This window comes from Cyanistes caeruleus, chromosome 1, assembly GCF_971803275.1.
Source record: "Cyanistes caeruleus chromosome 1, bCyaCae1.hap1.1, whole genome shotgun sequence".
In the NCBI taxonomy this organism is placed as follows: Eukaryota; Metazoa; Chordata; class Aves; order Passeriformes; family Paridae; genus Cyanistes; species Cyanistes caeruleus.
In genome coordinates, this window is record NC_141701.1 from 50,122,644 (window position 1) to 50,265,875 (window position 143,232).

The window sequence follows — 143,232 nt, forward strand, 5'->3', positions numbered from 1 at the left end:
CATACCCCAGACCAGCATTCAGTTAGGGTGTAAAAACATGGAAATTTTTGTCTTTCAGTCATCATAACTTTAAATGACTCATGCTGTGTGGAAATTTTAAAAAAAGAAAGACGAAAAAAAAAATTGGTCAAAAGCCAATTCTCTTACTTCTATGTACTCTGTTGATTTATGGTGTTTCATTAACATCCATAGCTTCAGGTGTCATGACAGAAGATTAAATAAAATATATATTTAAGAATGGTATATTTGTATTTTACCTGAAAAATTCCTTGCCAATGTCTAGCCAAGACACTACATTCCTACTACAAGATCTGCCTTGATGGATAGTAAAAGACACCACATGTTCTAGGAAAGAAATTGAGTCCAGTGTGTAATGCATGCATCAAACTGAATCCTGTGTTAAATATGAAGATAATCATATTTCCTAACAACTACTTTACTGACTTGTTACATTTTTAGGGCCAGACTCTTTTAAAAATAATTGCTATAACTAAAACTATCCTATAAATTTGAGCTATTTCTGGAACTGTAAACAAAGCTAAATCTTTCCCACTTTGTCATAAAAAAGTTTTTTTTTTGGTTCCTTTTAACATAATAGCTTAAATTTTCTTGTGCAGCCTGGAACAGGTATTTTAAATAGTTTCTTCCTGCAGTGAACTAAGAATCCTTTTAAAATCTGCTGCATATATTTCCTTTTATCATATTGTCATCCTTTGTTTTCCTTGTCTGACATCACTCATATTCCCAAGTACAGACATTAGGATAGCTCAGGGTTCACTTTTGCCCAGGTGTATGTTCTCAGCAGTTTTTAAAAGCCAGACCTGTGTATGAAATGTGAAAACCCCAATACACTTGGACAGCTTGGGCTCTCTCACCAAACATTAATGTTCATAGAAGTAGAAAAAGTTTTATTTCTTAACAAATGGGACATCACCACAAATACACAGGAAAATTACACAAATATGACAGTGTAATGTACTCAAACACAAAAGCATAATGACACCTTTAACTCTTTAGCTGATGAGTGCTATATAACATTTGGTTACAAGAACATAACTTGGGAGATGTGTATCATATTATTGCAGTGATTCCTGTTATCTTCACAATTAGCTTGAGTATTTGCAGTAGTTGAACCAACCAAGAGAGGGAGAAGAAGTGAAGAGCTACCAGGCTGTATCAGGCGAAGAGAAAAAAGGGGTAGAAAAGAGAAGATGTCATATAAACTGATTTGCAGAATTTCTTAAAAGTTTTGGATAACCAAATATTTCAAAACTTCATTCATATTGAATTCTGCGGTAAAAATCAAGGTTGACCTGTCTGACACTAAAACCCTTTTTATGTTCTGTTGCTCAATACAAAACATAATAGAATTGGTATAAGATACCAAATATATTTAATGTGGAGATAAATTTTTTTAAAGTAGTGACTAGAAAAATCTGTTAAACCTGAATTTTTAAACTATTATTTTTAAAGTTAAGGGAGAAATAAACATTTGTAATCTCTATAAAAACTGTCTTTTTTGATGCACTATCTCATTTTCTACAAAGTCAAAAGTTATAGTATTGTACAAGCTCTGCACATAATATTAGTTTTACTTTTACAAAATCTGCTGATTTTCTTCTAAGGCTTCTTTCATTAGTTCCTGGGACTCAAAGACTAAGCAAAGACATTTTTTAGTAGCAAATAAAACAATTTAGAGGTTTAATGGTCTATCACTTTGAAAGAAAATTATCTAAATACAGGCAGCAGGTTTCACTGTAACATTCCACTTTCGGCTCTTCCCATTACCCTAACCTTCTCTGCTGCAGTTAAAATAAATTAACAAGAATGTGAACACAGATAAAGTGAGAATTTAACCTGGCAAGATTCGTGGCTATGTAAAGTAGATTTTATTAAAAAGTCCTGTTAAGACAGACAGAAGCAATTTGGTTCCAGCCTCCCCTGTTGTAGTCAACTGGGCCTGAACAGCAGACATTCAATTTGCATAAGAGCTTACATTACCAAGAAATAGAACAAAACACGGCATTAACTGCAGTTGGAAACTTGACTTCATTGCCTGTAAAGGGAATGGGCATTTGTTCTCTGCTTCAAATACATGGTAGTAAAATAGGAAATATTCTTCTTGTATTGTTGCAAGCAGCGCATGAGAACTAGTGAAGAAAATATCCGTGTTTACCTTTTCTTTTCAGAAATCAAATCAGATGTGTGAAATTTAGCAAGAGAATGTTAAAGCTTCATTGTAAATTCAGTATATTTTTAGAGATGTGCTATCTGCTTTAAATACTTTCTAATTTGGATCTGAGCAAACAAAATCTGCTGGCTGAGATAAATACCTATGTAGGATAGAGAAGATTTTGGCTGGGATATATGCAATCAAGCATATTAAAAACCTTTAATAAAGCATTGAAAATCTTTGCTGTGCTTTACCAACACATAATAAAATACAATTTTAGGATTCAATTTTCACTTAGGTGTCACAGATCAGAATAGAAAAAACATATTCCTCCCTTGAAAAACAGCTCATTTCAACATGGATGTTGTCTGTATCCACGTTACCACTGTAATGGTCTTGCCCCACAGAATGCAGTGGGGTGTGGAACTCCTCAGCAAGGGCTGAGCAGATAGAGCCCACAGGGCATCTCTGTGTGCAGAGCAAACATTGCCCCAAAAACTGACCAAGTGGTTCAAGTGCCTTGTCGTGGATGTTCAGAGTTCCCCGGATGGCCCATAGGGTGTCCTCCTCAAAGGCCTCTCCAGCAGAGCACGGGATTCCTGCAGGTCCTGTCAGGACCACATCATGTCTGCCTGCCAAATGCAGATTATTTGGGTACCATCAGGCACCTGGAAGGTCTCTGTCCACCTGATCTTAGGCAGCTGGCTCTCATCCCAAGCCTCCTCTATATTCATAGGACTGACTACCTAAATTGCTTCAAATATCTAGGCTTCAGTATTTAAAATTTGATGGTGGCACCAAATTCACTGTGCAGCACCTTGCCACAAATTGTAAGGACATTCTGACAGCTATTTCTAAACCCACTGCAAAAAAACTCACCAAATTTTCATATTTTAAGCTGGTTTTGTTAAACTCCAAAGCTCTCTCCTTGGCTTTACTGTAATCATAGTATCTCATGTTAAGAGCTAGTATGTTTGGCTACAGAAAAATATTTAAAGAATGATCAGAACACATTAAACACTGTGCTCTAACAGTGCTTCCTTCCTCTTGGGCTAAGTGTTTTTGAGAATCTTACTAGGTCACTGCAGGATCATGGCTTCTCTAATGTTTAAAGGCCTGTGTTACAGGTAGCTGAGAGAAAGAGTGGCATTATGTAGTCTCAATCATTCAGCCAAATCAATCTGCTGTGTCAAGGGGTAAGAAGTGACCCTCCTTTTTCCCTCTTCTCCCAACAGAGCCCACTCTCCTGGACAGTGCCTCACTTTCTAAATCACAGACCTGTTGGGGTGAGGATGCCCACTTATCTCTGGTCTCTGTGTCATTCCAATTCTTCTGTGACTGCCTAGGGCAAAACAGCTCTCCAAAAGCAGAAGTTGCCTGCCTGCTCTCAGCTAAAAACCACAGAGCTAAGAAAAGTGGAGTCAGCTTCCTTAAGACCTCCCTTCTGGTTCAGTGAATCTTGCCCTGCTGTGAATCACCTCATATGCTTCCCTCAGGCACCTAGCCTCAAAAGAGGTCAAAGTCCAGCCTTTCCTTGTATTTATCCTTTCCTTGGGCTGGCTGGAAGCAGCTCTTTTCTCAGTGAGTGGCTTTAAATCACCTCCCTTTGGTCTTTGGATTTCGTTGCGGTCAGCATGTGTCTAGAATGAAGAATTGCAGCATCTCGGTTATAAGCATTTATTAGCTATAGTCCTAACAGCCTAATTCCATGGTTTAATCATTAGATAGGGCTTCCTGTTAGAGATCAAACTTCATTCTTAGGTCAAGTTAACATTGTTTGTTTAATAAATGTTCCCCCATAACACACCATGTACTGTCAGAACATTAGCAATCACCCACCAAACCGCTTGCTTTTTGCACCTCTTGGGTAAATTGGCTTCGGAAAATATCATAGTCAAGAAATCCTTTTCCCATTAGCCAAGATAAAAAACTCACATACTGGAAGCTACAAGTCATCAGTAGGATGAAACAAATACCTGAATGAAATTTATCTCTCTTGTGAATGAAACTGATCTCATTCATGTCAGAAGCAGTGTTGTGGTAGTAACACTACGAGCCTTGTAATAAGTTTTACATAATTATGATAGTCTTCCACTACGTTTTCAGGAGGAACACCAGAGCTCAGGGGTGGCAACATTTAATGAAGTCCTTTTCTTCTGTATGGGTTTGGAGCACATGGAGGGTCTGTTCTAGGCACAAGAAGCACACAGAAACCAAGAATTTTTCTAATTTTCTGAAATGTCAAAATGACAAAAAAAGACCAAAAAACCAACATTTATCCCAGTGTTAAGGATAAAGGAATGTTACTGTAGGAAAATACAGATGGCAACACTTCAGCCACCCGATATACAAAGACCAGATTTTCAAAAGATATTTGAAGTGACCCAGGAGTGTTGGAAAAACTCCATCCTTACAGAGTTCAGTCTTGGACTCTTGGCAGCCAATATTCCTCACAATAGGAGGGAGATTTGCCAAGGAATTTTGGATCAGGTCTCTTCACTTATTCGAGACTTTGAAATGTGTTTTGCAACCCATGGAGGAAAAAATAGGAAGAAATTAAAACTATGACTCAGAACCATCCCTAGAAGGTGTAAATTAAAGGTTAGAAGACATCTCACTTTTAAATGGTGTTCACATTCAATAGAGAAAAGCACCCCTTGATGTTGCACTGACTTTTTGATTTAGAGCTCAGTAATTAAAAGCAGCTATTTTTAAAATGGCTGTTTGTTAATCCAAGATGCTGTTACTTTGCATTTCATTCCAGGCAGCAAACTTTTATAAGTTTGCTCATAAAAAGTACCCCAAAATGACTAGTTTAAAACCAAAAATCCTGTGAATATTTATCTTCTGGATTTCATACATGATGATTTTAAGAAGCTTAGGAAAATGCCAGCAAAAGTCCAACCAGTGCTTTCCAGCACTGCAACTGATACAACATAAATTGGAAATGAATTTCTTTCAGAAGAGAGGGCTTGCTTTGGAAATAATACTCTCTCATTGCAGGGCAAAAGGAAGAGGGGGAAAAAAGTTGTGATTCTGCCATTATCCCTCATGCCTGATCATTTCAGGGGAGGGAACTGGGTGCTCTGCATCCCCTGGAGAAAGAAAATCCCTAGGCCTTAATCTTTTATCCAATAGGGTCAATATGACTGGTCATTAAGGTTAGATTTTAGACTCGATGGTGGTTTTTTGTTACCCAAAAAATGCAGTGACTGCTTGGTATTTCAGATCATCTGTGGAAAAGCATCATGAAGAGAACTAGTACAGATTAGCTGCCTTTAACTTTTAACTTCTGGGTCTATTCTGTGCAGCTAAAGTTGGGTATGTGAGATTATGAGTGTCTGATTATGGGATTTTAAAAGAAGACTTGATCCCTGTCATATGAGAATACTTTAACTTGTATGTTTAGTCTTCATTCCACTTTTTTTTTCTTACTTTACTCCACTTTTTTTGTAAGTTCAATTTTCCTCTATTCTCATACCTGTTGAATTGAGATTTAATATTTTGAAGCCTTCCTGTTCTAGAAAGAAGCTTGAAAATGAGAGTATATCTTTATTTCAAGTAAAATCCAAGTTACCAGGCACCTAGCTAATGTGTCTTGCTCAAAAGTTCATGGTTACACCTACCTCTAGATCTGGAGTCTGAAGAAAACTTCTGCTTTGTCTGAACACATCACCAAAGGTGTATTTGAGATCTGTTTTCACTGAATGTGGAGCACAGAATAGTTCCTGACCAATGGTCTTCAGATGATAAGAGGTTTTCTTTCATGGTACGGGTCTGGAAACACACATGACCCTAGATTTTCTTGGTCTCATAGCTGTATTTGCATGTTTTTTCCCTGAATTTGGTATAGACTGCTGAGAAGTTACAGAATGTGGGACATCAAGGACTGCATTATCCTATGTCTGAACCTAAAGACTGTGCTAAAGATAGCACAGGACAGCACCCCAGAGAGGGTCCCTCAGCCCTTTTTGATGTGCCAGTGAAGGATCCAAGCTTGCCAGTCTTGCAAATTCAAAGTTTTCCAGGGAGAAACCTCTGTGACCAAAGGAAGCCAGGCTGGAACTTAAGTGATATTACTCTGCAGGTATGTTTGCCAAAGGCAACATGAATGTAGAAACATCATTACATTTGGTCTGAGACTTCAGTAAGCAAGCAGGATTTCATCCAGAAAAAAAATCTTATAGTTTGAATATTTCCCTTGTTGTGAGTCTATATTTTGTCGATCTTTGACAAATATCTTAACTCATTTGTCAATAAAAATGCGAAAAATACAAGTTCAGAAGCATGTCAACACCTTCTGTTTTGTCATCAACTGTGATAAGGTTAACCTTGAATATTTTTGAATTTATTTGGTAAAGAAGAAAAATGACATCTGTTTTGTAACCTCACATCTTCCTACACTTTCTGACAGTATGCAGCATTTTCACTGAACTGTAAGGTTTGCTCATGAAAGCTGAGCTAATCAGAGGTGGCTATCCAAAGTTCAGTCAATAAATAGCTTGACTTTCTAGCTTGTAATAATATAAAGAGATCAATAAGAACTATGAAGATTATTTCTCGATTTCCTTCTGTTTCATGTTAAGCTAGCCATGAAGGACAGACTACTTTGCTTCTACCATTTTTTTCTCCTTAGCTATTATACTGCACCTGTTCAGGGGATAGAAAGAAGTGTAATGTAAATACTAGCATCTGAACATTTGCATTTAAGTAATACATTGCTAAACAATACCTGTTTATAGCCTTTGCATATTTACTATCAAATCAGAATGTTTGATTAAAAAAATATGTAATTTCAGTCTTTAGGATGCCCATGATTTTTTTTTTTTTCACTCTTCTTGCAGAAACTGGCTCAGTTATGAATATTTTGACCAAATCTCTGTCGTGAAAAATTAAGATCACTTCTAAGAGCAAGCTTTTGTTTTGAAAACAACTGCATAATTTCTACCTTAACAACATATAGCACAGCTTCAGTAATGTCAGCCTACATGAAGCTTGTAAAACATCCATTATGTCAGATTACTTTCTGGAGAAGGCTTTAGTGAATGACTGTACTGGAACAGTGAAGAAGTGTCCAGTTTGAATTGAATATCAATGTGGAAATTAAGCGTTGACCAGTGTGAAGTGAAGGGTATTTCTGAGGCGAAACAGAAAAAGCAAAGGTCAGTAAAAAGAAATACAATTACACACATAATATAAATTGTATAGAGAAAAAAGGTAAGAAGAAGGCTCCAGGAGAACTAAGTCAGTTTTAAGTGTTTACATAAATAACAGTTATCTGCAAAACCAGTAGCTTTTAAGTTGGGATTTTTTTAAGCGTTAGTGAAAGTGAGTGTGTACTTTGGATCTGTATCTCACCTGCAATTAGGGTTATTTGTGGCCAGATATTTAATGCAGTTTTAAGCAGAAGACTAAGACACGGGCCATAATCTGGAAGAACATATTTAATACTCATAAAGAGTTAAAAGTATTTTAATTGTCAGGATAGCTGAAATTCCAGGAAGGAGTCTAGGGAAATAAGCCAAAGTAATCTTGAAACAATTCTCTTTGAATATTCATTGAGGACAAAGAAGGTCTGAGAACAGGAAAAGTTCAGAATGCATCTCTGAAAAAGAAATGTGTGGAACAAACCAGAAAGCTGAAGTTTAAGACTTAGGAAGAACAAGTTAATAGCGTCAAGAAATGCTGGGGCTTTTTTTGGTCTTGGTTATTTGCCCTCAATGCTGAAGAGGTCTGTTAATACAATTGAATATGAAGTTAGCTACAGATTTGGTGTAGTGGGTAATACAGTGCCACAATCCAATATTTCTGTTAATAAATTCCATCTCAGAGAAGGAACAAATGCCAATTTGGGGCACTCTGGAAAGGGAACCTCAGACACCTTTGAAAACAAGATCTAACTGCCTGAAAATTTTTTAATTAATTTCATCACATGAAACTGCAGGGAGCAAGAGAGGAAATGAAAAAAACAGAGTATGAACCATGCAGCCAAATACAACCACTACAGAAGCTGACCTAGCTCATACTGTTGATCACTAACTACCTACATGCTGATGTTGTGATGTTACTTTAACAAAAACCAAACTAACTCTTTGTATCCTGCAACATAAGAATCATACCTAAGTTGTAAGAATCAGGTTGGCTTTTTTTTTTTTTTTTACCTCATGTGGTGCTTGGGATCAGTAGTAAAGGATCCAGTTCTGGAAGCCACCAAGTGCAGACAATTCCAAGGAGAGAGAAGATACCCAGGGAAAACCAGTTTAAAATACCTGGTGTTGAAAGGATGAAGGGATTAGACACACCTGAGAAAGACAAGAGAGAAAAGACTGTCATAACATGTAAAGGTTTTGCTATATAGATGTTCATCAGCAAACATTCTGCATGCTTTTTTTGACTATGACAGGAAATAATAAGCCCTGATATTTAGCATTTTCCAAGAATGGAGTCTGGTCAGACCTCCTGGGCAGCTTGCTCCAGACTTTGATCACTGAACTTTACAAAGGCTGCAGCATATCCTGTTGCCCTGTCACTGTATCTCAGATCCTCATCTCCACTGTAACCACCCTCATGGGTGGCTGTAGACAGCAATTTAATCTCTTTGCCCATTGCTTTTTAGGATTGAGAAATCCAGTTCCTACTCCTCTCCTATGTCTTGTGCTCCACATCTTTTTGACATTCTCCAGCACCTTCATGTACTGCTTTGTACTGGGGAGACCAAAACTGGTCACAGCTCTCCAGATGTGGTCTCACAAGTGCCAAGAGGAAAGGAAGAAGCACGTACTCTCCTAATGCATGTGTATAGATGGTTCCCATACCATAACAGCACGTGGCTGACTCATGTTAAGCTTGTCTGTCAGGATTTCCAGGTGCCATCCAGCAGAGCTGCTCCACAGCCAGTCAGCCCCAATGCATGCGATGGATTATCCCAGATACATCCCAGGTACAAGACTCCACGCTCGTTTTGACTGAGCATCCTGAGCTTGCTGTCAGCCCACTGCTAGAGCTTGCAGAAGGTACTCACTTTGAGAGTCTTTCATTTCAGTCCTTCAGCTACGGCCCTAATTTTGTATTACCCACTAATTTGCTAAAAGCACACTCCATCCTCTCATCCAAGAAAACTGTTGCCTGTTTCTCAGCCAGGAAACGGAACTTGAGATCATTTTAGTAAGGAGGGGATCTTTATTTGAAGACCTCCAGAGGCAGATATGGAAAGACGTCCACAAAAGCCCACCCCAGAAGTGAGTACATTTTTATAGGTTTTAGGAAATTAGCATAATTGAAAAAAGCACCAATTAGGAGGACAAGTGGTAATGCAATTCACCTCCAGGTCAAGCCCCTTCTCTGGAGCCTCCCCTTCAGCACTGATTCACTTTATCCATGAAAATGTATCTGGAAGAGTTGTTCTCAGCCTTGGTTCCCAGGAAGAACCAAGATAGGATGGGGCCTTGGATTTCCCGGGGCTTGGAGCTCTGGAATTTGTTTTGTCTTTCTGCTTAGGGAAAGGCCATGGAAAAGTACTGGGAAAACTAGCCACTAATGCAATAGGTGACAGAGTTACAAATATATGTGTGAAGAATACAGAGAACATATAAAAGCAAAAAAGGCAAAACCCAAATGGCATCATAACCAATAGAGTGTGATACCTGAGAAATACTACATGTACATGGCTGCCTGGCCTTTCAATGACTGACTATGACTACTACTGTTAGTCAAGAAAGCCCAGCCAATTTTTTGTCTACCTTCCAGTGAATCCTCAGTTTTCCCAGTTTGCCTACAAGTTTATTGTGGAAGAACCTGCCAAAGTAAAAGCCGAAGTAAAGGTATGCAATGTACACTGTTCTCCCTTCATTGACAGAGCCCCACATTTTTGCTGCAGAATGAAATCAGGTCAATCAGTTTCTATTTGCTCATGATGAATCTGTGTTGGTTGTTTCCAAAAACTTTCAGTTTGTCATGTACTTGGACAGGGCTTCTGTGAGGACCTGCATTGTAATGTTCTTACTTGCTGATGTGAGGCTGGCCAGGCTCTGTAGCTGTTTCTTTGTTGTTTTTTCTTTCTTTTTCTTTTTCTTTTTTTTTTTTTTTTTAATGGAAATAAGATTCTTCTTTTCCCAGTAATGAGAAACCTCTCCTGAACACAAATTGCAATTTTGCATGACATGGACCACCTTCTTCAGCTCCATCCTTGAATTCAATTCTCCCCTGTCACAGTGGGGACGTATATGTTCATTTCCTCTCACTCAATTTTCTAAGTGCTGCTACTAAAAGCAGAAGCTGTGAGGTCTGAGATCAAACCCTGTTAATAAAGAGCAATGAGAAGAGGACCTTGATAACCAAAACTTCATCAGTGCCCTTTGCCATTAGTTTGTCTGCTCCTAGACAGGAGTAAGTGCCATATTCCTTGGTATTCCTTTTGCTGCTGAAGTACTTACAGAAGGTTGTCTTCTTAGCCTTCATATCTGTGTGGTGTCAAATCCAGTTGTGCTCGGCCTTCCAAACTTTCTCCCTGAAATAATACTGGGTAGTAACTCTGCAGTGTCTGTGGATCATCTGTCCCTGCCTCCAACTCCTGTGGCTCGAGGTCATTGGGAGTTACACCCTCAGCCAAGCTGGCGTCCTGACACACCTTCATTTTCTTGAGCACAGAAACAGAGCTTTCTTACCCTTTAAGAAGGTTGCTTAGGAAGGTCAACCAGCTCTTTTAAGTTCCTCTGCCTTTCAGGGCTGTATCCCTTGTGGCTGTGAGGCCTCTTTTAGGCAGCTTTGCTCAATTGCTGTAATTGATCAAATCCAGCAGCAATGGGGAGGTCCATACCCAGTTTGGGTGACTGTAACCAGGCTGGAGGGAAACCACTGCTGACATGTACTTGGAACTTCTTTGAAAAAAACCATTAAGTTACACAGGCCTGTCTTTGGCCACACTGAGACATGAAAAGCAATTCAAGCTTTAGCAGGAAACATGGAAGGGGAACCCCAGGAAATCCACAATATATATGCAGTGAAGTCAGAAAAACATTTTCTAAGACTCTCCCTGCTGGTCTTAGTCTTAATGGAAATAAACACTTCCCAAACTAGTTTAACATCTATTTGCCATTAATGAGTTTGATTTGCTTCTGTCTGCAGCAGAAAGACTTGCAATCTGCACGTTATGGTACACAGTGTGATGAGCAATATTAAGTGCACCCTTTTGTATGGTGTAGTCAACCTGATAAAAATAGAAGCAGACGAAAGCCTAAGGAAGGATTTCTTATTCTCCTACCATCAGATGAAGCTCTTCAGACCCATAATTTAAATGTTTGTCTCATTGTAGAGGTGCTAAAAAATGTGTCAAAAGACTTTAGCTAGTTAGTCTGCAATTTAGCTTGAAAAGTTTGTTTCTTCCCATTCTTCCTAGTTTTTGAATAAAGAGATAAGGGAAAACGCCTGCTTGCCATGGTAGGTACATGAGCTATAATTTGCAATGAAATATCATGAACTGTGCCATACTACAGAAGCTTTAATTAGAGTAATTAAAACACATTGTAACTTACCAGTGATTTTGCATTCAGTATATTTTAAACAGCTGAGCACTGAAAAAAATGCAGTGATTTGCTCACTACCACACATCAATGGGTTTCTGCAGCTGTGGAATCACACTAAAATTGAGCTTGCTCAGGCAGCCAAATTATTCTTTAGGAACTGGAGAAAATCAGAGAATGATATTCCTAGAGACAGACCATTAAAGAAGAATTAACTATTAGATCTCCTATGTGATTTTGGGCTCTTTTTACCTGGATGGCAGACCTCAAGGACTTTTCATATCTCATATACATATACATATATATATGTCTATATATATGTCTATATATATGTGTGTGTATGTATATATATGTATATATATATACAGATGTATACATATATATATATGAATATATGAATGTTTCTCTCCAGTTAGCCAAAGCAAAGAAATACACTCCAAGAGAATATGCTGTTAAGAATACTGTGAGCATGGACTCACAGTAGAAAGGAAAAGATACCAGGTATTACTGGTAGCTGGTAGTTTCAAACCAGCTGCTTGTTAAAGGATAATCTCACAAGACTAATTAAGAAATGAATATGCTTTTGAGTGAAGGAATGAGGGTTAGGAATTTTTTTTCCTGTTTCTTGGCAATTACTTTAGCTTTGTATACATCCCCAGTGTATTTTATTGTTTAGGCCTTTACCGCTTCCAGAAGCTAGAAAATATTAAAAAATAATTCTGTCAGTCCTTGCACAGATGCTTGAATCAAGACCAGCTATGGGTAGGAGACATCTAATTCGATAGCACTTTTACACATCCTGCACAAGTGCTTGGTGGGAAAATATACAGAAGAGTCAGCATCAACATCCCCATTCCTGCAATGTGCTCCACTGGGCACATTGCAATGGCTGGTTCGTGCTGTGCACCTGCTGCGGCCCAAAGCCCAGGTTTGTGCCCAAAACCACATGTTCTACACACAGAAATCCCTAGGCTTAGGCCACCAAGCATGTCCTGCCCTGTGTCTGCTGGTGGAGAAGCGATCAAGCCCATCCCCAGTCCAGAGCAGAAAGAGAGACTGGTGAGTCCCAGCTAACTGCCCATCTGCCGTTCTGCAGGCCCAGTGTGAGGAGTGAGATGAGTAGTTGGGAGTCACTTAAGTAAAAGAGCTGAGGTCATCCTAGCCAGAACCCATCAGAGGCTTGATTTGGACAGAAAAATGCCAGCTCAGGCACCAAATGAGCAAAAACTTAAAGATTTCCTTTGAGGAGAGACCAGTCTGTAAACAGAAGATTTTTACACTTCAAAGTTTAGTTAGGTTAACATCCCTGAGATTAAATGTACACCACAGCATTTGTAAATGGTAGAGAAGGATATCAAATCTTTAAAGGTCATGCAATCTCCACACAAAAGCAAGGGATTCCTACCAAAACAGTCTCTCTGGGCAAGGAGCGTTCTGATATTTTCAAGACAGCACAACAAAACAGCTAATCATTATAGTTTTCTGGAGGACACCCTGCATAGTTAATTTAAACAAAACCACAGAGAAATAGAAACACTTTATTCCAACACTGTTCCTTTTTTAAAAACTACCTTTCTGAAAATGTAATAGAGTCAGCTGTTCAAGTGACAGCATTCACAACAGGGAAAGGACGAGTCTTCAGTGAGTGATTAAAGTCTGAAGCAACCCATTTAGATAACCATAAAAAATTTTATTGCAGATTTAGTCCAAAATTAAGAATATGTTTGTCATGGGACAAAAGAAGAGTAAAATAAAAAGAACAATTAATACAAGACTTTGGAATATGTTTTTTCTTTCTTGGCAGCGTTTGAAAATTGTTGGTATTTCTCATACAGAAACTTGTCACAGGCCATTACTGCCTCTCACTGCCCACCAGGCTGTCCCTTCTTGCCTCTTGAAACTGTGAGTGCCTTCTGCCCATGCAGCAGGCACCAAATTTCATTAGTGTTTTCCTACAGGAGACCAATTAGCAGGGCTGTGACAGAACTAGGGGCAGATATGAACCTTTGCTTGCTTCAAATACTCATTTGTCTACAAAACTGATAAAAAAAAAATTATAGTCAAACTTCACAAAGTAATAATACTAAAGAAAACATCTACCTGAATAACCCTTGATAGCACTCACAAGAAGTGATACTTCCCACTTGTACAATGAGCCATTACAGCTACAGCCTGTGTATGGGCCAGGGTGGTCAGGGCTCCCCACTCTGCCCCAACAGGGAGCCAGGGGAGGGTGCCCTGGCTTAGGACAGTGGTAGGGATAAGGTCATGCCAGCCACACTCCAAACAGCAGGAGCTTCATCTCAGGTCCAGCTATGAGGGTCCAGTGTTTCCTTCCATAAGGATCTACTCCCACAAGATTTAATTCACAGTGTAGGGTTTATACCAGCAGTGCCTGTGCTGAACATCACATGGGTCATCCAGTCCTTATCCCTTGTCTCTGGCAAGGAATAGGGTGCTGAGGGATGCTGGTGCAGACTCTTCCACAACCAGAGGGAAAGCTGCTGAAGGGATCAGGATAAGAAGAAAGCAACCCAATTGTGACCTACGTAAATCAGCTGGGCCCACAACTACAGTAATGACACAACTGTCAATAACTGGACTTCCTTAGGGAAAGAAAATAGCCTCATTTTCTGGATATATTGTGTCAGAAGATTTTAGAGTCTTCCTGTTTTACTGGTCAATCCATCTTTCAGTTCATAGAAAATCTCAAATGAAATGTTTTGCATAAAATACTTGAAAACACTGTGTAAAGATATCAGTCATTGTGACCCAATGATGTGTAATGTAATTTTTTATGATTAAAAAAATGCAGGGGCCCTAACACACTCAGAAGAGAGTTATCAATAGAGATTTTTGTGCAAGACTCAGTAGCATCTACACTGTAATCTGCATTCTCCTTTTGAGGCATGATTTGAGAAAAGCACATTTGGTAGTATCAGAAAGTTGCAAACAGCTGCTTTAGCTTTCTTGTCTTCACAAAGGTCAGACTATCCTTCTAAGAATTTTTACCTAAACACTCAGTGTTCATCCAATCATACTGCTTGCTTAGGGGTACATATTTAATAGTAGTCAATTTATTAATTTACAAGTGCTGGAAATGCCTGAGATCAAATCAGTTAGATCCTTTCCTTTGAAAGCAATATGCTAGAGAAACTACATTGTCTACAAATATTTATCACACACACCTTAATTTCATCTCTAAGTGCTACCAAGACAGCAAACGTCTTCTCAGCCAGTTTCAAAGCACATGCAGAGCAACAATAAAAGAGAAAGAAAGGTGAAGGAGAAGCTTTTCTACAGGTAGGTCATAATGAGCTCTAGTCACTTATTCATTAACAATTACCTGAGAGTGTCCAAAATCCTTAGGTATTCAGTGTAAGAAAACAGGCCAAAGCAGTAAATCTATTGAGGAAACATTTGATATTTCTGCTATATCAATGTTTGCCCTGCTGCCTTCCCAATTCTATCCGATAAGCAGTAACTTGTAAGTTCAGTAAGTAGTTCAGCTTCAGCTTAAATCACTTTATTCATCACAGGTGCAGATGAGTCACACTCATGAGAAAGCCTCAGTCATGTGAATTGGATTTGGTATAAAAACCCACCCCAGAACTGTCTGTATTCTGTGTATAAGCACTGAAAGTTTTAGGAAAGGAGATTTACATCTAGTATCATAGTTGTTGCTGACTGAAGCACTTTAAAGGACTTCTATGTAAGCTGCTGGTGCTGTTATTAGCAGGTAGGTAAATTAATAGATGGCAAAATTTTACTTTGTAACTCTTTTTGTGGTTATAGTGTGGCAGTTTGAAGAGCTGTATTTGCTTAAGCAAATGTGCTGTGCACTGAGAAATGGCAAGTCACGGCTTCTGACGATGTGCTCGGAAATTGGGGTAATGGGACTTTGTGGGCTGGGAGAGAGGACAAGGGATGGTGTGGTCTCAGCTAATTTGATATTAGTGAGGGCAAAAATGTAGCTATTATGGGCAGAAAAATCGAATTGCTCAGCAGGTTTGTACTGGGGCTTTTTGTGATGGTTCTGTATTCTACCTCATGACTTAATACTGTTTTTACTTCTAAGGGGATCTCCCTTTGACATGTGCTCTTTGAGGTATAAAATTACTGTAGTACTGTCCATTAGTGTTGGCTTATGTAGCAGGACATAGTAGTCTGCTATCAATTTGAGTTCTGAATTGTTTATATGTATCCTATTTTAAATCATTTCTTAGGGTGGTTTTTTTTTTTTGGCCATGTCTATTTGTGATGTTAAAGTGACTAGAAAACTAAGGAGAAACAAAGCTCAAGTCTATTTGAACTGAATCTTTATCCCATTCTTTAGGAGGGGGAATGATCATAAAAAATATTTCTTTTTCCTTTTATTCAATTTTTTTTTTCACTTTGTTTTACTAATATTTGTCCTTGGAGTAAAGTGACCTGAGGCATCAAATTGCCAGTTAATGCATGATTTTAGAAACCTGACCCTGTAAGATATAGCTATTTAGTGTGCTGAGCTATTCTGTTGTTGCCTTTAATAGGCCTTCAAAGACATGCAGCTTGAATGATAACCTAAATCTGAGGTGGTTATCAAGTGTCTATAAGGCCTCATCAGCTGCCACCACTGGGACTAGTTAATGACAAAAGTGTCCCACTTCTTTGTAAGTGGTGTATATTATTTTTGTTTATGCTTTTAGCATTTGCTGTCATGATGCTCCTCAGAGAAATAGGACAGTAAAGTTTCTCTCAGCCTTAAGGTTGTCCTTTGGGTCTAGCATGTGATTTTGGTAACAGCCTGAATAGGAGCTTGGTGTTTATTGGAACAATGCTAGGTCAGTAGCTTTGAAGTGTAAATCTCCTGTTTTGTTTGCTCCAGAAGTGCAGATGAGCCCTGTAATGCAGGTCTACCTTGCCCTGGGAGTGCTTAGTAGTGTGCCTGAGGGATGGTAGCCTGAGCTGGGAGCATTTCCTCACCTCTGGAGGGATGTCTTGTGGCTCTACAACATTGCTGAGGGGCTGGAGAGCTCTGCTTGGCCAAGATGCAATGAAAAGTGATGATTACTTTGCCCTTGTCCCCTGCTGACCATGTTCTGCCTGTTCTGTCTTGCAGCCCCGAGAGACTGTCTGTGGCTGTTGTTCTTTTTCACCTATGGAATAACTGTCTTAAATCCAATTTGCCTCTCTTCCACTTAGCTATGCAGTAAGTCTGCTGTGACTTTCTTTAGGCTTTCTAACTGCTTTAATAAGAGCATGGCCTTGGGTGATATCTTAATCTGGGAAGCCAAAAGGGGGATATTGTGAGGGGAAAATTGCTTCCTTAAGTTGCTTGCTCTGATCTGCAGAGTGGATTTGTGGGTCCTCTGCAGGCTGCTAACAGGGATAAGTCCTTGCTGTTCTCTGTTAGATAATCTTTCCCTGCTTGTGGGATCCTTTTAGTGCTGAAAGGAAGTTATGGATATGCAGTGTAAAGGGTGTACACAGCTAAGGAGAGAGTGATTTGATTTATACTCTTATGTTGACACATATCAGCAGCCTGTATAAGTAAAATGCATGTTTAGGTTACAAAAATGTATGTATATATACACACATACAGTGTGTATGTGTGTGTCTATATATATATGTATACAAGCTGTAACTAAAGATTCTTGTTGCCATAGTGTTTCATTCTAAAAAAACAGCCCTCTCCCAACCCAGAATGGTTTTTTTCAGAGCTCCTTTATTAATCATTAGTTTTTGTGTTCTTTATTCCTTTTATTGACGTTGCATCTAATGGTGTCAGTCTGCCTTGAGATGTTAAGACAGATTATCAAAAGATAAATTTTCTGCAAGAGTTAATTCAAAGAGATGTATTATTCCTGCAGCTCTCTTCCATGTTTCCAAATATGATCTCATGAATTTAAATAGATCAACTACAGTTGATGTCTCTTCTTGATCTATTTGAATTGCTTCTGAAGCTACTGATCATATGCTTTTGTCTCCTTCATGCTGGTGGCACAGCTGTCTGCTCATTCAAGGTCCAATTTCTGAGGTTCTGGGATTATTCTGTGCCTCTAAAACTGCTAGCTCTTATAAGTAATCAATGCTAGCTCATTCTTGGCAAGGGTTTAATCCACACCAGGGTTTTGATGGAATGGTTCAATTACTCTTTCTCTTAAACGTGATAGTCAGATGCAAAAGGAATAAAGGAGATGGGACAGTTTCCATAACTCTTAATGATATTGTGCCTTACTCTGCAATTAATAGTATTTATAGCTTTATGTACTCTCTTCTGCCTCCTTCTTGATATAGAAAGGTGAATTACTGCTTCCTAAAAATCCATAATAAAGACAAAATAACTCCTGCAAATACCTTCTTTATAGATTGTTTGAGCAGTTAATTAAGTAAAGCGTGGTTTCTCTTTTCAGCGACTGAACAAAACTCAAAGCAGTTTCTAAAGAAAGTGTGAGCCTATATATATGCTGAAGATGCATTCCACAAATACATTACAATTACTTATCTTGTAGCATTAGGTAATATTTTCTTTTCCTGTGAATGCAGCTGAGTAATAGCCTTGTTAGAACTTCTGCAGAAACAAGCTTGACATTTCAAAAATCCCCATTTATTTGTTCCCTGGAGTATCTCATCTAGCAAGTGCTCTGCATTTCTTTTTCTGCTCCTGCTAGTCTCTTGAGTGTTGGCATCACATTTGAAATGCAGATAAACTGACCTGAAAGAAAGCTGCCTCTTCTTTGAGCATCTCTGACCTGCCTGAAAGTGCACAAGAACACTTCAGCCATAAAAAATTACAACATCTCTATGATGTTTGTGCCATGTTAATTTTGTTTGAATATGAGGGTAGTAATTGCTTACAATAGTTCTGACATGCTGCACAAGCCACAGCATGTAAGTAATGTTTGCATAATGCATACCTAGAGCTGTTGTTCCTCCCTGAGAGAATCCTAGCAAATTAAGATGGAAAAGTTATCTTTTAGGATTGCTGTGTCTTTGAAGACTTGACAACAATCACAAAATATATCAAAGCATTTAATTTGTTCCTGCTGTACTCAAGTGCCTTAGTGTGTCTTAATAGCTTCTTAATGGATGCTTAAGAAATTCTGTCTGTGTCCAACCAACAGAGCTCTCAACCCTTTATGGCTGATAATTACCCATGAGTTTAGTTAATAGGTTTAATAGGCTGCAGTGAGAGGTTGGCTTTTTTCTGTCACATTTGGGAATTCACTGTCAAAGACTTGTTACCTGGGATGTCCCAATGTGTTTCTTAAAAAAAGCTTGAGGGATAGAAAGGAGAAAAGCTCTGCATTTACTGACCTTCAGCAGCAGATAACATTAAGTTGGATAACTAAGTACAGAATTGAGCTCTATCCAAAGTAATGTTTGCTCCTATGACTCGTAAGTCTGGGTAGATTGTACAGTTTAATAAAACTTTGTGCACTACCAGATTAAATTTGTGCAGCAAACTTTCATTTCCTTGTGGCAGGTTGTTGTGGGGGCAGTCAGAGGTAGTGTTCTGCCCTGTCCTGCTGCAAGCTCTCTAACCCATCCCAAAATTACTGGTGCAGATGCTATGGGCTGTCACTTCCTAGTGTACCTGGAGGGGTCATTCCAGCCCAATACATCTTGCTAAAAGAGAAACTAGAACAAAGCAGGTTTGCCTCTTTTGTTGTTTTTGTAGGGTTTTTTTTGACAATTACCAGTCTAAGTACAACTTTCACAGTGATATCTGGGAGTATGTTGCTCTAAGCTCTTTTGTTGTCATTGAAGAAAATGACTTTTATTTCTCCTCCAGGCAAAAGGGCATAAGCACCACAAGGAATGCTTGGTAGAGGCATGTTATATATGTGTTTTGTGGCATAAAAGCAGTAGTTCTTGACTCTCTTCATTGGGAATATTGCAGTAATGCAGGTGAAAATGTCCTGCAACACTATCCTGCACACACCTTTCCCACCCCACTAAAAAGCCCTAAGCAAACACAAGAGAAAAAATCCTCAATCCTTCTCAAAAAAAACCCACAAAGTCAAGAAAACAAACCCCCAAACAACCAAAAATCCCCCAAACTCCTAAAACAAACCCCAAAATAAGACAGACTAAAGCACAGGGAAAATGTTGAGAACTTTATTAGTATCATCTTACGAGAGTGAATACAGGAAGACGCTTCAGGGGAAAGTTTTCTTTGTACTCAATTATTTTTCAATTTGAGAAGAAAATGTCTTGATGACAGTCAAGTATCACTAACTCTTTTTGCTCTGCTCATTTCCCAGGACACAAAGGCAATGTATAAATTTAAGTTGATAATTTATACTTGCATGATGGTGTAATAGTAATGTGTTGTGTGATTTCACTACAGTCCAGTGTGTTGTCACTATGTCTGGCTTAAATACAAAATTCAGATGAGCAATGTAAGATTATTGTGCTGCACAGGGCTATGTCTATAATGGAATGTACTTCTTTGGAGAATGCTGGAAACAGCCTCTCTTCTGGTGCTGGAGTATTAGATACTGTCTTTGTGCCTAAATGTGGTGAGCATATGAATGTGAAATGTTAGAGGAGATTTGCCAACTGCTGATATCTTTCTGATTTCTCTGCCTCCATATGTCTTTCCACTGGCTGCCTCTTACGTCACAATTCCCATCCCCCTGCTCAGATGCTTTTATATCGTTTTTGGAAGAGGGATCTGTGTTCATCTGACAGAAGGCATGCATAATGTGAGCTACTTATTGAAATAGCAGCAGTTTCTTGGACTGTACATATATACTGATTTTCCAGAGCCCTCCTTTGAGGGTACAAATAGGGAGTCTGGGAAAAGGAAAACCCAAAACACATTACCTTTTCATGTCTGACTAGATCTGCAGTCCCTCAGTGCAGGGTGAACTGCAAGATGAGCATGACTTTGCAGAAGTGTGTTTACATGGCAGAAAAAAACCATCCCAGTTGTGACTCAATGGTTCATTCTGTTTACATACAGCAATACATAAGATCATTTTTATTTAACATGCTTAAAAATTTCCTAAGGAGGTGTGTATGTAATACAGGTTCTTATTGAAAAATATTCATGTTTGCAGTTAAGTATATATTATGTTTCTTGAACAGAAGAGTGGAAAGCACAGTTTGAAACACTTCAATAAAGAAGTGAAATATTTCTTTACAAATTAACTATATAAGCTACAAACTTACACTTTTTGTATTTAAACAAGTTTTAATTTTCACAATAATGTGAATTCTGTATAACTTTATACAATAGGTACTGACTTTTAGTATAGTATTATATACCTATTATGCCTTGTGTCAAAACCAGTGACTTGCTAGTTCCTTTGGGCAATTCCTTTATCCATAACTGACCTCAAGATTAAAATAATTTCTTATTCTTTATTTAAAGGGCAGATGTTTCTTAAAGTATATTTGCAGTTTTATTTCCCTAAAATGACTTCCAGTATCCAAGCAAGTAAAAAGAACTAAGTTGAGGTGTTTTGGGTTTTTTGTTTTTTTTTTTAATGGTCTTGAGCGATGCTTTATCTGTTCCTTCAGGTATACCCCTTTGGAGGGGAGCATGCTGACCTTTAGCAGCTCTGTGCCTGCCTCTAGCCCTGCTTGCAGCCCAGGCTGCTGTGGCTGAAGGAGGACTGGATGCTCTGTGCTGGTCAGATATTCTCTTGTAGCACTTTGTGCACAGTTGACAGATACTGAGATTATATTGATTTCTGCCTGTATCCTTTGGTCCTAAAGAATTTCTTTCTTCGAGTCCTCTTATTGTCTGAAAAGTGCTTAATTGTCTGATTGGCAAGGCTTCGGGAGGTGTGAACTAAGGATCTGACAGTGAGTGGCTTGGATGCTCAGGCAGGAAATATACATATCAGTTAAAATTTGTCAGGGCTTAGCTGTTCAGATACAGTGTTCTGTCTCTCCAAGGTTGGATACTCAATCACTTAAGACAGAGACTTCTTGTGTGCCTGTAGAATAAATTTTTTAATGGAACAAATAATCCATATTTGTGTTTCTAAGTGGATATGAGATACTTAAGAAGAGCCATTAATTTACTGGGTAAATCCTTTAGGCTGCAGACAGTCACTCTGGCTGGATACTGCAGGAGACCATCATAAGCAGAAGATGAGATGATGTAATGCACTGTATTTTGGATTAAAGATTATCTCCTCAATTGATGGCTGGAAAGCAGACACTTTAACTATACTGACCTGTGAAATATTGCTGAGATAGTGGAATCTGTGGAAGTGCAATGAGAAATTGTGATAGAGTAAGGGGACAATACCTGGACTATGCTGTCACAAACCCACAGCTGCAGGCTTTGCAGATCTACTCTGCACACAAAAGTGCTTTCCAATAAAGACAGAAGCACTCATGCAAGAAATGTCTCTCCTGTGTGATGTTCACTTGGTCCATGAGTGCCTCAGAAGTGCTGGTGCCAAAGGGTGATGGGAGTGCCAGGTTTGGCTGAACTGGTGGCAGCTCAGGGTGTCCAGGTATGGAGGATTTGACCTGGAGATTCTGCCTGAATGAGGGGTTACAAGAACAGGGGCTTTTCAAATCAGTCTCGAGTTTAGCCCTCCCCCCCTCAGTTTAATGGGGTCTTTGGTACTGCCTTTGTGAAGGAATAATGAAGTCAGGACATCCCTGCAACATGTGCTGGAGATGATCTAATTGTTTGTAACATCATCCTTTTTAATTATAACTTTAGTCACAGTATTTTAGTTTCTGATGTATCAGAAGTGATGAATATTACCTTTTTAAAGAATGATGTTTGCTCGCATAAATGATATGCCTACCAAAAATCAAAGTAATCTCAAGAGTGTGCTGATTATCTTATGCAAATCATTTTAAGCTTATCTTGGGTAACACACTTGTTTCATTTTAGGTAGTATAAAGATGCACTTTGAAATGCAGACTAATGTGGCTTGAATTATAGCCGGAGTTCTGCTTCAGTTGGGGCTAAGGGGAATAAGGGCAGCAGGGATTACAATTGAACCAGCTGACAATGTACAGAATATCTGCCTCTGTTACACCTAAAAGATTAGTACAACATCCAAGATAATTGCTGTTTAATAGCTGCTCAGAGATCCTCATAAAGAAAAGCAATGACTGGGGCACATTTTATGGATGTATTGGTTTTTTGCTGCAATGTGAAAGTGGCACAATGATTGTATGGTTCTAGTCAGTGAAGAAACTTCTACAAAACCTCTTTAACACGATGTGTAATGATTATAACTCACAGGGGAGCATGTATTATTTGAGGGAGGATGGTTTATCTTGCATATCTAACACTTTTTCTAATTATAGTGCTTTAAACAATGGCTAATAAAGCAAGCTACACACAGTCATTGAAAAGGTAATAACTGCATTCCTCTTCAGAGGAATGGTGGTGTCAGCTTTCCTTCTCCACCAGGCAGTGGTGGTCTCTGAGACACCGTAGTCACTATAGTGTGTATACTGTGTGTTAATGCTGAAACTCTGTCCACATACAGATATGGTAATGGTGGATCATTAAATATAAGTCAAGCCTTTTTTTTATCTTTCATCTGTACTCTGGGAACAATTCATTCAGTGTGGTCTGACAAAGTGTGGAATCCTAATGAGCCACTAAGGAAAAAGCAGCTTTATAAAGTATGTGTTGCTCCTATCAACGGTGTTATTTCTGCCTCTGATGTCTTTCCACCAAACATAACTATTGTTCATTTCAGAGCTCCTATTTCTCCTATTTTTGCCCTCCACCCATTTTCCTTGGCTTCCCCTTTGTAGGTGGACAAACCTTTTGAATTTAGCCCTGGTAAGGAATTAGTTGCCTACTGCTAAATAGCAGCTTGGAATACTGCTTTTGGAATGTTCATTGGTTACTTTGGTGACTAATTAGAGAAAAATAGGCATCACCAAATACAGTACCAGTTTTAAGAGGTGTGAGTTGCCTGATTTTCCCACTTTTATACTGGAAAAATGAAGCTAATAAATGAACATGTCAAGAAATTCTGTAACTTGTGTGTGCCTCTTAAATCTTAATATTACAAACAAATAAGGCAACTGAAGTATTTACTTCAGTCTAAAGGGAGGGTTTGGGTTTAAACTGGAGGAAACGTATAGGTACAGACCATGGAACACTCTTTTATGTCATCTATTTGCTACTTTGGGTTAATTAACTGTGGCTCTGTATTCCCTCCCACCTTTACCCTTCTTCCTAGCCCTATATTAAACCTCTAGCAAAAGGGACAATAAGACAGGGCCAAATGCATCTCAATAAACCAGTTCTCTAGCTCAAACCATGTTTTACAGATGATTTCTGATTGTACTTAAACTTGTTTCCATTTCTCATCAACTGCAACAAAATTTCCCACTTATGAAGGTACAATAAACTGGTAAGAGGGAGAAACTCTGCCCCAACAATTTCTATGTGTTTTCTCTTGATCTAGCTTAATTTAGTTTTGATAGGAAATAAAATGAAAAGAGATTTTGGCATACTGTGATGGCTTAAAGGATGCAACTTCAAATAGAAATGTTGTTTCTAAGACTTTTTGTGGCAGGTTCCTTGACATGTTTCTTCTTCTCCTCTAACATTGTGATAGCTGAATGCTGAAAAGGCATCTTAGCAGGAAGAACAGATATCTGAGATGTCCAGTCTGCAAAGCATAAAATTATTTTGGGGGGACAGGAGAGGAGAAATAAGGCCTGGTACCCATGCAAATATATCATAAGACTGAGGAAAGTGACCTGTATAATTACAGCCTTCTAGCATGGCAGGATGAGGTGGATGTTTTAGGCATGGGTTGCCAGAGGGCAGTATTGCTTAGAGAAAAGACCTGGGTGCTGCAGGAAAGGTTGTTTGCTTCAAATGCCTTTTGCTTCATGTACATCAGATTACTTCAGTAAATTGCTAGCTTGATCAGGAAGAGGAACAGGGAGAGTTTCAAAGGCCCAGGAAGTCATTCAGATCTTGGGCAAAACACAAGTGAATTATTATAGTAGATGTGTGTCTATGCTTGGCCAGGAGCTGGTAAATCTTCCCTTTATCTCCTTCATTTTAAGCATTCTCTCTGGACCTGAGATGCAGATCTGCCCTTCAGCTACTGAGCTGCGGCTGCATCATGCTCTCCAGCAACTGAGTGACAAGGGAGAGACTTTTGCAGAAAGCAAGGCCCATAAATAGACCTTTTTGGGCTTCCCAGATCAATGCCAGCAAACTTGCATGTCACTGTCACAGCTGAGGAGTTTGACCTATCTGATGAAGCAGAACTGTGTAAAAACTCTTCTCATGGCTTATTTTCTGTGCAGAGAGGCTGTTTTGCATGCATCAGAGTGGATGTAAGCAGACTTCAACATCATCCTTCAGTGACACTGAGGCAATGCTAGCCAGTCAGCAGTTCCCTGCAGCACTTCTTTGGAGCACAAAATCTATTTCCTGGTAGAAGTGAATATTTCCTGGCTTCCAGGGTTTCTCTGTGGTATGGGAACTTAATACTGGCAGTGCAGCCAGCTGGGCAAAAGGGAATTGCTTTGCACTGGAATTCAACTTGAGAGCAGCAGAGCTGATTTTTCTGTTGTCATCCTCATTGGGCATTTGATGCTTCTGAGATTGAGGCAGTGAGGAGTATCAGACTGAGGTCTGAAGCAGCAAAGACAGGTCCTTGGGAAAAATGCTGCCTACATCTTCAGGGGATAGGTCAGCTTTCTTTCTTGCATGTTCCTGGACACTTTTGATCAAGGTTAAGGCAGAGTTACTATCTGTTCCCAGCCTTTGGCATGGGACTGAGGATGGGGGGAGCTTGCCTTTGGATCTTGTGTGTTGTTTTGGAGCTGCTGGCTGGGGTAAAAGGGTCTGCATTAGTTCTGCCTGTCAAAAGGCTGAAAATGGAACAAACTATTTATTTGAAGCAAGAGCTTTTTTTGTGGTTTAGATGCTTTGGATGCAGGTGGGTGGTCTTCCTGCCTTTTTCAGGACCTCCTAAGAGCATATTTCTGAGCTGCAGGGGCAGGAATCTTTCTTATTTGTATAGACTGCAGTCTTCAGCCCTTGGCTGCCCAACTTGCACTGGACCTTGCTGTGGGTGGACGAGTATTTGATGCTGTCACCTGGGCTAAATGAAATGGCAGGGCTCTGAATAGCAGTTAGAGGGAAGACTTGGCAAAAACCTGGGGCTCTCTGGGATGCTTCTAGCACTCAGGATTTCAAGAGACTTATTTCATACAGGTGCTGAGGTGTTTCAAAGACCAAGATGCTGCCACCTCATTAACCTCTGAGTTTAGGGTGTACTAAGTTGAGGCATAAAAAATCCGAGCTCTTAATTACCAATTTGATGACAGCCACACAAGGGCCACGAGGACTTTCAAATAGTGTAGGGATGGCTGGGTAACAGCTGCATCTCTAGCTCTTTGTAGGTGGTGGGATTATCTAATGAAAGTTTTGTGGGAGACGTGCACAAATGAAGCAATACAGGCTTAAAAGCAAAATAGTGTAGGGAAAGAACTGTGTGAAATTGATGAGACTCCCTTGATGCTATGTATTGAAAACCTTAAAAACAGTGGATTATCTTGTAAAAGGCACTGATGCTTCTTTCTATGTGATTCATCTATTCTCAGCCTCAGCTTTTGCATTGTCTTTGCTAGGTTGATGACAGTCTGTGGAATCCCTACTGAAGGTTACTGTGTAGGCACAAATGGAAGAGAGACTGTGGTTTTCAATGGTACTTTTGGGAGGGGATGCCTAACAAAGCCAACAACAAATGTCCACCACCAGGGCCACTTGTTACAAATTGTTACCTGTTTTAATGATTTTTCACAGAGCAGCTTAGGCTGAGTGCAAGAGAGGGGGTTTTTTTTAAACTTCTATTATGTTTCAGCTACACACTGCTAGTAAGACAAATATTGCAGTGGGGTTTATGATGTTTCAGTGGCATGAATCCTGTCACTCTAGGCACATGAAACTTTCTGACTCACCTACTTGTTTACAAAGAATTTAGATGCTGCATTCTCTGGAGCTAACTGAGCTATTGTTATAGGTACTTACCAAGGCTTGCAGTGGTTTGAAGCTTAATTAAATGACTTTTGAAAGAGAAAAATGGCTTGCTTTCTCAAGTACCTTGACTGTGAGGAAGGCAGGGGAGTGTAATGGTGTCTCAGGAGTTGCTGTGCTATTAGAAGTACTTAAGAAAATCAAGGCGTGTTTTACAGCAGTTACATGGTTGAAAGGGTTCTCTGGGAGACTTCCACATTGTTCTTTCCTTCTACTTCCTCACTTGGACACTGAAGACATGAAAGTAAGGGCAGAGCCTGTTTTTGTCAGAGCTGATGTCAGAGATATTTGGAAGTTTAGTGCTGTTTCAGGATGAAGTACTATGTTAGATTGTATCTCTATTAAGGATCATTGAGATGATCAGGGATTCTTCATACCCCTGATTAAACACACTTTCAGAGGGCAAAATGATCTTTAGGAGTCCAGACCCAAACACCATGAGTAGTAGCTGATTTTATAGCTAGTTTATGACCACAGTGCTTTGTCTCCAGAGAGATAAGATTGGTCTACTTCCATAAGCACTTGGCCTCTTGCATTTCAAAAACCCTTAGTAGTTTCTTTAAGTCTTTAGATTTGAAATAGTCAACAAAAATCTTAAAGCAGAATAGAATCTAAGTAATGTAGCTATTTGATTGGTGAAATTGCATGTGAAATATATGCAAGCATTTGAATATCCTTTCAAAAACTAGACCATTATATGGAACAAAGTACCAACATCTGAATTCTGGAGAGAGCATATAATAACCTTCACATGAATTCAACATGAGTTTCTTAAGCTTTTCATCTTTACCCCACTACAAAAATAATTTGCATTTGTTGCTTTTGTTTTGTTGTTGTTTTTAATAAGATACTGTACTAACTTTCTTGGATTGTCCAATATTAAAACATGTAGGTTGTGTGTCAATTTTTTTTACACTTTTTCTATTTAATTTTTACTTTTTTCATGATTGTGGGCTTTGTGGGGGTGGGAAGGGATCTAGTTTTCCTGCAAAATTTGAACAAACATTTTGGTTGTCTTGGAGAGAAGATTTATAAAAAATATCTGCCTACCTCTTACAGCTTTTGGGGAAAAAGCCCTCAATATTGCCATGACTTGGAAGGACTTGGAAGTCAAGGCCAGTCATAACCTGGGGTGTGAAATATTTTTTCTCATACAGATGAATCCTGTTTGGTCTGTAAATTTATTTGCTTAGACATCCTCTCCAATAAGTGCTGTTTCTGTTGAGGGCAATTGAGCTGCATTGACCAACTATGAAATGTTCTTGATTTCTGGGATTCTGTGGAATTAACCTCTGAATTGAGGAGGGGGAAAAAGAAAATCCCTTTTCTCTTTCAGTGCCTTCACTGCTTGCATCTAAGTGGCATGGATAGGAAAAGCATCTCCCTCTGCAATTTTATTGAAGAGGAAAAGGGGATGAGAGGGTGAATGGGAGATGTTAAGACAAATAAGGATGTGGCACGAGTTTGCTGTAGAAAAAACTGTAATATATACTTAGGAAAGAAGAAAAGTAGTGTGTGCAGGTCTGATTAGATGGTGACGTGCTGCAGTTACAGACCAGAGGTCTACAGGCAATCTTGTTTCTGTATGTGCTCAGCTTCTGAGTCTGGCTCAGGTTATTCTCAGTCTCTGTGAGTAACTACCTCTAGGCAACACACCTGCAGTCCCTTGATAAGGCCTCTGTCTCTGTGGTGCTGCACGCTGTGAAATGGTGTACTCATGCTTTAAAGCATGGGAGACCTAATCAGGGCAAGAGCAGAAGTTAAGAGCACAGTATAGTGACTAGAAGCTACAGTTCAATCTTCAGCCAGGCTCTCCAGAGGTTTTTAGCCTGAGCTGTTTGATGACTGGGTTGAAGCTCCCTTGTACTGAGTCCAACTGCAGAGCTGAACCCAGACTGAACTATTGCAAGAAATATTTTTGATAACTGTTAGGCTTTTTTCTTTTTTTTTCCCCAGTTCCTTTTAAAAAGTACCTCAAGCCCCAAAGAAAGAGGAGTATCTTGGAGAATCCCCAGCCTAGAAGAAGAAAGCTTTGGTGTTACAGGATGATGGTGATAAAACAGGAGTTGCATGGGAGTCGGGATCAAGAGGTGGTTCAGGTAGATGGAAGTCCAGATGGAGCTCAGCCTCAAGAGGTGGTCCAGGAACACATTCAGGTGGATGAAAGCCCAGAAGGAACTCAGCAACTCTGTTCACCAGTACAGCTGGAACAAGGAGACCATCCCTCAGCAGCACAGCTACTGCCCACTGCTCAAGAGACACAGGGAAGGAATGATATCCATGTGCACCCACAGAGCCAGCCAGTCCAAGGAGGCATGGCCCCAAACACGGGAGCACAACCAGCAGACCCAGGGTGGGAGCTCCCAAAAGTGACTGTCAAGGTGCAGCCCCAGAACATGAGCCAGGGGTGGGACTCCCCAGAGGTGACAGTGCAGGTGCAGCCCCAGAGGCCAAGGCTGAGATGGGAGGCCCCATCAGTGACTGTGCAGGTGCAGTTACAGCAGGGGGGTCCAGGACCATCTCTCCCACAAGTTAATGTGCAGCTGCAGCCCCAGGAGCAGGGACAAGGCTCTGCTGGCATCAAGGTCACGGTGCAGCTGCAGTTGGGCTGTGACCCAGAAGAGATGACCTACTTCCAGAACCAAGGTGAGGGAGTGCTAGATAATGGAGAACACTGGACCCCCCAGAAAAATCAGGGAGAGAGAAGATCTGAAGGTGAGAGAGAGCTTGCTGTGGTGAAACTGGTGCCACAGGGGGTTCTGAGCCAAAAACAGGATCAAGGAGGAAAAGTGGAAAAAGCCCAGCCAGACCAGAGCCAAGAGGAAAGAACAGAAGTGGTGGAACTGCACGACATGCAGGCTGGAGCCAGAGCAGACCTGAAGGGGATGGTGACAGAGGAACAGCTGCAGCACCAGAACCAAGAGCAGGAGCAGCTAAAAGCAGACCTGTCTCTGCAAAAGGAAGACCAAAGAAGTACAGAGATGAGACAGAAGCAAGGTAATATCCAAGAAAACCCCAGAGAGATTGAAGAAGACCAGAAGGAATACCTAGGACAAGAACTGCCTAAGAAACGTCCAAGACAGGCTCCAAATTATTTTGTTGCTATTCCAATAACAGATGATAAGGTACTTTGAAGTAGCTGTTCTACTAAAAACCTTAGGGTTAACTTCTTATCTTGATGGGAAGAATTATAATGAGCCAAGAGTGATCAAATTCTGCCTGCTTACCCCAAATTGTTTGTTGTGTCTGGGATGGAGTTAAGTTCCTCATAGCAGTCCTTAGGTACTGTGCTTTGTTTTTGTGGCTAGAGATGTGTTTATACATATCCATGTTTCAGCTACTGCTAGGAAAGAAATTAATCACTTCCATAATTGCCACTGCCCTTTCTATATGGTCTAAGGAGGTGTCTCTCATCACTAGTATCTCCTATTCTATATCTTTTTCAAATACAAGACTTGGCTTTCACCATCTTGTGTTGTACCACCCTACATTTTCTTAGGGCTGTATTCAGTACAAGGATATTGATTTGTTTGTTCATCTCTTTTTCCACTGAAGTTTACAATGGAGAATGAGACTTTCCTTCTCTGCAGAAGGTTATAGAGAATTGATCTGTTTTTTCTTCATCTTTGAGCCAATAAAGTTGCCCTGAGATCCTAGAGAGATGGTTAATTTCAAGAACCCATATGTGCAGTCTAAATGCTCAAACTTCAAGGTGTGCTATATTGTGACTCACATGTTTAAGCAGTGTTGGAAGAAGCAACAGATCATTTAACCTCTGTAATGCTAAACCAAAGTGCAGCAAACAGTGGAAATAAATAGACATTCTTTTCTAGAGGCTTTGTGGGGGATCTAAAGCATTCCAGTTACCACAACAATAAGTGCTGGTTCTGAAATATCTCATACAGACTTTCAGGGTTTGGCTGCTACAGGCCCTGTCTTATGATCCATAGAAGTAAATACCAAAAATTATACAGTAGCTGGAGAGACAGATTTCACCCTTTATTTGTTAGTTGAGGGCTTCAAATGAGCCTTACATAACTTCTGCACAACTTTGTAGTTGCAAAGAAATTGGGAAGATACTGGCTTACCTTGAACGTCTTATTCCCATTCTGTGCTATGAATTTTGAAGCCCATGCAAAGATTTCTGAAAGACTATAGAATGTCTTATTTCCAAAGCAGTACTGTCAGTGCCTTTATGGATGGGTTTTTTTTTTAATCTTTAACCTCTCACAGACAGCTGTGACCTGCTGATGGCAATGTTTTGTTTGCAGCTGCTCAAGGTATGAAAAAGCAGGCAGAGCTCTCACTTTGTCCCAGTATCTGTTGTTATCCCAAGTCAGCTTAAATGGAATTCTGTTTCAGCATTGTGGAACAACAGCATTGTGAGGTGGGACATGCCCCATGCCCTTTATGTAGGGGCAGCAGATGACTATGCACTCAAATATATTAAGAGAAAGGAAAGCCTTGAGATGCCAAGACAATGAGCAGACAATTCCACCTGGCAGAGACAGGCAGGAGGAAGTGTTAATTTGAATCAGAAACTGTGTCCAACTAGCATGGGCAGAACAGAGAAACAGTACAAAAATTTTGTAAATTATTATTTATATTGTATATATGTATCTTGGTATCTTTTCCTATAAAGAAAATGTAAAAGGCAAAACCTGAATATTAACTTGCATGAACAGAGTGAAAATACAACATCCTACTATCAGCTTCTGCTAGTAGTTTATGGTGCATTTTCCAATGAACCAAACAGATATTGCCTGTTGCAATATATAACTTGATTCCTTTTTTCCCCCAGCTTGAGCATTCATGCAGTGTCTGGCATGCTGCTGAAAGGCAATAGTTAAGTAGGATTGATGTATCTGTTGTACAGAACTTTTTTTTTTTTCTCCAGTGTGACAAGAAGTTGTGGTACAGTAGCTTGCTTTGGCAGGCTTCTAGGTTTTTGTTTTTACCTAAGTGTAAAAACACTTATGCATGTGTTAGAGGGAGGCGTCAAAGGTGCCTTCCTCTTGGTAGGCAATTATTTGCTCTGGCTTTGTGCTCAGCAGAATGATCTTTGAAGGTTATCTGGAGGATGGCCTCATATAACTTTAGTGATTCCTACATATGACTGGCTTTTGAGAGGTGAACAAAAGTGCAGAGCACATCAGGAAGATAAATGCCAGGAAGAGAAAATAACTTTGTAAGCTGAAGACAATGCTGGCAGATGAACAAATGGGTATGAAGTGGGCAAAGAATAAATCTAAGCTGGAAACTGGAAAGTTTCCTGCCATCTGAGGAATGAGATCATGGAACAGCTTGAAGGGTCATGAATGCTTAACTTATTCTGCTATTTTAATGATATTTGAGTGTCTTAATATATAGCCTGAGACCACATCCTGTGCTGCCCAATGAATATATTTCCCCTCTTTTTTTCTTCTCTCAATTCTGGTCTTACAGGTTTCCCTGCACTCACACCAGCTCTGGCAATCTGGCAGCTCTGACATTCCTGGTTGGATGCTCTGCCCACAATATTCCTAATTTGTGTTCCTTTTAAGTGCTACCCTTAAGGGTGGCAGTGACCTGAGGCAGTCCTGTGTGATGCCTTGAAAGAAACACTGAAGAATGCAGTGCTATGAGGTTGGCAGGTATATGTAAAGAGTGTGAGTAAAGAAATCATAGAATGGTTTGAGTTCAAAGGGATCTTAAAAGTCCCTTTTGGGGACTTTTTTTTATCCCTTATGGCAGTTTCAACCCCTCTGCCATAGGCAAAGACAGCTTCCACTAGACCAAGTTTCTCAGAGCTCCATTCAGCCTGGCTGTGAATACTTCCAGGAGTAGGGCATCCACAACCTCTGGGCAATCTGCTCCAGCACTTCACCACCCTCACAATCAGTAATTCTTCCTTAATATCTAATCTAAACCTACTGTTTTCCAGTCTGAATACCCTTTTTCTTTTTACTGTCACTCTATGTTCTCGTAAGAAGTGCCTCTCCATCTTCCTTGTAGTCTCGCTTCAGGTCCTGAAAGGCAGCAATCAGATTACTCTGAAGCCCTTTCTTTTCCAGGCTGAACAAACAGAGTTGTCTCAGCCTTTCCTCACAGAAGATGTGCTTCATCCCTCCTAGAAATCTTGGTGTACCTCCCCATGGCTCATCCCATCAAGTCCATGTCTTTTCTGTGCTGGGGACCCCAGAGCTCGATGGGCAGCACCCAGAGCTTGATGCAGCACTACAGGTGGGGTCTCACCAAATGGAGTGGAGGGAGGAACCACCTCCCTCGACCTTGTGGCCCAATTTGTGTGGATATACACACATGCATGTGCACATATAGTAGTGTTTAGATGCTTTTACCTCTAAGGCAGAGATTCCTAACCTCACTGACCATACAATTCGGTTGTCTGCTACTCTGTAGGCATTGTCTACTACAGAAGGGTTTTAAAGATGTTGTTAGTATTTTGGGAATAATTATTTTGCCTTAATTATTTAAAAGAGCTTTCCAGATGTCAGGGCCTAGGGCTGTCAACATTTTTCTGCCTTTCAAGAGGACAAAGGAAAAGCCCTGTTCCAGTCCTGGTGGGTGCACAGCCCTTTTTCCTTTGTGTCAAAGCAGGGCTCCAGGAGGCTGGACGACTGAATCTAAGAATGTTATGGTCTCAGGCTTTTAGTACTCCATTTTAAGTGCTTCCTTCTTGCCCTTCACTTCTCAGCCCCCAGCTATCCCATCAATTACACAGCATTGACAGAAAAGTGCTAAAGACTGATGCACCAAAAAAAAAAAAAAAATAAAGGGTAGTGATAGGGTAGGCTGTTCCCATGGGAGTAGGACCAGGAAGTTGTGAAGAATCATGTGTAAAAATAAGAGGAAGAGGTAAGAAACTACATTAACACTGCTCTGTGATAGTTAAATATTTGTGTGAGAGAATTTCACTCAAGCTCCGTTTCCCAGATGTCTAAGCCTCAAACTGAAATGCAAAAGGATCTTCTTTATTTGAAGGATGTTTTTGGAAAGACTGGCTGAGGGAGAACAACAGGAGGCTCTTTTGTAGAATTACTGTTAATACTTGGCCTAGTCTGTTGAAGCGAAGGTTGTAGCTTGTGTGGTCGGACAGCTTGATGGCTTTATTCCTGCTCAATGTTTTCACAATCTAAACACATGCTGTAAATAGCAGGCTGCAATAAATTGTGCTTCAGTTGCAGTAGGAATTAACTTAATGTAAGAGTCAGTGATGTGTTTTTCATGGTGACAAACGTACCATAAGGGCTGGTGAATTCAGGGAGTTTGTATCTTCAAATGGTTATTTTAACTGTGTGTGGCTTTTATCCTCATGTTTATTGGGAACTTGTTATGCTAATCTCTTCTGATGTGCAGGTTGTGGGTCTCTTTACTGGGCTGCACTATGATGGCTGGGCTTAATGGACAAAGATTGCAAAACAAAAGTATATTGACCCAGCTGTTTCGATCTGTGTAAGAATAAAGGGGAGCTCTAACATGTGTGAACACCTAGGCATGTAAGGCAGAGTTTTTCTCAGTGAAATAATCTGAAAATCTATAAATGATTTCTCTGTAACTTGGGCTTCCACCAGATGCTTAGTACCTGTATGAATGAATTCTTCTCTCTCCTGCCTGTTCCCATGACTGGCTTGTAAACCTTAACAGCACATATTGGAAAAAAAATAAAAATCTTTGGAGTCAATTGTGTAAAGACACAGATCCACAAGAGCCAGAAACTGACCACACAGTTCTGGGAAACACTAGCTCAGAAAACAGTGTTTATTCAGTCGATCTACTTTGTTTGCTGCTACATTTTCCTTTTAGGAAGAGATATCAGTTTAATCTGTGATCAAACTTGTAATCAGAAAATGGTATAAGATTAATTATGGAAATGCTATTCAATTTTCACAGTCTATTAAGAACTGACAACTGCATGAAGATCCCATTAATATTTACACAGTGCTGTGAGCTTTAATCTAATATGATTAGGGTCAGATTCACACCTACTTTAAGATCTAGGGCTTTTCTCTCACAGGAGAGCTATGAATTTAGCCTGTAGGCTTTAAAAAAGGAAAACAGATAAATCAATTCCTGAAAAATTAAGTATGAAACTGAAAGTTACTATATAATAAATCTGGGGTGGATGAGGAGGAGAGGAAGGTGGCTTTGTGAATTCCTGGCTTAAACATTGAGTTGCTTTTTGGCGAGTGTAAATTGTCAGCATTTTGAATTTTTCTGGTAATGTGTAGGCATTCCAAAATGAAAATTTATCTCCTGTTTACTCCACTGCAGATTTTGGACAGAATTGAAGATGTTCAAGAACTCATAGTCTCTAAAGAACCTGACCTGTCAAGAGCTCTTCTTCCTGTTCAAACTATGCACCTTACTATAATAGTAGCTCATCTGGGAACAGAAGAAGAAGTGAAAAAGTAAGAATGCTGCCAAGCTCAAGAGCAGCTAATTTTTCTGTATGTGGTAGCCTTACTGCTGCTATTGTGAATCATTATGTTTTATTAGAGCCTACACACAATTTCTCTTAAACTTTTTTTTGATCAGTTTCTGGCTTGCTTTCAGTACCTGTGGGGAAAGATCTTTACAAAAGCTATCTGTGATGCATCAGAGATTGAAATTTTCTTATCTGCCATAGGGTGAAGAGGAAAAGTAGTTTGGCTGTAAATAGTATTACTGCTTTCTTACTGTGTTGCTACCACAAATTAGCTCAGCAGATGTCAGGTTCCCTGAGCTGCTGTCTTTTGAGAAACCACAGCTTTTCAGATCAGCCATACTTTTATCAGCTGGAAGATGTTAGCTGTTAAGATGTATTGCATTCAGAAGAAAACAAAACAAAAAAATTTGCCTAGCTCCTTCTCAAGCTGCTCTCCTGTTGAATTCAAGCTGAGGGCTGCTGATGGGGTGCTTTGTATTAAGATGGAGCTATTGACAGATGACTAAGGAAAGCTATCCTGTGGTCAAGAAGGGTAGAATTGATAAGTCCAGAAAATAATGCCAGTCTGCTGCAGTTTTTTCTCTAAGCCTTATCTTACTGCACCACCCTGGGAAACCTGGAACTTCTTGACATAAGGAGGCAGAAAGGAAAGGCCCTTATGTGCCTGGGAAGGCATCATGTGGTAGAGGTGGGAACCTGGTGAGAACAGCCCTTTCTGCAGGAGCCCTGGCACATATCAGCACGGGAATGAAAAACAGGCCTCAACACCATATGAGTGTCACACAGGATCTGCTTGGGTGTAAAGCAGAATGCCTAGCAGAAAGGTGTCAAAAAACCCAACATGACTAGAAAAAGCCTCTTCTGCTCGTACAGGCAGCACCAGTTAAGCATGATTAAGATGCATGTGACAGGCTTGTATGTCTCTTATTTTAAAATCACCTGTCTTATTTTTCATTCCAGGGACTTTTTTGGAGGGTCTGAGGAGAAAAAATAGGAGTGTTATATGGGCTAAGGAGATGTGCAGAAGGCAGTGTACAGCAATTCAGTAATAAAATGCTGTGCCAGTGCTGCTGACTGGGCAGGCTGATGTCCAAGAGGATAGGAAGTTAGTTGAGAGCAGCAATCAAAATGGGAATCAATTGGTTAGGGAGGTGAGTGGAGCTAAGTAGTGTTAATGAACTTAAGAGTGGATGTGTGTCTGTAATGTAAAAATAATGGACATACCTAATGAAAAGCAGATCTGTCTTGCCAAATGCTATTCATCCTCTATCTTTTACCTGCCTCCACAGCTCTTCTAAATGAGGCTGTAGTTCAGTGGCTACTGCTCTGTGCTGTCATATGAAAGCCTGCCTAACTATTTCTCACTTCTGAGTGATAAAGCACTGCTGATGAAGCTGGCCTAGCCAGTGTGAGGGAGGCATCTTCTCAGGGCAGAAGCTGGAACAGAACTTATGTTGACATAGGACAAGGGGGAATGGTTTCAAGCTGAAAAAAGGCAGGTTTAGATTAGATGATAGTAAGAAATTCTTTATTACAGTGAGGCCCTGAACAGAGAGAAGTTGTGGATGACCCATCCCTGGAAGTATTCAAGCAGTCTGGATGGGGCTTTGAGTAACCTGGTCTACAGGAAGGTTGCCCTACCTATGGCAGGAAGGTTGGAACTAGATGATATTTAAGGTCCCTTCCAACAGAAAACAGTTGATGGGAGAAGTTGTCTCAGCAGTATTTAATCTTCACTTAGATATTATTAACTTAAACGAAGGCCTAGTTTAGCAATGTTTGAGGTGGGAAAATCAAAATCCTCTGACAGAATTTAATCTCTTTCCAACAAGTCCTGTCCTTGCTATATCTTTATCTGCTGAGTCTTGATGAGTCTTGGAAAATAGCTGCTCTTATGCTGTCACCTGAAATAACTCCAATGTAGTAGTGAGGACTGTTTATCATGTTGGGTGAAGTGGCCTCTGTATGCATTAAACACCCTTTCCAAAGGGCATTAGTTTGTGCTGTGTGGATTTTACTGCCTGGTTTCTGTTTGGATGTTACACAGAGTAAGTTTTAGAGTGGAATGAATGCAGTCAAAACTTGTGTTAGGTGTGATGATGAATATGACTGTAGAAGACCCAGTAACCTTTGGGATGGTGTCCTTCAGTCCTTAGTTGTGCTGCAGTTTGTTAGCAGTAGGAAGTCTTAGTAGAAGGCTTCTGGTCAAAGTCTGTTTGAAGACTGACAGGAGACACCAGGAAGAAGGGCACGTGTAAAACTTCAGCAGGTATTAAGTTGCTGGATTTCTTGTGTCTACGTTTAGAAATTTGTTATACTCTTTCTGTGTCTTTAATAAAAGTTTTAATTTGAAGCATTAATGTCTTTGGGTAATTTTCTTTTTTGAGATTTCTGTGCACAGCAAGGTGCATATCTAAACTTTATTAACATGGGATGCAGAGCTGAGAACATAACCATCACTTCAATATTTTGTTACCTAGCCTGGAATAGGAGGATAAAATGGAAAAAAATGTTAATTGTGCTTCAGGTGGGAGAATGAGTTTGTTACAGTTTAAGAATAAAATTAGTCAACCAGCTGAAAATTACAGTGATCAAGTTTTTAAACTACATAACACAAATATAAGTTCAGTTTTATCCCTCTTGACTCTTCAGTAGCATATACTTGTAGCTTTTCTGGAATGTTAATATTTTGAATGTTTACTAACAGAATTCACTTCTAATATATAAGCTAAGGTTGAAGTGAAATATGTAGTGTATTTGAAATCTTCTAACTATTACAAAAGAATTAGCGATGAAATACAGTGTGCCTGTGATACTTTGCATAGCACTACAGAATAGTCAAAAATGGGTATATTGGCTGGTATTAAAAATAAAACAATGCTTCTGTATGTAAAAAACCATAATACTTTCAGCATTTTTATATTGATTATTTTTAAGGGCTGTTTTGGCACTGAAGCAAAGCAAGGCTAAAGTGGAAGACATCTTGCAGGGTAAAGACCTTAATTTGACCTTCCATGGGATTGGAGAGTTTAATAACCAAGTGCTGTATGTGAAAATGTTGGAAGAAGACCAGAAAATGCTTAACAGAATTGCAGGTAAGTACAAAGCCTCATTCTCTAGTGCTCATGATAAACCAGTTTGTAGAGTCAGTCTGTTCCTGCAAGCACTGGCCCAAGCTGTTGTGCATGACTGATGTGCTGCCTTTCCCCTCATCTCTTCTCTTTAATTGTTAAATATGAAGCCAACAACTGGCTTCCTGCAGAGCATTGGGCCTAAAATAGGTTGTCTGAACTAATATGGGACAGGTGAGATGCACAGACATTCATGTAAAGATCACATAGCAAGGCTAATTTAACCTGCCCTGCAGCTGGAATCTCACAGGCCTGAGGTGTGCACAGTGTTCAGTGACACCTCTAGCTGAGACTGTCTTCATTCTAATAATCTGAAAGCCTATTAAGTGCTGGCCCCAGCTCGAGTATACAAGAACCTCCTTTAAACTGGAGTATGCATGAAATCAGAAGTACCTCTGGGATGGGAGATGACAAAAATCAGTATTTTTCCGCATGTGTGTAGCACCAGCAAATCTATGTTCTGCTTCAACTGTAGAAGGTGAAACAGAAGTGTAAGAAGAGCTTGTCCTCTGCTCTAATTTCCCAAAGCACTGATGGGTTTTTGAGATGTTTCAGACCTTTGATCTGCTTACCTGCACCTGAGTACAGTTTCAGAAGGGTGTGATACTCTCCTCTTCCTCCTTGCCGAGTTCTGCTTTTAGGACCTGCTTTAGCCTGCAATGTAGAACCTAATGTGTTCTGGGCTTCTGTTCTGAGAGAACAGAAATAATCAATATACATTATTTTTCCTTGCCATTTTCATACTAAACAAAAGGAAGGATAGTTCAACTAATGCTTCTCAAAAAGGCTTGCAATACAATGTGTAAACTTCAAAGAATATGATTCTCAGAACAGTCTGTTTTTCTTTTTGTTGATGCTGTTTCCAACCTCCTCCAGTTTTCAGCTTTGATATAATAGTTCTGCCCTCTTATCCTCCTGTTTGTTTTACCTCTTAAGTAGTTAGTGTTATAACTAGACAGGGGATGCCTCTCATGAACAGTTTCTTTGCCTCAGCTATGTAAAATTAGCCACTTCACTATCCATTACCTCTTGCTTGACTCTGGCCTTTGCTTCTCTTATTGTTCCATCCATCTCAAAGCTAATTTTGACCCAAAACAGCTGTGCTTTTTTTGAAAGTACTCTGATATTGTCCCTATTTATTAGCATTACAGCCTCAACAAACTTGTCCATACTAGAAAGGCTTCTTCTCAAGGCTTTAAGTGGAAATAATCTTGTCTGGAAGATAACAAAGTAGAAGGCAGATGATGCAATTTCCTATAAGATTGTATTTGGTACATGCCTGTCGACAGCATGTATACAACTTAGTACCATTGAAATACGGGACTGATTGACTCTTTTGGTGCTGGATTTGACTGTTTTGACAGCACTGCTTTGGTTCTCTCATCAGTCCTAAAAGATACAGAAATTAATACCTCAGTCCTCATCTGAATGTGGTTGGTTTTCCCTCGACTCATTGTCTTGCTTAACTGAGAATTTTGTTCCCAATGAGTCATAGCATACAAGGGCAATCTTTATCATTCTATTTTATCACCATCAGAAGTGTTTAATTTTGGTTCTGCAGAATGTGTGCTGTTGATGCTCTTTAAATATCATCTTGGACCTGCATTAGCTCTAAAAGCCATTGCAATAGTGGGTGGCAGATCCTTCATGTTCTCTGCCTGGATAACCTGCATCTTCAGAGTTTAGCTTCTGATCTGAACCCCTTAATTAGGCAGAGGAGAAAAATCTTGATTGCAAACCCTGGGAATATTCTGCCAGTGCTTGTGCTTTTAATGCAATATGATTGTTGACTGATTGCCTGAAATAATTCCTTGACTTGGAGACAAGCTGACATTTTTCAAGCTGTTAACTCCATTACCAATGATTTTGCAAATCAGAGAGTTGTAGCTTCCAGTGTTGTTCTATTCTGCATAACTTCTGACCATTTCTAGAACTTAATGAGTCTGGGAATTATGCAAATATGTATCAAAGTCTATCCTTTCAGTGACATCTCCAAAGAGATGGGTTTTTGTCTCCCCCTCTCTCAGCAAAGCAATTGAATTAATTGTTTTACAATGAATAGGGATTTTTTCCTTACCTTTTAGTCAATATTTTTGGTTGTCATGAGCTAGGTGTGAATTTTGAATGTGGTCTTTTTGAGCAGCATGATGGGCCAATGATTTGGCTAGGAAAGGTCAAGACACTTCTGACAGCTGTCTCTGCCTCATCATGCCCTTATTGATAGTTTGTCAGCAAGTTTGAGTTCTGCCTGCTCTAATGAAGTCTTTTAGCCCCTGAAGTGCTCCTGACATTAGCCAGGTGACTGGCCCTCCATCTGCTTTTGGTCCTACATCATGGACTTCAGTTTCAAAGTGGAGAGTTGGATCTATCTCTAGATCAATGAGCAGCAATTACTGAATGCTACTGGGTTTATCTTGCTCCTAGTGACCTAGTGATCCACTTTGGAGAAAAGATACTGCTGAAGATGTCTTGGAACTTTTGTAGGATATTTTTCAAATGAGCTGGAGAAGACAGTGCCTGCAAAATTGAGTGCCAAACTTGCATGGGCAGGACACACCATCCAGGAGCCTTGTTCTTATACTGACTTCTTGAAGAAGATTGCTGGCCTTGACCTTTCTTCCATCATCTACTTTTCTGATGAAAATCTACCCATGGCAGTAAGACCTTCACCTTTAAGTCAGAACCCTTTCCTGCTGTTCTGTAGACTTGGTGCTGGGTGGTAACCAAGAGGAGATGTTATTTTCAGATATCTACCTGTTTTTTTTTTATGCAGCTAGGGGAGGTTATATGCTGGATGGTACATGGGGAAGGGCTTTTTATTTTCTAGAAGGAGCTTAGACACTCTTCTGCTGTTTTTATTCTCTGGGGCTTGCTGTGCTTTGACCAACTGATAAGTGAACAAAGACTTAATATGCATAAATTTTTCATGTTAATGTGTTGTATTTGACAAAGTACCAGGGGCATTATAGGGGTTGTTTGATACCTAACCATAATCACCTAGGACCACTTTCAGATATCCTAAAGTATTTGCAGCACTCACACTGGACCTACAGCCAGGCTGTACCTTCTGCAGCAGCAGCTGGGGGCTAGGTGGACATCCTGTAGGGCATCTAAAAGTGCCTTAGATGCTTGTTTGGACAACTGGATCCTATTCTTTGAGTTCTCCAGATGGAAAATATAACAAGCAGTTGCCTTGGCAAAGTGATCAGACAGCCCCAGCTGCTGTTCCTTCATAAATACTCTGAGAAGAAACATTTTAAACTCTTAATTAGCTAAAATCCAACCCAGAGACCTGGCCTTGATAACAAATGCATATGAAAAACTAGTGAGCACACATGTAGTTAAACTTTGATAGGTGGAAAAATAAAATGGAAGCAGGGTGATTTTAAAAAAGGCACTCATCAGGTATGTAATGTGCTGGTTTTTACACAGTTTCAACATTGAACCTCCTTCTTTCAGTGCCTAAGAAATTAAGCAGAACCAAGACAGGTGTCAAGGCAGGGGGATATGACTGGAAGAACCACAAATGCTGCAGGTTTCCATTTTAAAATGTTGATTCCCTCCCCCCCCACCCTATTTTTTCTGCTTTATATAAACAAGGTATAAGATCTGTCAGTAAGAAATTGCTGGGGAGTACTCCAGCCTTAGCCAAGGCTTTAAGTGTAATTTTGTTTAAGCTTAACTCTTGAACAAGACATTGTCTTCTGGTTTTGACAGAATTGTAGGGATTTGCCTCATGCAAACCTTACCTTGCTTTACTTGAGACTCTGCATCCCCGAAGTTCATGAAAACCAGGAACAGTTCTGCTTGGTTCGACTTGTCATTAAAATCCTTAGCTAAAAGGCCTTGAAGAATGTAAATCCTGGAGTTACTCACAGACATTTTTTCCTTTTGAAGGATAAAACCTTATGGCTTTATAAATGTGACTGAAGTTTTTAAGCCAATGCCATCATAAAAGCTTTGTATCACATTTGTATCTGGGGAAGGAGTATTATGTTTGTGTGATGTCCCCTCCTGAATTGCATTAAGTGCTCTGGAGTTGTAGTAGTTTGGGGAATCTAGTCACACTTTCTTTTTTCCTGGAAGCCTTCTGCTTCTCACATTGGTGTTTGCAATAGCTGGGGATAATCTTTTCTGTCACAGTCCCTAGCTGTGGCCACTGCTGGTGGCTGCATCTTGCTCCTGGCAGGGCTGCCATGGACAAATACTTCCTTCTTCTCATCATTTGTGAATTCAGAAGGAATTGCATTGCAAACACAGAAAAACTTCTGTTTTTCTGATCCAGTCTCAGGTTTACAACTTATGTCTCTATGTCATGCAGAACATTCATTTTGAGTACTTTTCACAAATTTTTCTGTTGCCTGTGATCATGCAGCAACTGGTTATATGGGGTATGTGTTAACTGTCTTGCTCAGACAGGGATAGTGACTTTTTGTCTAGCCTTCCTGTAATTATTTTTCCCTACCTCCCCACTGTAACTAATTTCTTTCTTATATTATCTTTTTCCAGCAGCTGTAGAAGAATGCTTTATTGAAATGAATCTTGACATTTCAGGAAGCAAGGACTTTAAACCACATCTAACTTTCCTGAAGCTCTCAAAAGCATCAAGGTTGAGAAGAAGGGTAAGTAACTGGATTTAAAAATATTTTTCCTGGGATCGCTTCTAGTGATTACTTTTCAATCAATGAGATCCTTGGGATCTAAGCAATAATCATTGCAACCAAAGAACAATATAACTTCTCTTATTTAACCAAGTTTGGATATAGCCTGGTCAATGTAGTTGTGCTTGTTCATAGCTGACTGAAGAAATGGAGTCTGTTGCTAATACTGTATATGGCTCTCTTGTGGAGTACAGACTTGCTTCCCTTCCATTGTGGCTGGTCACATCTGCACAAAAGCAATGTCAAGTTGTTTCCATAGGGGAGGATGGCTTCTGAGAAATATTTGTATTCTGAGTAATATTTACCTTAGAACAAGATTAATGTCCTGTTGGAAATCAGGCTGGTGTCTTGACTTATACTAGAAATGTGTGACGTGCTTTTCTAACTTTCACTGCAGCATTGTATGGCATTGATCACAAATAAAGTAAAAACCAACTCTGATTAGATTGCTCATTTCCCAGTGGAATACTGTCCTGCTTGTTTCCAGGAATAATACTTGTATTTATGAGGTCAATATATGGCAAACCTGAAACACTAGAGGGGCATGCAGAAAGGAAAAACAGAAAAAGCTATAATAGCTGAAGAAAATGACCTTGTTCAAGTACTTCATATTGACTTGATATTAGCCTTTTGTATACATGATAAAATCAAAGTTGGCTAGGACTGATAGTTCTGTGCTGGAGGCTCTTTCTTTTATACTGCCTATAGGGATTTTCACGAGCAGATGCATCTGCAATGTCTAATGCAAAAAGAAACTATAGAGTAGGCACGTAGGAATTACTGTTGACTCTTGTCTGGAGTATTTTCACACTTCCTCTTACTATGGAATTTAAAATTAAAAAATAGAATTGTAATTTCCTGCCTGCTCTTCTCTTTTGATCTCTAGCACTAAATATAACTTAATCTCGCATAACATGATTTATGTATATGTATTTATGCCATCTCCTTGCGTATATGTATATAAATATGCAAGTGTATAGTTCTTTGAACGTTAGAATATCATGTGGTGTGCCCAGAAGTGGATGCAGTATTCCTGGTGTGGCCTCACCAGTGCTGAGCAGAGGGGAATTCTCTCTCAATCTACTGGCAGCATTCCTCCTAAAGCAGCCCAGGGTACCACTGGCTGCCTTTGTAGCAAGGACACTCAACAGGCTCATGGTCAACCTGGTGTCTACCAGGACCTCCAGGTCCTTTCTCTGTGAAACTCCTTCATAGTCAGCTGTCAGGCTGTACTTGTGCCTGGGTTCATACTTCCCCCCTATGGCTGACCTTTGTGCTTCTTGTTCAGCCTTGTGAGTTCCTGTCAGTCCATTTCTCCAGCCTATTGAGATACCTCTGGTTGGCAGTACCCTCTAGCAAATCAGGCACTCCTCCCAGTTTGTTATAAGTTAAGTTGTTGAGGGTGCACTCTGCCCCAATATATAGATCATTAATAAAGATGCTAAACAGTACTGGACCCAGTACTGGTCCCTTGGATACATCTCTAGTTACCATCTCTAGCCTCCAACTAGACCTTGTGCCACCAATCAGTGCCATATGGAACGGGCTGTTCAGCCAAATTTCAATCCACCTCACTGTTCAGTCAGCCAATAATTCACCAGCCTTCTTTATGTTGATCTCACAGGAAACAGTGTCAAAAACCTTCCTGGACTTCAGATAGTTGATATTCACTGCTCTTCCCTTGTTTACCAAGCGTTACTTGTTTCAGTGCAAATCTGTTTTCACAATAAAACCTTTGCTCCTAAAATATTATTTTTCACGCCAGGACTCTGAAACTGGTGTAGGGCCATATGTTGAGTTTATTATTAGGGGCATGTGAACTCTGTAAATCCATGTACAAATCTCCCTAAAGTTAGTAAGACATAACAACCCTAGACATAAGACATTATCTCAAAGACCAGACTGGAAGATTACTGTTTGTGTTTGGAGATTGACACTGTCAGCTTACTGCATTTCTTTAAAATAGAATACAAATAAAAAGGAGGAAACAGATGACTTTTATAGTTTTCCATTCCTAAGTACAGGAGAAAAATCAGCCTTCCTAAATATTAGAAGATGCCAAAGTATGAGTAAGACAAAATATCACTTAAGTTATTATGATGCCATCTACTGGCTGTAATTACTTTCTTTATACCATAAATAACTGTTTCCCTGTAGAAAGGGTACTGTTTTAATATTTCACACAGTTCAAGTGCTTCTTATATGAAGCTTAAGAGGCAATTGCTAAGTATCTCAAGAATACTTTGCTAATGAGAGGTATGTGATGATACCAGTGGTGTAGCTGCAGATCTTGTTCTCATTTGTAGGGAAAGAGGAGCTGGTTCTCTTTAAAACTAATACAACTGTAAACTTTCACCCTGAGAAGCTGTGCATCTTTGGCTTTGGTTGTGTGTTTAAATATCCCAAAGGGCTGGAGAGATCTTGGATTGTGTGCTTTTTATTCTGAATAGCTACCAGAGGAGTAGTATGTGCTGTTTGAAGATCAGGTTCAAAATGGGTGGAGTGACCCTGGAATAAATAAAAAATATGGGTTCTTCAGGTGTTTTGACATCTACCTTTCCAATGAGCCAAAAGGGAACAGTTCACCTCTTAAGAGAATCCATGTCATTACTTGTAGTAAGAGCCCTCTCCAGCACACAGACAAAGAACTGTTTGCAGAACTGTTGGGCTGTTAGCCTTTTGTGCTGGGCACTGCCTGGTCTCACCTCTGCCAGAGCAAAGCTGTGGATCAAGTGCCTCTGTGCTAAAGTGGAAAACGTTTATTTCCTTTTATGCTGTTTGTAAGTAGATTCACTAAAGATTCAGTGCAGGTCTGGAAGTAGCTGCGGTCTACCCTGGGTTATAAGAGACCATATGTGTTATTTAAAAAGTATTAACAAGCCACATACTTGTATTAAAATATTTGGTGCTTTTTAATGGAAGGGCAGTCCTAATCCTGCCCTCTTCTGGCTGCTTGATAAGTTATCTTCAATGATGTGACCTTACTCAAGTTTCCATTATCTTCCCGAATTACCTAGAAAACAGCCCATGCACAGCGTTTCTCTGCATTTCAGCAGAACTTGAACCTCATGGCATTTAGGTGACATGTAGCTGCTGGCTCCTGATCAGCCTGGCTCTGAGTGACACATGGGTGTCTCTAGGGCACAGAAAAAGTGTGCTGGTGGTTTATTTAAACTTTTAAGTGTTTTAGTTGCCTTGGGCAGCAGTGCCAAATAGTTTGATGTATTTGGTTATGAAGCTATTTATATCTGCTTTTATCCAGGTGGCACTGGCTGTCCTCCCACAATCTCCATGCTGTGAACCGTACATATCCACCTGCTAATAAGTCTCTCATTATGAGGAAAAAATCTTGTAAAAATGCTTTCTTTTTTGTTCTTTCTCTGGTGTTTGGGAGCAGGTCTGAACAAACTGATTGAGAGTTCTTTGAGGCAATGTGCTGCAAGGAGCTCCTTGGAGCCTTGTTAGCTCACATACTCATTAGGCTAAGAGAAGGTGGGACTATTATCTGTTGCTTAATGATTCATCTGTTCTTCATTACATCTCCATATGTGCCCCTAGCATATGTGGTCTGCTATAGGCTAAATGCTTTGTGGCAGCCCCTTCTATAAATTGGCAGCCTGTTGCTGCCTGAATTAAAGACCCAGGAACCATGGAATTGTCGGATTGCTCACCCATCCCTGGTGACACCCATACAGGGCAGCTAGTGCTACTGTGCCCAAAATTGTTGAGGGGGGAGAAGAAGAGCAAAGAAATCACTCTGAGGAACTGCTGCTTTTTGGTCCCGACAGTCATATATTGCAATGACTTCTAAGCGTATGCTTTGCTAACAGCAAGAGAAGTTACTTTTCTTCATCTGAAAAGAATGTGTCAGCATTTGAAAACACATCTCGAGGAGCGTACCCTTTCATTTGTGTGTCGTGACTGTTGTAGCATTTGGCCATTGAGATACTGACAGTGCTTGGTACATATCTAAGAGCTGCTGAGGTTTTCTTTTTCTTTTCTGGCTTGCTGAAATGAGCTTGTTTTCCCAGTAAGTCACTGAATTAAATTTATTTTGAATACTGCTTTGCTCACAGGGATGAAGGTGCATGAACTATATTTCTAACCCATCTTTAGCACACAATTTAATTACTGTTGTAGAGTATAAGCACCAAGGAAAAGGGTCAACTTTTCAGTCTGTTAAGGCACCTGTAAGATGAAACTGAGCAAAGCAAACTCTAGGTGAAATCAAGCAATCCCTCCTAAAGGCAATTCAGAATAATTATATATGGTGAGAATAATTATATATGGTGACTGTGAACTTGCCTGAAGTATCTAAAATTAGGTGGATGCATTTAAACGACAGTTGGTAAAATTGACATGATTTTGTTCTTTGGCATGTCTTTATTCTTGAGGAGGGTGGGGAAGATGAAGGATTTGGCAAAAGCCAAGCTTCCTATAACTTTAATTTGTACTGGCTGGCTTTTCTCAGCATCAGCTTATATACTGCCACATGAAGTTGATGCTGTTATCCTAATCAGGGGTGAGGTGAGGGTGGGTATTTTCTTTGCTGGGTTTTGTTAAGATAATACTTGACACACCTTCCTAAAGTGCATGTGTAATTGTACACATCCATTAGACATATAATGTCATATTGCTCTTTCAATAAATAGGGCTTCAGGAAAATTTGTACGGATCTGTATAAGGAATATGAAGATAGCCACTTTGGCACAGAGGCTGTCAGTCGAATTGATCTCTGTGCCATGCGTAAGAAGAAACAGGAATCTGGTTACTATTATTGTGAGTGTTCAATCAATGTGGGCTCCAGAGATACAGAAGAGAGTAAAGAACAAGAAATGCAGACAGAAGATGTGGGAGAAACAAGCAGTGAAGACCTCACAAACAATGTAGTGAAGGCTGAAATAGGAGCAACTGCTGCAAGCTGTAAGCTTGCCTCAGCAGTAGTAGCTGATGATAAACCATCTGAAATTGTTGCTGAGGCCTCAATTGCAATTAAAGAAAAAGAAATCAATGAGGCAAAGGGACAGCCTGAAGCTACAGATGGAACTTTTCCTACAGCTGGAGATATCTGCTCGAAGTCAGTACTTGGTCTGCTGCCAGCAAGTTCAGATGTGTTGAAAAGCTTGGAAGTGGAACAAGAAAAAGCAAAGATAGCAGATGGTAGTTTGCAAAAAACTGAAGCAACAGAATATGCACCTGGTCAGACAAGTTTGGGATAAAGTTGTTGCAGTCCTTGGTGAACTTGGTGAGGATAGAGAAGGCAGAGAGGTACAGTGGGGCTGACCTGCACTGGGCTGAGGTCAGAGCGGGGGGGATGGTGAATTCATCTTTATCAGGAGACTATCTTTTTTGGAGTATGATAAAAAAAGTAGAGCAAAATCTGAGGGGAACATGACTGAATATTGTAATGGTGAAATGCCTAGCCCAAAACCTATACCATCAGTGTGTTGTGAGCATTGCACTGCAAAGTGAGCTGAGGTTTACGGAATCAGACCCTTCAGCAGTTGCCCATTGATACAAATGCTGTTGCCAGATGCCTTGGTGCCCAAATGCACATTGCTACTTTGGTTGAGCTTCTTTCTGCCCTGCTTCACCCCCTGCCCTGGGCCTGCACCCTCAGCTTTTATCCTTTGCCTGACTGCCTTCTCCTCTTTGATTACTGCCTAAAGACACCTCTCCTTGCTTAATTCCCTACATCTGCTCTCCTTTGTGAAAGCCATGATTGCAACACGATCATTCATTGCATGTCTGTAACAGGTAGATGTTAGCACACTATTGTGAAGCACATGCTTTCCTTTGACCTAGTAGCCACTTAATGAGAAAATTATTTTGCCTGACTTATGGAAATAGCTTTTTTTTTTTTTTGGAAGAAAATTAGGTATGGCACTAAATGCTTTCCTTTGTTTTCCTCTTCCTCTCCTTTGCTTTATCTAAAGAATTGTCTTTAGAAAATGCCTTGAGGAGGACACAAGGGACAAGAGCGCTTTTCTGAGGCGAGGTTTTGGCCGGGGCTGGCGTTTCCTGGCCGTGGCCTTTGCTGGCCGAGCCCCGAGCGGGGCTGTGCCCGCTGCGCTCCCGGCCCGGCTGGCGGCGGAGCCCCGCGGCAGCGGCACCAGCAGATGGCACCGCTGGAGAGCCAGATGTGCCGCGCAGGGACCCACCCGGCTCCGTCGGGCACCTGCAAATCCTCTTGCTTCCCTTATTCTACTCTAAATGCCCACTGAAAAGGGATACTTTGTATTTTAAAAGCTATTTTTTTTTTTTTTCTTTCTTTGTATTTTTTTTTTTTATTTCCGTGGAAGAAAAAAAAAAAAAGCGTGCATTTCAAAACCAGAGTGTGTGATCAAGAAGTAGCTCCTCTTACACACACACACACAAAAAGTGTAGTAGCACCAAGCATACGGTGTTCTGCTTCCCTACGAGGCGTGTGGGAATACACGTTTAGGCAGAATGGCCAGGATATGCACTCTGTTAAATTAACATCGGGCTGGTTTAAAACTTGTTACCAAACTTTTGAAAAAACAAAGAGCTGCATTTGTACAATTTTCACAGGGAGTGGGGGAAACAGCCCTCCCCAGCCAGCCACTGTGCAGGAGGAAAGGGAAGGCTCTGCATTTAATGAACCTGCTTTGTCCTCACACTGGGGTCTGTGTCAGATCCCTTGTGTTGCAGTGCTTGGCAGAGCATTTATTTTTATGTCCCTCCACTGAAGGTTGTGGACTTTGAAAAGGCTGTCCCCAAATGGTCTTCTAAATGCAAATTCCAGAGTAGCTATTCCCAGCTTCTCTGGGGTCTTCAAAAGGCAGCTCAATTGTTAGAGGAAGACTTCAAGGTTATTTTGGGGAGGACTTAAGAGTGACACCTCAGGGAATATCCCTATATCAAGGCATTCTGGATGTTTCTTTTTTTTTTCAGGAAAACTTGCTTCAAACATACACTGAGGACACTGGTTTTGTTTTTTGTTTATTTCTTGGTTTGTGGTTTTGGGTTTTTTTTCCCAATTCAGAAAAGGATTAGCAGCATCATTCATTGTAAGAACAGAAGTGGATTCAATGGCCCAGAACCAAATACACTTTACAACATGCTGTATTTCTTCTTATTGAAAATGTTAATTATCTTTTTATAGACAGATGGCACTGGAGTGTAGCAAAAGCATGGTGAACCTGCACTTGTAAACATTTGGGGGTTTAGTGTGTTCAGGTTCCAATTAAGCTTAATTCTGTTTTAGGATTATTATAATGATAGTAGGGTAATTAATTTCACTTATCTTGGGAGTAGAATAAGTTGTTTTGGGACATTAAGTAAAAATATATACTTAAGTTGTATCGTTGTGATTAATCTTGACAATTCAGAATAGTGCTTGAAACCAAATATCTACCAAATTCATCTGTTTAGTCTCTAATGACAATCAAGTTAAAATAAGCTTCTGTAATGCTGTTCAAATAATGACATATTTTCAGCTTTATGGTGGAGAATATAAAAATATTAAGTATTAAATTTTATTAGTGCTCTGCTTTAACCAAGAGTTTTTGTTCCCTGGTATATCTTTATTCAAATTAATTGAAAAGTTTGATTATTAGACTTAATGTAAAATAAGAGGGAGAGAGTTTCTGAAAAGAAAATATCTTTATACTGCTGAAGAAGATTAATTGCCCTTCTTTATGACTACTGTAGGGAAATTATGCTATGAAATTCAGATCCAGAAGGTAGTTTGATTCACTCTTTATGATCCTTGCATTTGCTATTCTTTTCCTATGCTTTTTTTTTCCTATTTATGGTCTGTAACTTGTCTGTATTTTTGTTTGAGTAATTTTCTTTATAAGGATGAATAGTTTATGTAGAAATGCAACCTACTACTATCTTGTAATTGAATTTAGTTGAATGTAACTTGAGTTATTGAAGTAATGATACTACACTGGGGTTGGGGAGAACTTACAATAAATATTACCCATTGTGACTTTTTGTGTAAGTATTCAATGATGAATTGCACTGCAATAAGTACTTTCCAAGTAAGCTGAGAGGTGGCTTTGACTACAGCATCTCCATGTCTCGGCTGGTTTTAGCTGGATGCTCGTTAAATGAGCTATTCTAATAAACAGGATGCCAAAGCCAGTGGAAATAGTGTTCTATAAATGCCTCATCACGAATACCATGGTCACTGGTAGGCACTAAACATCACATGGGTCAGTGTTTTCCTGGATGTTACATATTTTGCAGGTCAGACGCAACTAAGCAAGAGCTGTATGTCTCTGTGTTAAAACAAATGCAAATTATATTGGTTAGTTCAGCTGGCTTTCCCTTTCCATTGTCTTGTACATTGAACACATGCAGAAGAAAGCAGAGACACCTCCTTGTTTACCTACATTTCATGTCAGGAAGATGCCAGCCTCTTCAGCTGGAACAGCAGAGCCAGCAGAAAGGTGATAGCTTCAGGCAGAAGCCCTACAACCATCCTACCCGATCCTTCAACTTGGAGCAGGAAGTTATAGGGGGAGTGAGTAGTAAACTGCACCTCCTTGAAGCATTTTAATTTGTTTTTTTCTGCTGCTGTTAGCCACAGTTTCTATGGTGTAGTGTACCACCAAGGCAGAAGTCCTACATTCTTTCTTTGTGTGAAGGTAGAAAGAATAATTGCACAGTTCAAAATATTTACCAACACTTGCTGTTGTTTGTCATGAGCTCTAAAAAACAAACACCAACAACACGAAGGCAAAAAAAACCCTTTCCCAAATCTTCTACTTGGCACAAAACTTGAAGCAGATTTTTGCACAGGCCCACACTCCTTGCAATGTCACCCTAACCCTCAGCTGCAAAGCTGCAGGCTGAGCCAGGAGAGAAGCTTGTTTATGGCACTCTGAAGATCAGAGAAAGCTATGCATTTTTCTGTTAGAAAATCTTCCATTCTTTTCTCATGTTCAATTAGTATTCATGTTTAAAAAGCTACAAATGTTGGTAAATACCTTCTTTGGAGAAGTGGCTATTGAGAAGAACATGTCTGGGGGCCCATAAATCCTAAGAAAGTTAGTGTAGTTGTATGTGTTTTATTCTCAAAACCACACCCAGATGGGCTTAAATCCAAGCACTGTGTTGCCTTAACACCTCTGAAGCTGGCTTCCAACCATGGCTTTTGGTCACTGACCTGTGCAGCAGAAATGTGAAGCAAGTCTCATAAATAAAGTCTAAAAAAGATCACGTATTACACAGGAGTATACTTTTCTGACTCATAAAAAAAAAATTGAAAAAATATTTTTTTTTAAAAAAAGTATTGAATGTCCATCCAAAGGTCTTTCTTTTTCATTGTGACTTTTGATTTTCTAATCTGAAAAGTGCTTGAAAACATTAAAACCTTCTTTTAGAAATTTTATTCAAAATTATTTTTATCCAGGTTGCAAGATGTGGGGTGTCAGCGCTTGGATCAGAGGTGGAAAAACAAATCCTGGTTTTAGACTGGACATAGCACTTAGATAATTCTGTCTTTGAAATGAAAAAAAAAAACCAAACCCAGTAAATTGCTGCATGTCTGTTTGCTACCCTTTGAACCTTCAGTTTTTTTAAAGTAAAAAAGAGAGATGAGCACCTGTATGGGACAGATGCTGCATTTTCAGCAAAGAGGGATATAAACTACTATTTATTTATTTGGTAGGTGCCTACTTCCACCTTTATGCTGTTGAATAAGAAAACAGTATTACCGAATAAGAATTAAATAGTGGCAAGTAAGTGTGTTAGAGATGATCACACTGAGTTTCTAATACACTTGTAATGTTCATGAGATGTTAGGACAAGTCAAACAGTCTTCTCAAGTGCTTGCCAGTAGTGAACTGGAGTCAAAGATCTGTAGAGGATTTTTCTTTCCATAAATTCCCTTTGGGTAGAGGGCTAAGCTTACGATGTCATGTGGTTCATAGGTGTTTTTCAGAATTGAGTTGACTTGAGGTTAAATCCTGCTCAGACTGCAGTGGAGGAAGTGCCATCAGTGACACTGAGGTCTTTTCTAATGCTGCTGAGACCAAATCAAACCCCCAGTTTTCTGCATGATAAAGGCTGTTATTGAGAGTTACTGGGAATACTGTTTGATGAAATAAATTTAATAGAGAAGTACAGATATTCTTCTGCATAATCATATTTTTTTAAGGCTTTGCCTCCAAGTACAGTACTCTGATGTGAACATGCTGCCTCACAGAATAATTAATTCTTCTGTCTGTATAAAATTTGGTTCATGGATTCTTGAGTCTTATCCCAGGGGATGCTATTTCCTTGTCTCAGGTGACCTGTGGGAAATCCAGCCCCAACAGGGACCTCGGCCAGACAAAGAGGCCAAGGGGACTCAGGGAGATTTAGCAGCTCTGCTGACAAAAAGATTTTCTTCTCTCACCTTTAACTTCATGAAAAAGATCTTTTTGCTCTTGACTTGCTTTACAAAAACTCACTAACTAGCCTCTGAGGCTGATACTGAAATTACTCCATCTACTAATTTCACACATAAAAACCCCAGAAATAATTATTTGCAGAAATAATCAAATTATATTGAAACAAATAAAACATAATTGAAATAAAATTACATTGAAGCAATATAATTTCAGCCTGGATAATTGAAACCCTTTAGGTACTGTTATGAAACCCTTTACAAAGTGAGTTATAAATAAATACATTATGATGCTAATATATTATCAGTCAAAACCCAAATGAATCTTGAGTTTTGCTTAAAGTAGAATTTGCTAAGTTGATTCACTGCTGCATCACTAAACCACCTTTTTTAGCACTGCTTTTTCTGTCGCTGTTTATTTTCTATTCTACTCTTAGTTTATTCTTCTTCCAATGCGTTTATCCAGTTGGGCATGGATAAATTCACTTCTAACATGGATAAATACACTTCTGAGTCTTCCATGATTCTTCTGTGCTTGGCTGCATTTCCCAGCTGGAACAGGATGCCCAGTGTCACCCCTTTGGGCTGGTAAGGGCTCTGGGCTAGCTCGCCTTGGCAGCTGTTAGTCTGTTGCTTGTAAGCCCCTTTTGCTCTGGTTTGCAGAGCCCCTCTTGCAGTGGGGGCACTGAGCCATCCTGAAGTCTCTGAGCTGCTGTAATCCTGCTTGGAATAACTGAGGAAGTGTACTGCTGACTTACTGCAAATGGAAAGCAGAGCCAGCACAAAATGGGATTGCAGTAAATGTAGCATCAAGTGTACATCAGGGTCTCACAGAGCAGCACTTACACTTTCCTTTGCAGACGCTGGCTGTTTAAGATCAGGCAGAAGGGGCACAAGTTCTCCCTGTAGTCTCTAATTTACTCAGATGACTCAGAGAAGCAGCAGCAAATTGCAGGATTTAGTGTCTCGAGCTGTCCTCTGTCAGGCTGGCTCTAACCTTGGACATGTAAGCATATCAGCCATCACTTGTCCATGCCTCATCCCTGGAAGTGTCCAGTGCCAAGAGGGATGGGGCCCTGAGCAATCTGGTCTAGTGGAAGTGTCCCTGCCCATGGCAAAAGGGTTGAAACTGGATGTGCTTGGAAGTCCCTTCATTAAATAATTTAACCCTTTAACTCAAACTATTTTATTTTTATGTAATGGTTCTTCCATGCTCCTGTTCCTGAGGATGCTGGGCTCCTCTGCAGGGGGAGCTGCCATGCCAAGGCTGCTGCTGTCACCAGTGTCCCTGCTCCTTGCTGGCTAAGGGAGGGTCTCTGCTGCAGCCTGCAATTGTAGGAAATGCTCCACCAGTCCTGGAGGGAGAACATCCACTCAGGACACACTACTAACTGTGATGTGGGGCCTGGAAACAGCAAGCTGACACTAAGGATGTCCTTCCTTGGGAATAATTCCTGCCTTAAGTTGGGCCCTTTCCCATGTGCTTGACTTATGATGAGGTACTGATGAGAAGAGTTTCTCCTTTTGAGCAGCTTTCATGGGCTGTAGGTGGGGTCCTTGGCATTGCCTTCAGTTACTACTTGTTTGGTTTTTTTCTCCTTTTTTTTTTTTTTTTTTTTTTTTTGGCAACTTGTACAGGTTCAATCTAACATTCCATTTCAACCAGCTCATATTACCAGGTCTATGGTTTTAAATCCTGCTGCACTGAAATCAGCTATTTCCTCATTGCCATCCCCATCTAGGACACCTGTTTTGCTTTGAGTGCATATGTTACCCCATGTGTTGCACCAGAACTTCAGTTTTTAGCATTTGGCTGTTCTTTGGGCTATGTAGAAGTAATGTCTTTTCAATGAGCATAACCATGCTGATTTATTTATGTCATGTTGCTGCAGTTGATGCAGATTCAAGCATGTGTAACAATTACTTACACTCTCTACCATAACAGAATTATTCAATTAAACAAAAGCTGATTAAGTTGTAGCCCTTGACAGAGGAGAAACAGAGCAATTCTCAGAACTCTCCTTGATAGACCTAGACTTGATGATGCTTCTGTATTTTAAGAGAGTAAAACTGGTGCATTACTTACTGTTTCAAAGTCATGAAAACTACCCACTCCCTAGGCTGATCAAATACAGATTTTTCAAGAGAAGGCTCCATACTGGATATTGCTTCCATTTACTATGTGTTATATAAATAGTCTATCATCTCATGTCGTTGGAAGGAAAACAAAAGAGATTAAGCAGTCCAGCATCATAGTATGGAATGTTTATCAGCATGTGTTTTAAATGGATATATTACTCACTTTTGAATCTCCTTTGAATCTCCTGCTAACAAAAAAGCTTCTCCATCCCCCACATTGCCACATGTATTCTGTTTTCATGTTAAAATATAAATGTCTTGTGAACATCTAAAGATATTTATGGAGGCATCTTTATTTTCCCTGCACTTTTTAAGCATTCCAACTGCTCACAGGAAACAACTCATTTTAAAATAATTTGAATAACTTATGCTTTAATTCCCTAATGTTTTGACATCTTGAATTTACAAAAGTATCTTGGAATGTATGAACTGATGGTGTGAAAATTTCATTTCTAACAAGAAACTGAATTTTAGGGTGGCAATTCTAAATAAAGTATCTGTTGTCGATCCAAACCTGATTCTTATCTCCCACCATTTCTTCAGGCTGGGATTAAACAAGACACTTGTGTTCACTTTATCAATTTTGCTGAAACACATATGTCTATTATTTTTATAGTGGCAGAGTTACCTGAGTATATCTGCCTAAATTGCAGATTTATTATTGAGATTTATCTAGATCTCTAAACTTAGAGACATTTTGCAGAACATTTTGTGAGGTACTTAGTTGCCAGCAGGTGTTGAACCATGACAGATACTTACCTAATCTCTTGGCCAGAAAACCTTGCTGTTGAGAAATCTGTTGCCTATATGAGAATTCAACCTTTTGGTGAATCATTAGGCAGCCTAAAATGTTTATTTGAGAAGAGGACTGCATTGGCCAGTGAAGTGCAGAGAGCTTTTATGGAGAGTGTCATGAGTGAACTCAGAGGCAGCCATAGGTGGAAGCAGCCAAATGTTATTCACCTGTCCTAGTAGAACTGCAACATTCTGTGGTTCCTCTTCTTGCCCACATTTGACAACCCAAAACTGCAAGGACAAGTGCAATAGAAACTCAGTGACTTGTTTCTTTGCTTGCCATCATCAATACTGCCTTCTTGGTGGCATCAGAGATGATGCAACCTGCACTTTTGATGGCTAGAAGCCACTGACCTTCCATAGATCGTTTTTCAACCCTTTTCTCTCTTCCAAGATTGTCAGTGACAAGCACGTACCAGCCAAATGGCTACCAACACACAACACTGCTGCAGCATTAGAAGCTCACTGATCCCAGAACTATGCTACAGCTTCTGTTCAGGTTTTCCTCTCTGTGTGCCAGGGAGGAGGCAATATATCCCTCCAGAGAACATTGCTAGGAAGGCACCCTCACCTTTCCTTTGCACATTGAGCCCAAACAGTACTCTAAAGAGTGGAAGTGCTTCATAAAGGTGACTGCATCAACTCTGGTTGAATGGTCTAAAAGAAATTACTTCCTTCCACAGCCTGCTTGTGGTGAGAGATGCAGCCTCAGCACTCACTCATCCTTGTTTCAGTGCTGCTGCTCCAGACACATTGCAAAGACAGACACAAGGACAGAAACTGTTCTGTTTGCATTTTCAAGCCTTGAGGTAGCCTGTAGTGTGAATTATGTTAGTAGTGCCAGCAGACAGCTTTGTTTCTGAAACCTGAAGAGCTGCTACTATCATCATCTTATGCTGTGTTACCACAATAAGGTGATAAGCAGTGCCAGACCTTACCTGCTCTCATTTTAAGTTTCTCATTTAAAATAGAATGTTATCAGCTGCCTAGTGTCATTTATGCCCTTAAATATACTGCAGGGAGGTCTTGCTAGTTATTTTGTGTAATATTGGGTGTGATGAGTCTGAAAGACAGTGAACTAAACTAGCAGTCCAGTGCCTCACATGCAGAAAGAGGCTCTGTTTAAGCTGAAGGATGGATCTCCTGTTGGAGGATGTGTTCAAGGCTCTGTTCCACAGCAGGCTACTTGCATGGTTTGGAAACATCATTCAGAGGCAGATACCTGAACACCATCATCATTGCATACTGGTGCCTATACTTGTCTCCATTTAAAGAAAACAAAAATCTGATCTTTGCACACTTTGTCTGTGGCTGTGTCTCTGTCTTGTTTTCACAGAGGAAGATACTTGTGCTCTGTACACAAGGCATGATAGAGAGAAGTACATTAAGAGGTCATCTGATACTAATTTAATGGGGACTCTATAAGCATTTTAAATAGTAGCTTCTATTAGGCTCTGAGACCAAACTGCATTTCTTTAAAATGACTGTAAAGTCAGTGAATTAAAAAACTGCTATACCCCCCAGGGAGACCTAAAGTATACTGCAGGAATGAGGGAGGAAGGGTAGTCTATGGTGTAGCAAAGTATCATCTCATTAGGGATTTATCCTTATGGAGCTGGCTCTGGTGACTTTCATGTGCCTTTGCAGGCAGTTTTCTGTGAGACCCTGCCTGCCACAGGTTTCTGTGCTGCTCCAAGGTGTGAAAGGAGCTGCACTGCACCCTTTACCAAGCCACCTTTCTGCCAAGACTTCAGCAGCTGCAATACTTGCCAGAACTGACAGACATGTTCTGAAGTCCTGCTCCCTTAGATATGGCTGATCTAGATTTTGGCAACAAAATGGGAGCTGTATGGCATCGTCTCAGCCTGCTCTCAAGCAGGTCAGGCAGGATCATGCCAAATCTTATGACTGATTAACAAAATGCAGTCTGAGGCTGTGTGATGGTATTAAATCATCTGATGTGATGGTGAAACTTGAATGCTGAACATTCACCTTTTACTTGCCATTTTTAACTCCAGCTATGAAGTTTAGTGTCGAACAGGCTGCTTATTTAAAACCAAACCCTCTCTACTGATTTTTATCTTCCAGTCTGAGCTATGTGTATGTATAGCTTGTCATATACTCAGGTAACTTTGCTACCATAAAAACAATAGAACTGTGTTTCAGCAAAACTGTTAAATAAAGTGAATGCCAGTGTTTTTTGTAATCCCAGCCTGGAGAAATGGTGGGATACAAGAAGGGAAAAAAGAAAAACAATACTCAGAAATCACAGACTGCAACTTCTTTGTGCAGAGGAAGGTGAAGGAAACCTCACAGACTGAGTTATTAACAGTGAGTTTTGACATTTGGTTAGTTTGCATCTCTTTTCATACTGTCCCCAAATAAGTTTTCTCTCTCATTGCAATGTAATTTAAAAAGAATAAAAATGGATAAAAACCCATTTAAAAGTAGTATTTTGGCTTCATTACTTCTGTCTAACTAAAATGCAGATAAGAGACTTACTAGTGGAAAATCACATGCCATGTTCCTCTATTTCCTGAATTATCCTGCAATTCAGTCAGATCCTTTCTAGAAGCATAATTCTACCATCCAAACTTCAATGCCATTTTACCTGATTGTGTATGCCTCTGTCAGATCTCCAGGGTTCCTTCTGTCTCCATGTTTGGAGTGAAAGCTAAATGCTAAAAGAAAATTTCTAGTGTCCTCACTTAGACTTTTCTGTTTTGGAGCTTCTAAAAATGGTAAATAGAAATTCTGGCTTCTAAAATGAAACAACAATGGTATACTCTTCTATGAAAGACTTTTTTCCTGTGGCTGTGATAACCTGTTTATCCTCTCAGATTGTGCCTGCACATGCTGTGAATCTTATCCACTATTTGTAAGCCCAAACTTAAAACCAGTAAGTGAGTGACCTGGCTAAAGCATGACATTATTGCTAGTGACAGTCTTGGAGAGGTGATAGAAAATCTTTTTCCCTAGAGTTAAAAAGTGCCCCCCCCCCCCCCCCCCATCTGTACTTTTATTCTCTACTAAGATTTTACAAGTCAGCTAGCAGTGACCATAGTATTTTGTGTGGGTTTTGTATAGAAAGAAAAACCATTAAGTGTTATCAAAGGTTGTTGTTCTTCCAACTGAAACCCAGTAAGATTTATCATTCTGTCACTTCCTTTTCTTGTAATAAAAACTGTTGTTTAATTGCAGTCTTATTGCTACTTCTGTGTAAGCTGTTTTGGCTGTGACGAAAATGACAACAATCCATAACATCTGTATTTCAGATTGCAGACCCCAAATTATGTCAACAGTTACTTAATTTTATGTTTCTAAGTGAGCAATTGCTCAGTGTTGGACAGCATCAGTCCTTGAAAAGCTCTTAAAATGTATCTAAACAACACAGGTTAATAAGTCTGAGTTACAGACTTTTGCAGTAGATCAGCTGATATGTCAACAGCTGAAGAGTTCAGCAAATCAATTCAGCCAAGCAAGCCAGGTTAATGCAAGGATTCTAAATACTTTGCTAGCCAGTGAAAACTGAGCCAGAACTGGGTTACAGTATGATCACGTCAGCAGCTTCTCCAGAGTCCTGAGGATTTTGTAACAAACAGCAGCATGACTGAAGTACAATTAGGGCATTTGCCTGTCCTCAGACTGGTCCAAACAGCAACAACAGTCATAATGAACATACACAGCCTCCCTCCTAGGTATGGGGGTATTCTGCCAGGCAGAGGGTTCAGACAGATATCAACTTTCCTCTGGAAATCTTATGTAAATATCATAGCACTTCTATGCTAAAAAACCCAAATCAGACTAAAGCACACATTTCTAAACAAAAATCTGAATTTTCCCTGGCAGAAATGTATAGCTAAGTATGCCATCTTAACATATCTTCAGGGGCAATACTTCTCAAATATAGGGACTAATGATGCCTTCTTAATAAACATTAACAGTTTTTCTAAACTAGTTAATTTCAATTAATTAATTAATTACTTCTTAATAAACCTGTGTGACAGCCCATCTCTTCCTGCAACCTGCAGGCAGCTGGCGAATAGAAGCAGTTCCTGGTGCTTGTCGAGGGCTGCGGAGGAAGCACTAGGTGGCAGGACACCAGAGAGGAAGGCTAGAAGGGACTGGATTGGAGGAAGATGCACAAGCAGCCGGTGGCAGGATGTGCAAATGATGGCCAAGAGGCAGCCTGGCAGTCCTGGGAAGCAGTCAGGGCCAGCTCAGAGAGACTGTAGAGCCAGTCAAAGCACAAACCCCACCACTCCCGTTGCCTGTGGGTAGCACCAGGAAAAGCTCAGCTCTCTACCAGCTGCTTGTACTAACAGCAGGCAGAGAGGGTGCACAGGGGTTGAATCTCTGTGGGTTTCCAACACTGAGGTGTTGGACTAACTTGCCTAGCTTGAATTTGAAACAAAGCTCTCTGACTCCAACTCCACTTCTGTACAAATTGCTCAACAAATAGTTTTAAGTAATAAATCTGCAAAAATAAGGATTTTGCAAAGACAGAGAGGCAACTTTCTCTGGTTATTAATTTATATGCTAGAAAATCACTTCTTGCTGCTGTTATTAAAAATCCAGATCGACTGACAAAAGTTCACGTTTCAAATTTTTTTTGGCAACACAGGAACAAGCTATAATTTTACTTATTAAACACAAACTGTTATAATTTTGTCATTCAAAAGACTTTGCAGTAAATTAATCATCAGAATAATTACTAGCCTGCTCTGATTTAAATCAATCTAAGGAGTAACCAGAAGCTTTTAAAAGTTGCTTTTTTTTTTCTTTTTTTTTTTTTTTTTCCCAGAGCACACTTCAGATGACAGAAGAAATATTTACTAATATTTTAAAAAGCATGTTTCACGTTCTCAGAATAAAACAAACCCCTCTCACACCTTCATGAAGATTCCATGCCCCGGTAAGTAGCACACAACTTGCCTTTTCCCATGCACCTCCATGGAAAGTTTTAGTGTGGAAAATAACAAACAGGATGCCTTCAGCTCTGTCAATAACTACAATCTGCATCAATACCAGGTAATTCTGCTCACATGTATCTCATAAATCTTGCTGGAAGTCACAGGAGAAGGAGCAGAAGCACATGCCTGTGGAGAACTGAAAGATCCATAAAAATGCCAGCACCAGCTGAGCCACCTGCTCACCACTTCCTGTGGTGCCTAATCCAATCCCATGCCAATCCAGGCAGCTTCACAGCAGATTTTTGCCAGCTGTGTGATAGCAGTTTAACAGCAAAAAATGCCACAGTGATGTTCTGTCAGTGCACTGGTTGCCAATGACAGGAGGAAAAACATTACCACCTGGATGTCTCTGTTGCTCAAGAGAACAAGCACAAGCACCTTCTGTTTCTCCAGTCTCAAGACACTTAAATGGAAAATTATTTTTTTCTTTTCTTCTTTTCTTTTAAATTAGCCTTATTTATTATAGAATTTTGCAGGCTTACTAAATGCAATTGTATTTAGAGATAGTTATAGTCCATGTCGCAACGTACTGTAATTAAATATGTAGCTAAGCACTTTAAAACGTGGAATCACAAGAAAAATTTTAATTGCAACAGAAAGATTTCTGTCTGCCTACACATTGTGTTTGTTTAATGTAGATTTTTCTTCCCATAGTAGAGAAATGCCACATCCATGTTTAAAATCAGAAGTATTGACAAAATCTACTGAGTGCATAAAGCTGTTTTGACAAAACATGAGTGTCTGTCATGCTGCAGCTACAAAAATGAAACAGCTCAACAATTCACCAAAACTCTGTCTACAGACAAGGTATTCTCTAGGCTTCAGGAAACCTGATGCTTTTCCTCATGAAGGAAGAAATCCTCATCATGCTGAACTCATTGAGAAAATGCTGCTGACTTCAGCACAGCCAACTGCTCTCAGACTGACAGGGCTTTCATTATGCTTTAAAATTAAGCTTATGCACATGCATTCACAAATAGGAACCTCAACAGCAGAAAGATTTAATGCAACAGTTATAAGGGAACTGAAAAATCCAGAAAGAAGATGAAGCAGTTCAAGATTAATCTCACAAAAAACCTAATCTGAATAGAAGATCAAACGTTTAATTTTTTTTTTCCCTTAGCATGTCAAAATTTCACATTTCTTAGGCTGTCACAGAGTACTGTCAGAAATGGAGAAGGAATCTGCTGGTTGAATTACAGTGTGGTTTCTCAAGGACTGAACCAGTATTTATTTTGAAATTTCACATAAATTATTAATTACCTCCTTAAAAGTATAAGCAAGCCTTTGGCTTCATAGCATTTCTATACTCTTTCACAGTATAAAATGAAACAATTTTTGATATCTGTAATTACTTACCAAAATAAAGGAATTTTTTGTAAGTTTTGTTTGTAAATATTTTATTAAAAAACATCTTTTAATGCTATTAGTCAATACATGTGTAATAATACTTTGATAAAGTATCATGTAGTAATATGTATTTTGAATTCAGGAATGTAATGGTTTTAACTAAATCATCAGAGCTCTGTTCTGCTCCAGTCTCTTCTAAGCTGTCATTTTTTCCCAGAATTTAAACAAACTCATTCTTTGTCAAGGTACATCATCCTTAAGGCCTTACAAACGTTTTAGTAATTGAACCAAAACAAAGAGAGAGCTCGGCTTTCTTTCTGAAGACCACGTTGCTTTTGAGCTTAAAAAGGTGCCTGCAGCTTTCAAGCAGTTAGTGGCAAATCAGCAAGAAAGAAATCAGAGGAGAAGAAGGGGCACTTAAAAATCAAAACAGTAAAGTGCACAGCTATACCATCCAAAATTGTATTAATCTGATCCAAAGAACTTGCTGGACTCTGGATATTTAATACAATTTGGCTTGCATGAAACATACAATCACGATTAGACAGAAAGGATTTTCTTTTTTCTTCCTGAAGTCATCTACAGGATCTATGGAATTCAATTTTCAAGGGTAACATAGTGCAGCTCTTTGGATATCGATTGGTTTCCTAAGTCCACAAGGAGATGAAGAAGCGGGGAAGGTGTGGAGGGATGCAAGGTGTCCTCCTGCCGTCTCTGTTTCATTTAGATGCCCGTACTCTCCAGTTCCCCATCCTCCAGCCCTAATGCAGCATGTGACCTAGAAATCATAAAGAGTTTCTCTTTATTTGTATACTGTCTTTGAGTTTCCTGGGATTGCTCCCCTGTTTGTTCTCTGCTGGTAGCCTTGAGGGGGTCCATCTGCTCAACTGGTGCCTCCTCACAGTCCTGAATTTTACTGGCTGCGGTATTGGCAACTGACTCCAAGGAGGTGCCTGCCTCCTCCAAGTGGCTGTAGCCCTTATTGCTGCTGGAAGGCTCGGACTGGGAGCTCTGGGAGTCCGTCCCGGTGACGGCAGGAGGAGCTGAAGGGGGTGATCCCCCCAGATCTAGAGGTCTGGAGTCACTAGGAGATGCCTTTACCAAGAGGCTGGATTCTAAGACCCTCCTGACAGCTGGTGACCGAGGTGGCTCAGGGGAAAGGGGACGCCTGGCGTCAGGCAAGCAGCTGGTGCTCTGCCGCCTGAGAACCACTTTTTGCCTCGTTGTCCCACAGCTTCCCTTGATGTGGCCGCTGCTGAGGTCAGTTAGGCTCAGTTCAAACTCCCCCCGTGGGATCTCCTGGGCTCCCCGTTCACCAGGTGGCCTCTGCCAGCCTCCGCCTCCACTGCTTGGCCCCAAGGGCAGGAGGGTGAAGGTGCTCAGTGAAGAGCCGACGATGGAGCTGGCCGTGCTGCACCTCTCGCAGCTCCCCGGTGGGCTGCAGGGTGGGCTGGTGACAGGGTGGCCAGCAAGGGCAGCACGCTCCTGGCAGATGCTGTACACAGCCTCAGCCAGGCTGGGCGGCTGTGGTGGGGCGCAGAAAGAGGAGCGCTGCGGTGAGGACACCAGATCCGGTGGGGAAAGGGAGACACCCAGTCCTGGTGGCCAGGAGCTCTTGGCCAGCATGGCTGCAGCACCCAGGCCTTCCCCACCAGGCTTTAGCTCCAGGCCCCGGGATTGCACGTAGTTGACAAAGCCATTGAGAGGGGCTGAGGCCGGGGTGCCTCCATCCTTGGCCCGCAGGCTGTGGGCGTCAATGACGGTGGAGTAGAGGTCACGCAGGTTGATGATCTTGGTCTTCTTGTCACGGTTTTCATGCAGCACCGCATTGGCGCAGATGAAGAGGAAGATGCCGATACCCATGATCAGAGGGCCCAGCACCTTCAGCTTGTCTGAATGCAAGTAGCTCGAGAAAAGACGGAAAAGGAAACCAGCTGAGGCCTGGGGGGATGAGGAAGCAGGGGCGGACCCACCGGTGGTAGCAGTGGCGGAGGCATTGGCTCCAGGGGGCGACTCCAGGTGGATCCTTGCTTGCACCCTTCCCTGGCTCTGGGAGCGGTTCGTGTGGGTGCCACCCTGTGGTGCTGGGTGCCGGCCCTTGCCAAAGCTGCTTTCTCTGTACACCTGGCTGGGCTTTGGCCAGTAGCCCACCACAGCCAAGGCGATGCCCACCAGCAGTACCAGGATGCCACAGAGAGCAATGAACCCTGAGAGGGAGCACAGCTTGAGCTTGCCTTTCACCACCACCACGTCATTCTTGCGCTTCTTTTTGGCCTTGCGTTTGCGTTTGGGGAGTTGGCTCTGGGGTTTCAAGGGGTCCTGTTTCCTGGCCGAGATCCTCAGGAGGCCTCCAGTGGCAATCATGGCTGGCTACCAGCACACTGCCCCCCACGGCCACTCCAGCTCCTGCAGTGAAGGGGAGAAGAGAAGGAGATGAGAACCAAGGACAGACCTGCAGCACAAGAGATGTCTCTGCTTTCTCTTCCTCGTTCAAAGTCCTGGTAATTAAAACCCTGAACAAGTGGGACGGAAGGTGACACCAACAGGCAGACCTCCCTTGCCCAAACAGCTCTTGTGTGTGAGCAAGAAACAGGCAGACCAACAGCATCAAAGCAGTCACGTGTCCCACTACGCTGTTGCCAAACAGCTAATTAATTACTTTATACTCCAGGTAAATGACAGACCTAGTAGTACCCACTAGAGTAAACAAACAAAAAAAAGATCTTGCTCATTTCAGAAGGAGTTTGCAAAGCACCAGAGCTCAGAGAATACCAAGCCCCATTCCTTGATATGTTCTGGGGTTAGAGTGCACAGCGACTGGTTAGTGATGTCATGAAGGATTTGAGGGGATGAGAGGAATAAAAGCAGGGAGCCAGTATATTTGATCTATAGATACCATTTGTTTCATTACACTACTTACAAATTACTGGAGGGAGGGTTAAACGTATTACTTGTCTTGCTTAAATGAGTGGAAAAGGAATTGCTGTGAAATGCACAAAGGAAACATTTAAACACTGCAAAGTGGTGCCTTGTGAAAGTTTTTTCCTAGCCATTTGCACTTGATCTGCAATATGAGAAATTCATCTCTTGCCTGCGGTCCAGAGGCATCCCTAGTTTGGGAACATGTGTGATGTTCCAGGTAACTGTTATGTAACACTGACAAATACAACCCCCCTCCCCCCTGCCCTCAGAAAGGGGAGATGGCTGGCAGGTAAGAGATGGCAGGTCAAATCCTATTAAAGGAGAAGTGAAACCCCATGAGTCACCCGGGGAAACCCTAACGAGTGCTTGCAGAGAAATTGGCAGAGGACTAAACACTGAGCATTTGTGGCTTTTGTCTTGCTGGACCATCAGAAGACATCTCCCTGTTCCCGTGATCTGAGCTAAACAACACAGCGTGTAGGAGCATTTCTACACTGTGAAATTCTTTTTGGAACCTATTTCTTCATGCTATTGAGAAGCAGGATCCCCTCCCCCTTTCCTCTTTCTTAGCATCCTATTATTTTTTCTTTGACGGGGCAAAAGATGACATCACTGAATATAATACGACTCACAAAGTTCAATTAATTGCACTGAAAGGCGATTAAGTAAGCATCTAAAAAAAAACCTGCTTGTTCCTCTTTGACTGTTCAGCCTTTAAATCTCATCTCTTTTCCGTTCTAATGCCAGAATTGCCACATATGCAGTAATATTGTGTCCCATTTACTCTGTTTGTATTTTTCCCAGGAAAAAAAAAGATGGGTGTTGTCAGCAAGGACGTTGTTAAATTACTCTCCGAGGTACAGCACGCTCAAAACAAAGGGCAGAGATTTCTCTTTCCTATCCCTGAACTATTTATTAAAAATAGAAAAAAAAGAAAAAAAGAAAAAAAAAAAAAAAGCGCATTTTGTTGATGCAGAAGTGCAATTATCGGGGCATGCTTCGCTGTAATTGCCGATTCTTTGATCGCATTTCCTGCTGCCCCACTAGCCAGCTGCCCGTCTCCTCTCCACGGCGATAACAAATGGCCATCAGCTCCGAGGAACGCTCCCGGTCCGGCATCGCCCGGCACTTAGTTTCGGCGATGGCGAGAGCAGCGCTGGCAGGCGAAGGAGGGCACGGCCGGGCCGCCGGCCACCGCCAGCGGCCGCAGTGCCACGGAACCTCCGGCCGGGAGCCGCGGGGCTGGAGCCACCTCCCTCCCTCCCTCCCGCACGGACGGACGGACGGACTGCGACCCCCGGTCCAGCCCCGGCAGCCGGTCCCGCAAGCACCGCGACCAGCCCGGCGGAGCCCAAACGCCTCTGTAACACTCCCAACAGGACCCGGCTTAACTCCGTCCCTGGGCTCGCACGCGGGACTCACCGGGCTCGGGCTGCCGGGACGCCCGGCACCGGCTGCTGGGGCGCCGCTGGCTCCGGCCGGTCCGGCACAGCGCCGAGCCCCGGACGGACGGACGGACGGACGGAGCCGCCGATCAAGCCGGGGGTGCCGCGGTCACTTACCGAGGACGGCCGGGGAGAAGTCCGGGCGGGAAGCGGGCGAGCCGCCGTGGGGAAGAAACTTTCCAGCCCGAGCGAGCATCCCCGCCCCGCCGCCGCTCACGGCCCCGGGCGGACGGGCGGCGGGGCTGGGCCGAGCGCCGGGCGCCCCCTCGGCCCCGCCGCGGCCGGCCGCCTCCTCAGGCAGCTCCGCGGGAGCGCTGCCCCCTCGCCACGCCGCATCCTCCCCTCGGCGGGGCCGCCCCCCGCAGCAGCGCGCCCGCCCTCCCGGCGGAGCCGCCGCCGCCGCCGGTACCGGTGCCGCCGCTGCGGGCGGAGCGCGGCTCCGCGGCTGCCGGCCGGACCCGGCGCCGTTGCCAAGCGACGGGAGCCGTGACACAGGGAAATTGCGGCAGGGCGGCCCCCGCCCCCGCCACCTGCGCACCTGCGCCCGCCCGCCGCCGCCTCGCCCCGCACCCCGGCGGCCCCGCCCGCGCAGGCACCGCCCCGACCGCCGCGACAACCCCCGCGCTCCTTTCCACCGCTACCGTCCGGGCAGCATCGTCTTCAGCCACCTCACCTTTGGGTTTTCCTCCCCGCCCCCAAGTTTGCCGGAACCCTTAGGGAGAAAGTCAAGAGGCAGAAAAGAAGGAAGCAAGAGGTTGAAGAAGAAAGTGGCGGCTGAGATCCATCAATGGTGTCACCCAGAATCTCTGAGTTTCAGCAGAGAATGGGAAACAATGTTCTCTTTTGAGCTACTTTCTGAAAAGTGATTAAATTGAAGCTATCACCTTAGTGAGACGTAATCTAATGTGTCCCCTTACACTACTGCGCTTGTTCTTGGGAGAAGATTGCTGCTGATTGCTTTAGTCAAGTCTTATTAGAGGTTCACCATGATCTAGAAAAGCAAATCTCGGGCAGGTTTTCCAGTAAATACAGAAGAATCATCCTGTGGCTTGGGGTCACTCCTGAATGTACGTAGGAGAGTTTGCTAGGGTGGATAGACTGTAATCTTGGGGTTTTGTGCAGTAGCCTTAAGGACTCTCTCAAAGCTGGAGTTTTACCTAGCCTGAGCGAAGCCAGCTTTCTGCAACCTCTACGTGACCTCTTGGGTGGAAGACTGTGGGTAAAACAGCCTGGCAAAAAGCAAAGGGCAATAATGAAAATATTTGTCAAATGATGCTTTTAAAAAAAAAGTGTTCCAACACAGACTGGGAAAATCATCACAGAGGTTATGCATATTCAATCAAATTGTATGTATTCCAGCCTCAACAATTCTGCAATTCTATGTTCACCCAGACCATGCTATTTTGCATCTTTCACTCCAACCATCAGTGCCTGGTTTGAGACCAAACAAATCCTAAAGCTGCACATATGCATTTTAATGTCATTTGCAGTTTGTCTCAGCAAAATCATTTGGGACACATTTTTTTAGTACATATATAACTTTTGGTTATGCAACAGGCTTGAAATTTAAGATTTATTATTTAAGAACTTCTTTTGAATTTGTGCTTTGAACCAAAGTCTTTTGACATGCTGTAATTTGCTTTGTGTTCAGCCCAGGCTATCAGAGGAAACCAAACATATCACATCTGTTTCCACTGGAGACCTGTATAACATCAATAATGCAGCATCACCAGACTCTCCCTGAAAGATTCCTGTGTAAGAGAGAGAGAGAGGAAGAACAAGACTGATTTTTTAAAGGGCAAAGAACTCTTTTCCCTATCTGAGTCATATTTTCTATTTCTGTCAAACCAAACCATTCTATTTAGCTATCTTCTTTATACAACAGCCCTTTTTTTGCCATATTTTCATTGCTAAAGTTTTGAGTGATTGGGCTATCATCACATTCACAGTTTTCAAATAACTCTTAGCAAAATGTGTTGTAGGTGAGGCCAAATCCTGGAAAACAAGAAATATGTTCTTGGATGAAAAGCTCCTGAAGGTGTTGTTCTGTGGCAGCTATCAATGTAATCTTAATTTGCTCTATGTGTTAAGAACCAGTTGTACGATGGCAGGCTGAATCCCCCACGGTAAACTACTTTGCCAAGTTATGTGTCCCTACCTATGCTACAGATTCGTCTTGTTGAAAAAAAAAAGCTTTGGGGGCTTTAATGAAGCATTTATTTTATTTTTAGTTGATATGGATTTTTATGTTCCCAGAAGTGGAATGGTTGCAAAAGGCAGCTTCCCTAATGGTCTGGTTTACTGGTTGCCTGAGTGAATTTGTAACTCTGCATTGACTGCTGAGTACTCCTGGCAGGCTCTGCTCCTGCCTTACTTGTATACCTTTCTATGTGATGTTGTGCACTTAACATTAAACTGTGGTGAATGTAAAGAATTATTAGGAATTGTAAAGAGTGTATTTGAGCTGGATTTTTTCTCCTTTCTCCCTTCTCATTTCTCATTTTCCTTTCGTTTCCTCTATTCTCCTTCTATCTTTCCCATATCCTTTTCTATTTTCCTTTTCCATATCCTTTTCTCCTTCTCCTTCTCCTTCTCCTTCTCCTTCTCCTTCTCCTTCTCCTTCTCCTTCTCCTTCTCCTTCTCCTTCTCCTTCTCCTTCTCCTTCTCCTTCTCCTTCTCCTTCTCCTTCTCCTTCTCCTTCTCCTTCTCCTTCTCCTTCTCCTTCTCCTTCTCCCTCTCCCTCTCCCTCTCCCCAAAACATTTAAAATTTTAAGTCATGAACTTGGTTTGGTAGCTTGTTTGTGCTTAAGATAATAACCTTTATCTGGTCTTTATCAGGGCATGCTTTGGTACATCAGTACTGCCATCAGTTTTAGTATATCCACTTGAATATGTTCCATCTCAGGCTGGCTGGGCACCCGGGAGATGTGTAGCCAAGTTCATATATCTCAGCCCTCAGCAGGCTCCAGGTCCAAAAGCTATTCAGAAGACAACCTAAAGTACTTGGTGTACTTCTCTGATATACTGTAACATCTCTGGGCTGCAGACACAGACCTGCAGTTCCCAGTGTAGAGATCCAACCAAACAAAATCAGAGAGAAGGCCCTTACTTGTTATAAGTGCAATCTGAACACCAGACAGGAAGTATATATATGGAAAGGGTCCTTAGCACAGTATTAAAAGTATAAGAGAGACATTTTGCACAGCTTTCAGGTTTTCCCCAGTAACTTTCCTTTATAATTTCTCAGGTAGAGAGTGAAAGAAGTAGAGAATGGTCATTGCTGTCTTAACTTATACCCTGCTAGCAGAACGAGTTCCAGTCAAAACAGTAGCTCTAGCCTGAAAGTCCATTTTTAAGCTACAAATATAATAGCTCATTTAGCTATTTTTAATTAGCTAATTTATTACATTAATAAAAACAAGAGCTGATATGCATTTTATACATATGCTTCACAGTATATTATGCTAAATGCCAAGGTTTCCTGAGTCTTTATTGACGAAATTCATAGCTTCATCTTATTTAATAGCTGGGAAAGTTGTATCAAAAAAGCATCACTCCAAGTCAGGCCACTGGTCTCAGAGGGATTAGTGGTTTGGGGTTTTTCCTAACCTTAGCCTCATATACTTTGTTTGTTTGCTTGTTTCCCATGGCAATAGAAATTCTGATATGATTAATGGTGGAGACTTTGGTATAATTAATGATGATTTGATAACTAATGTAGAGGAAAAGAGCAGCATTTAGAATGAACCATGAAAAATCATCCTCACTGAGAAAATATATGTTTTAATTCCTTCCAAACCTACATCAAACACAGTGAATTTGCACTGTGTATTAGATTCATCCAGCTTATTTAGCATGTGGTATAATCAGAGGCAACTCTGCTTTTCATTGTGTAGCAAGTCTGGGTCTAGATAATCTGCTGAGAGTGAATGGCAATTTGCATGTCTGCTCTTCTTTCAAAATTAATTATAGCAGACATACACATTGCTGGGAACATTTGCTTGGGTAAAGTAATACACAGCCATGAAATCTGCTGATTGAAAGGTAAAGGGAATGAATGCTTTCAGGTAAACAAACCTCTTCACAAAAAAAGAAAAAAAACAATGAAAGGAACTACAAGTTTATCTTACTCCAGTTCTTACTGTCATTCCCCATTAAAAGATTTTTTTGTTTTAAGGCATTAATTACACTAACCACTTTATAAATATATGTATTTTTAATTGACGTCTGGTGAAAGACTTGAAACTAGAGGGGACAGAATGTGAATGGGTCCCGGGCCATTTGTGACATATTGCAGGAAGCCTGTGATGGTCACACCCGGAGGTTATGAACTGCTGAGGGCCAGATGTCACTCACTTTCTTTTAGATGTTTTGTGCTTGGCTTCTCAGCTGGTTCAAAAAGAAGCAGGAGCTATTCAGCCATGTTATTTGCCTTCACTTTTGATTTGTTGATACAAGACAACTGCAAGTAACTGCAAAAAAATAGTTTTGTGTGTGTTATTTGTGGACAAAACCACATAAAAGCTAATCAGGAAAATTTCCCAAACTATTTGCCTGGTAGGGAAGAGCAGTGCAGTATTTCCCCCAAGTAATTGAAATTACTTCTTTTTTAAATTTATTTTTTCAGGTCATTCTCCTTCTGCTTCTTTTGCTGCTGTATGATATAAGCTCTTTCAAATGGAGACCATCCCAAAGTTGCTCGACCCTAGCTGCAATGAGATGTGCACACAATTGTTTCATACCTAGAATCTTATTTTTTGAATATTTTTTGTTGTTTAATTACAAATCCACAGCAAATTATGTGAGTGTGTATTTTGTAAGGCAAGTACATAAAAAAACTTATTTGATCTTCTAGCCTTCAAAACAGTATTTGGAGTCACTAGACTTTGAGAAATAATGCTAAAGCATATTGGACTGGGGCTGAAAATTTATTTTGTTATATACTACATTAAAAGTACTCTACATGCATGCAAAAATGTTTGTAGTAGAATGAACCAATGACCTCTGGCTCCTTCTGTCTTTTTTTCATCTAGGACAGTAGGTTTTAGAGAGGTTTTTAGCCTTGGTAATTTAAAATTGTATATGCAAAAATAAATTTGATACAGCTCAAAGAAGAAGTGATCAGTGAGAAAAGGTGAGCAGTTTGCCTGGGTGTGGGGATAGGGCATCCATGAAGTAGAGTTCATCCATCCAGGACATCAGCTGGGTTAGTCAACCACAAGAAGCCACCATCACCCAGACCCCGACTATTTTACAGGATATTCTACAATTTCAATTATATCAATGTTTTCCCCTGTTTCTTGGGGATGCACCTGCTGCTTCCCAGGATTTCCTGAGGCTGCAGGGGAGCAGGCTGCCTTTTCATTATAAAAAATACACAGTGCCAGTGTCAGTTGGGGAAATTCCTGACTGGTCTGGTGAGACACTGGAACAAAGCAAGCAATCATAATCACATTTAGAATTAATATTAAAATGACTTGCAGTAATCTGTATGAAAGCACAGTCTATCAGTCAGGAGAATGAAACACTGGTTGCATCATTTCTTTTTTAAGCAGAGGTTTTCTCAGACCAGCACTCCCCACATACTTACATATTTGTGCAGTTTGGTAGGTGTTTTGCCCTACATTATTAAAGGATTAACTTAGCATTTAATAAATTGAAACTATCACAGTGTCTTTTTTGTATGCTGTCAAGAGAGATTAACCCAAATTTTTGACCTGCTTTTTTTGTCTTGTGGTTTCCCTTTCTCCATGACCTACAAGCAGTTTTTCAGTCTACACTAGACTTGTTGTCATCACTGTGGAGAGACAATAAGTTAACATAGAGTGCTCATCCAATAGAAATAGTTGTTAAGGTCTATTTTTAGAGTCAGTTTGCCCCAATGAATTGTGAATGCCCTTTAAGATTCATTGCTATCAGTACCAGAGTACACAAGATCTACTCAAAACTCAAGGTCACATTTAAGGTTTAATGGCACATGGGAACATGAAGGAACACAAAAGCATATTTAGGACTCTGTTGTAGGAATCCTTGTGTTGCCAGAAGAAAAGTCACTTTGTTTCTTCCAGGTTTTCTGCAGCTTCTCTATAAAAAAAGTGTCTTTGGTGTAAACTCAATAGCACATCTTAAAGCACTTCTTAAATGTGAAAGGTAGTGTTACTAATCAGGACAGGTGTGAACAGCCTGGGGGTTTCCTGTGTGTGCTGAGTTAAATCCTTCCCAGGCTTAGGGCAGCACAAAACTGAACTGTAGAGTTCTTTAGATCTGTAGATCTCCTCCATGCTCTGGACCCAAGGGCCTGGGTCAGAATGCTGATATATTTTCTCTTCAGTCACACTTAGATTGTGTTTTTAATTACTATAATTTTCAAAAATAGCAAAGAATATTTTCATAAATAGCAGTGAACTTTTCCCTAAAGTTGTAGAATGGTGATTTAACAGTGATCAGCTGGTGTTAAGTCCTAAAAGTAGACAGGAAAAAAAGCTCCTATTCAGAACTAGAACTTGAATTCTGTAATTATACAACATTTAGGGACTCAGATTGTAAGCCATTGCTTATTAAACATAATTCATAGCATTTTACATGGACTACTTGATTATTATTCTTTTGGTATACATGACACAGATCATACCTCTGCTTTTATTATGAATGTTAATCTTGCAACATTCAGTTATGTTAGTCAAATGACCAGCATGACACTAATTGTTCTCAAAGAGGTTTGTAACTTTAAAGGTTTCAAATTTTATCATTCAAATAAAGTACAATTTGGTAATGCTTTTCTGCTTTTATACAAGCAAGCTGAATTTACAGAATGTAGTAGATCTACAGGAAACATTGTGGTTTTGCCCAAACCAGGGAATATTCAGAGCAGAAAGCCTATAGAACATTTAATTTCTTTAATCTGAGAAACATTACCATGAAAGAGTGAAAAAAAAAATTAAAAAGAACTAGCAACATCATGTATGCTTGGTGTTACTTTTGCTTCCATTAGGACACAACTCCCTAAATTAAAAGGAAAAAGAAAAGGGTACCTTTCAATTGTGCAAGCTAAAATAATGTTGCTGGAGCTGGTTTTTTCAATGCTCCCACTGGGGTAGGTTATGACCTAGTTAATCTATATATCTGAAGAAAAGACAATTTACTTGCCATAAAATTTCAGCAGAGATACTGAAAGGAGAATCTGGCCTGTAAGTACTGGGGGATTATGTATGTGAGTAAAGCAACAAGGCTTCGTCCTTGTCAAACACTAATTGTATTGTTCAGGTAGCATGGTAGGAGGATCACCAGGAGCTTCTGTAGGCTTTAGTGTTCCTGAAAAACACAGGTATTCCTCGCAGAAGCAAAATGTAAGCCTCATTTTGTAATGCAGAACATAGCTGATTTTTGTTCTTTTCTCTATGTCTAGTTATTTTTAGAGAATTATTTGGTTGAATTCTGTTTATATATATTAATAGTGCAGATTGGGTAATATTGCCCTAAAGCACTCAAAAATACAGAACCTGAAATAACATTTAGTTTTCCTGAAATTTATTTGTGATTACATCTGGCTACTGAACAGAAGGGTGGGAAGGGCCTTTTCACATTCTTCTCTTTGCTGGTCTGAATATTTTGTGTGTGAAATGAAGCTTGTCATGCATGTGGGTTAGAAAGCCTCAATACCTCCATTTATTATGCGGTCTTTTTGGTGAATGCTTTATTACTCCATGTGTAGCCAGGGGATGAGGATCACAGATTTATTAAGAACTGTTCATTTAGCTTTTAACTAACCGATCAGCGTGGAAGAAAATATTACACAGACATTTCGAAGTAACACCTGCAGGTATAAATGAGTACATGGTAAAACAACAGTCTCTATCAGAGCTTCTCATGATGTCTCAACCACAGTCAGAGCACTTACATTACTTTTGCTTTCCCTAGGTGTCCTTACCACAAAAGTCTGTGTCAGTTCCTGTCTGAAATATAACATATTCCATCTCAAATGTGTGAAATTTATCTCACCTAACTTCGGAAGGCTATGACATGCCTACATCACTTCCAGAGCAATGACAGATCTGGTCTTCTGTTGGAGTGGCAGTTTGAGGGGAGTGGATTTCTGCAATTACTTGTTTCTTCCTAGTGATGATTGAACAACTTAAAGTTTAGGTTTTGATGTTGCAGATTTTCACATTTCTGACTTTTCCCTCTGCTTATCTGTACTTTTTTACATGACTTCCTCTGGAAGCCTTTTTGCATAATGTCATAAGAGTTCAGCAAAGCACTAGATCTCAGGGTCATGTTCAAGAGATTTCTATTCTGCATCTCATAATGTTTTCAACATCCCAATATCTAGTTCTTTACACCACTCAGTGACTTCATGCATTTCTATTTTACTTATGGATCCTTGAGGGAATTCTGCATCTGTCTTTCAGCTTGGCTTTTCTCTCTCTATTCAAAAATTTAATTTAGTTCTGATTAGAAACTTGACTGATGGGTGTGCTGAAGTGTAGACAAAATTTTTTGAGGGAGAAGAACAGATAAGATAAACACTTCAGGAGAATAGCAGGTTGTTTCATTTCACTGGGAAACAATTCGAGAACAGCAAGTAACTCCTGAATGGATCACATTGTAAGAGATGACTTAAATAACAAGAAATAGTTGCAGAACATTTGGGTATGGAAAGACATGTCCTTGAAGTTGTATGATGAACATTTTAGCACAGATCCCAGAATAAGTGCTTTGCTTACAGGGAAAACTGTTTTGGCTGTCCTCTGAAACTCTGCTATCCTTATTTAGTGTTGCTCAGTAGGCACCATGCCTGAGGTTGGGAAAGCCATGGAGGAGATTGTAGATAAGCATATGTGTAAGATCAAGCATATTCTTACTCCAAATGGTGTGATCCTGAAAGCTTTTCATGGAGAAATTTGAAGCAGGGATTATTCTGAATTGAGTTAGAAGGAGTACCAAATGATAGGTGTGGCCTATGGACACTCACTCTATTTCTTGCATCCCTTCCATTATTCTGGTTACTTATCCACTCAGAGACCTCCTTCCACCATTAGCCACATGCTGCTGAGTTATCAGAGTTAGTTTGCTAACTGTAAAACAGTGGAAAAGAAGGTGCATAAGGTACATTTTAGCAGTAGATGTGCAGACAGTATTATTCTTTCTTGATAGACACAAGCAACATATACATGCAGAGACTATGAAATATTTACAGTATACTGGCTAACTGAGGAGTGAAAAAAAAAACCCAAATATCCTGAAAGATCAGGCATGACCAGCTGAAGAGCATATTATAGGACTTACCAAGCACGAGGCAAGTCACATTCTCCTCATCTGAAAGAGAATATAACACAGGGAACATGACATCTAGGTGATTAAATTTCAAGTAATGGATTTAAACCCAAAGACTGGTGAAGGGGAGCTTAAATCTTTACTGTTTTATCTTTAAATTTTGGTATTTACATGACTCTGTGCCGAGCTTTTCTCAACATGAAGGTAGATGATATAAACTTTAGTAAACACATCTTGAAAAAGAACAAATCTATTATTTTTCTTAAAGGAGAACACATTTCTTGTGACTTCACGCTGACAGGATCTATATCTGAGCACTGCTACCTGGCTCCCTGAGACAGGCTGGTACCCAAGGATCTCATGACTGCATCTTCCCTGGAGGTATCCCATAGCACAGAGGGCAACGTTAGCCTGCAGCAAATACAATTATTTTGTTCCAGTATGTCAAGAAAACACACTGTCCCTCATTCTGAATACAGAGATAAAATCTTGATTCCTTTTCTGATCCTTCTCTGGTTGATGCTTCTCTGTCTCAAATGTCTCATAGTGGAGAGGCTTAGTTTTTGGGTTTGGTTTGTGGTTGGTTTTGGTGCTTTGGGTTTTCTTATTCCATTTTCAATTTTTAAAAAGTTTCTCACTACTAATGGTAGGAAAAGTCTTACTACGAATATGAAACAAATCAAATGGGATCGAGTAGAAGTCTAATCCTCGGAGTTCAATATTGTCTTTCTCATAAAAGCCAGAAGAGGAAAACTGTTCTTCTGTCTTGTTTCCCCTATGCCTCCAAATACTAAAAAGGTAAATAATCAACAATCTTAAATCAAGTGAGCTAAAAAAAGGTCTTAAATAAGATGAATTCCTTTTTTTGTTAGAATGCTCACATTAACTTAAACTTTTTTGTAAAAGATCACTTTGAAATTGTCAAGGGGACATGCTTGTCTAAACCTGTTCAATAAAAATATTTATTTTAAAACAAATTATTGCTTAATAGTATGGGGTATTTTTGATACTTTATTGCATTAACTGAATAACTATCCCCAATCCTCAAAATGCTCATGCAGCAGATGAAGACCCATATTTACCCTGTCTGGGACATTTGCCTGTGGGTGACCAAGGCAAAGATGCAGAGGAATTGTCTGAGGAAACTGAAGGGTCATGAAAGGGATGAACGCTCTCACGTGAAGTTGTTGTGGTTTAACAAAATCTGGTTTTCCATTGGGGGGTGGCTTCCTGTGCAGAACCTGGCGGATCCAATCAGCTGGCTAGGTTTAAAGAGCCAATCAGCTGGCTACTTTTGAAGATCCAATCAGCTGGCTAGGTTTGAAGAGCCAATCAGCCAGCTACTTTTGAAGAGCCAATCAGCTGGCTACTTTTGAAGATCCAATCAGATGGCTAGGTTTGAAGATTAACACCCAGTTAAACCACTGAAAAGAGTTGAATACGCCTCTGTGGAGATGCACGTTTAAAATTGAACAAAGCCCAGGCTTTTTCTCTTTTTTTTCTCTTTGCTCCCAGCCTTTGGACAGGTAACCTGGCCTGGCCTAGGCTGGTCCCACGTGGCCTGGCTGATAATTTCTGTCTCCTGAAGGGTGGTGAGCAGGCTGCTGCATCCTTCACTGGGCAGCCCGCCGGGCTACAGTCATGAGCAAAGGCATCAGTGTTACAGCAAGCAGATGTTGGAGTAGCTGTAATTCAATGAGAAGCTTAAACCTAAAAGAGAGTGATAAGGAACTTTGCCCTGGGAATGGAAAGTTCAGATGTTCCCAGAGATGGATGAAAAGAACTTTTGTTCTCATGCTAGAGCAGTTTATCTTCAAAATAGCACCCCAATAAGTTGACATAGTCCATGAAAGCAGCTTTGGGAAAGCTGTAAGGCATGGGAGGGACTTTCACACTGCAAACAGATTTTCCTTTCCCAGGTGGCTGATTCGCTGTGACATTGAAGCCACAAGAGAACTGTTTCTTGTGGAGAAGTCTCCATGGCATAGCAAGAGAGACTCCTTTCCCTAAGCAGGCTGAAGAAAGATGATTTTAGAGATGGTAAACTGACTGAAAATTCCAGGTTTTGTCTCTCTGTCAATGGGAAAGAAAAGAAGGTTTAAGGGGGGAAGGAGAAGTGTTCTGAAAGTTTATTCAGTTTTTCTTATAATTATTAAAAATTCTATAAATACAGTTTTCTTCATACCCTTTAAAGTTTTGAGCCTTCTTTACTCTCCTCCTAACCTTTATCTCACAGCAGACGATAAGTTAATTCTATTGGGTGCCCTGGCATTTAGCCAGCTCTAAACCCACTTCATAATGGTGCCTTGACCAGAAAACTCAAATTAGCAAACCAAAACCGCTACAGAAGTCTAGGTGGAGTCATACCTAAGAGCTCATAAAGAGTTAGGTTTTCAATTAATTTAATTGAAATACGGAATAACGGAGCAAGGCCAATTTGGGTAGACTTTCTGATGGATACTGGAAATGGGAATGTACTAGTCCATTAAACATAGCTGTGTTGCAAGAAAATTAAGGGGATTTGGGTTATCAGTGGAATTAAAGGCAAATGTCTTTCCTGTGTGTTGTTGGGGACAAAAGGGATGCAAAAATATTATCTGAGAAAGAAAAACACATAAGAGAGCATTAAACTGTGTGGAGACAAGGTACTGTGATGAATTTCTATCCTCCAGAGCCTTGTGCATATATTTTACAGTTAGTGATAAAATAAATGGGATGCTTAGCAGTTATGGAAAGGTAATCTGGGGAACCAGTGGAATAGATAAGCTATTTCTTTTATCAACTTTTCACTAATTGATGTGAAAAATCAGAGAATGGATTTTGTTCCTAGTCATACATGTGTAGATCTTAAGAAGTACCTCAATGAATAATGAAATTGATGTAACAGAAAGTGACTTTTTTTTATTTCAGACAAGTGAAACTCAAAACCTGTATGCTCTTAGTCTACTTATATCATCTGCTTTTGTAATTTATTTTTCCTGGAGGACAGTTTAAAATGTCACATGTGGCTCTAACTACTCTAAACTTCTGCCTAGGATGAACAAAATTTAAACATGAACCAAACTGAACTGAGGTTGTTCTAAGTGGACTGTTGACATATTAATGAATAATAGATGAAATGAACCTCTGTGTGGGCTATAATTACACAAAGACATGGAAACTTTGGAACAGAATTTCTAGAAGAAATAAGAAGGTGGAATTTGTATCTTTCATCCAACCATTCCTGAGCATTGCATAAAGCCTTCCCACCCCTTGACACTGGCAGGACTCATCCATCTGCAGCAAGTCCAGGGGGATCCATGCTGTGATGAGACTCAAAGTGTTGCATGGTCCTGGTACACTACAGTCATCTTAAATCTTCTGCCATTGTAGTGTGGAGGTAAAGTTTATTTTAACATGGTCTGTGCTGCTGTGTGGAAGTGCTGTCAGTGAAGCTGCAGACAGTTTGTTTGTGACACGGGAAGTGACGAGTTTCGAGTTAATTTTTTCACAGACAATCAAATCATTTCAGTGCATCAGCATGAAGAATTTCATATATAGATATAATGAAGATGTCACAGAACTGGCAACTTCCAATCCCACTCTCACACTTGTCTAGAGGTGTTGCTGTTAGCTCCCACTCATAGAAAAACATACTTCATATGTATTTCACATGAAAAGAACTACAGACATGAAGCAGAAGCCGACTGGGATTGCAACCTAATTTTCAGTATTTTCTCAACAAGACAAACTGCAAAATCTACTGATAAACAGAGATACAATGTCAGTAGAAAGCTGCTACAAAGATGATCTGGGATTTGTCTAGTAAACTGTAGATGGGATTTTTCCTGGTAAACTAGGAAAAACTAGATGTAAGGGAAAAATTAGTTTAACTTTTCATGAGAAATGTCAAAATACTTCCTTAAAACTTTACTTCTTTTTTTTCTTTTTTTTGAAAAATAGAGAGCATGGCCATTTTTTTCTAATACTTTCCTTCTTTAAATCTGAGATTTAAAAATGGATGAAAGTGATCCGTTTGGAAAGCAGCTAAAACTTATATTGAGCAAATGCTTACATTTTTTTGAAACATAATTTGTATCTCCAAGACAGGTACCTCTTCTAGGGTAGTGTTTTCTGAAGAAAATATGACTGCCCTTTATATTGTTGATAAACACGAGTTAAGCCTCTTTTGAATCCAGGAACTAAAACACTTATTTGAAGTCTCCAACTTAAACATAATCACCCATAATCACTTAAGGGGGTTTATCTGGGTATTGTTCATAGTTGCTTGTGTGGGACAAGCAGAAGAAATAGAATGTGCTTCAAAGTAGCATAAAATGAGCAACCAAAGCCAAGAGACACCCAAGCCTGAATAAACATTGAGACTGTGATCCTGAAATAAATGCAAGCTTATACAGCATAGATTTAGAATTAATGTCAACTGGAAAATGGTCTGGAAAGAAGGTCAAAGTGCTAGTTTCCTTCTTTCAAATACCTGTTTCATGCTTCCCAGTATAATAGCTAGGGGTCAAAGAAGGTCTGATTGCTTATTCAAGGAGGACTTTTTATTTCGAGGACAGGAAAACTCAAGAGGTGACATAGAGCCTTTAGGCTAACATGGTACTCTACTGAAGATGCTATAAAAATGTGAGATCTTATTACTGAATATGGACCATTCAGAATTAGGAACTTGATATTTGCCTTATGTATCTGTGGTTCTGTTGTTCTTTCAACAGAACTGGCAAAACTCATTCAACTCATTTATCTTCAGAAGGTGATGGGAAGGTAATTATTGCCCAAGCTCTGAAATTATCCTTCCAGCTTCTGCCTTGCTGTTGGCTATTTGCCCTAAATACAACACACTATTTAATACATTATATTATTGCAAATGATTGTGGAACTCATTTCCTAAAAGTGTGAGTAAATCAAAATTAAGAAGCCTGGAGCTGATGTAAATATAATTTAATTTTTGAAAAATAATGCATGACATGAACATTCAAGTTCTGACCTTGAATAAAAGGTTATCTCTCAAAGCAAGGCTTTTTAAAATCCAAACAGCTTTTACTGACAGTGGCATTTTATTAAGATGGAATCTTACTTGTAGAAGTATGACATAAACATATGACAACAATGACCCTGTCATCAATATATTTGATATGACACCTACTGATGTATGTGGGGACACTGGTAAAAGGAAAATATGCCAGTCTGAAAACCTGTTTGCCTTTCAATCCATTTCTATTATTCTGTTTGGCTATTTCAAGTGATGGCAAACTGAGTCTTTTCACAGCTGAATAAGTATTCTATGGGACTGTTCCTTTCAAACAAATTATAACTCAAATTTTGTGCTTGGCTGAAAATGAGTAATTAATCATGGTTGTCATTTGTCACAGGCTCTGTAACTCTGGAGAAACAAATCTTCATATTCAGAGATGCCTGGAATTTGTTCATATATGTTAGCTGTTTCCACTTATATTTTTTGACAATGTTGCTGACCTTTCTTTTCTTTTCTTTTCTTTAAGTAGTAAAGAGCAAATGGCTATGAGGTGAGGCAGGTCATGAACTCTCTTCTTTCAGAATGTACTGTAATATTGAAAAAAGGAAATCTCAAACCCAACTCTTTTTTTTTCTCTGTGGTGTTACGAAGTGTTTGAAGATGTGGTGAGAAAGAGCCATGGAAGTGGGCACTTGCAGTTAAAAGAAGTGTTTGATTTACTATAAATAATTGTTCCAACATTTAGCTTTTTTTGAAGATTTCAATCAAATGCTATTCCCAATTTGGTAAATATTTTCAATAGCTTGTTATTTTCATCCGGAAAGGAATTGAAAACAGGGCTGAAAAAGAGGTGTGCATCTTACATGAAATCTTGACAATAACTTTCTTTTGCCATCCTGCTCAAATGCTTTTCAAAAGCACATTGGGGAAAGCTGCAGTGTAGAGAATAAAGACTTACCTGTTATTTAGATGAAGGGAAGAGGAAACAACTGCATTTGATTCAGATCTCTCATAATTTAGTTGCAGTCACTGCTGCACTGTGTCAAATATAAATTTACTTTGGTGTAAATGAGAGAAGACCTTGACCCAAAACTTGAATGTTTTGGAAACCAGCAGCAGACTAAGTTGCTACAAAACCCTGATGCTGAAACACTGGGAGCTTAGAGCCTATTCCTTCTGATCTGACCTCTTTGTCACAAAGCAAGAATGCTCAAAGGCTGGTCTTCACTTGTTCTCTTGTCCTAGGGTCAGTTTTGTCACACTGAATAGTACCTGAATTTGTACATAATGCACTCTCATGTGGGGTCCTTGCCTGCACTTAATGTGAACCCTGCTGAAAGTGAGGCAGGACCAGATGCCCCCAGGAGGCCTCTTATGGCTCCAGTTACACCATAATCCTGTAGATTTTGGCCATTCCTTTCCAGGAGGAAAACATCAGTGTAATGCTTATTCTGATGTAATTTGTAGATCTATTTTTACTACATGGGTAAAGAAGAAACTTGTGCTTGCCCTTCTTTTTTTTTTTTTTTTTTATTTATTTTATTAACATGCATTAAGATGTGGAAACTTTAGCCATATTTTACACTTTTTTGGCAGCTGTATTTTAAAACTTTTGAATTTTCATTTAGTTAGAAATGACATTCCTTTTGTCAGACAATATGTAACCATACCTAAATTATTATTTTTACTGCTCCAGTACTAAATTTGGCCTAACCCATTTAAGTCATTTTTAGAGACAGATTTGCATTTGAGCTGATTATGTGAATGCCAAGTTTCAGCCTACAATGACTGAAAACAGCTGAATAGTGAAATAGTGAGTGACACTGTTCATAAAGGAAACAGCTCCTGACCCTCAATGACAGCTCTGTGAATATGATGGGACAATCAATCGAGGATTGTTCACAGTTATTACTACGTAGGTTCTTAATTTGTTGCTATCCTCCATCATCAGAACATGTTCTGTAACTCACATTTTTAGAGTGCTGAATTTTATTTCTGTCTGCTTCCTCTGAGTGATGTCTTGTAAAGGACCACAATATTCATAATATCACTTGCATTTATTTTCATATGGCTACACTATGCCTTTGGGCATAGCTATGTTGTGCCACAGCAAGGGTAGCCCCAGGAAATCACATGCTTCAGACAGTGCAATAAAGCACAGCTTTTCTTGCTTTTCCATTTATCTGGATAGTAACTTGCAATTAGCTAATGTAGGAATGAGTTTGGCCAGTCCTTAAATCATTTCTCCTGTGCTGAGTGCATGTGTATGCATATCCAGAGTGAGTGTGAGTGCAACAAGCACCAGTGCCTAATGATAGATTCATTACTGGGGTTCTGGAGGTGTGTGTCACCCCTCAGTCCTTTTTTTTTTTTTTCCTCTTCATTTCTTACTCTCTTTCCTGCTCTACACATTCTCATTCACTCCTGTGGAAGTAAGTTTGAGGCTGGAGGAGGCAGGCTTAAGTTCACACCCACACTAACCGTGTTCCCCTCTGAGTATCTCACACCCTGGCTCTAATTTACAGGGAAAAATGCATAATTTTGTCTCAGGAAGTCTGACGAAAAGCTCTAGTCCTGGAGGTTCCAAAGGGCAAAGTGTGAATGTTACTAACCTGTTTCATGGATTACATAGTCTATAACTTTGATTACATAGTCTCTATTTTTTTTCTAAAGAACACCAACAGGATAATTTTCAGTATTTGAAACATTTTTAGCCTTGACTTGAAAAAAACAGCTAACCAAACAGCAAAACCCAGGAAAAGAAAACAGAAATAGAAAGAAGCATTTTGGGAGATACCTCTATTATTTCTCTAAACTGGATCTTGAATTTTAAACCTGGGTGCTCCATTACCCGTTCAGACATACAGCAGAAGAGATTCAAAACATATAATTTTGAAAGACTTCACGTAAAAAATACATTTATTTATCCATAACTGTGGGTGTGTTTCATTTAGCCATGTTTGTCAGTGGAAGGGAGTAAGGAGCTATAGAGAAGGAAGAGTTTCTGCTTCTTGTAGGGTGTAGATCTGGTACTCAATGTATGAAATAAAAAGTGTGGGGGAAACTTTGCAGAAAATAACTAGCTTCACCCAGGAGTTTTGCCTATCCCTTTAGATCCCCTTGGTTTTGGGACTTCCAACAAAACATGGATTTATTTTTAAGGAACAACCACCCAAAAAATGAATGCCAACCAAACTAAACCAGGAACCAACCCAAAATACATCTTCGTATCTGTGATCTTTATTAATGGCTTCCCTTTTATTTTTATTTTTTTAATGTCTAAATTCAGAGTTTTTAACACCGTGCTTTGTTTTACTGAGGTCACAGCAAGTTAATTTCAAAGGAATCTGTCACTTATTGGTATCTGTAGGTGAATGGGATGGAACAGTCTTAAGAGTACTTGAACAATTGGTTCTGCTGTAACTTTTACAAAGCCTTTGGTTTAGCCTTGTTAGAAATTTTGTGCCTCAGATTTTATACACTGTTTGAAGTGTCTCTTTATACATTATTCATGTTCCCATCAGCACAATATTGAATTTTGGCATCCTTCCAAGGACTGGTAACATTCAGTTCCAAAATGAGAGTGAAAAGGAGAGGAGGGGAGAAAAAGATCATATTTCTCATTTTTAACTGAAATTTTTCTGACCACTGACCTACTTTATTTTCTTGAATATCATGAGAGATAAAAGTGGATTGATGAAATAATTTCTACAGATATCTAAGTGAAAGTGAAATTAAATGGAGGAAATACAGTCTTAAAGAGTCTGGGACAAATTTACCATTGGGATTATGCCGTCTAGGGGAAGTATAGAATTTATTGTAGTTTATGTATAGCAGAAACTGAACATGTAAATTTATATTACTAAAAAGGTGCTATGACCTTTCAAACACTGAGGCTTGGGCAAGGATCAGATGGAATTTGAGAAGTTGATGTTTTAGTACTGGCATGACCCTGTAAGCACAGCTTCATTGCACTCCTTCAGGAGCTTCTGCCCAAAGCCATGGATGCAGTAAATTCTGGTGTTGATAGAAATCTCTCTTATCTTCAAGGATAAACCATGAAGGAATGTTGATATCACTGCCTTTCCTCCATAAGCATTCATATGGCTCAGACTTTACTAGTAAAGAACACCTCCTCCTGCAGCTTTGTCAGACAGGATGCCACAGAGCATGGTATTCCTCTAGCTTGTGCTAGCTCTGAAACAAGTGCCTCTCCACTGATTTGATAATGTTTGTCAAAAAATCAGCAGAAGGTCTTGCTAAAGTAGATACCAATTAACTTTATGCTCTTGTCCTGGTCTGTTTGAATTGCCTACTGTGGAGAAGAGACCTGTGACTTTTCATAATATTTAGCAAAACAACAGCATGAAATAATTGCTTGGACTTCATTTGAGGAGTGAGAAGCTAACCAAGTGTGGACTCAATCTAAGAACATCTGGCAAACCCAAAAGTTAACAGCCATGCTGATGACCCCTGTGCCAGCATCTAAGACTGATGATCTCAAAGACAGCTCCTCAATAAGTCATCCCACTAACCCAGCAATGTCTTCCAATGCATAACTCTCCTGTTTGGCCCCTAGAAGCAAGCATTTTTAGACAAAAATTATATGGTTTAATCAAAACTGGCAACTGTTACTCTTATATTGATAAACTAGAATAACTCCACTTTTTTTTTAAATAACAGTTACCACTGCAATGGGTTGCAGAAAGAACCAACACAATTGTATTTTTTTTTTCTCAGTAATGCTGAGTTGGGATCTAAAGATAGCTATTGTTTCCAGAGTAGGAAATTCTTGTAAATTACATTTTTAGGCACCTTTTGCTATATCAAAGATATTGTAGATGCTGTAGAACACACAGGATAAAAATCTATATTTCATCCTCGTTAGGGATTATTTTCTCCATTGCACTGACCAAGAGGAGAGCAGATACCTCAAGTACAAGTTTTTTAAATTAATTTTTATTTATTTATTACTATTATTATTACTATTACTATTACCATTACCATTACTATTACTATTACCATTACCATTACCATTACTCTTACTATTACTAGTGCTATTGCTATTACTATTTAATTAATTTTAATTAAAGGATCTTTACTTCTTTCCATGCTTGCAGGGAGGAGCAACACCTTAGGCACTTAGATGGATGAATAGCTCTGAATATTCTGTATGAGCATTCTCTCATTCACTGCTAAGCCTAGGCTCAAGTGCCATGCTGAGGAAGGCCTTCTGAAAGCTTCACTCTATGTGGTATCCTTGACTTGGATGCTGTTGCCACCATTTTCAGGACATTTTTCTTTTTAGTTTGTCTTTTTAACCTTCAAAATTTGTCTTTTCTTCAGGCTCTTAGGGAAGATTGGGTTGAGAGATGAACAACCTTCAACTTATTTTTTTCTTCATGATAAGTATTGAATATTTATGTGCTGAATTGTGATGAGCTGTCCTTTCTATATTGCGTATTACTGGGTATTTTAATTCATGAGATGGAATTCAGAGCAGAGAGGTGCTTCTGAATGTTTTTATAGCTCTAAATAAATGAGGCAGACAAATTTTTGTCTTCTCATCTGCCTCTTTAGAAAGTGCATTTCTTTACTCTTTTGTTCTGCAGGACCAAGCTACCTCAGTGATAGACACCATGTGAATCAAAAGAAACAACATCACCATCTTGTTGGCATTCTCTCTTTTGAGAGAAGAATAGAACAGAATTGAGAAACTATTCACCTTTTTCATTTGTTTTCTTCATGAGTCTGGAACACAAATAATTTCACCAGAGTTGTGCAGACAATATTTCTAAACTGTCCTCAGAATAATTACTAAGAAGTTCTCCCTCTGGCTTCTGAACATCCTGTATTGTTCCCATCATGTGAGTATGAGAAAGCATCTTAGAAGTGTGTCACAACAAGCATTTTACCTTTTGATTTTTATCTTCCCCCACTTCCAAGCTGTTGTGTTTTTCACTAACCTCACATATTTACTTTTTGCAAAAAAAAAAACAAACCAACAAACAAGAAAAATTGAAGAAATACTCAGAAAGTATGAAAAGTTTAAATTTTCTAGTACAAATACAATGTGCAATAAAGGCTTTAAATAAGCCTTTATTAGTGAAAAAAGGCTTTTCACGAACCTTTCCGCTTCCTTCTGCAAAAACACATAAACCTGGAACATGATTAAAATAATGTGCTATTGATAATGCTCTTGAGTTGAATAGGTGAGTTGGTCAAACACTGGCAAAAAATTCTTATAAAATAAGTAAAAATGTCAGTGTAACATTTATTACATGTTTAAAAGTTGGGGTGAAAATTGTATTCCTCTGGCTTTCTTTTATAATTGTGTGCTGTAAACTCCCATTTACTTTTTCCTTCCCTTCCTTTCATATTTCCCTTTTGTCTCAAAAAAAAAGATAGGGGAAGAACACAAAAAGTGATAATTTAGTTTTTAATGCCTTAAAAAGTTTTCATTTGTTTCTTTGTTAAAAAGTCATTCTTGTCAGAATTAATTCTTAAGATACTTCAGAGCAGAAGTGAAAGTAGCTGTGGCTAAGGCCCTCTGAGCTGCTTGTTCAGTTTTGAAGATGCCATATTGTTGGCCTGATGCCTACGTTCTAAGGGATACCTAGACTACTGAGAACCACAGAGGTTGTGTGATAGGCAGCATACTCTTGTTTGAAAAGTCCCTCTGAGCTCCTGAGATGGAATGGTCTACAGCAGCAGGGAATATTCCTTAAGGTTATGTGCAAGTAGGAAACAACTCTTCTAGCAGACTAGAAAATAAGAAATTAAGGTGCGTTCCCTGAGTTGTTTAACCATGGCTTTGCTTCTTGCTTTTTCAACAAATAGAGAACAATGAAAAGGTGGTCACAGTGAATTCTGAGTTTTCATGCTGAATGTTCTTTACTCACGTATTTTTTTATGTAGAAAGCCAAGGAAAATCGTGCTTTGGGGGAGAACAGACCCTCTGGGCTTCACACTGGCTGAAATCCTACTGTAGTAATTACAGCTTTCTGTGTCATGGGTCACAGGGCTCCCTTTAACAGGGCATGGTGTGGAGAAAAGCAGATCCTGGGAATTGCTATATGCAAGCTGTTCATTAGAAGTTACTGTTCTACTGCGAACACTAAAATCCAGCAATGCATATCTAGTTATCCATCCAGCTTAATTCCTCTGAAAAAAAAAAGTTGTGACAATTTCCCAGTATTTTCTACACCTTATTGTATCTGTTATCTACAGAAAGGGATCCAATGATCTAATTTTAAAACTTCCCTGCCAGTGCATTGGGCAACAGACAATATTTCTTGCTAGATTTTTTTTTTTTTTTAATGAGCATGTGGAATGGGATGCAGCATGAGCAATAAATCATTTCACCTAAGTAGAGGTGGGTCACTGTCTAGGATTTCCATAGCTGGGACCTTATTGGACAGGTCACTGTTTCATCAAGAACAGTATCTAGAAGAGAATTAAGTATTACCCAGTACTTGTGTTAGGATCTTAGAGGTAGGACCTAAAGCCAGAGTAATTTGCTATAGGAAGTAAAAAACAGTACTATTTAAGTATTTAAAGACATCTTGTGGACAACAGCATACAATAATATCAGAGAGAAAAATACTTTTGGAGGTCTTAGGGAAGCAAATGTGTAAGTGTGGCTGGGGTGGCAGACTAAGGGTAATATGAAGTTCCAACTATATGAGTGTTTCTTTCTTTAGCAATCCTTAGTTTTATTTAAGAGATGTAGAAGGATAGCGAGCTCCTGGGTGTGTAGTTAAACATTAAGGAACACATTTCTTCAAGAGGAAACTAAGGAGCCAAAGGTGTAGTGCATGTAAGATTAGCCTGCCCTGGTTTTGTGGCAGTCTGTAGTTTTGTTGAGTTTAAAGAATTTGGGTTAGACATAGTTTGGTACCTCTATAGGTCACAAGCTGCTTGGGAGAAGGATTTTTAATGAGTTAAACAGTGCCTGGAGCTGAGGCACTGCAATTTTAGGGTTTTAAATGGCTCTGTCATGGAGAAATCTAAAACACTGCACAAATAAAAAGAAACAGAAAGGTCATTTTCTCTGGCTCATGCCCTGGGAAGAGTGTCTATATGGCTCTTTCTTCTAGATCCTCTCCTTTACCAGCATTTGTTTTCTCAGAGGATGTCCTGTGTTTTACACTTACTTTCCAACATTTGATACTCAGTCTAAATGAAATAAGAAAGCAATGGTTTTTGTAATGGCATCATTTTTTAGAAGTTGGAAGCAAAGCAGAAATGTGAAAAATACAGCTCCTTCAAGACCAAAATGTGTGAAGAAAGTCTGTTAGAAATTAACATAGAAGTGTTTGAGCAGGAGGAAAAGAAGGATGTTCCTGATTTAGGGATCAATTCTGAACAGCATGTGGCCATCTTGAAGAGGTGGAGGTTCAACAGATTTTAGAGAAGGGGAATTAAAGGAATATTTTTACTTAATTTATGTTGCTGGTAAGAACCAACTGAAGTGCAGGGGAACATTTATATTTTTGCTAGAGAAATGAAGGATGCAGAAGGAATGGCTAAGTCAGCTCACTGTTTGTCCAGCCTGGTGTGGAGAAAATGTGAGCTCTGAATGATAACTTGTAGATATCAGTGACACAGTAACATAAAATAAATAAGCCTGAAAAATATCAAGAACAAATATATAATTCTGTGGTACTACTAAGGATCCTTTTGTTAGGAATCCTTTAATCCAGGCTGGCCAGGAGCCCATGCATTCTACCACAAGGAGGAGGAATGAGGTGACCAGGGTCCAGGAGCCTTTGCCAGGTCTTAGCAGAGTACTCAGCAATAGATTAAATCTGGAAAAACATCCTTAGGGAAGCCTAACTCCAGAGATGCTGTCTTCTGCCCTTTCTATTGCAGGGGTGAAGGGAGACCTTCAGTGCAGGCAGGAGCTGTCCTCAGGCCATACTGTGGCACTCACTGTGGCTGCTGTTCATTCGTGGACAGAGGCAGGGCATCCCCACAGTGTTGGGGTTCCCCGTGTTTAGACAGATCTAGCACCTATTTGGGCAGAGACAGTTCAGGGTGGATGTCTGGGAGTACCAATTTCGAAGCTGTTGACACTTGGGGTTGACATGGGTACAGCTGTATGGGATGTGGGCTCTTTGCCTAAGATTCTCTGCTTTTCCTGAGCTCAGAAAAGAGAAGGGAGGGGAGGCAGGGCCAGAGAGTGAATCAGATGCCTGAAATTAGCTGCTGTGAAACCTTTTCTCATTTAATACCAATCTCAAAGGCCAGACTGCAGTTGCAAGAAAGGCAATAACAGTCAGCATTAAACTCTTATGTAGTCTGTCTGGGCCTCAAATCTCCAAGAAAATGCTCCCCACTGCTAACACCCTGGCTTCATAGAGCAATAGATGCACAAAGCTCCTGGTACCAAGTGTGTGTGTGGATACATGAGGGGGGACAAGGCTGACAGCAGAGGTTGGTGCCTGCAGAGAGAAAACATTTACCAGCTGATGCTTCAAACAGCAGCTGCAGCATCCTCAGATTCACCAGCTCCCACTCAAAGACCTTGCCTGAATTGATTCAGCATACAGCAGGAAGGCCACGTGCATCTGTGGAGGAGCCTGATCTAAGCAGAGAAACATCTGGCCATGGGTATGAAAAACTCTTTACTCCACTGGGACCAACAAGGATAAAGGTGAGAGCTCTACAGGGTGTGGGAAAGGAACAGAATCTTTCCAATATCAGTGATGTCCATAAACCCTTTGTGGGGAAGGAATGCAGTGAAAAATGCTGCTTTTGAGAATGGGAGAGGCTGAAGCAAATATCAGTAATAATGCACTGGAAATTGAGGAAAATCAAGATCTGCTGCCTCATCATTCAAGAGGTGAGGGACCCAGGCTTGCACTGCAGAGAGGGATCAGTACTGAAACCAGGCAGACTGAGCTGTGATCCCATTACTGGGTTGCTGCAACTTTGGCTTTACTGTGTGTGTCTGGAAAGACTATGGGTTGGCATTGGCATTTTGTATGTATAGAACTCGAAACTGTCTTTCCAAAACACACAGTAACAAAATATGCTGTGTTCTTTACAAGATATTTGTGGGTTTAAGTACATATGTATGTGTATGTTGGGGGAAATGGGGAAAGAAGAAATACCTGACATATGGGTAAAATATAGGCCTATGGTCAAGCATTTTTTCTGAATAGTGAAGAGATTCAGAATAGAAAAGGGCAATATTTTTTTAGTGACCAAGATGGAGCTTTATTATTTTAAAAGGATCTTTATACAGTATTATTTGTCCATTACTTTCCAGAAGGGTATGCATGATACATGGCTGAATTGCCACAAACAGTTTCTTTAAGGAAGTATTTTCTAGTTGTCTATAAACAGGCAGAGTTGCTGAGAGGAGGATTGCATCATACTTTCTCCAGATTTCCTAGCTGGCAGTCTCTGCTCCCCTCCCAGTGGCCCTCTGCTCTGCTGCTCTGGCAGTGTTTAATGCTCAGTTGGAGAGACAAAAGAGGATTGTCCTTTCAGAATGTACGTACATCAGCCCTGACTGAAAGAGAAATACAGCAGGAAACACTGATTCCAAATTGCTATTTAAAGTGTTGGACTTCTGAAATGCAGACAGAACAGAAATAAAACACAAGCTAAAAGCAGTGATTTTTGTTCAAGCAGAGAAAGGACTCCCTTTTGGCACCTTTTTTAAGGCATTAACTGTATCCAAAGAGCAGTTGAAACGGGGTGAGAATAAAATGGTATTTCTGATATAAACAACCAAGCTTTGGTAGCAATAACTACTCCTTTAGATACTGGTTTCTGCTGTACTGGAATTTGGGAGGTAAAAACGGTTTCTTATCCTTAGTGGTAAATCTGCTGGGCTAAATCTGAAGCTAAAACCTCCAAAATCTCCAGGCAAAGCTTGCCAAGTCTAAAGGATCCTACTAAACGTATGTCATCTGGAGGCTGATACATGAGCTACTGCTCATATACTGCACAGAATTATGCCAGTCCCTTATGCAAGGCCCTCTTTGGGCCACAGGACACTGGGATTTTGTGGCTGAGAAGTGTGTCTGGATCTGCTCCAATATTTGGTGTGGGGAGAATTATTATTGTACACTAGATGGGCAGTGCTGTGTATTGCACATGACATGCTTGCTCACTGTTTTTTTTTTTTCTCCTATTTAGCCTGTCAGTAATCAGAGACCAGAACTTGCACAGCCCAGTTTCTGGACTAACATCACTTGATGCATTGGATACGTCTAAAAATGAGTCACCTGCAGTGCTGCTCCCCAGACTTTCTTTTATTATACTCCCGAGTAATAGCAGATATAGATGATACCCCAAACTACCAAAATTTCTTTGTGTTTAGTGCCAATATTTAATGCCTTAAAAATGAGAAGACATAGCTCTTATCTATACTTAGAAAAGCCTTTTTGGGGATGCAACATGATGTCCAATTCTAGCAGAGACATATCCAGGGCTGCCATCTGCCAGACTGAGCCTATGCCTTTCTGATTCTGATCCAATGCCAATTAAATCTAGCATACAGAAAGCAGAGGTAAAGAGTCCAAAACAATCAAGAGAACATGAAGATCACAGAGGGAAGTTGATGCCTCATTCATACATCAGTAGGGATCTACCCACTAGCAAAGGGCTTAAAAGAAAGAGCAGAAGCAGGAGACTAGAAAAAAAAAGTTGTGACTGCCTGACAAAAGAAATTCTACTGTGTTGGTATTCCTGAAGAACTTCAGCCACCCCTTTTCTTAGAGTAGGCAACAATGGCCTTATCTCACAGAACTGGTATGAGCAGTGGTTGGCTTTTTAATAGTGCTTTAACTTACTAATGAACCAATATACAAACATAACACTTGTATATGCAGAAAATATGGGCTTTAAAATTAAACTGTTTTTTCAGAAAAGGCCAAAAAATAGAGATGCAACTGCTCATGCTGAGGTGCTGAGCATCTGATCAGCTCAGAAATCACAGTGCCCTGGATGGAGTTGGATGCAGTCTCTGGCATGTGGGCATCAGTAGTACCACTTTCTTCTCCACCACAGCACAGAATAATCAACAACAGACCACTTATTTCATGCTGGAAAGGCAGCTCTAGGTGGCTCTTTATGAGAGCTAAGGGCAGAACACAAGAACAAAATAAATGTTATAATGTTTAGACCATGAACAAGATTCTTCCTCTTATAGCTGCAACTTCTCAGGTTACTGTAGGTTATTTTTGGAGGTTTTCTAGTTTGTCATGGTGTTGTATAGGGTTTGTCTGGCATTTGCCTCTTTATGCAGTACTTGCCTGGCTTCTTTTTACACCCATTTATGTTTTTTCACAGCCACAATAGGAAGGAATTCCATGTGTACTATCCACTTGCATGAAGAACTAGCTCCCTTTGCTGGTTTTGAGCCCAGATCTTGCTTTTTTGGCCTTAGTTATGGTGTTGGAAGTGACAGTAAATGACTGGTCTCTGCCCACCTTCTTTAAGTTGCTAAGGATTTCTTGGAGATCTTTACTCTAAACCTCTAAGATGTCTTTTCCATAATGAACAGTTCCAGATTCTTCCTCTTATTGAAGCTTTTTCTGCTTTTATTTATCCCTGTGGGTCTTCTATGAACCATATATGTTCTTTTGCAGATGAGGAGAGCAGAACTGAACTGAATATTCATGGCATGGGCAAAACATGGATTTATACTGCAGCATGATGATTTTTGCTCTGTTCCCTGTTCTCTTCCTGATAATTCCAAACGTTTGTTGTTTTGCTCTTTCAACAACTATAGAACAGTAACATGATCCTTTTTATGGACCTATATATCATAACATGAAGGTCTTGTTCCCAAGTGGTAATAGTCAGTGCAGAGCTTAAAATTTTTGTGTGAAGCGACAATTGGTTTTTCTCATCTGCATTACTTTGCATTTATGCACGCTGGATTTCATCTATGAATTTATTGTCCAGCTGCTTGGCCCCTTAAAGTAAGAAAAAGTCATAATGGTTTTTCTTAGGGCCTTGGACATTTGTGTATTATCTGCAAATTTTCTTATCTCCTCACTCATCCTCTTCTCAAGGCGAAAAAATTGGAGTATCTTAAACAGTACAAGTTTTAGCACGCTTCCAGGCAGAATTTGACTAGTGATTGGACAGAGAAATGACCATTAATCCTATTTTCTCTTTTGGTATTTAATGCAGTTTTATTTTCTGTGCTTGCTTATTTTCTTTCTCTTTGATACAATAGTTTTAAGAAGCCTCTTGGAAATCTAGTTGTGTCAAGTAGATAATTTTCAGCTACCCACTTAACCCTCTTCTTGCACCTTAAAGAAGCCATGCTGACTACTCTTAAGTGAGGCACCCTCAGTGGATAGCATGTCTCTGATGAATCTTTTTTCGCCCTAACATGGCTCATGCTGTGCTTCTGTAAGTGACTCATTCTTGACAGGCAATTATTTTAGCTAGGCTCCCATTTCCCATTCTCAACAATAGCTCAAGAATGAGCATGCATCAGCTCTTGGAAGCTGGCCATGGCAATCTCATGGAGAGCTGTCATGTCCAATCCACTGATAAATTTGTTGTGAAGGTCTGTGAGGCATTGTCCAGCTGATTTACCCTGATGAGCATTCACCATGTCCGCAGTGCTCTGTCTGCGTGTGTGCGTGCACCCTGTTGCAGCAGCCAGCTTGCCCCACTGAATATCAGCTTCCACATACCTGCATGCATCCTAGCAAGTTGTTAGCTACTAGCTTGGAGCCTCAGTACCTCATACTGATTAGGACCTCTTCTGTCAGTTCTCAATTTCTGTAGTAACCACTGAGTGTACTTCCAGGACAAGCCATTTGGGCTGCTGGTGAGATTGTTTTCATGCTAGCACCGAAAACATCATCAAGTCAGCACACCACAGGGCCTGCAGGGAACTGTTCTAACTCCACTAAAGAGTATGCAGCTCTATGTTATTTGTAGGTTTGGCCTCTGTCATTGAACAAGACCTCTTTCTATTTAAATGTGTACACCGCTGTGGTATGTGGAGATTAAGGCACAAATCAGCTGTGCCTCTGCCTGCCTCAAGGGGTTGAGTCTCTCCCACACCTTCCAAACACCTACCAGATTTAATCTTAACCAATTCTTTACCAAGGAGAAATATAAATGTAAAATAAGCAGCCTTATTGTGGATGTTGAGTACTAATCAGACCCCATATATTTTCATGTACATATACCAGAGCAAGAACACAGGCACAGGCCTACTGCAGAGAGTTCACACACAGACTGCCTCTTCTTCAGAGGGACCACCTAGATTTTCTCTAAATTTAGATTTTCTCTAAATCTTTCTAGATGAAACCAGCTGAGATTTCCCTCTGGTACGTGCCCTTAAGGAAAGAAGGTGTACAGGCAAAATTGAAACACCTATAAACAAAGGGTGCTCATTGAGAACCAACAGATGCATGGAGGAGCATGGATCAAAAGTGAATGGTAATCTTGATTAAGAAGGAGAGTGCCCTAGCTGCTGGTAACCTTGGGGATGGTTACATAAGACCCTGTGGGGAAAAGAGTGCAGCTGCTGGACAGTGTCTCTTGGCAAATCCTGATCCGTAATTTCCTTTGAAATGCTGGTAAAATGTTTCCAAATGACTGCTTACTGCTTCTCACAGTTGCTGGTATGACTGTGGGTAGTAGAAACCACTGTTTTTTCCATCACTTGCCTAAAGTGAAAGGAAGCCTTGGCTAGACCATTGTGACCATGGCTACTGTTCTTTGCCATGGAAGCTTGTGTTGGTGTGGTCCCTCCTGATAGCTGACACAAATCCCTCTGTGTGCTTAAACAGATGGGTCATCTAAAAAAATCATGAGAAGAGCAAGCAGGACTCTGAGGCAAAATAAACCTAAACAAGCAAACAAATGAAATGTACACAGGTGTTGGTGTTCCAACACTTCTGCTAAACCTAAGTAAGATCTACCATGTGAACATGGGAGGCTTCCTTTGGGGCAGCCTCTTCCTTTGGTCCGTTGTTAAGAACAATGCCTGTCTTGTGCTGGATAGTTTTGGATAAAGAGTTTTTTGGGGGAAAATGAGAGAGAAGGAGATAATCTAAAATTATGTGTTTGTTTGTAGTCACAAGCCTTTGATGTTCTTGGGGTGATACCTCTTATCTCCAAATTTCTACACTAAAATCATAAAAAATTCAAAGAACATATGCTTCTACATGCCAACAGTTTGTTCAGTGTAATCTGAATACACCTGTTTTGTGCAAATGTTCCCCTCTGTGTCTCAGTCTTTAGTGAAAAATATCTACATGTATTTGGAGGTGTCAGAATTTCCATCTAACTCCCAGCCTGGGAAGTTCTTCTCTGGCAAAAATGGTAACCAGTACAAAGGAAAAGGGGGATTAAGAAACCATGAGGACATGTGCTCAGTTTATTACATATGAAATAAAATTAAAAATTTCACACTTTTCTAAGCACACGCAGTTCTCACTTTGATTATTTTTGAATTGCTGAGTTATCCTGTCTTTTACAGTGTGTAAGTGAAAACTCCTCACAGTCCAGATGGAAAAAACATCTGAGTATTGCTCTGTTTTCCTGATAAAAACATTTAAAACATATTTATGAATACTACTTTTACTATCAACAAGCTGAGGATTTTTCTCACAAACATTTGAAATAATTTTCTGGTAGATCACTGCTTTCACAACAATGCTTCAAAGCTTAAAAGTGTTCATGAAAGAACTCTAGCATTTACATTTGTGGGCCTACACTCTTTAGCTCATGTTCATCAGAATCTCTTAAAAGTACAAAATTTTTGCTTAGTTGATATATGTGACCCAACCCGAATGATAAAATCTGACATATTCTGCATGTAAAGAGGATTGACAAAATGTATACACAAACATGTGCAAATATTTGTAAGCCTGAAACTCTTTTGTATTAAACCTATGTTAGGGGATTTTTTAAGTGCTGTGTCAGGTTGAACAAGTCTTCTTTCCATTCCATTGGACCCATGTGCTGAACCATAGCTATTCCCAGTCCATATCTAACTTATAGTGTAATACAAGACTTTTTCTGAAAGATCTCAGAAAGATTAATATAAGTGATCTAAGAAATAAATACACCTATGTGTCTGTTCTTCCAAGACAAATCTTGTAACACAATCTAATTTCAGAGTTCTCCAAATACACATCTAGTAATAATACACACAGTCTAAGTTCAGAGACTTTTCGGCAGCTGAGTCAGATTTAAAGCAGAATACATTTCACTGACTATGGGAGCTTGGACACCTGACTTAACTTAATAAACACCTATTTTTAGATGACTTGAGACTCTGGTTAAAAGCTCCTCCTAGTATTTTCTGATATTTTACCTTCCACACCCAATTGTCAACTCAGACCCTTTTTATTTTTATTTTCTTTCATCACTTGATTTTCAAATTTGATTTGCAAAGTCTTCTTTAGGTTTGATTTTTCTGAATGTAAATTCAGAAACAGGTGATTTCAAACATCTTTCCTGTCTAGAAAGGTCCTAGTCTAGAGATCAATCCATGTTTATTTTTGTCTTACACCTATTGTCTTACACCTATTTTAATCCTTCCTTCCTGCCTTCCTTCCTGACTTCCTTCTTCCTTCCCTTCCGCCTTGTCTTGCTTTGCCTTGCCTTGCCTCTTTGTACTAGTTTGAAATTAAACCAGTGAGAGATCGCAAGTCAGAATTATAATTTAATAGGAAAATGATAAAAAGAATAAATGCAATAATATCAAAAACACTGACAGAGTCAGAATACAGCCTGGAACCCTGTTAGGGTGATGGTAGTCGTCCAGATGAGGTGGTCTTGTTGAAGCGTGATCCTCTGGAAGAAAGGGGGTCTGGTCTTCAGCTGAAAGTCCAGCAGTAGCTCCTGTCTTCTGGAAGTCCCATAGGTAAGGGCGGCTGTGGTGTTCGAATTCTCAGCTTATATCCAGTATGGAATGCTTGGCTCCTCCCTCGGGGAGGAGCATCTCACAATGGGATGGTGAGTCATGAGATAAGGCCTTGATGAGCCATTAACAGAAAACAGTCCAGGAGGAAGTTATTTCTGAGTCATGCAGCAAGGCAGTGGTGGGCCTATTAACAGGGGACAATACAGGGGGAAGTTATCTATGAGTCATGGGGCAGGGCATTGATGGGCCTATTAACAGTAGGTAGCCCGGGGCGGGGGGGGGAGGCAGGGAGCACTGCCTCACCTGGTTTCAACAGTACATGAGGATGGTGATAGAATATACTGCAACCCAGGACATAATCCACCCCTTATTCTATTACCATCTACATAATTCCAAATCAGTACCTTCCTTAAACTCCACACACACACACACACATATATATATATATACAATGGAACCTTACACACAGTTCTCACTTAAAATGAGGTCTCTTTGTGGCACACATCGGGTTTCCCCATCTTTCTGCATTACCTACCAAGTGCAACCAGGTCTTTGAGCGAAGACAATCTCACGGATAGGTTTGCTCTTGCCTGAGGTGGGATTAATCTAAACAGTCTTTCCTAACATATCTCTCATGTGTACCACAGGGACTTTATCTCTATCCACTGTGTGCAAGGGTTCAGACTGGGCAGGACTAGCTCGATTGATGGATCTTCTGGTGTTAACTATCCAGGTGGCCTTTGCTAAGTTCACTTCTTAATTTTTGAAGGTTCCTCTACTAAGTGCTTTTAGGGTAGTCTTGAGTAGTCCATTGCACCGTTCAACTTTCTCAGCAGCTGGTGCATGATAAGGGATATGATAGATTCATTCAATTCCATGTTCTCTGGCTCAAGTACTTACGAGGCTGTTCTTGAAATGCGTCCCGTTGTCTGACTCGATTCTCTCAGGGGTGCCATGTCTCTAAAGGACTTGCTTTTCCAGGCTCAAGATGGTGTTCTGGGCAGTAGCATGAGGCACAGGGTATGTCTCCAGTCATCCAGTGGTTGCTTCTACCATGGTCAACACGTAGCGCTTGCCTTGGCGGGTTTGGGGAAGGGTGATGTAGTCAATTTGCCAGGCTTCCCCATACCTGTACTTGGACCATCTTCCACCGTACCATAGAGGCTTCACCCGCTTGGCCTGTTTGATTGCAGCGCAGGTCTCGCAGTTGTGGATAACCTGTGAGATGCTGTCTATAGTAAGGTCTACCCCTCGCTCACGAGCCTATCGGTACGTTGCATCTCGTCTCTGATGACCAGAGGCATCATGGGCCTAACGAGCTAAAAATAATTCTCCCTTGTGCTGCCAGTCCAGATCCACCTGTGATATTTTCACCTTGGCAGCTCGATCTACCTGCTCATTGTTACGGTGCTCTTCATTAGCCCGACTTTTGGGTACATGAGCATCTACGTGTCGAACCTTCACGATCAGCTTCTCCACCCGAGTGGCGATGTCTTGCCAAATCTCAGCGGCCCAGATGGGTTTCTCTCTGCGCTGCCAGTTGGCTTTTCTCCAGCGATCCAGCCATCTCCACAGAGCATTAGCTACCATCCAGGAGTCAGTGTAGAGATAGAGCCTCGGCCACTTCTCTCTTTCAGCAATATCTAAAGCCAGCTGGACAGCTTTAAGTTCTGCGACCTGACTCGATCCACTCTCTCCCTCGGTAGCTTGTGCAACTCGTCGTGTGGGGCTCTATACAGCAGCTTTCTATTTCCGGTTAGTGCTTACAATTCGGCAGGAACTATCGGTGAAGAGGGCATATCGTCTTTCACTCTCCGGTAGCTCATTATATGGTGGGGCTTCTTCAGCACGTGTTACTTGCTCTTCTTCTTCAGAAGATAATCCAAAAGTCTCACCTTCAGGCCAGTTTGTTATAATTTCTAGAATCTCAGGGCGGTTCAGGTTTCTAATACGGGCACGCTGTGTAATGAGGGCAATCCATTTGCTCCAAGTAGCATCGGTGGCATGATGCGTGGAAGGAATCTTTCTCTTGAACATCTACCCCAGCACCGGCAGTCGGGGTGCCAGAAGCAGCTGCGCTTCAGTACTAATGACTTCTGAGGCAGCTTGGACTCTTTCATAGGCGGCTAAAATTTTCTTCTCTGTTGGGGTGTAGTTGGCCTCGGATCTTCTGTAGCTTCGGCTCCAGAATCCCAGTGGTCGACCCCGAGTCTCACCAGGCACCTTCTGCCAAAGGCTCCAGGACAGACCATTGTTCTTGGCTGCAGAGTAGAGCACGTTTTTCACTTCTGGCCTCGTTCTGACTGGACTAAGGGCTACCGCATGAGCGATTTCCTGCTTGATCTGGGCGAAAGCTTGTTGCTGTTCAGGGCTCTAATGGAAATTGTTCTTCTTGCGGGTAACCAGGTAGAGAGGGCTTACAATCTGGCTATATTCAGGAATGTGCATTCTCCAAAAGCTTATGGCACCTAGGAAAGCTTGTGTTTCCTTCTTGTTGGTCGGTGGAGACATCGCAGTGATCTTATTGATGACTTCAGTGGGAATCTGACGCCGTCTATCTTGCCACTTTACCCCCAGGAACTGGATCTCTCGGGCAGGTCCCTTGACTTTGCTCTTCTTGATGGCAAAACCAGCCTTCAGGAGAATCTGGATGATCTTCTGTCCCTTCTCAAATACTTCTGCTGCCGTGTTCCTCCACACAATGATGTCATCAATGTACTGCAGGTGTTCTGGAGCCTCACCCTTTTCTAGCACAGTCTGGATCAGTCCATGGCAGATAGTAGGACTGTGCTTCCACTCCTGGGGCAATCGGTTCCAGGTATACTGCACACCTCTCCAGGTGAAGGCAAACTGAGGCCTGCACTCTGCTGCCAGAGGAATGGAGAAAAACGCATTTGCAATATCAATGGTCGCGTACCACTTTGCTGCCTTGGATTCCAGCTCATACTGAAGCTCCAGCATGTCTGGTACGGCTGCACTCAGTGGTGGCGTGACTTCATTCAGTCCACGGTAATCCACCGTCAGTCTCCATTCTCCACTGGACTTACGCACTGGCCATATGGGGCTGTTAAAGGGTGAACGAGCCTTGCTGACCACCCCTTGGCTCTCCAGCTCACGAATCATCGTATGGATGGGGACCACAGAGTCTCTGTCGGTGCGGTATTGCCGACGGTGCACTGTTGCTCTGGCAATTGGTACCTGTTGTTCTTCAACTCTCAGTAGTCCCACAGCAGAAGGGTTGTCTGAGAGACCAGGCAAGGTACTCAGTTGTCTGATGCCTTCTGTCTCTAGAGCAGCTATCCCAAAAGCCCAGCGATAACCTTTTGGGTCTTTGAAGTACCCGTTCTTGAGGTAATCTATGCTGAGGATGCATGGGGCCTCTGGACCAGTCACGATGGGGTGTTTCTGCCACTCATTCCCAGTTAAACTCACTTCAGCTTCCAGTACCGTGAGCTCCTGGGATCCTCCTGTCACCCCAGAAATAGAAATGGGTTCCGCTCCCACATACCTTGATGGCATTAGAGTGCATTGAGCGCCGGTATCAACTAAAGCCGTATATCTTTGTGGGTCAGATGTGTCAGGCCATCGGATCCACACTGTCTAATAGATCCGGTTGTCCCTCTCTTCTACCTGGCTAGAGGCAGGGACCCTCTAATCCTGGTCATGGTGCACGTTGCTCTCCTCCGGTGAATATGCTCTTGATGTCCCTTCAAGAGGATCACTCATATCATCATTTCTATACCTTCTGATGTTCTGGCCACGAGAGACCGGAGCGGCGCTGGCTCTAGATGAGCTCCTTGTGGTAGTTGTCCCTCTTTTTAGTTCACGTACCCGGGCTGCTAAGGAGGAGGTGGGTTTTCCATCCCACTTCCTCATGTCTTCTCCATGCTCCTGGAGAAAAAACCAGAGGTTACTTCGTGGAGTGTATCCTTTCTCCCTGGCTGGGGAATGCCTACTCCTAATAGCAGAGACTCTTGTTGGTTCTGGGGAGACGTGGTAAATTTCTTCCTTAAGTTCCTTTTTTAGTTTCTGATGGCCCTCTTCAATCAAGCTCCGGACTTGCTCAGCCAGCCTTGTTTCCACAGATGAGACATGGGTGCGAAACGGGGCAGTGACAGTGTCCTCGTAGATTCTTAGTTTATTGGCCAGGACACCCACCCTGTCCTCACTTTCTCTCCATTGCAGTGTTGCCAGGTAACGGGAGTACATCTCTGGTCCAAGCCGTGCAAATCTCAGCCACATCTGTGACGTGCACTGGACACCATCTGGGCTCTTAGGAAATCTCTCATCTTCTGCAAAAATGATCTCTAGCACAGCCAACTCCCTCAGGCATCGGATACCCTGTTCCATTGTGCTCCATTTTCTCTGGTGCACCTGGAGGTCTTCTTTGCAGAGGTATCTGTCCCTTACACTTGTCAGCAGTCGCCTCCAGAGGCTGAGAGTTTCTTGGGTTCTCCCAATCTCCTGGTCAATGACCACATCCCGGGACAGCGATCCCAGTTGCCTGGCCTCACTTCCATCCAGGATGGTGTCGTTTGCTGCAGCGTCCCAGATGCGGAGCAGCCAGGTTAGGATGGACTCGTTCGTCTGGCGGGTGAATTCCCTCCGCAGGTCACGCAGCTCACCTAGGGATAGAGAGCGAGTGATAATCTCTGGTTCTGTCTCCTCCGCTGCGTGTGAAGGTCCTGCCTCACCCTCATCAGTCACTATGCGGACTGATTTGCTTTTTGATTTCTTTTTTTGAATGGGGGCAACTTCTACCGGTTTAGGCTGCTCTGGTTCGGTGACTGTTTGTGTGGAGGTGCTCATGGCCCTTTTGGTTCCTTTCTCCTCTGTGGTAGTCTGCGTAGACATGGACGCTGTTGTTTTGCTCTTGGTTCCTTTCTCCTCTGTGGCAGTCTGAGTGGACACGGATGCTGTTGCTTTGCTCTTGGTTTCTTTCTCTTCTGTGGCAGTCTGCGTAGACACGGACGCTGTGGCTTTGCTCTTGGTTCTTTTCTCCTCTGTGGCAGTCTGTGTGGTCATGGATGCTGTTGCTCTGCTTTTGGTTCTTTTCTCTTCCTCCTCAAGAAGACGCTGTACCACACCAAACAGTGCTTTGTTTCTAAGCATGGTGTACATGGTGCAGGCCATGCAGAGAAAACAAAACAGCAAGACTAGGCTGTCCTTGGCATTCAGAGAGAACTCAATATTTTTAAAAACTGCTGTGCCTGACCTGAAAGGCTGGAAGAAACCACTCTCCACTCTTCCCACCAAGGGCAGGGTGCGATTGTTGAGAAGGTCCCAGATGTAGCAGCCCAGACTAGGACAAGCAAACAAAATTGAGTATATATTCCGAATGGTATTCATTGCCTCACAGGTTATCATGCCATAAGCATAATAAACCAATAAAGCAATTCTCATACCATTCCCTGGTCTCAACAGGAGCAATACAACAGGCAAGTAGTTCCCCATGTGAGGGAAAATATAGAGAGCAAGATACAGTACCCATATAGACAAGCCAACCACCATGGTGGATAGGTTTCTGTTAATATGAAATTGCAATTCTGACTTTCTCTCAGGTTAATGCCCCACGTTGGGCGCCAAAATATGTACTAGTTTGAAATCAAACCAGTGAGAGATCGCAAGTCAGAATTATAATTTAATAGGAAAATGATAAAAAGAATAAATGCAATAATATCAAAAACACTGACAGAGTCAGAATACAGCCTGGAACCCTGTTAGGGTGATGGTAGTCGTCCAGATGAGGTGGTCTTGTTGAAGCGTGATCCTCTGGAAGAAAGGGGGTCTGGTCTTCAGCTGAAAGTCCAGCAGTAGCTCATGTCTTCTGGAAGTCCCGTAGGTAAGGGCGGCTGTGGTGTTCGAATTCTCAGCTTATATCCAGTATGGAATGCTTGGCTCCTCCCTCGGGGAGGAGCATCTCACAATGGGATGGTGAGTCATGAGATAAGGCCTTGATGAGCCATTAACAGAAAACAGTCCAGGAGGAAGTTATTTCTGAGTCATGCAGCAAGGCAGTGGTGGGCCCATTAACAGGGGACAATACAGGGGGAAGTTATCTATGAGTCATGGGGCAGGGCATTGATGGGCCTATTAACAGTAGGTAGCCCGGGGCGGGGGGGGGAGGCAGGGAGCACTGCCTCACCTGGTTTCAACAGTACATGAGGATGGTGATAGAATATACTGCAACCCAGGACACTCTTATATTAGTTTTATTATAATCTAATAAAAACATGATCTGCTTTTCTTTCTCTTTTTTAGGATCTTCTTTTCTTCATTATCCAGCAGGGTTCTTCATATTCCAATAGATCATTCAATGCTGCTCTTCATATCTATTTACTGATGGTGGCCAAATGCCTAGATAAAGTGATTTAGTAAATACTTGCTTGACTCCATTATCAGAGTATATAATCATGCTCGGCTAGTGAGACTTTCTATGCAAGCAAACTCTGAAGCTATTTTCAACAATCCCCTCCACCATATTTCTCATTGCCCAGCCTGTGCCAATTCAAAAACTGCATGGTGAAAGGGAGCCCTCTCTCTTCTGCTGTGATTCTTGAATCACCTTGAATATTTGTCAACATTCTCAGTTTTTAATATGTGCTAATGACAGTAATATATGTCCTGGAGAGCTTACACATTCTGTTTTAATGCATTTTTGTACTTTATCCAGGTGTATTGTCTCTGTGATGAACTAAATAGCTTTAAGAAATACTAATAACTATTATCTTTACCATATGTTTAAATCAGCAGGTAGGATATTTTCCCATTCTACTACTTAGAAGTTTTATTAATATAAGCGGATATTAATGATTTACAATGAAGGACAATTTTTCATGAATTTTTATATTAAGGTATACATGTAACAATACATTTGACAAAAAAAGAGCACAGAACCCTTTAGTAGATGCAGTATGTTACAAAAACTATATTATAAATAATAGACATGCAAAAGGTATTTTTAGAAACCAGTCAGGTAATTCAATGCTGTGTGCAAGAGCTGGCTTTGGTGGCTAAAATAGCTTCAAACTAAATTTTACATAATGTTGGACTAGTTCATACTGTATTATTAAAATGGACTAGATTATAAACCTAACCCTTCATTAGCTTGGGTTTCTTGAATTACATATATTTTAGTTAAACTAGGTTTCACTGTAGGAGATTGTGACTAATAAATACATCTGCCATTCTCTTCTGCAAAGTCCCAGTCCCTGTCTGTGTTCACATAAATAATTGTTGGCAGCTTTATGTATTTAGAATTTAGACATTTTAAGGGTATTTATTCTTACAAAGTGTAATATAAATAAAAGCCAGTCAAAATGAAATTTCAACAAAGGTAACAAATGTTTTCTCAAGCATCACCCTAGAGCATCACACTGAAGCAAACCCATGTACTTTACTTCATGCCAGTCTCTTATGCCTCACTCCCTGCTCTCTAATTGCCTCTTTGCTTCTGAAATTCTTCCCTGACACTGACACTGGATTAAGCAAGGATTCTCCAAATACACTCAGGGATTACTGCATCTATTTGTTTGATTCTTGCTTTGAATTTAAAGGAAGTGATTCTGGCTCTGTAAAAGAGGGGTTTCCTCTTTTGATCTGAATTTTATTTTCCTATAATATTTCCTATAATATTCCATTATCAACTTCCTCCTTGTTACATGGCTGGTTGAGTGGGGGTCTGAGCAACCTGGTGTAGTGAAAGGTGTCCCTGCTCATGGCATGGACTTGGAACTAGAGGGTCTTTAAGGACCCTTCCAACCCAAATCATTCTATGAGTGTGATTCTATACAACATGACGACAGCACTCATTTAGATGCAGAAGAGGAAAATGCCTAGGAATTAACCTTTTAAAATATTTATACATAGAAATCCACCTAGTACAATAATGCGACTATAATTCCATTTGAAGAACTTTGGTATTGATACAGAAATCTCATGTTTCTCATGAAAAGAGAGAATTTTCTACCTATGAAAAAGAACAAATATTTAGATAAGAGCAAGTCAGCTGAAATATGTTACTCATGGAAACTTCTTTCACTGGTAATATTGCAAATATTTCTCCAAGTAACTGTTTTAGAAATCAGTTCTATTGGAAAGTAATTATGTGGGATAATGACTAGCATAATTAGACAGTGGGGGAGAAAGGAATCCCCCACTTAAATGATCTGTTTAATAATTTCTATTTTCAGATTGCTTAAGGACAGAATCAAAATAAATTTGTTACATGCATGAAATAATTTCTATGCCAACTATAACATTTGTAAACAATGTAAACATAGGAAGCACAGTAGGTACTTAGAATATTGTACTACTGTTGTTATGTCACTTTCCTAAGGCTAGCTAAAAGAAGAAAAACATGGTTTGCCTTTTATTTCTTTACTTCCACCTGCCAATGTCCTACAGTACAATTCAATCCTCTAAAAGTAGTGGAAGAACTTCTGTTTGGATTTGTCCTTTGAAAAATAGTATTTTGTTAAATCTACACCAAATTTATTCTTGCAATTAGAACAGAAAATAATGTAAATTTAAGAGTTGCATTTCTAAAAAGGAGAAAATGAATTGTTGTTCCTTAATGAAAATGCTGAATTATAAACACTCTCAATCATGGTATATGTAAACACACAGGCAGAATTGATGTTTCAAGTGTCTTTCTCCTGGTGTGAAGCCACTTTAATCACTTTCAAAGTTTCATTAATTTTAATATATTTTTAATTAGTTCAGTAAACTTGTAAGTATGATGAAGAGATGGCAATCAAGCTTCTTAATTTTAAGTATTAATATCCACCATGGCATCAAGGATATAGGATTGTAATCAGTAATCAGTTAAAATGTTGCTTTTGGGGTTATTTATTGACTGGATATAACTCTGAAAAATTAATGTATTTTGCTCAATCAAAGGAGGCAATATTATTTGAATCTCAGAAACAAATTACTCTTTTCAACAGTGCACTGGAATTGCATCCCACATATTCCACTTTAGTTGCTGAAGAAAAGAGCCATCAGGGAAGGCAATGCCTCAGATGAAATTATCATATTCTGCAGTGATAAATCAAAACCTTGAAAGAGGAGGGAGAAATAGAAGTTGAGAGTTGACTATATATAATCTAAATACATCCCATAACATTACTGGATTGGATACTCTAAATGAAGGACTGAAATTTAGCTGCTTTTCATGCTCCTTAGCTGCTTCTAATGCTTTTATGAGAGAAACATCATCCTTTAAGGGATGCAAGGGAAAAAAATAGGAAATCAAGAATTTCAATCTTTAATGACATTAAATAGCTAAAGACTACTGTGATGATGCATCACAATTTATTAGTGATGCAGTGCTACTTCTTTAGAGGTTTAAGGACATACCTCATTGTTTATCTGGACCTTTGTGGAACATCACACAGGTCTTTTAAGAATATACCTCTATGTAAGAACACGTTTTGCCTTTATAGTCTTCAATGCTCATGCTTATGGACTAGACCATTAATTATTCTTGAATGAATTTACTTTCAAATATTGACAAAAGAGCACAGTTCTTTAATTATGTAACAATGGACACCAACCAAACCAAGCCAAACCTAGTTTTAGATTTCCTAGTGGATATTCAGACTAAAGTGTGCTACAGCACTGTAAATATATTTTCATTCTGGATTGGTATATTTGCTAGGGTACATTCCTCCCTAATTACATCAGAGAAACACAATGGTGTAGGAGTGCTCTTGTTCAAGCCTAAAAGCTTATGTAATAAAAATTGTTAGTGGATATTTGCAGCTGAAGTACCTTGGTGTCTGAATGTGCTGTATTCCCCCTTCTGCTAGCAATTACAGGATGCTTCACAAGGGATGCCAGGCTTTATGCAGTGTTCTTTATTTGTGGTAAATTAGGGAGATGTTCTGTAGCGCTGAGGTTGCTGAATATATTTTTCAAATGCCAGGTGACTGCAGTTATCATTTTATAGGTGAACAACTAGAACTATCTAATTGTGCTTTGAGTGTATACATCCACAGCAGTCCAAATTACACCAGCAGTAGTGCTGCTATTTATACAGGTGATAATAACTCTACAGAAAATACCACCCACCTGGGAATAAGAGACTGTAGTAGAAGTCCTTATTTATCTGCCTATCAAAATACTCTAAGGCTGAATTTACAAAAGGATAGTGTTTATATTAACAGTGGAAAAACTGTACCTATGTTCTTTTCACACATGGAAAATGGTCTGTGAGGGGTTTTTTTTTATCCTTGCAAAGGAAAATCACCACAAAAATACAGTGTACTGGATTGTGAGGAAAGCTACAAAACAAAGTATAGATTGGAGGCCTGAAGAACAGGTTATACATGATCAAGGCTAAAATTCACTTGTAAGGATGTCTTTTCTTACCCCTTCATGAATACCTACTCTGACCTGTAATAGAATGGTATCATGTTTTAGCACATAGCTACAAATGGCTGCTGGAAGCTTCCCACCATGTCAGGCACAGCCAATGCCTGATGGCTCTGAAGATGGACAGGCTGCTGGCCAAAACTGGGCCAATGAGTGAGGTTGGTAATGCCTCTGTGATGGCATATAAAGAAGAAAATCAAAGTCACGGGGTTTTACTTCTTGTCAGAGAAGAGGAGGAGGTGAGAATAGGTGAGGGAGACAACATGGAGACACCAAGGTCAGTGGAGAAGGAGGGGCAGGAGGTGCTCCAGGTGCCGGAGCCAAGATTCCTCTGCAGGCCATGGTGAGACCATGGTGCAGCAGCTGTGCCCTGCAGCCCCTGGGATCCATGGGGGATGCAGAGATCCACCCACAGTCCCTGGGGATCCATGGGGGATGCAGAGATCCACCCACAGTCCATGGGGATCCATGGGGGATGCAGAGATCCACCCACAGCCCATGGGGATCCATGGGGGATGCAGAGATCCACCCACAGTCCATGGGGATCCATGGGGGATGCAGAGATCCACCCACAGCCCATGGGGATCCATGGGGGATGCAGAGATCCACCCACAGCCCATGGGGATCCATGGGGGATGCAGAGATTCACCCACAGCCCATGAGGATCCATGGGGGATGCAGAGATCCACCCACAGTCCATGGGGATCCATGGGGGATGCAGAGATCCACCCACAGTCCCTGGGGATCCATGGGGGATGCAGAGATCCACCCACAGTCCATGGGGATCCATGGGGGATGCAGAGATCCACCCACAGCCTGTGGGATCCATGGGGGATGCAGAGATCCACCCACAGTCCCTGGGGATCCATGGGGGATGCAGAGATCCACCCACAGTCCATGGGGATCCATGGGGGATGCAGAGATCCACCCACAGTCCCTGGGGATCCATGGGGGATGCAGAGATCTACCCACAGTCCCTGGGGATCCATGGGGGATGCAGAGATCCACCCACAGTCCCTGGGGATCCATGGGGGATGCAGAGATCCACCCACAGTCCCTGAGGATCCATGGGGGATGCAGAGATCCACCCACAGTCCCTGGGGATCCATGGGGGATGCAGAGATCCACCCACAGTCCCTGGGGATCCATGGGGGATGCAGAGATCCACCCACAGTCCCTGGGGATCCATGGGGGATGCAGAGATCCACCCACAGCCCATGGGGATCCATGGGGGATGCAGAGATCCACCCACAGTCCATGAGGATCCATGGGGGATGCAGAGATCCACCCACAGCCCATGGGGAGGTGCCCACACTGGAGCCATGAATGCCTGGAAGAGGCTGTGATCCAGTGGGAGACCCAGTGGAGAGAGTGGCCCTGCTTCCAGGCTGGAGAGGCCTGTCCTTGGAGAGCTGCACCCCATGGAAGAATGACCCACGCTGTGGCAGTTTTGGGAGGACTGTGTGCCCGTGGGGAGAGTTCACGTTGCAGCAGGTGCCGTGAGGCTGCTGCTCGTGAGAGTGGCCCCACACGGGAGAAGTTCATGGAGAACTGTCTCCTGAGGGAGGGAACCCCGGGCTCACAGGGGAAGTACTCCTCTCCCAGAGCAGCTGAAGGAAATCTCAGTGCTGAACTGACCCAGAAACCCCCATGTACTGTCCCCTGAGCTGTCAGTGGGAAAGAGGGTGGGGCTGGGGGGGAGAACGTGTTTTAAGGGCTTATTTGACTTCTCTTAATCCACCTCAGATTCTGTTAGCAATGAATTTCTTAGTCTGCTGAGCCTGCTTTGCCCTTGAAATATTTCTCCCAGTCCTTATTTCACTCATGAAGCCTTCATTAGTTTTTTCTTTTTCCCTTTTTTCCCTCCTCCACCCAGCTGTGGCAGAGGAGGGTGAGCAAGCAACTCTGGTGGGGGCCTGATGCTGGCAAACCGACGTGTCAAACTACAATAATGGAATTCTTGTGTAGACAACACATGACCTTACTGAGGTAGCAGTAACCCTGCTCTGTGGAGTCCTGCTGAGGTGCCACAGCAGTCAGTGCATGCTAGCAAACACATTTTTCCCAAGGGGCTGAGAACACTGAATGGGTTGTGGTTGTGAGGGGTGTTGTGGCTCGTGTGTGCTGCCATACAGTCCCAGCTTGATGCTGTTGAGATCCAGCAGAAGCAGAGGTTTCTGCACAGTGTTCCTGGGACCTCCCGGAGCAGGGGTGAGTGCAGGCAGAAGCCATCAGGGATCTCTCCACTCTCTACAGACTAAGCATACTCTAGATCAGTGGGCATTCCCATTGAACTGCAATACTTAAACGTTATTTAGTTGGATTAAGATGAGAAGTGCTGCAGCCATAATGACATTATGATATTGCTCCCCATTGATTGCTAGGGGGTAGAGAGAGAGAAATAATGCCTCTTGTTACAGCTGGGAAAGGTAGTCAGGCTTACAGACAAGTGAGCTGTATACTTTCAGGTATATAGGCATGTTTTGGTGAAAGCTGGAATTTAAAAAAACTATAGATTTGGCTAGGAGAACTGATCTTTTAAGAAATCCTTCAATTCCTTAAAAATTACATTATTAGGTGTTTATTGGTATAGTTGTATGACTAATAGCTCTTTCCAAACCATTTAGTTCAATTTGCCTCACTTCACCACTGAATGATCTACTATATACTGGTATTTGCTGTAAATTAGCATAGTCCCCACCATTTTAACTCACACAACTCTCCTGTGTAGGTCCTCAAGAGTCTTCAAGAGTAAATTTCATGTTAACATCTTTGTAATTGGAAAGGCTGAGGGGAACCAATGGGGCTAATCCCTCAAAGTATATAGTGAATGTTTCTTCTAACACCTATTATACTTTCTAAGTGGGCTATTATGGTTTTATATATCCTCACTGATAAAATTTATTTGCTCTTAAGTGATTTTGAATTAAGATGGGAATAGAACTTAAAATGGTAAAAGTAGTACTTTCACACTAAACGCACATGATTGTTTTGGCCTGGAGCCCAAGAAGAACAAAGAATTTTTCTCTGCTATAAGCTCCAGCATTAATATTTTTCAAACTCTAAACACTTGCCAAAGAGCTAAAGATGCCTTTTCTCTCTCCTTCTATGTGTTTTGAGCTCTATTGCTTTTTGATGCACTCTCCTATGGCTACTAGTGTCTCTAAATAGTTTAATTCTGGAAGTGTGATTAAGTGGAATATGCACAGATGTCTAAAGCAGAGACTTGGTCAGGTCATTTGTCATTAAAAAAACTGTATTTTGTTTTGGCTATTCCAATCATTGTGTCCAAACTTTGCCCAGGGAAAATTAAGGGTACTAAAAGGCCTGCTTCACCAGATTGTTATAGGCATGTGAGTATAGTTCATTCATGAAGAGAAATACAATTCAGGACACCTAAATTTCATTCCTGTTATTGTCAGCCAGTATTGGACCTTAAGTCCCCTCTAAGCTGTTACATTTGTCATGCCTGGATGACCTACCCTGGTGCCTGTAGAAAACTTAAATAGGAGAGGGAAGGTCTGGTTTGAGTAAATGGTGTTACCTCAAGGTAAGAGCTGTGGAACTGAAGTTTCAGAGTGAGTCAGTCATTGGCACTCCAATTTGTTCTAAATCTGAACATTAGAAGTTAATTTGTTTAGGACCAAATTCTGGTTTAATGCTTAGGATTTAGGAGTGGCTAGTTCGTGATAGGGTTGATAAAGCATTTTAGCAGATATAGGATGAGCCACTGATACATGGGAGCAGAATCAAACATGGAAAAGAAACTTGTGTGGAAGGATCCTGGGGACAGGAGCAGGAGCAGTGTGCAATGTTGTTCCTGATGCCTTTGCAGGAGTGAGGTCTGGAGGAGAAGGTGCTAATGAGAAGCAGTTGGCATGCCAGCCCTTCATCTATCAAATGTGTGCTGTGTCCTTCGGTGCCCCTGCACCCTGGCAGGATCAGCAGGCCTGTGGCAGATGTAGGCAGTCTGAACAAGTGTCACTGTAATTGCATTGAAGGTTCATTGCAAAATAAAATAGTGAATGTCACCTTACTTGCTAGAGACAGAGGGTAGAGTCTGATGTCCTCCATAACATCCCTGCCTTGGCCTAGGTCTTGACAAACCATGATCAGTTTATAGCTGAGATGATCCAAATACTTGGCATCATAAAGGTCTGTATGTATCAAAGAGAAACCCTGCTGTACTTGTTGCAGAACGTATATTCTGAAGAGGGCAGTGATTCACAACAGGCTTCCTCAAGTGACCACAATTGGTACTAAATACCTTGGTTTTGGTGACAGCGAAGATCTCTGAGTTGGATCAGCCACAGATTTTAATTATCAGCATATGCTTCCTTGATGAGTTTCTTGCGAAAGATTTTGCTACATGCCTTTTTTCATGCATGAGTACTGATTATATTACATGCTCAGGCCAAAATTGGCACTTGCTTCCCTCACTGACATAGTTCCATGTGTTTTGTATTCCTCTTAATTTGCTTTTGTAGACATCCACACTTCAGTCAGGTTTATCCCAAATGCTTAGTTGTGCATTGATAGGATATCATCACAAGGTGCATGCATGTTTATGAGTTACATTGAGAACAGTGGAGGTATTTGTACCATTTCAAATGTATCTTCTTTACACTTCTCTATGTGGATTTGCAGAATATAAGCCTAATATTTCCAATGTGTTGCATATTGCATGGCAAAGAGAGGGCTTTACAACATGTATTTGCCATCAAGGACAAGATCTTGGCAGGTGACTTCACTGACCCTTCACAGAACAGATGAAGAATTCACAAATAACTTGCAAAGGTGAGATTTTACAGTTGCTTTGTCCAAAATGCAATAAACAAGAAAGTATCACTGTGAGGGATGGGTCAAGAGAAGTTCAAGAGAAAGCAAGAAAAGAGTTCAGTCCACTTTTCCCCAGTTCCAGAGTGTGAGATGATTTTCCCTGTCTAAAAGTCTGTGGTAAATTTTTAGGCACTAAGTGTTTATGCAGGTACAGACTCCTCTATGAGCTGATAACACTGGGGCACGGGGCACTGACCTAATAGCATTCTGGCACCAAGACACTTCAGAGCAGCAGAAGTGAGTAAATTGAAATCCCCATGATCCATGGTAAAACTAATGTGGCAGTGTCTGTCAGGTCAGGCAGCCCCTGGTGGTGTCTGCTACTCAGGTTTTTTGGCATTGCCCCAGAAATACAGGTGCTTGTACCAAATTTTTCACCCTCTTGTTAGTAGCAGGAGAGGCAATTTTACTGCTGAGGGCAGAACACTTCCCCTTTACTCTTCTCTATGCCTGAAGAGCCCTGCATAGAGGGCTCTTAGAATAACAGAATCAATGCTGGTAATGTTTTAAAAAATTTGAAGGTGAGCTGACTACCCAAACAAGCTCGTTTAAAGGCAACTTGGTTATGTCTGCACAATTTCAAGTATCTGCAGAGCAGACATCTGTTCAGATGTGCCAGTTCTCTTGGCTAAAACCACATTGGAACATACTAATTGTCATATTATGATATAATTAGAGTGGGTAGACCTATACTGCCACTGAAACAATATAAAATAAGATTAGAATGTTTTGAGTTTATGTCTGAATAAAAACATCAACCTGAAATCCTGCTGTGGAGTTTATATCACAGGCAGAGGTACATAAGGATCAGTGAATATTCTTCTACTTTATGCCCTACAAATTCTTTCCTTCTGGCAGATCTCACTGAATGGCTCTTATACTGTGTGGTGATATTTGCTTTTGTGTAAGTAGCAGCACTCTGTTCAATCATTTCCTGGGGAAGGCATACAAAAGAGAGCCTTTTCTAACCCTTGTCTGCTTCCTTCACCTCCAGGCCTGTCTGCTTCACCATCAGCTTCTTTCCCAGCTGGAAAGAGATTCTTAACGTTTCTTGCTAATGAATACTAGCTTTGCATTTAAAAACTACCAGCTTCCTGCAATGCCCAGAGGATCCTAGTGTAAAGAAGAGTGGTATTTGAAATAGCCTAAGGGTGATGAAATCAACTTCCCTCATTTGGTATTGCCTCCTACTCATTCAATTTGGGTCTTTATTGCAATGAGCAAAAAGAATAAAGAAGACCCCTCTGGACTTCTAAAATTTTCCTTGCAAAGTAACTTCTCAGTAACAGATAGATCAAAAGACAACTATGGCACTGAAGTGCAGACTAGCAAAAAAGAAATGGTCTCAAGACTCTAAGACTGCTGGTGCTGCAAAGCCTAAAGGCAGGTGCCCAGCTTCAGGAGAAGAATTTGCAGCATCACTAGCTGTCCACTCCTGTACCAAAACCTGGGATCTACAACAGGCACTGAACCAAGACAAGGGATCCTGTAGTTAGGAAATGGCTGTGACAGGCTCTACCCTCGTGGTTTTGGCACCTTCGAGAGACTCGGATTCAGATATTTGCCCTCTACTTCAGGATGAGCTGGTTTTGGGCATCTGCTTTCTTTTGGAATGCATGTGTCCAGCCCCCATGGAGTCTGTCAGAGCAGGGTGTGGCAGCCACTGCTTGCCCCACCAGCAAGGCCAGGAGTAGGGCAGCTGTGAGATCTTGGGGCAGCCCCAACCCCAGGCTTCACTCACCTTCCTGAAAACATGGACTCAGTTTGGAGCATCTCACAGCCAGGCATGGAGACTGACTCTGCTGTGGTGTTGCAGAGGCAGCTGCTGACGGCCTTGAGGGGCTGAAATGCAGCCCTGGCCTGTCCCAGGGTGGGGACAACACAGGGAGGGGTGACAGGGACAAGCAGGGCCGGCGGTGTGTCAGGGCCATGATGGTGTGATGATGGTGTGATATTTTGCTCCTACCTTTTGTGTGGTGCCAGGCACTGGGCACATTCCCTGAAGGAGAAGGTATGGTTCCTAGCCCTTCCCACAAAAAGGAGCTTCCATTCATCCCACCCTTATTACTGGAGGATACCAGTGTGTTTCAGCACTTTCACCCTTTTTGTCCTCCATGTTGCAAAATCCAGTCAAAGGTGGCCAGCTCTTCACATGGGAACCACTGTATCCAAGTCAGGCTTGTGGAGCCCAGCCTAGTGTTGAATCCAGGAGGTTGTCTTGTCAGTATGGGTCAGTGGGCAACTTGCCCACTATAATTTCAGCACCACTTACTGCAAGTGTGTGCATGTATTTCTGGTTTTTTTCATGGAAAATGTGAAATTTACACTGTTATATCTCATTACTTTAGAATAAACTCTATGTGAAAATTTCCATTTTATTGAACTTTTGTTTTCATCTCTTTAAATATCTGCTTTAGTGTGAATACCAGTGTATTAAAACCATGGATGGCATTGAAAATCAAAACCTCTTCAGTATGATAAATGAAGCTGATTAAAATTACATTTTCAAAGTCATTGTTCAAAATTTCCTTATAGAGAAGTGTATGAGCCAGTAATACAATAAAAACTCCCCTACTTGCTAGGTCTAAAGGATCTGCGAAGGAAATACAGGATTAATAACTCTGGTGAGTTTATAAATACCCCAGCATTGAAAATTATAGAGGATCCCAAAACAGTAAAACTTTTAAATAAGTCCGCTCTAAACCTGTATTGTGACTGTAAAGAAAAATAAAGGAGGACTTCAAATAGCAGGCCACATAATTAATTTAATTTAAACCATTTTGATTGCATGTGAAAATGAAAAGCATGTATAAGTAAAGTACTTATTTATATGCATATCTCAAGTGATTTATTATTTCTTTAGGGGTTGGGAGTAAAAGGTTAAGGGGAAAAAGACACAACAGGGGAAATTCTGATTAGATATTAAGTTTTTTTTTGACTGTGACACTTGTCAGATATTGTACCAGATTTCCCACAGACTTCTAATATATTTGTCCTTGGAGATATTCTTGACTGTAATGAAAAATTCCCTTATTTCTCTAAACTGGCTCATGTTTGAGCACTGTGTGGGTCAGTTGATACCCCGAGGACCATTGGAACCTGCATCATTCTATGGATGGGTAAGAGTCAGAGGAATGCATATGCAAAGTGGTGAAAATCAAGATTAGTGGGACAAATTCTCTAGCAAGTTTTGATCTTTGGTCTTTCATTGCACAGAATAAATTGCTTAAAAGAAAATTTCAGCAAAACAACAATACCAATTGAAATTCCCTCCAGTGACATACAATTGATTGCTGCTGAAAAAAAAGTATTATAGGTCCTGTCGACCCTATTTTTTAAAAAGGCTGTAAAGTAATATAGAACTGAAGAACTACACATTCTGCAAACTCTCCTCAGAACCATCGTCCCTGTGTGAACTGTTGCATACAGATGCCATTCCTGGAAAAGGAAGGTAAGGAATTTACTGGACAGAATTAAAAGGACCAAAGATAACATTTAAAAGTTATGGGCTTTGCTTCTCATACTTGAGGAGCTGAGTGAATGAGATGAGTCCACTGGTGTGAGTGGAGGAGGCACATTCCAGGGTCAGGCCTTTGGTGATGATAGGTTCTGTGCTTTCATGAAGCATCAGCTGTGATTGTTGGAATCTTTAACAAGGATCTTTATTCACTTCACAAGGTGTTGTGGTCTTTAGCCTGTCCTTGAATTCACCTGATTCTGCAGACAGATCTGAATTGGATGTTGCAAACTTGGAACTTGGAAATGGTAAGAAGGAAAAATCAGTACCTGTAAGAAGGAAAAATCAGTATCAATAAATTACCTAGTGGTAGTCCTCCCTGGCTCATTTGCAATGTTCCTGCTCTCTTCCTTCAGAGCCAGTCTTAAAGTTATTGTCATTACCTAGTGGCTGGAAGAGCTAATGCCTCTGCTATTTGCAGATATCAAACATATTTGATAACCATCCCACTGAGAAGTGGCATGGGAGGGATTGTTTTTGACAGCAAACCAAAAATCCTATCCTTGAAAGAAAACCTTCATTAAAAGCATTATAACAAAGAGGGGTTTTGTGTTATATTTTGTATAGCCTCAGGAAATGCTAAATCATCCAGCTAAATTTTGTTGGGTTTTTAAGGTATTTATGTAGTTCTTCCCCCTGCTACTACTGGAGGTAAAAAATAATGCATATATTTTGCTTGACTGAGTCCCAGGCAAGCATAGGAGTGTTTTACCACACTCTTTAAGGATGAATGGAAGATCTGAGGAAGAGTGGGGCTCTGCCAGGGCTGTTAGGGAGGCAGATGGCTGTGTTCCCTCAGAAAAGAAATTCTGTAAAAGAAAACAGGGCTGGAGAGGGTATTTCACTTCCACAGAAAATTCCTCTTCCTGGAAATGTTCAACCCTTTGGAAGGCCTGCCATGTGGCCTGTCCCAGCAAAAGATTTCTAGCTATTTGGTATTTTCTCCAAGATTATGGAAGATATTATTTTTTTTAATATCAGTAGTAGTGTGCCATATAGAAATCTGCTTGAAATTAACTGACAAATACTCTCATCCCTGTAGAAATAGAGTTTTTAAATAAAGGAAATTATAGAACCAAGAAAACACTTGATGTAATAAGAAGTAATTACATAGGGATTCATGAGAGGAGAAAAAATTATTTGACAGGAGAGAGGCCATGTGAGAATCACAGAAGGAAATCAGAGAGAAAATAGCAAAAACACAGCAATTATCTCTTAAACAATTTTAAGTGAAGTCCGTATCTTTTATGAGATGTGGCATGCACAGAAGCTGCAAAATAGAGGTTAAAAAAAAGACCTGATGATTTTCATGAAAGTTGCAGTAGTAGTCTAGATTTTCTGTTCAATCTTTGTGTCTTTTATCATAGCTGATCAATTAGACCACAATATAGCAGAAAAGTATGTCAGTGGTCCATCAGCATTGCAGAGTTTAGAACTTCAGCTGACAGAAACAACATGGATGCATTTATACATTAATTAGCAGGGGAAAATCACATCGAGTACAGGGAGCTATGCCAATTTACAGTAGAAGAGGAATGAATCCTTCATATTTTGGATAATCACACTTGAATGCAAATTTATAAATATTTTTAGCAGTCTGTATTCTAGTAGCATTATTGCATACAGTAAACTAAATAAACAAGCAATGTAATTCAAAGCCTATTGTGAGGGTTTGTATCCTCTTAACTGTGTCTGAAAATAAAGCTGTTTTGCATAATGCAAATGCATAATGCAGCTGTTATGCAAATGTAACACACCCTTGAATTAATTACATATTTTAGATGATTAATCTAACCCATATTTTATGGGTTTTATGGGTTGCTCCACTCCTTTTTGTTCCTGTTAGTAATCAGAAAGGTTTATATTATGAACATGCTTGGCAATTGCTTGACTTACTCTAACATACTGTATTATGTCTCCACAAAGATGTTTCAAGTCTTTGTACATAGAGGTAAAAAGGCAAAATGAATTCCTGGGTTCATCCAGTTTTATGTTTCACTTGAATGAAATGATTATGCACCGTTGATACAGATTTTTTTCAACACTGACCTTTTTAGTATGTAAATAAATCATCTCCCTGCACAGTGCAATCAACAGGATACAGGGTGATTGATTCAAGTAATTCAAGATTCAAAACTTCAAGTAAATGCTTTTATGAAAAAGTTTGCAGATACAGCATGGGCCAATCTAATGTGTAAGATGTGTTCATGAAGCATGCAGTTGCAGTGCTGTAGTCTCTGCCTACCCATCATGTCTATAGCCACATGGTAATTCACTGTTTCTGTGGTTGTTAGAGCATTTCTATTTGAAAAGAAAATCAGTAAAGGCAGATGACTAACAGTCCAAACTAGATGATAAATAAATGCCTCTGTATTTTACAGATTTATAGACTGTGTCATAACTGATGAGGTGTGATCCTTTCAGAAACCAGATATTTCCATGATGAAGGACAGAAATAACACAAACATAGGAATTGTTTGTCATAGTTTATTGCAAAAAATGTCTCCTTGCATGCAGATCCCTGGATTCCTGCAGTCATGAAGATTTTATTTCTCCTACAGAAGGCAGGCTTAAAATTTTATAAATGTATAGATTTTATATATTTATAAATGCACATTAAGGAGGCAGATTAAACTTCGGCTGATTTATTATTGTGAGGTAGGACAGAAAAATGTCACTTAATTTTTTTAGGATCCGAATTTTCTTTCCCCTGTGAATTCTTGCCTCTGACACTTTTAAGAACATCTGGGGTCAGTGGGCTCCACCTCTGGAGAACATACTTGTAAGGATAATAGTGTGTGCTGAGAACAGGTCCTGCATGCATTTTAGCGGAATAAGGAGAAACCATAAAAAAAAAATCCAGGTTCCTGATATTTGCTGATCACAAATATCAGCCTTTAAAAACAACAAAAACTTTGCTTATCAAAAAGAGGTCCTGTTTTTCAATTGTTAGAGCTCCAAACCTAGTCAATAACTTCAGATGGCAGCTGCTAATGCTGCTGTTGTCAATCAGTTCTCCAGTTGGAGCCCAGGTTTCTATCAGAAACATCACCTGAAGGTGACACAAAGGTCAGTGCTGTGTGCTGGCAAAGTGCAGCTGTTGCTAGACACACAAGATAAAATACTTGTATTAATTCTTCCTGGTAAGGTGAAGGAAAATCCCTGTGACACAAAGTTCCCTGTCTGCTGAGACATCACAGTGTCAGTATCTGACCTTGCACAGGAAAGGCCTTGCATTTCTGGCAGCAATGATGCACTGAAGGTAACATGGCTTATCTTTTGCTGCTAACACCTTATGCCTCTTGTCTTGTCAGGAATAAAAATGGCAAGGTTGAATTTCATCATGCAGTACTAAAGAAAACAAAGAACTATTAATAAAAGCGAATCCATAAACGCATTTGACTGCAAAAGCTTTTAAAATATTTTATTTTAGTTTGTTAATAATTGTATGGTGAGCTCTTTTCTGGAATTAGAAAGACGATATATAATATGCTGCCTTGCATTTAATTAGAACATTTTATAATACCACTTGTATGAATGAATAGCCTTGGACAAAATACAGTTGAATTGTTCTTTATTTGGTCACTGGAGAACTGCCTTTTTTTTTTTTTTTCCACTTACAACAATAGAAAGAGTGAAAAAAAATTATTACAAAAGTGGCTGGCCCAGAATCTCAGCTATCGCTAAGCAGCTCTCAGAACAGCCTGAGAATGACAGTGTGTGGGTATATAAATATAGACTTTTCACTCCTGTGGATGTCTGTGTCAGGATGGTTCTCCATATTTTCCAACCTCTGTTTATCTCGTAGCAGTTAGTAAAAGTTTAAGTCCATCAAAATACTGAAAAAATATGAAGGCAAGAAAACTGAATTGAACTAAAACCAAAATAAAATACTAGTGTTTTTTTAAAGCATTGGCAAACAGGCTGCAAAATTTCTATGGTTATCTAGGACAATGAGTACCTGTAAATGAGCTTGCCTGTGTATTTTGTATAGTTTACAAAGGAATACTGTACTTAACTGAAAGCATCAAAACCAGAAATATCCAGAAAAAAGAGCACTGTATGGTATGTGAGAAAAATCCTTCTTACTGTAGCAAGATGCATGGTGAAGTCAGAGGGAAATTATCCCACATGTATTGTATATTCCTAAAAGTATAGAATAGCAAGATAATACAGGTTTCTAAATTATAGTTCTCTAAATTATCTGTGTTGCAGTGCATTAAGCTAGATGAACCCTTCATGATAAACATTATCTCCTATTGCAGAATTCTTCTAAGCAGAGTAAAGAATCCTTTCCCTGAAGGGACCAGTTCTGCTTTTCAGTATCAAAAGACACCGTGCACATCTAAAGACAGAACTTGGCAACTTTTGTAGTCACAAAGGACTGCATAGCTTGGGGACATGGTGCTGACAATGCTAATCCTAGCAATATAAGTAATAAAGTGCTTGTTTTCAGCATTTTCTAGCATTACTGTGCTGTCTGAGACCTGCAGATCTGTTCCTTTAATTTTTTTCAGAAGCTCAGTTAATCCCATGTCTAATCTCACATACACAGAAGCAGCAAAATGTCTGAAAAAGAAATTGCATAATGCTGCAGTCTTTGCCAGAGATAAGCACCCTAATTCTCTATTATGCTGACTTGTTGCCAGTGTTGCTTCCTAACTTCAGTGCGATTCCCTCTACCCCCATGTATAACTGGTTTGGCAGAATACATGAGCAGGTCCAAGGGGGAATGTTTGCAGGAATTTGTGTGTTTGCTGCATTATTCTTACATTGAAAGTATGTTGTCTGCTTCAAGCATGTCCCCACCAAAAACTAGGTAAGCTGGAAATGCCTCAGCTGAGCAGCAAAAAACGTGTTTACCATTGCACACAGGAAATGCTGTCATCTCAAGTAACCCCCAGAAAATCATTATAACTAACTAAACCAGTGTTTCTTTTACTGGGATCTCTATTTCAAATGATTTACTCAGAATCAGAAAGCTTTTCTAATGAAGAAAAAACCTGACATTACACTGAGGCATTACCTGGAAGAATGTGTTGAGTTTACTATGCACAAGAGAGTTGAAGTGCAGCAGTAAGCCCAAGACAGTGAATGAGACAGGCTGATGTTCTGGTTAGCAGTCTTGTCTGAAAAATTTCACTTCACTGCTTCTTCTCATTGTTAGAGTCTGGGCACTGAAATGAAACCTGAAAACAGCCTGTAGCCCTTCTCGCTCCTGTTTTGGAAAAATACTTGGTGAATCATTAAACAGAATATTTCATTCCTTTACCCTTGAGAAGCTGAATGTTTTTAAGAAGCCAAGACTGGGATAAATTGTCTATCTAAGCAATTTTATGTTACCTTGTTAGTTTCATGGGTTTGAATGCCATTTCAAAGATGCCAGAAAGAAAATAAGCACTTGGGAGAGTAGTCAGTTGGAGAAGGAGGAGGAGGAGAAGAAAGGGGAGGAGAAGGAGAAGGAGAAGGAGAAGGAGAAGGAGAAGGAGAAGGAGAAGGAGAAGGAGAAGGAGAAGGAGAAGGAGAAGGAGAAGGAGAAGGAGAAGGAGAAGGAGAAGGAGAAGGAGAAGGAGAAGGAGAAGGAGAAGGAGAAGGAGAAGGAGAAGGAGAAGGAGAAGGAGAAGGAGAAGGAGAAGGATTCCTCAGACATACACTGAATGTCCTACAGCTGTCCAACATCATTGAGGGAATAATTTTTTCTGGAGAAATTCACAGTAAGTTCTGCCCTTATTTGACCTTCCTACTGCCACACTGCTAGGCTGCCAGCACTATGATCTTCATCCCGTTGCCTCATACTCTCTGGACAAAATTTATTTGGTCTTCTCAGGCTGGCATGAATGCAAGATGCTAACCATGTTACCTTATGCTGTTTTTCACTAAAATCAACCCTTAACTTTCTCGCACCTTTTAGAATTAAAAAAGTAGGGAGAAAAAAATATCTCTAATGAAATAAGTTTTTTCAAAATGACTGCAAACTTTTCCCAAATTTTGCAAGAAAATGGCAAATATTGTACGTGACCTCTCTGTGTGTTTACTTCCATATAAATAAGATACAACATGGAAATTATTGTAATCTTTTTCCAGATAGCTTCTGACCCTTGAATACACAGAATGTTGCCCACAGCAAGAGCAGTCAATTCAAATGTTAATGTTCCCTACTGAATAGCACTAAGAAGCAGAAGATTTGTTAATAACTTTTGAGAAAGCATATGAACAGACCGAGTTCGAAGATAAAAGAACAGTCCCAGGATCTGGAAGAAAAAACACCCATTAATCTGTAACAGTAAGTGGGAGGTCTAAATGAAGAAGTGTTGGACAGACTCATGCTCATATGTGCACCCTGTCTAATGGCACAAGACAAATCAAAAGGTATCAAAATTGCTGTATTCAGGTATGTCTGTCAGCACTGCAATTGTCTTTTTAAGTGAGCACCATATGAATCTCCATGTTAGATCACAAAAAATGGCCATGCAATCCCATGCTTCTAGAGGTGACTAGCCTCTGGCTGGCTGGCCATAATCCCCCTTCTAATCCTCCTGGTTTTAATCATACCTACATTATTTTAAAAAAATCTAATTTTTTTTTTTAATGTAAAACACATGTTTTGGTGGAACCAGAATTTTCTTGGATATGAGCAGTACTGAGAGGAAAAAGCAAGCATGCACAGAAAGAAGTAATCCCTTTATGGAATAAATTGGAGGTGGTTAGTAATTTTATGATTCTTGAAAATGTGATTAAATGCACAGTATTAGATCAATATTGCAACATGTCATGTGTTATATGACATCTGTGAGGGAATGACAAGTGGTGTGCACTGAAATTTGGAGCTAAAAAAATATTTTGCACATTAGATTTTTAACTGTACCATAAATTCTCCAATACAAGTTGTTTAACACCAACTTAAGTGTTGCCTTAGCAGCTGTGTTCTCTTTTGATTCTTTTTTTTTTCTCCTTTGGATTTTTTTATACTTGATCCATGTCTTCAGATCACCCTGAGCCTCATCATGCGTTGCTCTGTTTATATGCCATAACTCAAAACAGTGTTCTGCATTTCTGAAGTCAGTCAACAGAGCTTTTGTAAATCTTCCTTTCAGTGCAAAAAAAGTCTTTGTTTCCAAAACATGGCTTTTTTTCACAGCTGTGAAAAGAGAGAACTTAGGAGAAGCTTATATCCCATTTCCAACTTCGCTGTAACTGCTGATATCTGTATTGAGTTGCTGTGTTGACATAAAGGCTAATATTAAAAAACCCATAAAATTTCTAGTTTTCTGTTCAGCAGAATGAATCAACATGATTTGAAAATTCCATCACCAGAGAAGCTAGCAAAATTGACGGTGATACAGTGTCTCAAAGCTTCAAAGCATTAACAAAAATAGCTGCATTTGTGTTAACACCCTATAGTCAGCAAGCTCATATTCGCACAATGAGTTTTGCAGTAGTCCTGAAAACTAGTGGTCTTGCCTGGAAGTCAAGAACTTTGTATTTCATTATGTCTTATTCTACTTCTTGGAGATTCTCCTGGGTAAATCACTTTTTCTGCGTGCTTTGGTTTCCCGTCCATGAAATGACCTTTGCGGAGCGCCGTGGAGCCAGTGGTTTCCCAGAGCGAGAGAGTGCTCTGTTATTAGAGCAGCAAGTAAAGCTCTCCAACATCGATTGCTGGCTCCCTGCAAGTGGGGTGTGAGGGGTGGAAACATCGACAGCTGGTGAATACCACACACAGCTCTTCACACACGGCTGTGGCATTCTGTTGAAACCAGTCACTAGTAGTCTATACCAAGTATTCGTGGTGTTTAATCCTGTCAACACCTACAAATAAAGACTTGCAGCCCAAACAGCTTTATCTGGGAAAAAAATAAAAAAATAAAAATAAATAAAATAGAAGAGGAAGTATTTATTTGCTCACAGAGTTTCTCTTCAAGTAAATGTCAGACAAGTCAACATGTCAGACATGTCTCTCAGGTACTCTCAATCGCACTGGGGCAGACAAGCTCATTTGTATCTGAGAAATGAAAATTTGACTGTGGAGGACCTTGTAGTATTTTCTGTGGTTGGTGGCCCATAGGAAGAGAAAAACTTGTCTTGAAATAAACTTCATTGTGTTGATGAAATTTTAAACCTTAATATTTGTACTGAGTGTTATTATGAGAAAGAGTAGCTAGAGGTCTGATATCGGATTAGGATGCTGAAGAACTGGACAGTGTTTTGAATTTTTCACTACTTTGACCATAATCTTTATTATATATTCTTGCTCCATGCTTCAGTTTACTAAATAGGATTTGTAATCCTGATTTGCTTTTAATGTCACATCTAGAGGTTAAAAATAAAAGGAAACAAGATCTGCATATTATTGTCATTTTATAAACACAAAGATAGTAATAATAATGAAAGGTATTTCAAGTACATTCCTTCCCTTGTACTATCTAATAAAAAAGGCTAAGTTTTGAATTAAAACAAAACAAAACAAGAAAAACCCCCCAAAAACAAAATAACGACACATATCTGCTCATTTGAATACAGAGACCTCTATTTTCATTGATTTATGAAATCCAAAATCTATAATGTGCCCATGCTTAAGATAAAACCTCACAAATATTGTAAAGAAATTGGTAAAATAATATGGTAGACATATGTCAAATGAAGGTCAAATACCCTTTTCTTTTGCAGAAGCAAATGAATATGCCTCCAGATACAGGCTGAAGGGTAGATCGTTGACCTCATTTCACCAAGGGATACATTTCCAAATGTAGTCAAAACAATATTTTGGCTTCCTTGAAGAAATTAATTCTGAGAAGATTATATGTAGGATGTAGCAGGACAAGCAGGATGTAGCTTGGACAAAGCAATTTTGTTCCCAAAAGAAGCACTAAAGAAGCAAAAGTATTTTTGGAGGAGATATTGAGAGTGCATTTTATAGGGTTATCTAATACACAAGTTTTGGATTATTTTCAATGCTTCCTATGGAATCGTTCTAGATTTACCACAGACAGTTGGTAGCTTAAATCTGATTGCTTAGTTTTCTCATTTAAAGCTGCTTTTTTCTCTCTATAGAAACTAAAGCTGTGAGAGAAACAAAATTGGCATTCAGCTTTTCAGTAAGTAAAGGCATCTGCAATCCATAAAGGTAGCAGTGCCAATATTGGCATCTGCCTTGTTTCTGGTCTCACAGCTCTGCTGCTGAGAGCAGGGTGCATTACAGCCCTGATCTCTGACACAAAAATTGCTCCATTCCCTGGAAGAAAGGTTCCTGCTGGTATGGTGCCTGTTTTTATTGGCAGGCTACTGGTGTCAAAAGGGACATGAAATGAGCAGCTAGTATGGGTTCCTCAGGAAGCCTGTAGGAAATGTCTGTGGCTTGAGGGTCTTGTTAGCTCTGCCACAGCAGAGGAACTGTCTGTGACATTTTCAGCTATAATTGTGCACATCCGCAGATGCATCACAGCATTCACTTCTAACAACTTCTTTTGTTATTAGGCTGTAACAAGCTGAGAGGTGTCAACTTCTGTATTCTAATTACATAGATCTTCTAAAAAAAAAAAAAAAGAAACATCCCAAAGAGTCTAGTCAAATGGAAGTAGTAGTCAAAATTTTGAACAGTATGTTTTTTCTCCTTGATACTCCATTTCCAATCATCATCCTTTTTTTTTTCTGTCTGTAATGGGTTTGCTCTCTGAGATTGGGCACAATATGTATGATTTAAAAATCTCTGGATTGCTATTGATGCATTTTAATTTAATGTTTATAAACCACCTGGCATCATCACTGCACTGCTTGGTATAATGGTTTGAATGAAGTCCATGTGCTTGCTTCTTTCCAAAAGGATCCTCGTGTGTTTAATGCAGCTGGAAGACAAAACATGTCATACACATCAGTGGGACTTACATATTCTGTGTGTCTGAATCAGGAGGCACTGTGCAAGGAATTACATGTTAAAAGGAAATATTTCAAATAAAATTGGTTGAATAGTCTGTTCTGGACCTTGTAGTTTTAGGCTATCAACATTGCTAGATGTTGCAATTTTTGAGCAGCTGTCTCCATTGCAAGATTTGTCTCTTCTACTCATATGTCCCTCTGAAATGCCTGCAGCAGTGATGACCAAGTAAAAGAATACTGCCCTATTTAGTCTCATTCTCTGCCTTGTCAACTCTCTTCAGTATTTCTTCTTACACCTGATATTTTATCCTCCATGACAAGTTGTCTATGTACAGGCTTTCCTTTCAGGAAATATCCTTCTGCTTTTTCCCCACATTTTTCCTAATCTCTTTTGCTACTAAATTTGCAAAGTTACAAGTTTGTGTGAGGACGTATCAGCTTAAGCTTAAGTGTTAGAGCAACTGGACAAAACTAGGCAGTCTTACATTCCTGAGAATATTTGCAATATGCAGGTAGCTTTCCTGTGCACAAGCTGTTTGGTGTCAGTGGCTGCATACACTCTATAGAGATGTGAGTTTTGGGAATGCACAAGGACTCACTTGTGAATTAGCATTGACAATGATCTCTGTGACATATTGAGCTCCTTCACAGAGTGAACTGGCTACAGATCTTACTTGTCCTTGCAGCAAAAAAGCAGAGCCTACTCAGGGTGAATCATTTATGTCTGTTCAGGTGCAGTCAGACCACATCCCCATAAAGGTGGGAACAAAACATGGAAGTGGCTGCAAGGAAAGTGCTCCATAATCACGATTTAGGATCTGTAAAATCTGAAGATTTTTTTTTTTTATTTTGCCTTTCCTCCAATCAATACCATAGCTGGAGGTGTTTCAGCAAGTTAGAAATATGAATGGTCAGGTAATTCAACATCTCCCTAGCCCTGAACCTTAGCTCAAAGTACAGCAAATTCCTGCTACCTTGATACAAGCACATGGGAATACAAAGACTGGATACAATACAAAGTTGGATTAAAGATTAAAGCAAAAATAAGATCTCCCTTTTGAGAAGGGAGATCTTTTTGTACCTTAGATATGTCTTTCAGTGAAACTTTCTGCAGGACTGAACTGATATTTTCAAGGATTTCTGTTTGAGTAAATTAAGTATTAAAAAAAAAAAGTGGATATATTATGCTCTATGATTCAGGTAATTTAAGTATGTTTGTGATACACTGTAAAACAGCTATTGGATTCAGCTACCTTCTTAGCTAAAAAAATAAATATAATTTTTAATTTCTTCAGAGAAAAAACCCAATTGTATCTTCTTAATACATATCTACTTTAGAAATCAAATTACGTTTTTAAAATATGTCTTATAAAGCAGTAATAAAACTCCATGTTGTACGAATGCTGTGCAGAGAATTATTTTTCTTGAAGGATCAGTTGATTTATCTACATATATTAGGTATCTAAAGTAAAAGGTTGTCCAGGGAAATAAGGGAAGCTAATACTGCAAATTCAAGCCTGACATTTTTTAAGAACTTTGGGTACTGCAGACGTTTTCATTAGGTCTTAAAGAATCACAGCAACCAAGGGGAAAAAAAGAAACCAACCCTTAAAAAGTTTCTTTTTTGTTAAAATCTAGTGAAATGACTTTTTTTTTTCCAATTTTTTTTCTATGCAATGAATATGCCTCCTGACAAGTTCCTTGAGCTATACAACCTTCTCACTAATCTTTGCCATTTACATTTATAAAATGCAACAATGATTTTTAAGAAAATTGTTAGATGACCAGGATGGACATAGGGTATTCTAGATGCAGCCTTGAACTTGTGCTGATGGTGAGAACATAGTCTAAACCACAGAAATATGTACTGATTACTGGTATCATTATTCAGTTTTCATTAGCAGTAGTACAGACTAAAAGAAGTATACTCTTAGAGTACAATTTCTTAGAAATTTGATACTGGAAGTGGTTTAAGCATCAAGAAATATTATTTTATAAGAGAAATCCTACTGTCCTCCAACAGAGTACTAAATTCTCCTTCCAGATTACCTGCCTGTATTCTCTTGTTGTCCCTGGTCCTGATGACAAGCCCTCTAAAGACATTCTTCTGTGCACTGTGCCCTGGTTCAAGTACTGCCATACAAATAGTGACACAGACTAAAAATAAATTGAGGAGCAACATAAAATTGTTCCTGAATTCTGAGAGAAAAAAAAACCCCACGAAACACTGGATACATGTTTCTCTATTCTAGCTGAATAGAGAGATCAAATGTGAAAACTGGGTAGTTCAGGATCTTCGCTTCAGGGAATTTCACTTTTATGATGGTCCAAGTCAGGTGTAACTTGATCTTGACAGGGATCTTTTGCTTTTTGAAATCACTTTGGTAGTCTACATAAAAATCCTAATGCACACTGAATGTCACGGAACAGATGACACTTGCTGAGCGTATCAGGAGTAAAGATGAAAGACTGGACAAAGCCAAATACAGCTGACACTTGAACATGACTGCTGGAGACAGCTCATCTTTCAGTCTGTGTAGCAGAAAGAGGAGCTCACCCAGCAGTAGATCTGAACTCAAATAAATACCAATTCAGACTCATAAAGCTTCCTTCACTGAGGCAGACCACAAGGCACATTGACAAAGCAGTACAAAACATTCCAAGTGCACCTAGCTGTGCCGCAAATTTCTCTTCAGAACTAGGAGACTGCTGGGGGTGGGAGTGCCGAAATACTCGGCTCTCACAAAAGTCCAGTGATTGAAAGGGAGTGTTAAAATCCCTCCATTTAGAAAACAGAGTTCACCTTTGAATGTTCTTTCTTCAAAGGAGAAAATGATAGCATTATCTTCTATGTGTTTTAAATTTCATTTAAAAAACTCTAGAATTCTTTCTTTATCCATTATCTTTAGGTTTTCTCTATAGTTACTGAAAGCGTGAAACCTTCCTGATGGAGACATACTGTAATAATTCACCTTCAATTTTGTTGAATGTCTCATTGTTCTTGGATAATGAAGTAGACAGAAAGATAGAATGGGAAAATTTCAGATCTACTTTTTCCATAACTTTCAATTTTATTAAACACATTTTTGTTCTGCTACATTCCAGGATATCAGTTATCAAAATAAATTCCTATGAAAACACTGAGAGTTTTTAGAGCATATTTGGATTTAGCTTGAAATAATTCAAGATTTAATTTTTTAATGCTACCAGATGGGGGTTTTAGGGGGTTAAGTAGATTTCATAAAGAGTCTTATTTCAAAGTTAATTTTCAACTGTTATTTTAAATTTCAAACATGCTGTGTGGAGGTTCAGGTGGAGTCCAGTGTAATTCCACAGGCTGTTGTGGGTTGTGAAGTGCTGGACAACCTGTAAAATGCAATCTGACAGCCTTCTGCTTACAGCCCTCCACACCCATTCCTGGATGCACGTCTTGATGTTTTTGCACTGGACATCAGTGATCTTGTATTTGGGCTATGACTGCTCTGCAGCCAACTGGGAAGCCTCTTATCTTTCATTTCAACGTCAGATCTCGTCATAGCAGTAAATGTTTGTGTCCAGTTGTGGCATCCTTGTGTTCCTTGAGGGGAAGGGAGGTATTTCATCAGGTCAGTTGCAGTCCTTACCGCTGCTCCTCGGCATCATCCAGCCTTGTGTCTCCCCCTTGCCTTGGCTTAAATGGAAAATTAAACCTGTTTTTCTTTCCTACAGCAAGGATCAGCCTAGGTGGACAATCAGGGTCAATGGAAGAAAACAATCTTTTTTGAAGCATTCCACTGAACTGAAGTGATGCTGATATGGAAGTTTTCCCAAACACAAACATTTATACAAATGAAATAAAAGAAATTACTAAGAATGCAAATTCTAGGAGTAATCTTAAAGAGGGACTTGTAACACTGTTCACATTAGCACATTGCAGTGTGCTTTTTCTTCATCACAGCTATTTTGGGAACGAAAACTTTTTACTTGTTTCAGACAGCAGTTAGTTTTTTGTATTACTTTTTCAGTGGGACTACTGGAGGGTAAGTTTCTACTCAGCTGGCTTCTTTTTCTATCTCAAATACTCACTGCATTACTTTACTAAGTGCAGTGCTCCAAGACTATTTGTACTTGAGGTGAACTTTGCAGTATTGGTCCTTTTCCAAACTTTAAACATGACTGCGGTTTTTGACTGCTGTGATTTAAAATTCTTTTTTTGCAGACAAACTTGAAGTTATAAAACCCTGAGTAAAGACTCTTAACATCTTAATAAGAAGGAATGCAACACACTCTTTAACAAGTTCCACAGAAGATTTGAAAAAAAGATATGTGCCTTAGAAAACTGAAAAGGAAACCACAGCATACCAACAATCCTAAAAGAAGTAGCACTACATTTTCTTTAGAAAGGAGTCTCAAGATAAGCCTCTAACAAAAAATAAGCTGCTTCCAAACATTGGCCTCTCCAGGAGACTACGCCAAAACAAATATCCTTTATATCTTCGAATTGTTATTATACATAAACCTACAGGTATTTTAATGCACAGGATTATGGGTTAGGGAACAGGTAGTCTACAGGTAGGGAACAGGTCATTTTAACTGGGATATCGATCTTTGTACTTGGATATCAATGTTTCAAACTCTCTGTGGAAACAGAAGCCCAGGTGTGATTCCTTAAGGTGTATGGCTAGGCAAGAGTATGAAACTATTCCCTGATCACCTCTCTGGCTGTATCACATTCAGAGCTTTTAAGAGAGTATTTTAGTTTTCTTTTTCTTTCAGGGAGCAGTGTCTCAGGGTCTCACACTGTTATTTCTTTGTTCTTGAGATAGGACTCAGCATATGGCATCATGTCCTCTGTGTAGCTCTCTTTGCTACCTTGCCCTTTCCATCTTCTGACAGCACATTGGGAATGCAAGTAAAGCCTTTTCTTACTCCTCTTTCGTCTTCCTGCAAACTCCTCTGCTCATCACAATCTCACAATGTTTCCCTGTGTCCCCACAGAGCAGAGTGACCATCTCTCTGCTTTCTAACCTGTTTTTATCCCCATATCTTGCTTACAGCTTCTGAGCATAGTAGGTGAATGGAGAAGGAGCCAGCCCAACCCAGAGCCATCCACCATCCTCACTTCTTGTCTGTACTGTGAGCCTGGAAACTTTGAAACTTTGAGGCAAGCTTTTTAACCAGAAATATTTTGAACATTGCTGTGTTTATTTCACATTTTGAATGGAAAGATAGAGGTGGCTTTTGGGTCTTGAGATTCATTATCACATTTCAAAAGCCCTGCTGATAGTAAGTAATATAATTAGATTATTTAAAAATTTTTCATATTTAGGAAAGTTTTTCCCAATAAATTCCAATAGAGTATTGGAATCTGCTGAGAATTACAAATGTACAAAAAAGGAAGATGGTGAAAGACACAAAGTACATACTTTTACAAAGAAAAATCAAAATGAGGTTCATGGTAATCTGAAGCATTCAGATCTGTTTTTTTAAGATAATTGATTTACAGATTTTTTTTACTATTTTTTTTCTCAAGAACAATGACTATTCTAAACAAGAGATTTATAATGACTTGCTAGGCCACCTGGAAGGTGCTTTGTCCATGTACAAGGTTGCCAAACTGTTCGTTTACATAAATGAATCAGTTGAGCAAATCTTTCTAGAAAGATCACTTTTTTTTTTCTTTTACTACCATCAGATCATTTTGGAAAACAAAAACAAAACAGAACAAAAACAACAACAAAAAAATCCCCAAAAGTTCTAGAACAACTGTCAAATACAAAGAAATTGTCCAGACAGAGAAAGAAAGAGCAATAATTTAAGACAAAACTAGTGCTCTTTAGTCAATGAGACCTCTGGTTTTCTGAAGAACATTTAAAGGAAGATTTTTTTATGGAATTTGAGTAGAAAAGAAATATGTAAGAGAAAGTTTGAAGAAAAATGAGCATTTCTATAGCTATAGTTGGAGGTTAATACCACAATACATCAGTATGCCACTGTTATGAAATAGCACTCCAGATCTTTTCCTGGCTCTGATCCCAGCAATTAAAGTGATACTAGAATGAAATAGACAGACGATGTGCCAGAATTCTGACTGGCTTTAAAAAGGGAGGAATTGTACCCTTTGGTAAATGACAGTGATTGTAATCTAATGAAAAGCCAGAAATCAGAGAGCCTTGTAACACAGCTGAGACAATCTGAACCCTGAGGAAATATTTAAAGGGAAATTAAAATGCAACATCTACTACTTCAGGTCTAAGCAAAGGCCCACTCTCCTGGATATTTGGCTTACAGTGGAGGAAAGCTTTCTAATTATGACATATACAGGTTTGTTGGACAAGTAAATTTGGGCAGAATTCTGCATGCTTTTGGACTCATCTTGGATGCCCTCAGCCCTCTAAAAAATAGAAAAGGAATAAGATAGGAACCAAGTAAAGAGTATGAGCATTTCAAGTGAGAACCACCTGACATTTCCCCCAAGCCCATATAGGATGCAAAATCATAAACACTCATGATCATCTTGAATTATAGATGGTGTTTTCACTTTGTAAAAACTTTGTTTATATAAAGTACAAAAACCCCCATCCTGCACTTCCCACCCCCCAAAATCAGACAGTCCTTCTGTTTTAATTAGTCATAAAGACCCATTTAGTAGCAGAAAAAGAGTCAGCCGAAACCTAACTGGGATATAGCATAACTGTTCTGTTGCTGTTTTAGTTGTGTCAGATCAGGGTTAACAAGCAAGCAGAATCAAGCTGTTGTTTTCATCACAATGTGTTTTTCTCATGAGACACTGTTCTTTGAGATAAGAACCTGACAGGTAAAATTACTTAGTATATCACCATAAATCTTCCCTTTTTTCTTCTCAATTATGAAGTGATGAATGCTTGCATAAGACACAGTACATTCACTTCATTTTCCAAGTCTAAATTTAAGTCTCTTGGCTTGTTATATTTCACAAAGTCTGTCGCTTTCTTTTCAGCAAGTAGGTTAATAATCACACAATAAAGCAATTTTTTATTTTAAGGATATAATAATATATTGCTTTTCCACAGAAATTTTAAGTGTCTATAGCATCTCTTCACTGACAGTGATAAAATTACACTGGGCACATGCTGATTGATTAATTTCAATTAAATCATATCTATCTCATTCAGATCAGATGAAAAGGGAAATGATGTTGGTTCAGTCCATTACAGAAAATAAAATTCACAACATGTAAAGTAAGTATCTACTTTAAAAAGTTTTTTTATTGTTATTTATAGAGAGATACAATATTGCAGTGATTAAATTAATGGTTTCAAGGCAGTGATAAGTAAATTGCTGGTTTCATTATACTGCTTAAGTGCTAATATGTTTCTGAGACTTTTGCAGGTCTTCTCTAAAACCTTTTCCAAATTCCTGATATGTTAGCATGCCGTGAATCTGATGATTTCTTACTGGAAAAGCCATCAATAAATTAAAGAAATTCTGCCCCCCTGGGTGCTCTGGCTCTCTGCAGAGGTGAAAAGTTCCTCAGGAAGCCAGCAGCAGGAGGAAAAGAATAATTTCAGGAAGTTCAGCCTGGTTACAGAAAAAGAAACCTGAGGTCTTGCTTAAAATTACTTTCTGCTCACAGAGTTTCCCCTAAAGCTCACATCCCATTCCTAGGGATGACTGACACAAACAATGAGTTAAATGATATCTTTATGTTTAATCTTGTCATTCAAATAAAACAGATGTTTTCCTGATAAATTATTTTCAGTCTGTAAAATCTCATCTTGCAGGACTATCCAAACTATTAAAATTATCAGATATCAGCAAGAGACCACCAAAAAAAAAAAAAAATTAAAAAAAGCTATTTGCAAGACAATTGTTTGTGAGGTCACAACTATTTTAACTGTTTTCATTGACAGATTTTTATGCTTCTTGAGATGACCACTTGCTGTGTCTTTATGTATTCACTGCTCTGTTTTGCTTAGTTGCCATTTGCTCTGCCCTCAGATTATGGAAATCAAATGGCATTTCTCCATCTGTTGTAAATGGCTACTTATAGATCTTTGGGTGCACCAGTGTAATAATAATATACAGTTACCTCACTTTCTGCAGATTAAGAGTTGTAACATTCTATCAGTGCCTCTAATAATTGTAATGTGTGGAATTGTTTATGTTTGAGTCTTCAGTAGTCTGTCTGTGTAAGACAGGACCTGCCTTTCACCATTACTGTGTTAAAGTCATGGGTGTTGCCTTTGTTTAATATGTAAGAAGAGTGTGTACGTTCTTATCTAAATAACTTTTCAATAGCTTCAGAAGGTTTCACTGCCTCAGTTGCTCAGTGAAGCCCTGTTACAAAAACTGCAGCCTCTGAGTGAGCCCTACCCTGTAGTCACTTTGCTCCTACTGAGAGAACAGACCTTGACAAAAACACACCTTGTGATGGGACCTCATCCAGGGAATGGTCACAGAGAACTTCGAAGTAAGTTTTAACTTAGCATTAAGAGGTTCTTGAAAACCCCAAGAAGGGAAAGGGATATGTTTTGCAGTCACTGGATAGAATCCATCATTGGTAAAAGTGTGAAGTACTCCCTGAAAATCTGTCACAGAGAAATTACTTAATATTATGCACTGTAAGTAGGTGCTATGTGTAACAGTTATGCAAATGTGTCTGAGAGCAATAGGACAGTCATGCAATGTTTCCAAAGGTTTATAGAGGTTTCCTTCCAAGCAGGGAAAAAAAAATAAAAAATCAGATGTCTGTCATATGCAGATCTGAAATTCATATAAGCAAGAATTCCAGCCTTCAAAAAAAATTAATTAGTTACCTGGTACTCAGCTAGGAGGTGAAAAAAATTACCATTTTAAATTTAGGACTGCTATATTGATAGCTTAGAATATATATTTGAGGAATTCTTTTCCTTAAGTACCGACTATAGCCTGTGTATAAAAGTGCACAAGAGTCTGATTGTCTGCATTGACATATTCAGTTAATACAATTATTAAATCCATTATGACAATTTGCAATGGATACAGGACTAATGATTTGTATATGTGTCGTTTTGATTGGGAACGGCTAGGAAGAACGACAATGGACTCTCAAGGGAGTCACGACAGGAGAATTCCTAGTTTATTGCTTCAGCCCTGTCTTATAGACAGATACGTGGAAAAGTACAGAAAGGAAACTCTTATTGGTTAACAAAGTACTACACCACCATCATTGGTCAGGGGCACTCTGCCCCCCTTGACTGTCAAAGGTCAAGGTTGCAAAACAACACCTGCAAGGCTGTTTTAGTATCTCTGAGAATTGTTTTAATTCCTTCTCATGAATTTCCCAGGCTAGGCTTCAGTCAGGCCTGAGAGCTATGTGGCCTGCAATAACTACAGGCACTGTGGCTCAGATTTAGCATCCATATATATGTTGATAATTCTTCATCCAAACAGAGGTTTATATATACATTTTGTCTTATGGCTAGAAAGCAAGACAATGCAATTAAACAATTATGATAATCCCTGTGCAATTAACAGCTTCTCTGATTATTATGTTCATGTAAAACATTCCTTTGCATGAAGTTTTGTATTTGAGTCAAGATGTAGAGAATAGAAGATCCTTAGCTGGTATAAATCACAGTAACTTTACTGATTTCTTGTCTTTTTTTATGAGCTGAAGTATTAGACAAATTTTTCTCCCATGTCTGTTGTACAAAGCTGTAGAGCCATGCTGATATCTTTGCCTGAATTTTCTGTGAAGAAGCTTGCTAGTTTATCTCAAGGTTAGTAATGAGGAACTGTAACTTTTTTTATTATTTCCATAGGAAGTGAAGAGGACAGGTTTTATTTCAGCCAGAATAATAAAGATGAATGAGAAAATGTAACTAAAACCCCATGAAAGCTGACACATTTAATTTACATTTTAAGGGGGATGTAGTGCTGGTTTTGATAGTGCAATCATTTAAGCATGTGCTTAACTTAGAAATTAATCAGACCTGAGAATGTGGCAGAGTTTATATACATGTTTAAGTGCCCTGCTAAATCAGAAACCCTATCCTCACCACACAGTTTGTCAAGTAATGTGATAAATCTAGCTTTCTTTTGTTCAGAAATCCCATAAAACCAGGTTTGGATTTATATAACTGTATTCATTATTAATATACACTTATTGAATTCTTTATATGACATTATGCTGTCTAGGTCTGAATTTCCTGCTTTGGATGTATATTGTCGCAACACTTGTGACAGCTTTTTGATTACCAGAAAAAATTTATGTTGGAATAATGAAGTGCTGAAGACTAACTATTTTACACTTTATATATATATACATACATATATACACTCCTTTTCTTCCCTTTCTTTCTCCTCTGCTCATTCTAATCATTGATACACCAAGGTAAGGATTCAGTTTTGAGTGAAGCAGGATGATGCAGACTCAGTCTGTAATCAAATCCACACTACCCACTGCTGTTTTATTATTAAATGTTATTTCCACCTTCATTTTCATGCATAATGTAGCTAGAAATGTTAACACATTTTATTTATTTTAATATGAGATGAGAGTTCAGCAAAAGTTTAGGATTCTCTGCAGAAAAGAGTACTTGGAATTACTGAACTTTGGCAGAAGTTGAGGGACTTGATAAGCTTTTTGCAAACACTGTCTTCCTTTTGGTGGAAATAATAAAGGATGAAAGTATCAGGATCCATTTAGCTATCCTGGCAAGTCTTCTTTCTTAGTAGGAAATATGTTCTGCTACCCTTTTCAAATTTATGAATAATTTTCTCCTAGACAAAAATTGACAAACCAAGTCCTGTGTGTTCAAATGGCTAATGACATTGATATGGAACTTGAAACACACCTAGGGCCCTTGGTGATACACTCTTTTTTTAAGACATATTTGTATTTTTGCCAATATACTTTAGCTAGTCCTGAGAATTGCAAACTATGATGAGGAAAGATGTCTCAATGACTGAGAATTAGTTTGGTAGTGAGGAGATGTGTGCTCTATCACTCATCATGGGCTTTGGAGCAGGGATTCAGATGCCTAAAAGCAATCATCTGCTGCCAGTTCTGATGTCCTGGCCTCCATCTGTTGATGCAGAAGACCACAGGTTTCCTGTGTGTTCTAGGTCATCATTGGCTACCTGGTGGACTTGTTTTAAATTACTTGTTTATAGGAGTGTCACTACATACACATGAGACATCCCGAACTCTCCCCTGGTGTGACTTGAGCAATTATTATAAGTCACACAGGGAGGTCATTGTTTATTAGACTTGCAAAAGCTAAAAGCTGTCTGACTCCATAGTGCTGCTAAGAAATACTTGACCAGTATTAAATACATCTTCGAACACGCTAAATACCCAGCTGTCCCTTTAAAAATGGAACTTGCTCTGCATGTAGGTATTTATAAGATGAAAGGAAGTAGGGGCAGAATCATGGACCCAGGCTATATCTCTGCAAAGTGGTCTTGAACACCAGCTTAGACTGGTGAGCACTGGTATGTCCCCAGAGTGCATGTTTTTGGCACAGATTACTGCTTGGTGGAGTCTTCCACTTAAAAGGAGATGTAGTGAGAGTTAGGCTCTCTAGGAAATAGAGAACAGGAAAAACATTTTCAAAATAGACTTTCAAAATTCTTACTTTCTACTACATCTTAATTAAAGCAGTTCCAGTAAGGGCCTCAGTTGCTTTAGAAATTATGACTGGAAAGAATATTTCTTCTAAGTGCAGAGGAGAGAGAGATTCCTGGTCTATGCTCATTAATCTCTGTCGCTGCAAGAAGCAGCTGAGGAATTATTTTCAAATGTTTTGTAATATTTAAAGTAACTTGTATTGAAAAATGTGGTGTTTTTCTTCCTTCGTATAAAGAGCAATGTGTTTTGCCTTTGTGACTTTTATCGTGGTTGCCCTAGATTTCTGTTACAGAAGTGAAAGGAATGATTCATGTTCTCTCCCTTTAATTTAAGCAACATGATATTTGGCCTTAATTATTCTCTTAAATATGTTAAAAAAGAATATGTTTAGAGTTTGATAAAATTTCATATTATGATAGGCTGAAGCACCAAAACAAAGCCAGAATTACGTAGAGCATGACCTTTCCTTGTATGATGTCTCCTTGTATAAAAATAAGTCTCATCAGACTGTGATTTAGATGCCAAGCCAAAGGATGGTAACTGTAATTAGAGGCTTAAAATGGTAAGACGAAATATCCTTATGTTAAATCTAAAATGAAGCCTTAAAAAAATCAGGAAAATTTTTGATTTTTTTCCCCCACTTTATTTATATAGTACCCAACCAGTTTACCTCTTGTTATTTGTCAGTTCTGTACCCTCTTATATTATGGAAATATCCTCATTAGTAGTATTTTGAGTAGAATAATTGGGGTATTATGATTTTTTATTATCTTCTTTAGAACCAGGCAAATGACTGCTGTGCATTTAAAATGTACAGGGAAAACATACACACACAAAAAAATCACTGTAAGACTTATTTATATAATAGGTTTGGAAATCTGGGAGAAAGACATCATCTTATTTGTTGCAAGAAGATTTTGAGGGAAAGTAGAGCAGAGAATAGTTTCATTAATCCTGTATTGGCAGCGATTGTTTTAATTTCATACCATTTTTATGTCATCATACACTCTATTATGCATTGGTATCTTGAGTATTTTTTTGCTAGCTGCTCAGTTACTGTGTTTGCAATAAAATTGCTGACACAGCTTTAACAATTCAAGCTTAATTAAATTCAAATGTATGAGTAGCATTATTCTAACAATATGGATAGTCATTTCAGGAGTAAGATTAGGCATTTGCCTTGAAGTAAAACATGATTAATACCTGTAAGCTAGCAGTGGAAAAACAGAGGTAAAAATCTTTCTGACCATGACTGGAGAAAACAAAAATACTGTAATCTCAGTAATAGCCCTCTGAAAGGATACTGCAAGCACAGTTTAAGATATAAAAAGGTTCTCCAACAAGTTCAGTGTTTTAGGAATAAATGGTGAAATACAAAGAAGGAAGGGAAAAGTCTCCTAATGAACTAAAAACTTTCCAAAGCAGGTATACAAAATATCTTTCCACCTCTCAAAGACAGGGAGGTGCACTTTCAAACAATGCACTGAGACTTAACTGTGGGAAATGGAAAAATAGAAACTTCCACAGCTGCTGAAGGGTTCAGTCTGCAGCCTTGGAAAGAGCTTGGGTTAATGATAAAGATACACAGACATTAAGTAGAAAAATTATAAACTTATGTTCCTATAGTTCTAAGTAAGTATATGCCTTGAGTAGGTAAGAAATTATATTAGGTAAAATAGTGAGACGTTTAAGCTGTAATAATATGAATTATAGGGTAGGCTAAGGATCTAGAAGCTATAATAGAGGTGTGCATGGGTACATGAACTATCAGTTTATTGGCTAAAAGGCAGATGCAGTGTGACAAAATTAGGCAAATTAATAGGTTATTAAGTAGAAACAAATTTTTGTCAACTTTCTATTGGATAAAAATGTTATATATTGCTGTGTGAAGAAGGAACCTGTGACTATCCTGAGCTATGGCTGACTTGTTACTCCTCTCCAAATCTCATGCCTTCGAGACTGATATCTTATCTGGCTACTTGAGCAATAAATCATTTTAAATAACACGATGGTCACATCCTTCATTTTTCATCTTGACACTTAACCAAACAATTTTTGCTGACTTTAAAGCCACGTCACACGGCTACATTTCTGAGCACAGCTTTGAAAATCTGCCCCATAATGTGATGTAGTAATTACTGAAAACTTTTAATGAGGAATCTGATTTTTTTAAATTTTCCCTCACATAAAGCATTGAGACAGTTTAGGTACCTATTCACCCAATATTTTTCGCATTAAAGTGTTTAAAGTGATTTCTCCCTGTAAACAGGCCTGCCCATCCAATGACATACGCAGTTTTACAAGTTTCCAATCCTACTCTGTTCATTCATTTTAGTTGCCCTGGAATCTCCATGTCCTCCATCCCAGAAGGAAGCTCCAGTCTTCCTTCTGAACAAAACACATCCAGAGAAGATGGGGAATAAGAGAATTCTTCCCAGCATGGTGTATCCATAGATCCATAGATCCTTCACCTGATTTCTTCACTTGCTTCCTTCCTAACCATGTAATTGGTATACAAATGTCAGGGCTAAATGGTACGCTTCCTGATTTCTCCCTTTCTTGCCTCTTCCTTCTCTTTCCCATCCCTTGTCCTCCAATGTTGTTTTAAAATTAATTATTTTCCTCATTGCTCATTATATGGAGTATCAGGAAAGTAAGACAGAATTTTGCATTATATACAAAATTGTCTCACCTGTGGATTGGCTCTAAGTAGAAGAAGAAAAGTCTTTAAAAGAGAAACTCTGTTAGGAGGCTGGGACCAAAAAGGACTCGTTAACACAACTCTGCTTCCTTTTGAGAAATACACAATAAGTTTAGAAGCAATCAAATACTGTCAATGGAAGATCTCCCACTATTTTAATCTGTTGAAAAATAATTTTCTTATGCAAAATTATTCTGCTTCTTTTTGCGAGACTGTCACTCTCATGATTATAATTCCCCAAGTCAGTGTCTGTTATTTATATCCACACTTTACTCCCGCTGAAAAGGCAGAAGTTTAGATATCTATTCAGTGTTTTCTGGAGACAGAAAGTGAACTGAAAGAACAAAATCAGAAGTTCTAGTAAGGGGGTTTATTCAAAGGAAAATTAATTTTCTGTAGATGTTTGATATAATTTCCCTGGTATGCAAGCAAGGTTTTTGAGTCAAGAGTAAAGACAGCAGAATTTTGTGACTGTAAATTCTATTTGAATTTTAATGAGTACATATATATTAATTTTCAGGATATTTTTCTTGAGACTTGTAGGGTTAGACTTTTCATTTCACAGTTGGAAAGCCAGGGTATGTCAGAAAGGCATGTGTAATTCAACCCAGCTAGACTTGTTGAGCAAGTGAAGTTCTGGTGTAACTCAGCATCCTACTGTTTGGAAACCAAAAATCATGCCCAAGTGTGTTCAATCCAGCATTCTGTACCTCATATCCACTCTCCTTATTCTTCCATCTTCCTTCTTGCTTTTCTCTTTCTTTTGGCACCAGAGGTGGAGTGACAGATAATCACAAGATGAAGCTGCATAGCATCTGCTGGTATTTCACGCCATGAAACTCTCCCTGTTGGCTACCTGCCCCAGAATGTGTTCTCGTTCATGAGGGTTTCTGCAAAATGCTAGCTGCTGAATCCAGACTATATTGAGTACCTGATGCTACTTCTGCCCTTCTGCTACTTGTCATGACTTCAATAAATGGTACTTTTAGGAAAAAAAAAAAGAAAAAGAAAAAGGAAAAGAAAAAGGAAAAGAAAAAGAAAAAGAAAAAGAAAAAGAAAAAGAAAAAGAAAAAGGAAAAGAAAAAGAAAAAGAAAAAGAAAAAGAAAAAGAAAAAGAAAAAGAAAAAGAAAAAGAAAAAGAAAAAGAAAAAGAAAAAGAAAAAGAAAAAGGAAAAGGAAAAGGAAAAGAAAAAGAAAAAGAAAAAGAAAAAGAAAAAGAAAAAGAAAAAGAAAAAGAAAAAGAAAAAGAAAAAGAAAAAGAAAAAGAAAAAGAAAAAGAAAAAGAAAAAGAAAAAGAAAAAGAAAAAGAAAAAGAAAAAGAAAAAAAAAAGAAAAAGAAAACAACCAAATCCAGAGAGAAAAATTTGAAGATATAGCAAAAAAGGGCAAATAATAAATCAGTCATTAAATCATTTTCATCAGACAAAATATTTCTTTTTAAGCTTTTATATCATTTCAGTAATGAGAAGCTAAAGACCAAATTAATTTTAGGCAAATGCGACAGAAGTTTAAAGTAATCTTTATTCCTGTGCAGCACAGAAGAAAATGGCCTGCAGTGTTATATTGACCCTAATTCTAGTTTGGATCAGACATGTGCCCAGTGCTAAATTTCTTAATGCAGCTGAAATCTAAATACTTAGGTCCCCTTTCTGGTTGCAGACCTTGGAACCAACCCAAATTTTGCTTTTAGTTTGCGCTCCACACTTTTCTTGCTGTACCTGCACATTGCATTTGCATGGCAAGGTTTTAGTTCAGGGGGAGCTACAGAGGTGGTTTCCATAAGAGGATGCTGGAAGCTTTTCCCATGTCTGACAGAACCAGGACAGACCTGCCACCAGCCAGGCCCATTAGTGATGGTGGCAGCGCCTCTAAGATTGCTCTGTTAGGAGGGGAAAAAACTGTGTGACAGAGAGAGAAGAGTGGGAATATGGAAAAGGAGCAACTCTGAGGCACCAAGGTCAGTGAAGAAGGAGGTGGAAGTGGTGGTCCAGGCACTGGAGCAGAGATTCCACTGCAGCTTGTGGTGCAAACCACGGTGAGGCTTTGGTGTCCCTGCAGCCCATGGAGATCCAGAGAGGAGCAGAAATCCACCTGTAGCCTGTGGAGGACCCCATGCTGCAACATGTGGATGCCCAAAGGAAGGCTGTGACCCTGTGGGAAGCTGGCACTGGAGCAAGGTGCTGGCAGGACCTGTGGGCTGTGGAGCAAGAAACCCATGTAGGAGCAGGTTTGCTGACAGGACTTGTGTCCCCATCGAGCACCTATGGTGGAGCAGTCTGTTCCTGAAGGACTGTCCTTTGGGAACAATGCAGGCTGGAGCAGCTCATGAAGAGCTGTAGCCCATG

At 40.0% G+C, this 143,232-nt stretch overlaps 2 protein-coding genes and 2 long non-coding RNA genes across 7 annotated transcripts; 2 read left to right on the forward strand and 2 right to left on the reverse strand.

Moving 5' to 3' along the window:
• Positions 1-881: 881 nt before the first annotated feature.
• On the reverse strand, positions 882-15,226 carry LOC111924955 (uncharacterized). Its single transcript, XR_002861952.2, has 4 exons — positions 15,038-15,226; positions 8,335-8,475; positions 4,150-4,362; positions 882-3,813 (listed from the first exon to the last, which is right to left on the reverse strand). It is a non-coding gene; the product is annotated as an uncharacterized LOC111924955 (long non-coding RNA).
• On the forward strand, positions 15,215-62,555 carry LOC111924954 (uncharacterized). Of its 4 annotated transcripts, none has more exons than XM_086891973.1 (7): positions 15,267-15,430; positions 28,643-29,811; positions 34,958-35,094; positions 38,049-38,206; positions 42,752-42,864; positions 61,005-61,115; positions 61,232-62,555. In XM_086891973.1, the coding sequence occupies exons 2-6, from the start codon at positions 28,732-28,734 to the stop codon at positions 61,098-61,100; spliced, it is 1,584 nt and encodes a 527-aa protein (XP_086748099.1). In that variant the 5' UTR covers positions 15,267-15,430; positions 28,643-28,731; the 3' UTR covers positions 61,101-61,115; positions 61,232-62,555. The 4 variants fall into 4 exon arrangements, with proteins under 4 accessions (XP_023777046.2, XP_086748099.1, XP_023777047.2 ...); XM_086891981.1 differs by having other exon boundaries at positions 15,295-15,430; positions 62,297-62,555; XM_023921278.2 differs by lacking the exons at positions 61,005-61,115; positions 61,232-62,555 and adding an exon at positions 47,556-50,860 and having other exon boundaries at positions 15,215-15,430.
• On the reverse strand, positions 62,143-67,126 carry TMEM200C (transmembrane protein 200C). Its single transcript, XM_086891990.1, has 2 exons — positions 67,008-67,126; positions 62,143-64,929 (listed from the first exon to the last, which is right to left on the reverse strand). Exon 2 carries the CDS (start codon positions 64,885-64,887, stop codon positions 63,247-63,249), a length of 1,641 nt encoding a protein of 546 aa, XP_086748116.1. The 5' UTR covers positions 64,888-64,929; positions 67,008-67,126; the 3' UTR covers positions 62,143-63,246.
• Positions 67,127-116,885: 49,759 nt separating this feature from the next.
• On the forward strand, positions 116,886-124,862 carry LOC147655498 (uncharacterized). Its single transcript, XR_015279374.1, has 4 exons — positions 116,886-116,986; positions 119,887-120,000; positions 122,090-122,452; positions 122,823-124,862. It is a non-coding gene; the product is annotated as an uncharacterized LOC147655498 (long non-coding RNA).
• The last annotated feature ends 18,370 nt before the right edge of the window (positions 124,863-143,232 follow it).

Excerpts from the sequence above, each read along its gene's own strand:
- LOC111924954 (XM_023921278.2), top strand. The coding sequence starts at position 28,732 with ATGATGGTGATAAAACAGGAGTTGCATGGGAGTCGGGATCAAGAGGTG. Across the intron at positions 29,812-34,957 it reads TTCCAATAACAGATGATAAG|ATTTTGGACAGAATTGAAGA; the intron begins GTACTTTGAAGT and ends ACTCCACTGCAG. Across the intron at positions 38,207-42,751 it reads AATGCTTAACAGAATTGCAG|CAGCTGTAGAAGAATGCTTT; the intron begins GTAAGTACAAAG and ends ATCTTTTTCCAG.
- TMEM200C (XM_086891990.1), bottom strand. The coding sequence starts at position 64,887 with ATGATTGCCACTGGAGGCCTCCTGAGGATCTCGGCCAGGAAACAGGAC.